The sequence below is a fragment of the Sceloporus occidentalis genome, unplaced genomic scaffold (genome assembly GCF_023333645.1).
Source record: "Sceloporus occidentalis isolate IW3139 unplaced genomic scaffold, rSceOcc1.0.p SCAF_3, whole genome shotgun sequence".
NCBI classification, from domain to species: Eukaryota; Metazoa; Chordata; class Lepidosauria; order Squamata; family Phrynosomatidae; genus Sceloporus; species Sceloporus occidentalis.
Genome location: NW_028316983.1, coordinates 248,333,078 through 248,454,973, shown reverse-complemented (window position 1 = coordinate 248,454,973; position 121,896 = coordinate 248,333,078). Strand labels below are relative to the sequence as shown.

At 47.0% G+C, this 121,896-nt stretch overlaps 2 protein-coding genes across 3 annotated transcripts; one reads left to right on the top strand and one right to left on the bottom strand.

The window, feature by feature from the left end:
- Nucleotides 1-1,432: 1,432 nt before the first annotated feature.
- PPP1R16A (protein phosphatase 1 regulatory subunit 16A) lies at nt 1,433-80,470 on the bottom strand. Of its 2 annotated transcripts, none has more exons than XM_089518156.1 (11): nt 80,389-80,470; nt 55,263-56,918; nt 30,434-30,504; nt 26,031-26,176; nt 22,040-22,143; nt 17,016-17,140; nt 16,115-16,240; nt 14,178-14,253; nt 12,407-12,536; nt 12,104-12,260; nt 1,433-6,105 (listed from the first exon to the last, which is right to left on the bottom strand). In XM_089518156.1, the coding sequence occupies exons 2-11, from the start codon at nt 55,513-55,515 to the stop codon at nt 5,701-5,703; spliced, it is 1,593 nt and encodes a 530-aa protein (XP_089374282.1). In that variant the 5' UTR covers nt 55,516-56,918; nt 80,389-80,470; the 3' UTR covers nt 1,433-5,700. The 2 variants fall into 2 exon arrangements, with proteins under 2 accessions (XP_089374282.1, XP_089374283.1); XM_089518157.1 differs by lacking the exon at nt 80,389-80,470 and adding an exon at nt 80,211-80,250.
- A 49-nt stretch (nt 80,471-80,519) lies between these two features.
- Nucleotides 80,520-88,037, top strand: LOC149317758 (uncharacterized). Its single transcript, XM_089518155.1, has 4 exons — nt 80,520-80,572; nt 82,610-82,832; nt 84,554-85,599; nt 86,740-88,037. Exons 2-4 carry the CDS (start codon nt 82,619-82,621, stop codon nt 87,247-87,249), a joined length of 1,770 nt encoding a protein of 589 aa, XP_089374281.1. The 5' UTR covers nt 80,520-80,572; nt 82,610-82,618; the 3' UTR covers nt 87,250-88,037.
- Nucleotides 88,038-121,896: the final 33,859 nt, after the last annotated feature.

Below are 121,896 nucleotides of genomic sequence, written 5' to 3'. Positions count from 1 at the left end.
CCAGGCTAAACATACCCAACTCTCTAAGTCTTTCCTCATAGGGCAGTGGTTCCCAACCTTCCTAATGCCGTGACCCCTTAATACAGTTCCTCATGTTGTGGTGACCCAAACCCATGAAATTATTTTCGTTGCTACTTCATAACTGTAATTAAATAGGTGTTTTCCAATGGTCTTAGGCAACCCCCATGAATGGGTCATTTGACCCCCAAAGGGGTCCCGACCCACAGGTTGGGAACCACCGTCATGGGGCTTTATGGTTTCCAGATAGCCCACCATTTGGATGGCCCTCCTTTGGGCAAGCTCCAGCTTCTCAGCATCCTTCAGCTCTGGACATAAAAGAGAACTGATTCTCCTAAGACCCAGTCACAGGGAGTGCTTTGACTTTGTCTTTCTGCATGGCCAAAGAGAGTTATACTGGAATTCTTGCATCCATTGCTCCACTGTGTCCTAGTCTCCGGAGCAGCAGAAAACAAGCTTGCTCCTTCCTCAACATGACACCCCTCCAGATATTTAAACAGGGCTATCATCATATCACCTCTTAACCTCCTCTTCTCCAGGTTAAACATTCCCAGCTCCCTAAACTGCTCCTCAGAGGGCTTGGTGGTTTCCAGACCCTTCACCATTTTGGTCTCTGGACATGTCCAGCTTGACCACATCCCTGCTGGACTGTGCATGTAGTTGTGCATTCCTGCATGGCAGTGGGTTGCACTGGATGACCCCATGGGGTCCCTTCCAACTTTATGCTTCTCAGAAGAGACTTGGCCAGGCCTTCTCTTCTGAGGAAGAACTCCTTGGCCCCCCCCACCCGGACCGTGTGCCTCCGAAGGAACAGCATGTGCCATGGAGCTGGCCAGACTAAGCGGGACACACAGGTCAGCTGCCACCCTTTGCCTTGGCGCAGGCCATGACGGATTCTCCTCCAAGCTCCTCAAGCCAAGGATGACTCTCACATTTTCTGACAGCTGTCATGCTCCCTTCCAAAGACAGCTGGGAAAGCATGGTCTGTCACCTTTTTGTCCTTCCACTGGAAAATGAAACCAGAGCCTGTGACTTTCCTTTCCATCACGAGGGTCTCTCCGTCTCCTTGGAAGAGACTGGCATGCTGCCATGCCTGCAAAGGGAGATGGCCAGAGAAACACTAAGGCTCCTGCTAAAGCTTATGGGTCCTTTATTGATGTCATCCGGATCTGTGCACTTGCTCATGGGTTTAAAAACTGAATAATGCAGAAGGGCAAAGTCAACACCACAAACCTAAGTGCAAATGGAGCACTGCTGTGTCCCAGGCTGAGAAGCTCCCTCTGCAGTCTATCTGGAGAGAGGCAGGCCTTGACCGAGAGCACAGCGGTGTTGCAAGAAGTAGCCCTCTTAGACTCTTGCCTCATGAAAAGGAGGAAGGGAGGAGGAAGTGGGGAAAAAGAGAAAGAAACATGGCAGCATCTTTAAGGAATATTTGCTTTTGATTATTGCATGAGCTTTCAGAGGTATAAATCCACTTCTTTGGATACAGTTTGTTGTTGTGGGCCTTCTATGCATTGTTTCTGAGTTATGGCGACTCCTATCATGGAGTTTTCCTGGCAAGATTTGTTCAGAGGATGTCTGTGGTTGCCTTCCCCTGAAGAGGCTGAGAGAGTGTGACTTGCCCAATGTCACCAAGTGGGTTTCATGGCCGAGCTGGGAATCAAACCCTGGTCTCCGGAGTCATAGTCCAGTGTTGAAACCAGTATGCCTCAATGGTTCTCTTTTTGGATGCTATTTGCTGTTAACTGACCTCGAGTTGATCTCGACTCATGGCGACCCTTTGGATGAGACGTCTCCTAGACCCCCTTGTCCTCCATTGCTCTGCTTAGTTCCTGCAATAGTGACCTCCTTAATGGAGTCCATCCTCCATCTTGTATGTGGCCTTCCTCTCTTCCTCCATCTTTCCCAGCATCATTGTCTTTTCCAATGAGTCCTTCCTTCTCATGATGTCTCCAAAGCACATGGCCCTAAGTACAATTCTCTCACTTTGGTCATCTTGGCTTCTTCCAGGGAGGCTTCTGGCTTGATCTGCTCCAGGACCCATTGGTTTGTCTTCTTGGCCATCCATGGGGCCCTCAGCCCTCTTCTCCAGCCCCACATCATCTCAGCTTTAATGAATTTTCTCCTCTCTTCTTCTAAACCATCCATCCATGGTAATAGGGAATTACAACAGCTGGTATGATTCTGACTTTTGTGCTCAGTTGTGTATCTTTGCATTGTAGGATCTTATCTCGTTCTTTCATAGCTGTCCTTCTCATTCTTAATCTTCTGATTTCCTGACTGCAGCCCCCATTTCTATCAATGTAATTCTTTTACTCTTTCTATTTCTTCATTGTCGAGGCTGAATGTGTGTAAGTTCTCTGTGGTCATTCTTTTGGCTTTCTTTCTGTTCAGCAGTAAGTCTGCCGTTGCACTTTCTTCCTTGATCTTCCTTGGTAGTTGTTCCAGGTCTGGGAGGTTTTCTGCTAGGATTATGGTGTCATTTGTATATTTTAGATTGTTGATGTTCCTTCCTCCTATTTTCACTCCTCCTTTTTCTGTGTCCAAGCCTGCTTTCCTTACAATATGTTCTGCATACAATTGAACAGACAGCGTGATACAGCCTTGTCTGACCACTTTCCCAATATAACTGTATAAATGTGCTTTATCCTTGAGACCTTAATACCATTTGGATGAAGTCCCTAGTGGCATTAAGGTCTCAGGCATAAAACATATTTGTAAGTTTTGGGAGTGGGATAGAATGTAATAGGATCTAGAAGGATGCAAATTATGCCCCCTCGCCCTTTGGATGCTTAAGCAAAGCTGCTTCTGCTCTCTCTACAAGGGGGCATCTCTTCTCGTATTATTATTATTATTAACCTTTATTTATAAAGCGCTGTAAATTTACACAGTGCTGTACATACAATCTTTTTAATTGGACGGTTCCCTGCCCTCAGGCTTACAATCTAAAAAGACACGACACAAAAGGAGAAGGGGAAGGGGATGAGGGCCAACAGTTCTTCTCTACCTCCCAGGCCTGGATCAGGGGAGATGGACTGGAGGGAGGACATAGCAATACAGGAAATGATTTTAGGCACAATCCCTGCTAAATGAAGACCCTGGATATTCATGGCCTGACACTGAAACAGGTGGAAGATGCACCCAAAGAATACAGGACATGAACACAGGATTTTCCACAATTCCATTGGTGTATCTAGCAACTCTGTAAGCTGTATGCTTAGAATCAGAGTTGGAAGAGACCCCAAGGGCCATCCGGTCCAACCCCTTCTGCCATGCAGGAACTCTCAGTCAAAGCATTCCTGAGAGATGGCCATCCAGCCTCTGTTTAAAGACCTCTAAGGAAGGAGACTCAAACATACTCTGAAGTGTGTTCCTTACTATCAGGAAGTTCCTCCTAATGTTGAGCTGGAATCTCTTTTCCTGGAGCTTCCATCCATTGTGTCCTATTCTCTGGAGCAGCAGAAAGCAAGCTTGCTCCCTCCTCAATATGACATCCCTTCAGATATTTAAACAGGGCTATCTTAACCTTCTCTTCTCCGGGCTAATATAATACTTATATTATATGTTTATATTATATATTACAATATTTTCAAGCTGTGGATAGTTGAATCCATGGATAAAAAATTGGCAGATACTGAGGGCTGACTGTATTGAAAAATGGATGAGGGAAAGCTAGCTCCAGGAGCTGCTTTTGCTGTGTCTTCCTGCATGGCAAGGGGTTGGATTAGACGGCCCTTGGGTTCCCCTCCAACCCTGCAATCCTATGAACTTGACTGATTTATTGGAGATGTACTTTTTGGGAAGAGAAGCAGGAGTCACTGAAAACTTCATTCGGTGTTTGGTCTTTCCAGCACCTACCTCTGTTGCTTCCCACCCCAAAAAGGGTTGAGATGGATGCTTAAAGAGGGTGATATAGCTGTGACAGGATTTTGGGATTAAAGCAAGAAATTTATGAAGTTAATCAAGAGATAAAATGAAGAATCTTGCTTTAGGTAATGGAAAGCAGAGCCCTGGTGGCGCAGTGGTTCAATGCCTGCACTGCAGCCATTCACTCAAAACCACAAGGTTGCGAGTTCAAGACCAGCAAAAGGGCCCAAGCTCGACTCAGGCTTGCATCCTTCCGAGGAGGGAGCTAAAATGAGTACCCAGACTGTTGGGGGCAAATTAGCTTACTTGCTGTTCACCGCTATGATCTTTGGAATAGCGGTATATTAATAAAATGAATTATTATTATTAATGGCCAGATGTAAAATATGAAAGACAATTAATTGTAGCAATTTAATTCCATTTTAATATAACATTTTGTATGTTTTTAACTGTATGGTGTTTTTTTTAATGTTGTAAGCTGCCCTGAGTCCCAGCTTTGGGAGAAGGGTGGGCTATCAATCAATCAATCAATCAATCAATCAATTATAGAAAAGCAATGCTAGTTGGAAGTTAGAATGTTTGGCCAATGCAGATGTAAATGATTTTGGGGATGCAACGTAAATATGTGTGTGTGTGTATGATGTTTTTAAAGATGCGTTAAGAAAAATTAATTAAAATATTTAACCAAAGAGACCAGTCACTAGTTTATTGCCTTATCAAGGAGGAGGAGGAGGAGGAGGGGGAAAAACTCCATAAGGTTTAAAAACACAGTTAGGAAAAAATACACTCTGCAAAATTTTTCAGAAAAAGATTTTAAAGACAATCGAACAGGAGAGAGTAGAAAATTCACGGCTCGCAAAAGCCACCATAATGGGGGGAATGTAAAAAAGGAGGAGGAAGAGGAGGAGGAGAGGGCAGGAAAACACGATTGCTTCAAGGAAGGGGCCTTCAAACCGGAGCGCTCCGTACAAAATGTTGCAGAAGCTTTTGCAGAGAGAGTCCCTGCAGCCTGAAATGGGGATGCATCCTTTTTTGGACTACAGTTCCCAGTGTCCTCCATCTTATCTCCCCTTCTCTCCTTCTGGGGGGGAGGGTTAGAAATGGGGTATGATGCCCCCCTCACCCAAAGCCCCTCACCTTTAATTCATTTGTAAGATACTGAAAGTGGAGCACAGATGAGGGAGAGACAAAACACAGGGGTAAATCGGAAGAGAGGTTACGCCACAGGAGGTATCAGCCCCTCCATGTGCATCCCAAGCCTACCTCCCACTCATTTATGAAGCCCCTGAAGCCCCCATCCCACCACCTCCTGGGCTACAGGATTCACCCTGATCCGGTGGTGTTGGCATGAGGGGCAAAGGCAACGCCAAGTGACAGGACCAAACCAAAGCCTGGCTGTGCCGTCACGTCGTTCTCTTTCTTCCCTGAGATTCTCCTAGAGCTTGCCACAGCAAGGACTCTCAACGGCCGTTGTTTCCTGACACACAACCACAGACACACACAGAAGTGGCCTCCACTGGCCAGTTCCCAGAATGCACTGCAGAAATCTAGAAAAAAATGGCAGACGGGGACCCATAGTTTTGTTAAGCCACGTTTTCTGTGCTGGTGAGGAAGGACACTGTGGGTGAACGCAAGGGTTGCCTCTGGCTTCACGCCATGTGGCTTCCAACCCATTGTCTCCTCTGCCCCCCAGGCCAAGGTCTCAGGGGTGAGATCCCTGTGTCCAGCCCAGTGGACACAGCCTGTGGGGGAGTGGGGTGGATCTGCCAGCCCTCGTTCTGTGGGCACAGGGCAGGATGAGGTCCCTCTTCACGCTCACATGAGCTTGCAGCAACGCTTCTTCTCGGCCGGAGTCTCTTCCGCTGGCGCAGTCAGCTTGAGGAGCGGGGGGTCCCCACTGGCCACTGTGAAATAAACTGAATTGCGTTCTGAGTCTGGGAGAGGGCCCTCACCAGGGCCCAGCGGGAAATCCTCTGAATGATGCCTCTGGAGCTTGGCGGCTGCCCGCTGGCGCTTGAGGTCAGCAAGTGTGTGCCGGGCCTTCTCCTTGCTGAGTTGGGCAGCGGCGGTGGCTTCATCTTGTGTGGCCAGCTGGTAGGAAACGCTGCGGTCCAGTCGCTTGGAGTACAAGTGCCGGGGGTGGGCCGTGCCGTTGCGCTCTGACAGCTGCTCCGTGTCCTCAGATGCTGGCGCCTCTGCCTCTGCCTCCGCTTTGGGCTCCTGTTGGGGAACAGAGAGGGTGGGTGAAGGTGAGAAGAGTACTGCAGTTTGCTTCCACACACACAGAGAAAGCTACTCATGCCTCAGGCTGTTAGTGGGTCCCAGGCCCTGGCACCTTTCTTTCCCACATCCCTTCTCCAGGTCAGCCAAGGAGACCTTGCACCAGTTCAGAAAAGCAGGCAAGATGGAGGGAGCTGGGGCAGAGAGGAGAACCTATGGCTCCTGAGTCTTTGGGGGGCAACTCTTTCACTTTTCCTGGAGTAGGGTTCCTAGCACGCTCCTTTTTGCCTGATTTAAAACATGGGAGTAGGAGAATATCTGAAGGGATGCCATACAAAGGATAGAGCCTGCTTGTCTGCTACTGCTCCATAGAATAGGAAGAGAACCAGCAGATGCAAATTATAAGCAAAGAGTTTTCACCTAAACACTAGGAAGAAACCTTTTTTTCACTTTAAGAGCTGTTTGACAATGGAAGACACTGCCACAGAAGATGATGGACTCTCCTTGTTTGGAGGTTTTTTAACTGAGGTTGGATGGCCATCTCTCAGGGATGCTTTAGTTCATTAAAAAGTAAAGGTAAAGGAAGTCTCTTGACATGAATATCTAGTTGTAACTGACTGCAGGGGACAATGCTCATCTCTGTTTCTAAACCGAAGAGCCACCGTCTTCTGAAGACTGCTCTGGTGGTGACTCCACTGAACGCTGTTACCTCCCCACTGAGAAGTGGTACCTATCTATCTATTTGCACTTGCATGCTTTCGAACTGCTAGGTTGGCAGAAGCTGGGACTAGTGACAAGTGTTCACCCCATTATGCAGCACCTGGGTCTGCCAACCTTCTGATCTTCCAGTCATCAGAATTGGTGTCTTAACCACTAAGCACACTTACCTAAATGGACAAACTACCCTCAACTCCCACCCGGGCTAATTGTGTCCTGTTTACATGAAGCAAGGGCAAAACCCTGAATCTGGTGCAGACTGTCTTCATGACACCTGTACCTGATTTGGGACTTCCTCCCCCTAACCTTCATTTAAATAACTCACCTTTTGCTGCAGGTTTTTGGCTCGCGACAACGGTGGCTGCCTTCACTCGTGGTCCCTGCAAGCTACCTAGTACCACAGCTGCTGGTACGAGATGCTCTGAGGTCAGAGGGGAAGAGGAGGTGGGCCAATGCCATCGGGCCTCCCTAAAGGAACTGAGCCCTTCCCAGAAGGCATCCGACTCCATCCTGGCCTCTGAGGGAAAGAGAGGGTGGGCCAATGCCATCAGGCCTCCCCAATGCCATCGGGCCTGTCCTTAAGAAACAGAGCCCTCCATCCAATCCATCTACCTGGTCCAGGCCTCAGAGGGAAAGATGAATTCCAGGACCTAATCCCCTTCCCCACAACCATTCCCTTCTCCTTTTGTGTCGTGTCTGCTTAGACTTTAAGCCTGAGGGCAGGGAACCGTCTAATTAAAAGATTGTATGTACAGTGCTGTGTAAATTTACAGCGCTATATAAATAGAATCATAGAATCATAGAATCGTAGAGTTGGAAGGGACCACAAGGGCCATCCAGTCCAACCCCATTCTGCCATGCAGGAAATCACAATCAAAGCATCCCCATTGACAGATGGCCATCCAGCCTCTGCTTAAAGACCTCCAAGGAGGGAGACTCCACTACACTCCGAGGAAGGCGTGTGTTCCAATGTCAAACAGCCCTTACTGTCAGGAAGTTCTTCCTAATGTTGAGGTGGAATCTCTTTTCTTGTAGCTTGCATCCATTGTTCCGGGTCCTGTTCTCTGGAGCAGCAGAAAACAAGCTTGCTCTTCCTCAATATGACTTCCTATCAAATATTTAAACAGGGCTATCATATCACCTCTTAACCTTCTCTTCTCCAGGCTAAACATCCCCAGCTCCCTGAGTCATTCCTCATAGGGCAAGGTTTCCAGACCTTTCACCATTTTAGTCGCCCTCCTTTGGACACGATCCGGTTTCTCAATGTCCTTTTTGAATTGTGGTGCCCAGAACTGGACACAATATTCTAGGTGGGGCCTGACCAGAGCAGAATAGAGTGGCACTGTTACTTCTCTTGATCTAGACACTATACTTTTATTGATGCAGCCTAAAATTGCATTGGCCTTTTTAGCTGCCGCATCGCACTGTTGACTCATGTTCAACTTATGGTCTACTTGGACTCCCAGATCCCTTTCACATGTAGTTTCATTCAGCCATGTGTCTCCCATCCTATATCTGTGCATTTCATTTTTCTGCCCTAAGTGCAGTACCTTACATTTCTCTGTGTTGAATTTCATTTTGTTAGCTTTGGTCCAGCTTTCTAGTCTATTCAGATCATTTTGAATTTTGATCCTGTCCTCTGGAGTATTAGCTATTCTTCCTAATTTGGTGTCATCTGCAAATTTGATAGGTATGCTCCCAATTCTGTCATCCAGGTCATTGATAAAGATGTTGAATAACACTGGGCCCAGGACAGAGCCCCACTGGACACCCCACTGGTCACTTCTCTCCAGGATGAAAAGGTGCCATTGCTGACCATCCTTTGGGTTTGGCTGGTCAACCAATGGCAAATCCATGTAACAGCTGCCTTGTCTAGTCCACATTTTACAAGCTTGTTTGCAAGAATGTCATGGGAAACCTTGTCAAAGGCCTTACTGAAATCAAGATATACTACATCCACAGCATTCCCTTCATCTACCAAGCTGGTCATTTTATCAAAGAAAGAGATAAGGTTTGTCTGGCATGACTTCTTTCTCTGAAACCCATGTTGAGTTTTTGTGATGATGGCATTGCCTTCTAGATGTTCACAGACTCTCTGTTTAATGATCTGCTCCAGAATCTTTCCAGGGATTGATGTCAGATTAACTGGACGGTAATTGTTGGGATCCTCTTTTTTCCCCTTTTTGAAGATGGGGACAACGTTTGCCCTCCTCCAGTCTGCTGGGATCTCTCCTGTTCTCCAGGAGTTTTCAAATATGATTGCCAATGGCTCCGATATTACATTTGCCAGTTCTTTTAATACCCTTGGATGGAGTTCATCTGGTCCCGGAGACTTAAATTCATTTAGATTAACAAGGTGTTCCTCTACTACCTCTTTACTTATTCTGTGCTGAAATTCCCCTATTCTGTCCTCTGCTCCATTATCCTCAGGTTGAGCACCCTTTGCCTTTTCTGAGAAGACTGAGGCAAAGAAGGTGTTGAGTAATTCTGCCTTTTCTCTATCTCCTGTTAGCATTTTGCCATCTTCTCCACGCAGTGGCCCCACCGTTTCCTCCTTCTTCCTTTTGCTGCGGACATATCCAAAAAAGCCCTTTTTGTTGTCTTTAACCTCTCTAGCAAGCCTGAGTTCATTCTGCGCTTTAGCTTTTCTGACTTTACCCTACACATGCCTGCTATTTCTTTGAATTCCTTTTTTCTGATTTCCCCCTTTTTCCATTTCTTATACATGTTCTGTTTCAAACTTTGCTCGGTTGAAAGTTCCTTAGTCATCCATCCTGGTTTCTTGAGACATTTCCCGTTTTTCTTTCTCACTGGAACTGTTTGAAATTGTGCCTTCAGTATCTCCCTTTTGAGAAACTCCCATCCGTCCTGAACTCCTTTATCTTTTAGTATTTCTGACCATGGAATCGCCCTCAATACTTCTCTAAGTTTACTGAAATCCGCTCTCCTAAAGTCTAGAATGTGTGTCTGACTTTGCCTGGCTTCTCCTTTCCATTGTATAACAAACTCCAGGAGAACATGGTCACTTCCACCTGAGGATCCCACCACTTGCACCCCATTAACCAAGTCATCCTTGTTGGTTAGGATCAGATCTAAAATAGCTGACCCCCTTGTTGCCTCTTCCACCTTTTGGACCATGAAATTGTCTTCCAGGCAAGTGAGGAATTTGCTAGGCCTTGAGGATTTTGCTGAGTTTGACTTCCAGCAAATATCAGGATAGTTGAAGTCGCCCATCACTACTACATCTCTCCTTTCTGACTGTGTGGTCATCTGTTCTAGAAAGGCATCATCCAATTCCTCAGTCTGACTTGGGGGTCTGTAGTAGACTCCCACCGTAACACCCTTGTTGTTTCCCTCCCCTTTGATTCTTATCCAGATGCTCTCCACCTGGCTTCCATGATTGATGTCCAGGATCTCTTCACTGGTGTAAATATCTCTGACATATAGTGCTATTCCTCCTCCTTTCCTGTTTGGCCTATTTCTCTTAAATAGGTTATATCCCTCTATTTCCACATTCCAATCATGAGACTCATCCCACCAGGTTTCAGTGAGGCCTATTATATCATATTTGCTTTGTTGTACTAGGAGTTTGAGTTCATCTTGCTTATTTCCCATGCTCTGTGCATTAGTGTAGAGACATCACAGACCATGGGTCCCATTTACTTGCTGCCTGTGCAAGTTTTTTTGCCTCCCACTGTTGGGTCCTTGCACTGTTTGCCTTGTTTCCTCTATGTCAGTTTGACTATTTTCGCCATCCCTTTCGCCTTCCTTAATATTGTCTCCCTTCCCCTCGGAACTCAGTTTAAAGCTCTCCTGATCAAGTTCTTGAGACTGTTGGCAAAAACATTTCTTCCAACTGGCGTGAGATGCAACCCGTCCGTTGCAAGAAGTCCCTCCTCATGGAACCGCAGCCCATGATCGAAGAATCCAAATCGTTCTCGGAGGCACCATCTGCAGAGCCAGTTGTTCACATCTGCTATTTTCCTCTCCCTTCCTGGACCCTTCAACTGGCAGAAGAGACCAGATGACCACCTGTACATCCATTCCTTTCAGCTTCCTACCAAGCGCCTCGTAATCCCTTTTGATGTTCTGAATGCTGTGTCGTGCAGTATCGTTGGTTCCCACGTGGACCAAAAGGAAGGGGTATTGGTCAGTAGGCTTGACCAGTCTTGTCAGCCTCTCTGTCACATCACGGATCTTTGCCCCTGGGAGACAACACACCTCTCGAGACTCTTGTCAGGCCTACAAATCACTGCTTCTGTACCCCTCAGCAAGGAGTCCCCCACTACGACCACACGCCTCCTCCGAGGCTTAGCAGCAGCTGTTCCCTTGGGTGGGACGCTCAGGCTTGCCTGCTCTGTCCCTGAAGTCTGTCCATGCTGCTCTTCTTCATCCTCCTTGATAAGGGAAAGAGCTTCGAATCGATTCTCTAGCTGCAAGTTCCCCGAACAATCCCTTCTTGGCTTACTTCTCTTTGTGACATTCCTCCACCTGTCTGCCTCCTGTGTATGTGAACTGACCTCCTCGGCTCCAGCATCTTCCTCTGCGTGGTATTCGTCCAGGATTGTTAGTTCTGTTGTGTCCAGGAAATCCTCCTGCTCCCTAATATGATGAAGTGTAGCTACTCTGGACTCCAACTGCTGCACTTTCTCCTCCAAGAGTGCTACCAACTTGCACTTGGTGCATGTGAAGTTCTCCACTTCTGTAGGCAAGAAGAGAAACATCCCACAAGTGTTGCAGGTGACTGCCGTGGTTCCGTCAGTGTCCATACTGAAAAGTCTTAGGAAATTACTGGGACAGGACTGTGGGCTTCCCCCTGAAAAAAAAATCTTCCAGAAAAACACCAATGTTAAAGCTCCTGATGTTTCAACAATTTGTGGCAGTGAGCTCAATCAACTCTGCCTCTGCTGTAGATTTCAATGGCTGCCCAGCTACCTCTCTCCTCCCCCTCTCTGTAGCAGGAACTGAGCTTAATAATAATAATAATAATAATAGAACGAGGTGTTCAGCATCAATAACAGAGCTGGGAACCTTGTTCTGACCTCACCAGTGATGCCAGGCGCTGAATGGGGACTATGTGGGAATGTAGCCACACGGTGTTCGCTACAAGAGCATAAAGTGCATAACAAAGTAGAGCAGGTAGGAAGGTTTACGGCCAAAATATTCTGGGGGCACCCTGAAGTATTCTGGCAAGTGATGACAGGGGCATCATCTCTCCCTCATACACACACACAAACACACAGATCTGAGCTGCAGAGCCTCAGGATCCACTCCAACTCACCGACACCCGTAGCTGAAGCTCAGCATCCGTCTGCCTATCCTCGTCCTCTGCCTCGCTCTCCTGCTGCTGCTGCCTCTGCCACACAATGGCCTCTTTCTCGTGCTCCTTGCGGTAGAGGTTGGTGCGCTCTGTCACGCTGACCCGCCGCACCACTTTCCTGAGGGGAGAAGGGAAGGTGGAGTAGGTTCGTGGAGGCAGGCCAGGCCCACAACCTGCAGGGAGCTTCAGTGCCCCAAGGGAAAGGGAATTGAGAGATGGGCTTCACTCCAGCCCATCATCTTGTCTCCCCTTTCCAAAACTCACCCTCGGCTCCCGGCGCTGGAGGTGCGGCGCTGAAGCAGTGACTTGTGTTTGTCATGAGATTTCATGATGGCGTCGTGTTTCTGCTTCAGTTCCATCAGCTTGGCGCGCACCTCCTCATCTGCGCAGACATCTGGAGGGCAGATGTGAAAGAAGGAAGTATCAGTATGGTCTAATGATATCTGTTGACTCTGGGAGAGAAAGACAGATCCCTTCACTAGGGCTGGGAAAAATTAGTTTTTTGGCACACAGCTCCAAGAATCCCTCAGCCAGCACAGTTGGCTGGGATATTACAAGACCTGTAGTCCAAAAAAGCAACTTTTCCAAGTCCTGCCCTGAGAAGATTCAGGTGTATCTACTGGCAGGGTTAAATAAGGTTTTGCACCCCAAATAAAATTCTGCCTCCTTGTGAAGTTTTTCTTCAGTCCCTGTATTTTCAGCATTGTAAAGCATAAAATGTTGAAAACTGTCCATATCTCCAACTCTTTTGTTTGTTGTACAGTGAACCCTTATTACCCGCTGGGGTTTGGTTCCAGAACCCTCTGTAGATAACAAAATCCGTGGATGCTTAAGTCCCATTAAATACAATGGCATAGCAAAAGTCCCTTTAAATACAATGGCATAGCAAAATCAAGGCTTGCTATTTGAAATTTATACTTTGAATATTTTCAAGCCGTGGATGCTTGAATCTGTGGGCCAACTGTATTTGCTTTCCCTTGGCCACCTTGCTTGCCTTCTTTCCTTTAGATGCCAAAACTCTTATTTGGTCATTTAGTTCAGGAAGGCATTATCTAAATCCTTAGTCTGACTTGGGGGTCTATAGTAGACCCCCACAATGACATCCTTGCTGTTTCTCACCTCCTTAATGTTTAACCAGATGCTCTTGACCTGGCTTCCAGGCTTTAAGTCATGGATCTCTTCACAGGTATCCGTGAAGCTTTCCTGTTTGGCCCATTTCTCTGAAATAGGTTATATCCCTCTATTATTACATTCCAATCATGAGATTTATCCCATCAGGTTTCAGTGATGCCTATTATATCACATTTGCTTTGCTGTGAGAAGAGTTAAAGTTCATCTTGTTTATTTTCTAAGTGCTCTATGCACTTGTGCAGATACATCTATTTGCCTCGTTCTCTGTATAACATTCAGGCAAAGATCTCATAACTCAGTTTCAGGCCCTCCTGAATTTCTAAATGTTATCAACTGACATTATTAAGTTACAGCAATGCTAGAAATTTGGGGACTGAAGGAAAATTTCATGGGGGGAGTGCAGAATTCTTATTTGGTGGGGCAATGCCTTCATTTTGCCCCCTGCTGTAAGTAGCTACATCCCTTTGTCTCCTGAAGTATTAAAATGTTAGGTGTGTAGACTATTTGGGGGCAGGGACTTAAATAAATTTGTTTATTTTGGTTCTATACAAACAATCGACAACTAGTGATAATGCAACCCTAGGGATCTGGCTGGCACTGGAAAGCTCCTCTCTCAGCCCACCTCAGTCCCTTCTGCCTCTTAAGACAGTGATCAGTGGCCCTATTGGTATCTTCCCCTCTCCAAACCAACCTTCCTCTGGGGATTTCCTTCTGGAACATGGTGTGCAAGCAATGCTCCTTTACATGGACTGCCTCATCTGCACTGCTGATATTGCTTCCAACCTGAGTGCGCTAAAGAAATGTGGATTCTTCCAGGAATGGGCAGATGGCAAGAGAGATGATGGTCTAGGAGAAGTGGGGTGGGATGGCAGGGGGACGGAACAGCGATGCGGAGATTACTCACCGAGGGGAGTCTCATCCAGCACCGACTTCCCATTGAGATCAGCCCCATGGGCCACCAGCAGCTCCACCAGTTGAATCTGCCGACAAGAAGAAATTAGTCTATTAATTTATTTGTTGCATTCATTTATATCCTGCCTTCCTCCTAACAATGGGACCCAAAGCAGCTAACAACATATTCAAAATACAGGTTAAACACTAAACCTGCTTCAGCACAACTAGCCAAATGTTTGGTTTCTCTAAAGGACAGATGTGAGACAGTGGACACTTGCAACGTATCACATTTTGTCTTGACTATTTGTGCTTGTGACTGATTAAGAATCAAAAGATTTGCAAAACAGGAACAAGCTTAGCAGTGTGTTCATTTATTAGTCTGTTCCTCTGAGCACTTCTTTAGAAAAATAACTAGAAGTTTACACGCTGTATTTACTCATCTAACGTGAATGTCTGCAGTACAACAGGCCAGACAGCTATGGAGAAGCATATATTGGTAGGAACCTAAATTTCATGGATATTGGCATCCTTAGAGATCAGGACATCCACAAAGTCCATCCTATGCTCTAGGAAAAAGAAGTCTCTCTTTGCTTTGCTGCCTGTGTTCTCATCAAGTGGCGATAACAGGGATATGAACCCAGAACTGTCTCTGAGCATCCGTCACCACTGAGCTCCCATGGGACAAGGCACACATAACTATTCTTTCTGCCAGGGCCTCAGGCTGACTTACTAGACCAGTGATTCCCAAGTCCTCCAAGTATTTTGGACTTTAACTCCACAGAAACTTTAGCAAGCTTGGCTGGCAGTCAGGAATTCTGGGAGCTGAGGTTCAAAATACCTGGAGGACCAAAGTCTGAGAATCGCTGTCCTAGATCCATTCCTGAACAAGGGAAACGGCTTTTTTGCAATAGAGAGCAATGAGGCAAGATAATGACTCATGGAGGGGCAGGTGGAAGAGACAGAGCTGTGTACCTGACAAATCCCAAACAGATGGCTGCCCAGCTATATGCCCCAACAGTACCAAAGACAGAGAGGAACAATGCTTGGCAGGGCTTGTTGTTGTTATTTGCTGTCAAGTCAACTTTGGCTTACGGTGACCCTCTGAATGAGGGACCTCCAAGAGCCTCAGTCACCAACTGTCCTGCTCAGGTTTGTGAATTCAGGGCTGCCGTGTGTCTTCCGTGATTGAATCCATCCGCTTGTGACTTGGCAGAGGAGGATATGGCTGCCCAAATGGGAAATCCACATTCCAACCAAAATATATATATAGGCAAAGGGATCTTGTAGCACCTTTGAGACTAATTGAAAGGAAGAAGCTAGTAGCATGAGCTTTCATAGACTTTGAATCATATAACCTCCAAAAGAGGCTCTGCTACCCTCCGAGGCAGCATCTTCCACTATAGAAGAGCTCTTACCACCAGGAAATTCTTCTTAATGTTTAAGTGGAATCTTCCTTTCCATTTTATGATTCTTTGAGTTTCTCTTCCTTACATCCTTCCTCCTGAATGGATTGGTCTTCTGACCAAACCTGGCCACTATTTCTCCAGTCTTGGGGCTGCCCAAGAGTTTCCATCAGCAATTGCACCAGAAAGAGACTCCAGACCCCTCACCCAGCCCTCCGCTATCCAGAGCATCCATCCCTTGCAGCCAGAATGACTGACTAATTGTCTGAATTATTCCTGTCAGCTGCATCAGGAAATCCTGGGCTTATCAAATTTAACAGGGGATCACAGGAACCATCTGGACACTAGACAAGACTCAGATTAATGGGATTACCCACCGGAAAATATGGTCTGCGAAAGAGGCGTCAGCTGGGCTTGGCCACGAGAGGGCAGCAGCCCACCCTGGATGAAGTGCAGCTGGCGGTTGTGTTGGGAAGAAGCAATCATTCCATGCAAAACCAGCTTCTCTTGGACCTTCTCCCTCCTCTACTCTGGGGAGACTCACCTGGCCCCAGCATGCTGCAGCGTGGAGAGGCTGCCAGCCATCATTATCCTTGGCGCTCATGCTGGCTTTGTGTTCCAACAACAGCTCAGCCGCCTCCAGGTAGCCGTTGGCCGAGGCAATGTGCAGCTGTGGAGGGCAGGGAGAGAAAGAGAGAGAGACCGTGAAAAGGGGAAAAGTCAGAGTGGTCTGCAAAAGAGTGCCCCGTATTAGGTGTGAAAATGTGGTTTCAAATCACCTGCCAATTTATGGCAACCCCATGAATTCACAAGGTTTTTCTTAGGCAAGGAGGTGGTTTTGCCATTTCCTTCCTCTGGAACATAGCCTACACCACCTGTGGCCTCCCATCCAAGGATTAACCAGGACTGACCCTGTTTAGCTTCCAGGATCAAACAGGATCTGATGTCTTTAGAGTGTCATATATACAGTTAGCAATCCGTTTTTGCAGGGGATCCGTTCTGGACACTACCACCCCCACTAAAACAGAAACTCGCAGATATTCAAGCCCCATAGGCTTGAATGGGGGCATGTGCCCGTGAGTGGCTGATGTCACACGCCTCAGGCATGCATCACATTTTAACCCTCCCCCAACTCAGCCTAAGCTACACATTATGATGATATCTTTATTGATCAACTACAACATAGCACACCAGCTTCATCAAGCAAACAGTGTTAAATACAGTAGGCCCTTGGTATCTGCTGTGGAAAGGACTTGCTTTCCACTGAGAAGAACAAATTAAAGTGGCATCACAATGCTATAAGTGTGCAGTGTGGAAGGGCTCACAATGTACCATAATTTGTCAAAGGGAGGGAGAGGCCAAGAGTGACCAGCAGAGCCAAGGGGCCAAAGACTTGTCTGCTCCCGGTACTCATTCCAAAGCCAGGTGCTTGGCGTCCATCTTACCAGGGTAGCGCTGTGGTCCAGTGGTGTATTCAGATCGACTCCTTCCTTAACCAGCCGGCGGATGTCATTCACCATGGCACGCTCCACCGTCGAACGGGCCTCCTCAATGGTCTCCTGAGTGATGCCTGGGAAGAGGGAGGTGAGAGCTCGATGAGTGCAGAAAGCTCCCCAATACAATGACCGTCTTGGGGGATGGAGTGGGGGCCCTTGGCTTTGAATGGGGGCCTTTCTGACCGAGCCTCCTTCCAACTGAGGATGGAAGGGCAATCCCTCCCTTCTTCCCATCGCTTGGGCCACAGGGCCATCAAGCCTAGATGGCATGGGGGGGGGGGACATTCTCCACACTTAATCCCTGGATCCCTTTGAGCTGCCTCATCCATGAATTTTTTTTAAGGAAATGTTCCTTTTTGCCAAAACAAGGGGTTTTATATAGGGAACTGCACCCCCTGAGAAACTTTGAGAATCACAGAATCATAGAGTTGGAAGAGACCTCAAGGGCCATCCAGTCCACCTCCAATCTGCCATGCAGGAACTCCCAATGAAAGCACCCCCAACAGATGGCCATCCAGTCTCTGTTCAAAGACCTCCAAAGAAGGAGACTCCATCACAGTCTTCAAGGCAGTGTATTCCACTGTCAGGAAGTTTCTCCTAAGGTTGAGGTGGAATCACTTTTCCTTCTTTGGATGTCTTTAAATAGAGGCTGGATGGCCATCAGTTGGAGATGCTTTGATTGTGAGTTCCTGTATGGCAAACGGTTGGCCTGAATGGCCCTTAAGGTCTCTTCTAACTCCTGGATTCTATGGTTCTAGTCTATGCTGTTTAGGATTGAACTAAGACCTCCTGGCATGCTCCTCTCTACATCCTCTCAAGATAGTCATCTCCTCTCTACATTTGATGAATAACAGGCAGCTAATCAAAGCAGGGTCTTTTCTGTTGTGACTCCCACCTTCTGGAATGCTCTTCCTTGGGACAGCCATTTTGGATGCTGAAAGTTTTCCTGATTAATTTTAATACTCTCCTGTTTATAAGACAGAGAATTTGAAATAAACCACAATGAAAAGGCACAGCATGTGCACTGGCTCTTTCCTGTTTCATACCTTTACATCCACGTATGTTTTCTGCCACATCCATGGTGCATGCACATATCTATCCATCTCACAGGGGACTGTTAACATGTTGTGCCTCTGATGATGTGAGTGCCAGTCCTCAAAAGCTTTGGCCACAAGCTAAAACTCTTCACCTTGAAGGTGCTACAAGACCTGAGCTGGCTGCTCTTTCACCTATATTGACTGTATTTTATTTATTAGCAAGGAACACCACAATCACGACTGGCATACGCAGCAGGAGTTCAGAGGGAGAAGGATGCGGAAGGGGAAGAAGGGGACTTCAAGCTCCAGACAGCTTCTGCAGCATCAACACAGCAGGGAATGGGAGGGTACATTGCAATTTACTTAAAAAATCAAAGGGCAAATGGGCACCATCCCTGTCTGATGCCACCGGAATGGCATCTGTGAAGGGCTGCCACTGCACCTGCCTGCAATGCAGATCCTGTGGCCCAAGGATGCACCTTCAGTACACTGCTCCTCTCCCTTGTTGCAGGACCAGAGGTGCCAAATGGAAATCCTGGGCTGCAAATCGGCAGCTGCTCAGAAACTGGCTTTCCTCTGAGAATCCAGGGCCCAAGGCAGCTGCCAGAGGCAGGAGGAGAAGCTAAGATAGCTTATTTCTCCGGTAATGGATCAGTTTGAAACTTTGGGGATGTTCCAATGCTTTCAAAATTTCAGTTTAATTTTACCATTATGGAGTTGCACATTCAGACTATATGCATTTGAACAATCCATTTTTGAAATCTGTTTTGTATGTTTATAACAGAGAAAGAGAGAACTGCAGAACCTTCAGCAGAGCTGTTAATTCAAAGTGTCTTGGAGATCTCTCCTTTGCAGGATTGCCAGAAGTCAAAGCTGACTTCATGGCAATTAACAACGTGTGTGTGTATGTAATATGCATAAGTGTGTATCAATGCCTTTCTTCCCCTGTACATGCATATTTTAATTACATTTAGGTTGGATACCTTTGGCAGGACTGCCTGCCTGCTCTGCTGTTGTATTTTTGTACAGAGCCAGATGGGACACAACTGGGCAACTGAGGCGCGTTACAGACCGCCCCTTTGGGGCGGCCTGTAGGCGCTCCTTTCCCCAGTGTATCGGGGCCTCAGCTGCCACAACGGCAGCCTCTGAGGCCCCAATCCACCGCTTTCCAGGCCGCGGGGAAGCTGCAAAAGGCCACTTCCCTGCGGCCTGGAAAGGGGTGTCCTTGGGGTTTCAAGCCCTGAGGACACCCGATAGTGGCGGGGAGGAGGAGAAAGGGGCCGCTTGGCCCCTTTCTCCTTTGCGTTGCTGGGCGCAGCCCTGTAAAGGCTGTGCCCAGCGACGCAAACCTGGAAGGAGCTCCGAAATGGAGCTCCTTCCGGGGCTGCAGAAAGGGCGCTCTAGGTGCCCTCGCATGGCCCCACTACATCACAACCGCGCCGCCCCATTTAGAGGCGATGCGGTTGTGACGTTGTAATGGTGGCCCCTGTGTGGAACGGGGGCCACCATTTTGTACGTGCTGAGCACGTACTAGGGTTAGGGGCGTCGGGAAGGGACGCCCCTTTCTAACCATAGTACGTGCTCAGCACATACTTTCATGCCCGTCTGTAAGGGGCCTGAGGCAGCAAAAAGAGGCTGCAACAGAGTTCTTATTCTTATTTCTCAACAAGAGCCATTACAGTGAGGAATTTCCACACTTTCATGGAAATCTGAATAAGCAGGAGAATTTAAAGTATCACACCCTTCTACTGCTTCAAGGAAAACATTTTTATGTTCTTGTAATGAGGAATTTTGTTTTGTCTTTTAAATAGTTCTACAGTCTTTTTTTGCAAACCCATCTAAGATGTATAAATAGATTTCTGTAATGCGCTCTTCATGGGACTGCCCTTGTACCAAGTTTGGAAGCTTCAATTGGTTGAAAATGCAGCAGCCAGATTAGTCACCGGAACATCTAGGTTTGACCATATAACACTAGTGTTAAAATCTTTTCATGGGCTGCCGATTAGCTTCTGGGTGCAATACAAGGTGTTGGTTATTACCTTTAATGCCCTACATGGCTTGGGCCCAGGTTCCTTGTGGGAATGCCTCTCCCTACATAATCCGCCCCACACTCTCAGAACACCTGGGAAGACTACTACAGGACTAGATTAAAAACAACTTCCCAAAGAGCGTACACTGCGGCTCCTCAGTCATGGAACAACTTACCGGAATGGATCCGTCTTATTACTACTCTAGATGCCTTTAAGAAGGCACTTACGACAGATCTCTTCTGGCGAGCCTAGGCACACGATCCTATATAGGGTCTGCCGGACTGAAAAATCTATGTCTCCACTTCTAGTTATGATTGTTGGATTATTGAAGTTTTAGAACTGAATGACTAGATGAGAAAATAGTTTTTTTAAATTAATAGTAATTTTATTATTCTACTGACTGTAGTTATGTATTATATAGCAGTATCTTATTGATCTATTTGTATGTGTATGCAGTTTTATTGATGTAATCCCGCCTCGATCCGTGGGAGAGGCGGGAAATATTATTATTATTATTATTATTATTATTATTATTATTATTATTATTATTATTATTACCACCTAAAGGAATAAATAAGATATAGAATATCCAGGCAGGTAACCATCCCCACCCACCCATGATAGCCGAGGGAGGGGAGATAATTTTGCATGCTGAGGATTCCCCAAATCCACACAGAGCTCAGGGTGGGCACCATTCCTGGCAGGAAAATCACAAAGAGGAGAATAGAGGGGTTAAATTGCTGCTTAAATGAAGCAGCTACTGTTGCAAAAGACCTTATGCAATTCTGTTATAACAGAGGGAGAGCAAATTTATAAAGGCATCTGCTTTAAGTTGAAGCTTCAAGTAAGCAAAACCCCTTTAGAAGCCCAGAAAGACATGGGTAAAGTGCCTGCCTAGCTAGCTTATCTAGCAAGCTATCATTTCATTTATACCCTGCCCTTACCAAAAGGTAAGCCAGCTTGTAGGATAAATATAATTACAAGTAAAAACACATGTAGCTAAAACTGTAATGGGGACATGTATGTTTAAAATACAGGTTGAATCTCCCTTATCCAGAAATCCGAATCCAAATTATTCCAAAATGCAAAACTGTCCACATGGGTGGCTGAGACAGTGACACCTTTGCTTTCTGATGGTTCAGCATCATACACAAACTTTGTTTCATGCACACAATTATTTAAAATCTTGTGTATAAAATGACCTTGTGTATACAAGGTGTACAGGAAACATAAATTAATTTCATGTTCAGACTCGGCTCCCATCTCCAAAATATCTTGTTATGTCTATGCCGATATGCCAAAATCTGAAAGATTCCTTACTCCAAAACACTTCTGGTCCCAAGTAATTTGTAGTATTAAACTGGCAATAGAACTAAACCCATTTAAAGGCAAATGGTAAAATACAACAGTGCAGCCAGAGGAGCTTTTTTCTTGTAAAACAGTCAAATCTGCTGGCATGTAAAATTCATTGAGTGATGTTCGGAGCCATTACCTGCTTCCAGTAGCTGGGCAATGGAAGCCTGCTTTTGCCTTTATGCCTTACATATGGATGAGTTGTCACCACTGGAAAGATGATGCCAGAGGGAACTTGAGGTTATCTTTATATCCTTACTGTTTAAAGTAAAGCAGACTCACAAACCAAAGCCTGACTTGGAAAAGACCCGTTTACAGGACACAAGGGGAGCGCTCTTGATTCCTTGGGCATCAGGATCTGGGCTGGATTAGATGGCCTTTGGGCCCTCCTCCCATGGCTGTGTTGAAGGATTCTGGCCAGGAGGATGTGGAAAATTGCCGGTGAGTCCATTGCTCTCGCAATGCCAGATCCACACCAGGAAGGCAAGGAGGGTCAAGCCACAGATAACCCCATTCGCACCGGAAGACCCTGGACCTCAGGGTGAAAACCTACCTTGTTCGGCCATGGCTGTCTCGATGTAGTCCAAGGTAGCGTCGTCCTCACAGAGGTCGTATGGCATATTCCCATCCGAGTTGACGGCCAGCAGGTTGGCGCCTCTGAAAAGGAAAAGGGTGTGTGTATTGGTATGGAGAAGAAGTGAGGAAACTTGCACTCAGTCTTCCCTTTGTGGACACTTGTCCACGTCCAACTCAGGCTGCTGGGTGCTGCTACTGACTGTAATAGATACAAGGAGTTATTTTTGTTTGAGAGGAGCCAACGGTGCTCACGGCACACATGCTCCGTGGGTGTTGTCGGTGCAGCTACGGTTTCCTCCTTCCTGCCTCCCACACCTCATGCGCCAGGGGAAAGTGGCTCAAATTGTATCTTGCCCCCTCCCAGCATCACACTCCCTCCTCCACAAGGGCTCAGCATCCTTTTGGGAAGAGGAGTCTTGCTTGGGACCACAAAATGAAGTCAGGAAAGCATGCTACGGAAGAAAAGAGATGCTGAGCCTTGGGGAGGGATGCCAGCCTCCCCTTGCCACCTGGAAAAAGAAAATGCTTCTGGGTACTTCTCCCAATGAGACCTAGGAGAGATACTGTCCTGGTACATGGAAGGGTTTTCTCTGCTGTAGCACCCCAGTTATGCAATAGCTTCCCCTTTGAAGCCCAACTGGTGCCCACACTGGGGTCATTCTGGTGCCAAGTTAAAGCACCTCACCTTACGGAATGCATCAGGATCTAACTGGTTTTATCCAAATCTGTTATGCACATGTGCTATGGCTTTAAATGACCTTAACTGGTTTTAACTTGCCAGGTTGTTTAATATTAGTTTTTCAGCCTATTTAAATTATTCATGCTGTTTTAAATTGTTTTGAATTGTTAAAATTGACAGTATTGTAGGCCACCCTGAGATCCTCAGATATAGGGCAGGATAGAAATATTCTGTCTGTCTGTCTTATCTATCCAAATATGTCTATCCTGCCCTATATCTAGACAGACAGATAGAAAGATTGATAGGAAAGCAAAGAGTACAAACTAGAAGTCCTGGGTTCAGATCTCAGCTACACTGTAGACTCACCGGATGACTCTAAAGCAAGACTTTCTGTCACTTGAGGTGCATCTACACTGTAGAAATATTATTATTATTATTATTAAACTTTATTTCTAAAGCGCTGTAATTATACACAGCGCTGTACAAAGTCGGTAAAATTAAGGAGTATATAAAAGCCTGCCCAAGGCGTACACTCTAAGATAATAACAATTAAATAAAGGAATAGATAAAATTACCATGTAGAAAAGAAAAGACAAATTAAAAACATCAAATATAAAAGCAAATCACATCACATCAAACATTATCAGACAGCCAGATGATAATCACAAATTCCCTGAGAACGTTTCCCTAAACAATATGGTTTTCAGCTCAGCCTTAAAGCTGGTTAGGGAAGTGATGAGCCATGCATGCAGAGGAAGAAGGTTCCAGGAATGAGGGGCAGCAAGAGAGAAGGGACGGATCCGGGACGGGGCAGAGAAAATCCTGGGTTGAGAGAGGAAGCTTTGGCTACCAGAGCGGAGAGTGTGAGTAGGGGCAAGGTCCACTCTTCTCTGGCGTTTGGAAGATTTCTGTCCTGAGGTTTCCTGCACTTCTGGGTATTAGGATCTTGAGCCAGCCACCACTAAGAGCACCGTCGTCCATATTTTCATTCTTTCCTCAAGCTGCTTCATTAAGCAGCCACTGCAATATCCTGTGTTCATGAGTTCCACAGGTTATAGGCTGGTGTAACCCAAGTGCAGCTCCCTGAAGTCCTCAGACTAATTTAAAAAACAAACATGCATACATCAGGCTGATTTTGGGGTGAATTTTTGCTCCCCAACTGCCCCAAATGTGTCCAAACCACAGCATGTTTGCCTCTCCTGAACCTTCAAAGCCTCCCTCTGCAAATGCTGAAAACCAGACAAAATGGCTTGGGTGTGCTGACAGGTGAGGCGTGCCAGGTGGGAGCATGGTGAGAAAATGGCTCCCGCCCCCTGCACAGATAGATGCCCAGTCCTGGTGTAAAGGAAAACTTCTTTTCTATTTAAATCTGCCTCCTAGTTTCCAGAATAGCATTCTTCCATCATTCCTACCCCCTGTCATAATGCTCACGTATCTGTCCTCAGCTTCCTACTGTTCAAACCTTCCTCCACTCAATGTCAGAGAGTGAAGCACGAGACAGAAGAGGCAATGGAAATGAGCAAGTGGAGCCATTCATGCGCAGGACGTGGGAACTCATCACCATTGGGAAAAGGTGAAGATTTCTACAGGGTTTTTCAAAGTAATTCTCCCACCAGCCAGGCTGAAGCCTTACTTACCGGAGATCCCTGCAGGCAGCCACAGCTTCGCCGATAGAGTTACTCGGCCAACAATGCAACCCCGTTAAATATTTACAACCCTACAAGCTGGTCCCAAAGCAATTACACCAGAGCTGGAGCACATGACCTCGATTTCAGGTGAGGTGAGGAGCCTGCTAATGATGCCACCTCTGAGGGGAAGGGCAAGGGGCACTTCAACTCCCATAGCAGCTGGGAGGCAGGGGGGCTTTCCTGGGGTGCCTCAACTAGGGTCAGAGAAGGTGAGCTACTCCCAGCCCCATGAGAAGAAGGTGTAGTTCTGAGACAGGGACCTGCATGCTTCCAGTCCCAAATCCCAAATCCTGGATTGGCTACTGACCAGGCCATTTGAAGTCCTATGCTGGACCATCTGGCCATCTATCCTAGTTTTGTTTGCCCAGGAGGCTCAGAATTAGACAGCTGAAAGGGTCCCCAAAGACTACCTAGTTGGAGTTTACACGAAGGCTTGTAATGACCACAAACTTCTCCCCAGGATTCGCTCAAGCATAATTATGGAGTCAATGTCTGACCATGGTTTGAGCATTGGCCTTGGACTCTGGGAGCCCACTCAGCTCTGGAGACCCACTGAGCGACCTAGGGCAAATCACACTTTCTCAGCCTCAGAAGAAGGCAGGGGCAAACTTCCTAGGAGGAAATGTGGCCTAGAAAATCCTGGACCAGGGGGTTGCCTTGAAGGCACAAAACAATGATAGCATTTTATCTGAAGTGTGGCAGACATAACCTTGGATCATGGCACTGGCAGGCCCCCCTTTTCCCCCTTTCTCAAGGGTGCAGCCAGCAGGTAGGATTTGGGGGGGGGGTGTTTTACTTCAAAAACATAAACTTTTCCCCACCTTCCATGTAAAACAACCAGCCAAGCTACTTAATCTGGGGCCAATCTGGAGCATTATGTCCTGGACTGGCCTCTGAATGACCAAGATGGTGTTGACAAGCATTGGGCTGAATCCAGTGAGATGCCACATTGTTGTGCACCTGGGCTAGACCACATCAGCCCCGCTGGACCCCCCCACCCCCCGGTTTTTGGAGATGCTGCCACCATTTCCTCATGGGCAGGAGCCAGTACGGCACACCACTGCTTCTGCTCAGGTCAGAAATGGCTGTCTTGATCAGTGATCAACTAAGAGTCCAGGCAGCCATTTCTGACCTTAGCAGAAGTAGCAGCGCACCAAGCAGGCTTTATATGGGGCTCCTGCCTCAAAGGAATGGCAGTGGCTGCTCTGAAAACAGGCCATCAATTTTCTCTGTGCTACTCAGAGCAGGGAAGGGGGACGAGATGGTTCTTGGTGTATGGACAACTGAATTGGGATGAATCAGACCGAGTCCAGCTGCTCACACACCAGAAGAATCTGAGGTCACTCCAATAATAAACAATAATAATAAAATTTATTTATATCCCACTTCCCCAAATTCCAGAGTTTCTGGGAAACACCAGGAAAGTTTGGAGCAAAGTTGGGTTAAGGATAGAAAAACACAGATCCTGTCCAGAAGTAGCTGTGCATCATCAGGACTGTCAACACAAGCTTCAGGGTGAGTATGGTGTTTTTCAGTGGTGAAGACAAGCCCACAAGTTGTGGGGCTAGGCCCAGTATCTGACACACAGAAGCCCCACTTACTTTGCAATGAGCAGCTCCACCAAGTGCAGGTGCCCACAGGTGGCAGCGGCATGCAGGGGGGTCCAGAGTTCACTGTCGCAGGCGTTGACGTCGGCCCCAGCTTCCAGAAGCAGCAGCACAATATCCTCATAGTCATCAATGCAACACTGCGGGAGAGAGAGAGAAACACACACCCTAAAAAAGGCAGAATGAATGCAAGGTCCAGAAGGGCAGCAGTGGGACCGTCATCTGTAAGTCCAGAAGTTCTCTAACTCAGGGGCTGTACAGACCGCCCCTTTTAGTGCCAGATCAGGGCCACGGCAACTGCACGCCGTGGCCCTGATCTGGCCTTTCTGCGGTGCAAAAAGGAGCTGCAAAAAGCGGCTCCTCTCTGTGCTGTGGAAAGGGTGCCATAGCTGCTGGCACTGCGGCTTTTCTGTGCTCGTTTGGCGCTGTGTCATCAGGACGCAGCACCAGAGGACCACAGAAAAGCCGGCTGCTGTGTGGTGTGGCACGCGGTGTCACGCTGGCATGGGGATGGAGTTGGGACGTGCATTGTGCAGATGCCATGCCCCCACTCTACCCTGATGCCGGTCAAAGATGTCGGTCTGTACACCCTGCCAGCAATCTTTCTCTAACTTAGGGACTGAACAGACAGGCCAAAATAAAGCTGCTTCGGGTCACTTTGGAGATATGCTGTTTAAAATGACACATGCATCTTAAGAGGCCAGAAGCTGCGCTAAATTCTGCACTCCAGCCTCTTAAGACGCATGCATAATTTAAACAGCATACTTTCAAAGTGACACGAAGCAGCTTTATTTTGGCCTGTCAGTTCGGGCCCTGAATCTTCTACAACTCTCATAATCACCAGCTATCATGGGCAATGGTCAACAAGAATCAGAGTTGGAGTGCACGTACAGGGCAGAATTAAAACAAATGGAGGCCCTGATGGATCACACAGCCCTCCAGATATTTTTGGACTTCAGCCTCCAGCATTCCTCAGCCTTGGCTTTGGATGCAAGTTCCAAAGGTGGCCAAGATCCTAGTACAACCATGTGTAGCTCGTGTGTGGAGCTCTGCTTTCTTCCACTGCTTGTCAAGCTCTGGGAGGGCTCCCATGCATTTCACTCAAGACGTCTTTCAGCAGCTGATTTCTCACTTCCTTGAATATCTGATGTCCATTTCAGTTCTCTTCAACATCACAGTTTACAATCTGTACCACCAGGCTCACTTCACCAAGCATCTCTCCCCCTCTTCCTTCCACCCTCTTTCTTTCTAACTTTTTGGGTTTATGCCACAAGCCCTTTGTTAGTCTTTAAGGTGCCACAAGACTATTTGTTGTGAATACAAGGAAAGCCAGCAAACACTTGAAGAGGTCAAGAAGGAAGCTCAGGCCTTTAAGGGAAACCTGGAATACAATTAGTTAGCTTGCATGCAGAACAATTCAAAGGTTGCTTATGAGCTATCAAAGCCTTCAGTGAGTGGAAGATCACCTCTGCCTCCCCAGCCAACTGAGCCTACAAATTTCAGACAGCAAGGACTGCCAAGAATTCCATTTACTGGAAATTCTTTAGGTTTCTTAGTGTCAAACTCCTTTCCACTGTTTGACAGTGGAAGATGCTGCTGCCTCAGAGAGTGGTGGAGTCTTCTTCTTTGGAAGTTTTTAAACAGAGGCTGGATAGCCATCTATTAGGGTGCTTTGAATGTGAGCTCCTACATGGCAGGATGGAGTTGGACTGGATGGCCCTTGGGAGTCTCTTCCAACTAGGATTCTATTATTCTACTCCTGGTAGCTGGACCACTCCAGGGTTCCAGGCAAGATTTCCCCCTCCCTAGAATCACAGAATCCAAGTGGGAAGAGACCACAAGGGCCATCCAGTCCAACCCCCTGGAGATGCCAGAGACTGAATGTAGGACCTTTTGCACAGGAACAAAGGAAATGGGGCCCTTAGTCCATCTGGGCCAGTGCACCAACTCTGATTGGCAGCCATGTCTCTTCATCTAAGATGCAGCCACACCTAGCATCAGTTTCTTTCCCTGTAAAGAGTTTTCTAAGAGGCAGTTAGCTGTGTGGGTCTGTTTCAGCATTAAAGGGAAATGGGGCCGGGAAGTTAGCAGTACCTTTGAGACCAATTTACGTGAGCATGGGCTTTCCTGATATCCACATCTGAAGGGCTGCTAACATGTGGAAAGGGTAGTGAGCTTGTTTTCTGCTGCTCCAGAGAGCATAACACAAATCAGTGGACAGAAAAATGACAAGAAAAGACATTCTACCTATGGCCATAGCACTCTGAACATGCCCAATCTCATCTGACCTAAATGTTATTATGAATTTCTTTACTGGTAAGAGATGTTTGAGAGTGGAATAGACCATCTTGGAAAGTGGTGAACTTTTCATCCTTGGAGGTCTTTCAACAGAGGCTGAGTGGCCATCTATCTGGAGTGCTTGGACTGTGTCTTCCTGCATAGCAGAATGGGGTTGGACTGGATGGCCCTTTGAATCCCTTCCATCGCTATGATTCTAACCCAAATCTTCAGCTGTGATGATGGAGTGACATTAAAGCCATGAGCTACTGCTTATGATGCCCACAAATGCTGATGCCAAAGTAAACCAGCCTCAAAGGAGTTGCACTTGCTAGATTCTTCCTCCTGCCCCCACATCCTAATTTTTCCTTTTCATTCAAGAAAGGAATCATCCAAAACGTTGTTAAACTTACAATATGTACCCCTGACAGAAATGCCACTACTGAGAGTCAAGGACTGGAAAAGGGCTGGAATCAGTCTGGCAGGTTGCTCTGGAGAGGAGGGGTTTTATCACCTTGCAGAATGTTATCCCCCAGTGCCCCACCTTCCTTCTGGAAATAGGGGGAAGCAGCCAGGATTAAAGGCTTAGCAGGGGACACAGATCATCAGCAGAAAGATTTGAGGGGCTTACTCTGAGGCTGCTGCATTCTCCAAACTAAGGAGGAGGCAGGATGGGTTGAACACTGCAAGGTGGGTTAAATACAGCCAGCAGGGCAGGAAGGAGCCAAGGGCCAAGATTAGCTGCATCAACCCTACTGATTAGGGCAAAGACAGGAAAAGGCTGGCACTGGACCCAAAAACTGATCCCCGCCCAATAAACAGTAAGCACTGGAGCAAATGAGACTAAGGGATCAGGAGAAAAGCACCACTATCATCATCAGCAAGGGGCAAGTGGGTTTCTTCCCAAATGCTGCAAATCCTCTAAATTCAGCAGCCTGTGCATTATTGAAAGAGTTTCATCGAATCGAAGAGTTGGAAGAGACCCCAAAGGCCATCCAGTCCAACACCCTGCCATGCTTTGATTGTGATTTCCTGCATGACAAGGGGTTGGACTGGATGGCCCTTGTGATTTTTCTGGGTGATCAGTAGCAGAACATGTTATAAACCATTCTGGGCATAAAAATGCTGTTTGAAAACACTGAAATTCTGGACCATGCTAACAACTGTCAGGTCAGAATGCACGGGGAAGCCATTGAAATCCATAAACACCTGGACAACTTCAACAGGAAAGAAGAAACTCTTAAAGTAAACAAAGCTTGGCTAACAGTCCTGAAAAACACCAAAATAAGGACCCAGCAAATGCAAATGCAAGCCACCCAGGATCGGGGGATTCCCAGCAGACAACGAATCATTAGGTAAATGGACACCCTTTAGACCTTGCCATTCCACAACAGAACAATACACAGATTAACATGGAAATCGCTTCCCCTCAACCAACAGTATATATACCCCAGTCTCTTCCATGCCAGCATTCTCTGAAGATGCCAGCCAGAGATGCTGGTGAAACATCAGGAATAAACTCTTCTAGAACACGGTCTCATGGTCCAAAAACTCCACAAAAAACTATGGATGCCGGCCATGAAAGTCTTTGACTTCACAGTGATACTATTACTTTCCTCGATCTAGATCAGTAATTCCCAAACTTTAGTCCTCCAAGACCTCGACTTCCAGGAGCCTTAGGCCTGTTACAGACTGCCAAAATAAAGCTGCTTCGGGTCTCTTTGGAGGTATGTTGTTGCATGGGTCCTAAGAGTCCGGAGGTCACACCAAAGCCACGCTCCAGTCCTAAGGACTAGAGTGCAGCTTGGTGCAGCTTCCGGATTCTTAGGATGCATGCATCATATACACAGCATACCTCCAAAGAGACCCGAAGCAGCTTTATTTTGGCAGTCTGTAACAGGCCTTTGCCATCTTGACCAGCAGTCAGGAATTCTGGGAGCTGAAGTCCAAAACATCTGGAGGACCTAAGTTCAGGAAACGCTTATCTAGACATAACACTATCATTGATTATACTGTCTTTTAAAGACGCTGCCATCAAACTGTTGACTCATGCTTAGCTTGTGATCTATTTTCTAGCTGAGGCACAGACAATGGCAGATGGAAAGCAGACTTTAACTCACCTGGTGCAATGCAGTGAGGCCATCTTCATTGTAAAGGTTGGGATCAAGGCCGCTCTGAAGAAACTGGCGAACTGCAAAAAGAAAAGACAGCTTGCTCAATGACATTGGAAGACTCAACCTGGCCATGTGTTCAAGCAGGTCAGAGACAAAGGAAGGTACAAGAGTGGGAAAGAGGTATGTTCTGGGCTGCAGAGGAATATGCCCACCGCCAGTCTCTGCTACTGCTAAAAATGGGATTTGCTGTCTAACGAACAACCTGGAATTTGAAATGTTTATGTGCTGAGGAATGTACCGTGCCAGCTAGGAGAGGGATGACAGAGGAGATCCACCCTGCCAGCTCTGCAAAAGGACTACTTACATTACCCCCCCCGCCTTCCCTCTGCATCCTCCTTTCCTTTTGTGTAGTGTCCTTTTGGATTTTATAAGCCCATGGGTAGAGGCTGTCTTCCACTGAGTCTATGGAAGCTGCTATAGGCTGGTGTTGAACTAATGAGGCAGAACATGGCAGGACTGTGCTCTGCAGAAACATTTCCTTGCTCCTGACGTGCCGTCACACATTGGCCTGAGAGGGCATTTCTGAAGAGCTGCAGTGCCAGGGCAAATTTAGGTGTGCCACTTTCAGATGTGGCTCTATGGCTTCTCCTTCCCCTCTGGAATCAACCAGCTGAAAGGCACCATACTTTAGCCATAATCAGAGTTCAGAAAAGTTCATTTTTGGACTACCAATCCCAGACTCCTCGTGTTGGCTGGAGGGCTCTGGGAGTTGTATTTCCAAAATGCAACTTATTCAGGCTCTGGTGACAAGGATATCTATGCAGGTTGGAATTTTGAAATTCCAATATCCAAAATCTTCCAAAAACCAAAACGTTTTTCAAAGGTTGCTGAGATAGTGACACTTTTGCTTTTTGATGGGTCAGTGTACACAAACTTTGTTTCTTGTATAAAAGGATATTGTGTAAAAGTTACCTTCAGGCTATGTGTTTAAAGTGTATATGAAACATTAATTTTGTGCTCAGACATGGGTCCTATCGCCAAGATATTCATTATGTACACATCTGCAGATACAGGTATGCCAAAATCCAAAAAAAGCCAAAATCAAAAACATCTCTGGTTCCAATCATTTTGGATAAGGGAGAACTCACCTGTACACTTTGATCAACAGCAAACTCTCTCAATCCTAGCTGTGTTGGATTGAAATTTTCACAATACACAACTATACAGTTGGCCCCCTGTATACACAGATTCAATCATTCACAGATTCAACTATCTATGGCTTGAAAATATTCAACAACAACGAAATTCCAAAAAGCAAAGCTTTATTTTGCCATTTTATAGAAGGGACACCATTTTACTATCCTAGTGTATATAATGGGACTTGAGCATCCATGGATTTGGTATCCACAAGGGGTCCTGGAACCAAGGGCCCACTGTAGATACCAAGGGCCCACTGTAGATACCAAGGGCCCACTGTAATACTTTGGTTCCACTTTAACTGCTAGAGCCCCATCCCATAGAATCCTGGAATTTATAGTTTTCTAGGGTGCTTAGAATGTTCTGCCTGAGCATTTGATTGCCTCGCCAAACTACAAATCCCAGGATTTTGTCAGATGCAATCAATGCAGTTAAAGTGGGATCAAACTGCTATAACTATACAGCATGAGACACTTTGGGCGGTGCAAGGCTGGGAGAGGCTGCTCTACACTGAAGCCTGCATCATTGCAGGGTTTCCAAAGATTATCTAGTCTTACCCTCTGCAGGAATCTCCTTCTTTGGAGGTTTTAAAACAAAGGCTGGATATCCATCTGTCACAGGGAGGGTTTTGACAGTGTTTTCCTACATGGTGGAATGGGGTTGGACTGGATGACCCCTGGGGGTTTCTTCCAACTCTAGGATGCTATGATTCCAATGCATGGCTAAAGCAGACCCTGACTTTATTTCCTTACTGCTGTGAGGGACTGTATGTGCAAAGAAGACCACTTCTTTTTTTGTCAAGTTGTCAGCTGACCCTTGCTGCCTCTGCTGATCCCAAGCCATTGCTTGACAAGACCGCTTTGGATCCCTCAGATCAAAAAGAAGAGCAAATCTCTTAGCAAGGGCATCCTTGTACTCTCCTCTAGAGAACCTAGAGTTGGAAGAGACCCCAAGGGCCACCTAGTCCAACCCTCTTCCACCATACAGGAATACACAACCCAAGCCCTCTGGATTTTGCCATCCAGCCTGTGTTTAAAGACCACGATAGAAGGAGATTCCACCACACTCCACTGTCAAACAGCTCTTACTGTCAGGACGTTCCTTCTAATGTTTAGGTGAAATCTCTTTTCCTGTAGCTTGCATCCACTGTTCTGTGTTCTAGTCTCTAGAGCAGCAGAAAACAAGCTTGCTCCATTTTCAGTACATCCTTCCCCTCCCAGTCTCCCTGCACCATCACCTGAAGTTTTTACCAAACATGCCCCAGTTTTCACCAGTGATGAGCCAGCAGCCCACCTGGCTGTACATCCCTGTGTGTGGTGCGGTCACGGCACATGAGTGCAGCGATTCAGCAGGAGCTCTTACATGAGCTTCCGTGTTTCCAAGCCAGACAAATTAAAAGCAATGGCATGCACGCACACAGAAGGGGGAATCAGATTGCCGCAGTTTCGAGCATCACCCACAACAGCAAATGCCCTGAGGCGCTTCTCTGGGTGTGGACGATGTAAACTCTTTCCCACACCTCTCCTTCCTTGACTTCAGAGACAGTGCGGTGGAGACAGGAGGAGGCGCAGCGGCTGAATACATCGACACTCGAGGTTGCAGCCTGGCTGGGCTAGGGAAGTAGGTTAATACCTTGGCACGGCCCAAGGATGCAGTTCAGGACCCCTGGAGATGGCAAGCGGTCCCCTCTATTTATAGCTGGCCCAGAGAAAACAGCCAGATCCTGGAGCACAGGTGAAACCAGAGCCCCATGGCTAGGATGGAGCCAGGGCCACAGGCAGGTTGCAAACACAAAAGCCACAGGGAAAAGAAAACCAGCCGCTTCACATGCTTGGAAACGGGGTAAACATACATCACAACCTATGCACAACCGGGGCAGTTTGCCAGCGCTGACAAAGACGGGCCTTTCGGGAGCATGCAAACATGTGCGCAGCCGTTGCACAGGGAAGCTTAGGGCTGGGTGTGTTGTCTCAAACATTACATTCCAGCACTGGAGGCTGCACTCTTCCAGGCCAAGCTTCACAAAGCCCTGAAAGCAGAGTTGGATGGGGGCCAGGGGATTATAGAATCATAGAGTTGGAAGAGACCACAAGGCCCATCCAGTCCAACCCCATTCTGCCATGCAGGAAGACACAAAGTCCTCCCAACAGTTGGCCATCCAGCCTCTATTAAAAACCCTCAAAGAAGGAGACTCCATCAATCTCTGAGTGGGGGAAAATGATGACGACGACGACGATGTCCTGCTCCCCCCCACCAAAAATTAAGACTCAAAGTGGATCACAGATTTGAAAGAACAATATAATTAAAAACATACAAAACTGAGCATTAGTATAGAATTAAACTATTATAGTATTATGAGACACCACTCATTAAAATAATAAATTGCAATTAAAAAGATAAAAGCACTTTCAAACAGAATAACTAAAACAATACAACATCTGTAGCCTATTCTTTAAAAACTGCCTGGCTGCTGCATGAACACAGTGCTTTGGGCCTGATCCAGCGTAGCGGCTCTTCTGGTGCAGGATTTGGGGTCAAGCAGGAAAATATCCTGAGGACCTACCACTGGGAGTGGCCCACAGCGGCCAGTGGGACAGCAGCGGGTGGGCGAGCTGTCATGGGTTCCTCACTGGCTCCAATGGAAAGAGTAATGATTTTTGCCTTTGATGCCCTGGAGAATGGAACATAATCTGCCCTGTGTGACCTTAGCACTCGGACTATAGAAGAGGGCCTTCGCTTCCAAAAAGAACCTTTAATACCTTACATTTCTCCGTGTTGACATTTATTTTATTAGTTTTGGCCCAGTTTTCTAATCTATTAACTAAACATTCCAGGCCTTTCTAATCTTTCTCTCTAATCTGTTCCTTTCCAATATTCCTTTCCAATCTATTAACAAAATACTCCACGCCCTAAAGTTCCTAAAGTGCAAAGATACATAACTGAGGACTAAAGTTAGAATTGTCCCAGCCACTGTACTCCCCATCACCATCTACGGATGTGAGGGATGCACTGTGAAGAAAGAAGAAAGGAAGCAAATCAATCCATTTAGCATATGCTGGAGAAGAGTGCTGAGGATACCATGGATGGCCAAGAAACAAATGGGTCCTTGAAGAACAGATCAAGCCTGAAATCTCCCTAGAAGCGAAGATGACAAAACTGGGGCTGTTGTACTTTGGTTACATCATGAAAAGGCATGAGTTGTTGGGAGAAAACAATAATACTAGGAAAGGAGGAGGGAAGCAGAAAGTAGAAAGGCAGCATCCCAGATGGATGGAATGAATCAGGGATGTCATGGGAATGAATCTACAGGACCTAAGCAGACCAGTGTAGGACAGGGAGTTTTGGAGATGTCTCATCTACAGGGTTCATAGAATCATAGAATTGAAGGAGACTCCAAGGGCTGTCCAGTCCAACCCCTGCCATGCAGGAACTCTCAATCAAAGCATCCCTGACAGATGGTCATCCAGCCTCCATTTAAAGGCCTCCAAAGAGGGTGACTTCACCACTCTCCAAGGGACTTTCTTCCACTGTCAAACAGCCCTTACTCTCAGGATGTTCCTCCTAATGTTGAGGGGGAATCTCTTTTCCTGTAGCTTCCATCCATTGCTCCAGGTCCTGTTCTCTGGAACAGCAGAAAACAAGCTTGCTCCCTCCACAGTATGACACCCCTTCAAATACTTAAAACAGAGCTACCATATCACCGCTTAATCTTCTCTCCTCTAGGCTAAACATACCAAGCTCCCCAAGTCTCTCCTCACAGGGCTTCATGTCACCCTCCTCTGGATGTGCTACAGCTTCTCAACATACCTTTTGAATTGTGGGGCTCAGAACTGGACACAGTATTCCAGATGAGATCTGTTAAGGGTTAAAAGCCAGCTAACACAGAAATGTTTAGATGTGTGGTGACCATGAGCATTCAACACACGGAGGACGAAGCTAATAAGCTACAGCTGTTGCTCATAGATACAAGGTCATTCTACTGCCTGCGTGCAGCAAGCCTGAAGATGAACAGGTCTCTGTTTAGACAAGGGGACAAGTTTCTGTGTGGGACAGGAAGAGGCTGAGTTTGTGGGACCGCATGGCTTGGTGTCTATATAAACTCAGGGACTTCCGGTAATTGTTGTGGGTTTTGAAAGGAGTTGATTGTGAGTTATAGTCGCGTTGGTTGTTTGGTTGCACTTTGTAAATAAAGATAAGCACTTTCGGGAGTTTGGCTTGTCTGGTCGTTAATCAGCAGAAGCCAGGCAGTGAGGGCTGGAGTTCCCGGTGGTACCTGCATTCCATCATTTCTGGAAGACATCCATCTGCTGTTATCTTCGCTGAGGGCTGTGAACACGTTTCTAAAATTATCAGCTACTCTGCTATACTCTGACAAGATCTAACCAAAGCAGAAAACAAGCTTGCTCCATCTTCAATAAGACATCCTTTCCAATATTTAAACATGCCTTATCATGTCACCTCTTTATCTCCTTTTCTCCAGGCTAAACATACCCAGTGGTTCCCATATCCACTCCTCACAGAGCTTTGTGCTTTCCAGACCTTTCACCATTTTGGTTGCTCTCCTCTGGACATGCTCTAGCTTGCCAATATGGGATGTGTCACATTGGAAAATGTGGGTTAAAAACATCACATTTCCACATCTCTTTAGGAGAGGCATGACTGGGAACCCCACAAGAGCAAAGTGGGCACCCTGCTGAAAACCTTCCCTTTTCCCCCCAAGTGCTGGGTTTTTGCAATCTCACCAAAGTCATCTCAATGCCAGGCAGGTCCAAGAAGACAGAACAAGCCCAATGAGTCTGGGCAACACAGAGTGTGTTAAGCAAAAGCCACAACACACCCTTTTGCTCTTCCACAGCAATGCTGACACAGCTGGTTCAGGAACAAATGCAAGAGAGGAATGTTGGCATCACCACCCAACCAGAAGGAGCCCTAAGAAACAAACCGATTTAGCAGTAACCCAAAGTAACTCCTTTATCCTTGGCGCACAGGTGGTTTGAGGCAGGAGAACTCCATGGCTCCTAAGTAAGTAAGGAGCCTGGGAAAAAGACAGTTAAGAGGTGATATGATAGCCCTGTTTAAGTATTTGAAGGGGCGTTACACTGAGGATGGAGCAAGCTTATTCGCTGCTCCAGAGAACAGGACTCGGAACAATGGATGCAAGCTAGGTAAAGAGATTCCAGCTTAACATTCGGAGGAACATCCTGACAGTAAAAACTGTTTGACAATGGAAGACGCTGCTCCCTCAGAGAGTGGTGGAGTCTCCTTCTGTGGAGGTCTTTAAACAGAGGCTGGATGGCCATCTATCAGGGATGCTTTGATTGTGAGTTCCTGCGTGGCAGAATGGGGTTGGACTGGATGGCTCTTGGGGTCTCTTCCAACTCTATGATTCTACAATTATCAGAAGATACAGCCTTCCAGATAAGCTGGACCCAAGTCATGCATGGCTTCAAAGGTTGCAAGTACCACAGTGAATTCTGCCCAGAAATGAACCATTAGCCATTCACAATAACAACATGGGGATAGTAAAAACAGAGAGTACAAGCATTTCTAGTCTAGATAAAGGGCTGGATGCAGCTGAGATGCTGGACTTGCGCCAAGCCACCGGCTGATCTAACATGGGCAGAAGGAAAAGATGTGTCAAGGAGACCAAGCCCTCTCCGTGCAAAAAGCCATTGTTCTCAAAGCAAATGCCACTCCTGTTCCCAGCCAACAGGAACCTGCCAGCCACAAGAGGAAGGGCAGCCCCTGAGAGAAAACACCTGAGGTCAAGGCAGCAATTGGCAGTGTCTGTATACCAACCAGAAGGATCCAGCCAACAATGAACCAGTGTCTTTTCCAGTCCGGAAAAGACTCAAGGGCATGCGACAGGTGGCAGACCAGGGAGGCCTTCGGAGTAGCAAAGAGGGCATCAGAAAGGGCATGAAACCAGTAGTAAGGCAGCAAGAAATCCTGGGCAAGTCCCTTCTGATAGTGGAAAGAGTCAGATTTTGGAAAAGTTACTTTTTTGGACTCCCAGAATCTCCTAGCCAGCCAGCTAGCCTTTCCAAGCTCTGGCCATCTGTCTTTCCTCTCTCAATTGCATCTGAAGAAGTGGACTGATATCTGTGAAAGCTCATGCCAAAATCATATTAGTAAAACCAAAAGGGATGAACAGAGGAGGACTACTACTCTCCTTTTCCAACTCCTCTTATGAATAAACTATTTATTCTATTTAAAAATAATAACAACAACCACAGCTTAGAAATGCCTTCCTCCGCGGCCTATTTGATTTACATGCTTGATGTGCAAGAGAGGGAGAAGGTATTTTAAATTAGATTTTTGCAAAGTGCTGGACTATGACTGAAGGGCAGGGCACACACTCTCAGCCTCAGAGAAAGGCAATGGCTGACCTCCTCTCAAGAAATCTGGCCACGAAAACTTTGGGATAGGATTGCCTTAAGATGAAGTTGATTGGGAGCCTCATGTTGTTGTTGGTGATGATAATGAAGGTGGTGGTGATGCCCTCAAGTTGACTCCAACTGACAGCAATTCTCTCCTGGGATTTTCTAGGCCAGATTTTCGTCTTCTGAAAAGGTTTGCCATGGCCTTCCTCTAAGAGAGAGAGGACAACTACAAGAGAAACAACCAAACACAGTAGGAGAGAAAGTGAGGAAATAATGAGAGCGGAGCAGACCACTTTGCTCCTATTATCATTGCAGCAGAATTATCATCATTATCATTAATAATCCATTTATGTCCCCTCTTTCCCCTAAAATGAGGACTCGAGGCAGCTGATGAAAATTAAAACATATGCATGTTGCAGAGAGTTTTCCTGAGCTTCGTGGAAGGTCAGGTTTGCAGCCTCCCTCCTTGTCCCAGCTCATGTGCCGGAGCCTTCTGAGGGCAGCTCTGACTGCTAAGCCAGAACAGCTTGTTCCAGCCATGAGCTCCGTGTGCGTGTGTGTGTGTGTGTCCAGTGTAAACTAACCTGGCACACCCACAGGGCACCACCAGCACCCCACCCTCCTCATGGAGAAGGAGATCTCTGCTTTGGAGAGCTTTTCCTCTTTGCTTAAAGCTAGCTTTTCCATGGAGAATAGTTCCACAGATACCCTGGACTGCTGAAATAATCAATAAATGGGTCATTGTGCTTTGCTGACTTATTGCAATCCCATGAATTTTGTAAGGTTTTCTTAGGCAAGAAATCCTCAGAGATAGTTTTGTTAGTTCCTTCCTCAGAAATAGAGCCTACCAACACTTGGGATTCAATGGTGCTCTTCATCCATGTACTGACAAGGACAGATCCTGCTTAGCTTCCAAGATCAGAAGCCCTGTTTAAGTATTTGAAGGGGTGTTACACTGAGGATGGAACAAGCTTGTTTTCTGCTGCTCCAGAGAACAGGACCCAGAACAATGAATGCAAGCTACAGGAAAAGAGATTCCACCTCAACATTAGAAAGAACTTCCTGACAGTATTAATAATAATAATAATAATAATAATAATAATACTGTTTATTTATAGTCTGCTTTTCCAAGAGATCAAAGCGGGTTACAACAAGGGTATAAAACATTATACAATTTGAACAAACAGTATATACACATCATAAAATCACTCTAGAGTTTAAAAACACCATAAAATTACAGAGAATAAAAACCAAAACAAAACTAGCTGGAAGACAACTTATATGATGGGGAGAGAGCAGCTATCACGACACATGGGGGAAAGCCTGTTGGAAGAGATAGGTCTTGAGCTTCTTCCTAAACAGGTCAAGGGAGGCAACAGAGCGGAGCTCGCCGGGAAGGGAGTTCCAGAGCTGCGGGGCCAAGTTGGAAAATGCCCTCTGTGCAGTCAAGGTGTACTTCGACTTAGGAACCCTCAACAATTGCTTCCCGACCGTTCTGAGAGTGCAGGGCGATTTGTATGGGGAGAGGCGGTCCTCCAAGTACCCTGGGCCCAAGCCATTTAGGGCTTTATAGGTAATAACCAACACCTTGTATTGAGCCCGGAAGCGAATGGACAGCCAATGAAGATCTTGCAGAATGGGTGTTATGTGGCTAGTCCTGGGGCATCCAGTGACTAACCTTGCTGCCATGTTCTGTACTAACTGAAGCTTCCGAGTTTGGTACAAGGGCTATCCCATGTAGAGCGCGTTACAGAAATCCAACCAAGAAGTTACCAGAGCATGCACCACCGTTTCAAGGTCCCCCCGGCCCAGGTAGGGTTGCAGCTGGCGTATCAGCTGAAGCTGATAAGAAGTAAGAGCTGTTTGACAGTGGAAAATGCTCCCTCGGAGATTTTGGTGGAGTCTCCTTCTTTGGAGGTCTTTAAACAGAGGCTGGATGGCCATCTGTCCCAGAGAGGACTTTAATTGTGAGTTCCTGCATGGCAGGGGTTGGACTGGATGGCCCCTGGGGTCTCTTCCAAATCTATGATTCTATGAATCTGGTGCCTTTGGGGTATTTAGGCCCTCTTTGCTGACCAAAGGCCTTAAAAGAGTGTCTCTCTTCTCACACAGACTCCCAGTTCTTCTGAATAGCACTTTGTTCCTTTGCATAAAAGACCCATGGTCCTGCACTGTCTCTGGCCTCCCTGTGGAGTTGGATCCTCTGCCCAACTCAGAAACCCAGGGAGGAGGTGAGAAGCACTGTACCCAACCCCCTGGGCATCTTTGGAGCTTTCACAGGTACAGCGTTGACAGCCGGGGAACACAGCCCACAGCATTTAATGCCCGATGAAGTCCTGTTCCTGTTTTATCGTATCACCTCACAGGCTGCTCTGCATTTAGCAGGACCTGGGAGCAGTCCCACTTTAGGTCGGTGCCTCTTTGCAGCCAATTTTGGGTTACTGGAGGTGCAGCCATAGTAAAAGTCAGCCACCCAGGTCAGATATAATGGCATGAGCCTCCAACAAGACATTTGCCTTTTTAGGAGATAATTTGGACAGGTTTGAAGATACCCCCACTGGGCTGAAATGAGGCCACAACTTGGCACCAACTTTCGAGGGGGTGCTTCAGCAAGCCACGTTTTCTTATGTCCTGCACAACTATGGCCAACAGAAAGAGAGTGACCCTGACATTTCCAGTTTCCAAGCTCCATGAAAAGAGATTCCACCAAAACATTAGGAAGAACTTCCTGACAGTAAGAGCTGTTTGACAGTGGAATATGCTGCCTTGGAGTGGTGGAATCTCCTTCTTTAGGGGTTTTTAAACAGAGGCTGGATGGCCGTTTGTCACAGGGAGGACTTGGATGGTGTCTTCCTGCATGGCGGAAGGTGTTGGACTGGATGGCCCCTGGGGTCTCTTCCAACTCTAGGATTCTATGATTTATGCGCTGCTTTCTACCATCCACTTGCCCTTGCTCCTGTCATCCTCCTGCCTAAATAGCCTGGGAAGGAGTGAAAAGACAGGCCCAACACCATTGGGCCTGAAGAGGAAGAGCCCTCCCCTCCCTCCTTCCAACTGTCATCTTCTGGCCTGGGAGGGAGCGAAAGGACAGGCTCAATGCCCTAGGGCCCGGTGGGCCCGGCCTCGATTAAGGAAAAGAGCCCTCCCTCCAGTCCATCTGCCTTGGTCCAGGCCTCAGAGGGAGAGGAGAAGACTGGACCTCCCTTCTCCTTTTGTGTCCTGTCTTTTTAGATTGTAAGCCTGAGGGCAGGGAAGCATCTATTATCCCCTCTGTTGTAAACCACTCGGATTCCCAGTGATTGGGCGGCATATAAATAAATCCTATTATTATTATTATTATTATTATTATTATTATTATATGCACAGGAAGACAAGATCAGATTGTGGGAAGTGACAAGAATCATGTAGTCTTACCTCACAGAATGATGCCACAATATTATCTATGATATGACATGATGATTCTTTGATTCTAACACTTGTGAGTTCAGGAATCCATAATTAAAAGGAAAGACAATATGCTGCTCTACACATGACATTATGCAGCTGAATATGCCTGTGGATCCAAATCCTGGCTGTTACATGTTGAAGGAGACCACTTCCCAGCCCACCTCCCACATCCACAATGATGTCCAACAACCAAATGGAAGATTGCTCTGTATTTTCTACAAACACACCTCTACTTTGTACAGGTCTTGGTAGCTCACACAAGAAATAAAGAGACCCAATTATATATAATTAGTCCTTGTAATAAACTAAGACAGAAGATTAAACCCATATACGAAATGCCAAGAAACATGAATCTAACAAATTGCTGGCTGTGCGTCACCTGTGATTGATGGCTTCCAATTACTCAGGAAGAATTTTAATCAAAGGAATGAAAAAGAACGGTTAAGGAGCTAGAAGCCAATCGTCACTCTATGAGGATAATAAAAATGCACAGCTGAAACATACTTTGATCCACAGTGGTAGAATCCAAAGAAATAGCTGTGTTAGTCTGTAGAATCAGTATGTAGAGAGATCTTGTAGCACCTTTGAGACTCACTGGAAGAAAGTCTCAAGATCTCTCCACATACTTTTATCCAGCAGCCCTTGAAGGTAGAATTCAGAGACATAGCCACATTAGTCTAGAATATCAGGATGCAAAGGGATCTTGTAGCACCTTTGAGAGTAAACTGACTGTAACATAAACTTTTGTAGACTAGGTCTACTTCCTCAGATGCAAGAAGGAATTAGACCAAGTCTGTGAAAGCTTATGCTACATCTTTTGCTCAGTTAGTATCAAATGTACCCTTTGCAACCATTATTTGATAACTTATAGCATCATGTTTATTTACTTATTCGTGTGTGTGTGTGTGTTTAATCTTGCACATTGGTACAAGGCAAACACTAACTGCATATAACAAGGTCTCCTCATTTCTTGTGGCGATGATTCAAGTGTATCTTTCCCCCATCTGTTGCATGATACCAGAGTTTTCAGAGCTAAGACATCAGCAGGGCCGCGGTCCCACTATGATTTAAAGCGAATTGCTGATTGGATTATATGCCCTTCGTTTCCATTTGAAACCATTTCCAATCCTACTGTGATCAGTTTCAATCACCACAAAGCGAAGCAAATGCAAAAAGCCTGCTCTTTCCTGGCACTAGTTCTTTGGCGCTTATTTTGAAAAGAATCAATTCTGAAGCATGTTCAACAAGTGGGAAGGACGGATCTGAATCGCATCCTTCTGGAGGGCAGGGACTAATGGCAGAGAGGTCTTTACCATCCCTCCTCATATTTAGGTAGCTCCACCATTCCCCTCCTCTCTCAGCCCTGTCTTTGTGCTTCTGGTGCGGCTTATGGGCGCATGGTTTTGTTTTTTAAAATAAAATTGTTAGAAGATTCGATTCATTGGTTGTGTAACTACTTGCAATAAGCAAGGCAAGTACTTGCAATGCCAATGAAGTGATACAAGATCTGATTCATGGTTTTGCAACTACTTGTAATTCACCGGGGCGATCTGACAGCAGCTCATAGGGAGGCAAGTCGTTACAAAACCAATGAATTGAATCTTCTATCAGTGTGTGTGTGTGTGTGTGTGTGTGTGTGTGTGTGTGTGTGTATTCCAAGCCGGGCTGCCCAGGCTGCCCTTTACATCACTGATGATGCACAGACGATTGACATGCATCCTGAAGCGGCACAAACTAGCGGGGGATGACAATTGTGCCAAAAAGAAAATGATTACAAGGGGATAATGAAAAGATCTGCTTTCATAGTGGGAGCGACAGACCTTTTGGAATCGATTTACCAACACGAAGGCGAATTGCAAACTGGTTTTCCTGTAAGTGGGAATGAGCCACTGACATGTTTTACTTGTCCTTTACTTCCAAACCTGGAAAAATACTTTTTTCATTCTTTGGCGCAGAGGGCCTGAGGCCATTCTTCCTCCAGGGCTCCTCATTGACCCAAGGGGCTTTTGAAACACCCAGGAGGCATGCTGAATGAGAGAGGAGCTTACCCATGAAAGCCCTGGGCTCAGTGGCCTGCCTGACATTCCAAGCATTCTCCAAGCCTTAAGCTCAGCCGCCTGACCACTGTCCCTGCTTGGTCACAATGGAAGCAGGGACGGATGCCACAGCCACAGGATTGCAACTGGGATGACCAACGGCCAAGAACAAGCCTTCTATGAAATATGCAGCAAAAGGAGAGGGCTGATTCAACTGCCCTGCCTTTGATCACATCCCAAATTAATGCCCTGTGAGCATTTCAACCCCGGGGGGGGGTATAACTGCAATGGAGGGGTTGTGATGCATTTCAGAGTCTAAAAACAAGTAGCATCTTATGCCAAGACACCACTGGTTCAGGGGCAGCAGGAGGTGCAGAGATCAGTTTATATGACCGTTGTTTCCATTTGAAACTGGTTCCAATCCTACTGTGATCGATTTCAATCATGATGAGGTGAAGCAACCGCAAAAAACCTGCAGTTTCCTTAGTTCTTTGGCGGTTCTTTTGAAAAGAATCGATTCTGAAGCGTATTCAACAAGTGGGAATGACAGATCTGAATCACATCATTCTGGAGGGGAGGGACTAATAGCAGAGGGGTGTTTTCCAGCCCTGCTCAGTTTTTGGGAGATCCACCATCCCACTCCCCTCTCAGCGCTGCCTTTGTGCTTCTGGTGTGACCTATGGGCGCACGTTGTTTTTTAAAATAAAATTGATTCAATTAATTGATTTTTCAACCACTTGCAATTAGTGAGGCAAACAAATTCACTGCAAAACCAATGAATCAAATCTGTCAATCATAGAGTTGGAAGAGACCACAGGGGCCATCTAGCCCAACCCCTTTCTGCCATGCAGGAAATCACAAGCAAAGCATCCCCAACAGATGGCCATCCAGCCTCTGTTTGAAGACCTCCAAGGAGGGAGACTCCACTACACTCCGAGGAAGGAGTGTGTTTCTCTGTCAAACAGCCCTTACTCTCAGTAAGTTCCTCCTAATGTTCAGGTGGAGTCTCTTTTGCTGGAGTTTGCATCCATTGTTCTGAGTCCTATTCTCTGGAGCAGCAGGAAAAATGCTTGCTCCCTCCTCAACATGACATGCCTTCAAATATTTAAACAGGGCTATCATATCACCTCTTAACCTTCTCTTCTCCAGGCTGAACATCCCCAGCTCCCTCAGTTGTTCCTCATAGGGCTTCATGGTTTCCAGACCTTTCACCATTTTAGTCACCCTCCTCTGGACACACTCCAGTTTCTCAATGTCCTTTTTGAACTGTGGCGCCCAGAACTGGACACAATATTCCAGGTGGGGCCTGACCAGAGCAGAATACAGTGGCACTATTACTTCCTTTGATCTAGACCAGGGGTAGGCAACCTACGGCCCGTGGGCCGGATGCGGCCCGGCAAGGCCTTGGGACCGGCCCCAGCCCAGTCCTGCTGCCGATTGCCGCCGGAGCCTTTGGCCTGTCGCGTGAGGGCGTGGGGCCTTTGGCCTATCAGGAGGAGGCGGGCAAGGGGGGGGCAAGCGGCGGGCAAGGGGGGAAATTGTCTATAGAAGCCTCAGAAACATGCATTTATATTAACATTTTTTTAAAAATCAGCAATTTTTTTCGCGTGTTCTCCATTTTTTTAAAAAAATTGTCCTCCATTTGAAAATTTTGTCCCACATTTGTCCCAGTTTATTTATTTATTTAATTTTTTAAAAAAATATTTAATTATTTATTTTTTGGCTTCGGACAGCAACCTGGCCCCCAGCTCAAAAAGGTTGCCTACCCCTGATCTAGACATTATACTTCTATTGATGCAGCCTAAAATCGCATTGGCCTTGTTAGCTGCCACATCACACTGTTGACTCGTGTTCAGCTTGTGGTCTACTTGGACTCCTAGATCCCTTTCACACGTAGTTTCATTCAGCCATGTGTCTCCCATCCTATATCTGTGCATTTCATTTTTCTGCCCTAAGTGCAATACCTTACATTTCTCCGTGTTGAATTTCATTTTGTTAGCTTTGGCCCAGCTTTCTAGTCTATTCAGATCATTTTGAATTTTGATCCTGTCCTCTGGAGTATTAGCTATTCCTCCTAATTTGGTGTCATCTGCAAATTTGATAAGTATGCCCCCAATTTTGTCCTCCAAGTCATTGATAAAGATGTTGAATAGCACTGGGCCCAGGACAGAGCCCTGTGGGACCCCACTGGTCACTTCTCTCCAGGCTGAAAAAGAGCCATTGTTGAGCACCCTTTGGCTTCGGCCGGTCAACCAATGACAAATCCACATAACAGTTGCCTTGTCTAGCCCACCTTTTACAAGCTTGTTTGCAAGAATATCATGGGGAACTTTGTCAAAGGCCTTACTGAAATCAAGATATACTACATCCACAGCATTCCCTTCATCTACCAAAATGGTCATTTTATCAAAGAAAGAGATAAGGTTTGTCTGGCATGACTTCTTTCTCTGAAATTCATATTGACTTTTTGTGATTATGGAATCTCCTGGGCTGCCGCTTACATCACTGATGACACACAGATGATTGACTTGCATTTTGAAGCGGTGCAAACTAGTGGGGTTCATTTTGAAGTGGCGCAAACTGTGCCAAAAAAGAAGCTATTACAAGGGGATGATGAAAATATCCTTGTTCATAGTGGGAATGACAGTCCTTTTGGAATCGATTCACCGACACGGAGCAAAGGCGGATACCAAACTGGTTTAAATGTAAGTGGGAATGAACCCCTAGAGTGTAATGACACTCCTATGGATCAATTGTCTCTTTCCTCAGAAGACAGGAGAAGATAGATGCTGTGTGGCATCGTCTGTGCATAGCTTTGAATCTCACCTCCATGCTCCTCTGGCAGCCACCTGCAGCTGCCACAGATTGACCGTCAGGACCCTCTCCACACAGACAGAAAGCAATGCCCTCCAGGCATCTACAGCTGGCAGTTCTCCCCAAAGCCGCACTACAATTATCATCTCCATCTTCTCTCCAGAAGCCAGGGCCAAGTCTGAGAGCATCCAGCTGCTTGAAATTATTTCTATTTTTGGCTCAACTGACTGTTTCATTTCAGGATCACAGTTTTGTGGTCACTGGTTATCTCAGAGAATGAGGCAGAAGCCAAGAACAGAATAGGATGCCCTGTGTGACACCTTTCCTGACCTCAGCTGCAATGGTGGGGCCAAGAAAGAGTCACTGAACACAGAGGAGAAGGGCCTGGCTGTGCCTCAGCCCCAGCAGCCAAAGCACAAGGCAAAGGCAAAGGCAACGGGATGCTTGCTTGGCTTGCATTGGCTTGCTTTGGCAAGCCCATTTATTGGAGGGGGAAGAGAGGTCTGTTGTCAAGATTAACTGCTATGAAAACAAAGTGGTTTACTCACACAAGTCTTACAGTTCCATCCTCAACCAACATAAGCAAACAGTAAATCCCTGCCCCACACAGTTTACAAAATATATTTAAGCCAAGGGCTAGTCAATGTTTCTGAGGTTAGCCAAGTTTGTTGTTCCAAACTAGTCAAGACAGGAATATTCTACACTGTTCTTATTTTCACTAGCAAAACCACAGGACCCATCTGGTCTAGTATTCTGTCTTCAATAGCAGCCAGCCAGATAAGACTTGCTGGGGCATTTTATTCCTTCCACCTGGGCATAAGAAGAGCCATGTTGGATCAGACCAAAGACCTTCCTGGTCCAACATTCTCTTCTAGCAACAAACCTGAAAACCAGGGTGGCAAACTGGTTCAAGTGCTGGACTCAAACTCTGGCAGACCAAGGCTTCAAATGCCCACTCAGTCATGGAAACTCATTGGGTCTCCTTGGGCAAGGCACCTTCTCTCAGCTTCAGAGGAAGAAAGTGGTGGCAAACCCCTCAGAAGAAACCTGGCCAAACAAATCCTAGGATAGAGTTGCCATATTATACAGTAGTTGACTTGAGGGACTCTGTGAGACTAGGGTTCAAATCCTCACTCGGCAGTGGAAAACCCCTTGGAAGTCATACACTCTTGGCCTCGGAAGAAGGAAATGACAAACTTCTCTGAAGAAACCTGTGCCAAGAAAATCCTGGTGGTTTTATTTTACAGCTAGCATGCTGTTTTGGTTTGAGTGTTGGACTCTGGGAGATCAGGGTTCAAATTCCATCTCAGCTGTGAAAACCCACTGAATGACATTGGGTGCAAAATCACCTTCTCTCAGCCTCAGAAGAAGCCAATGGCAATCCTCCTTGGGATAAATCTGGCCAAGAAACTCCCACGAAAGTGAAGTCGAAGGCTTTCATGGCCAACATCCATAGTTTTTTGTGGGTTTTTTGGGGCTATGTGGCCATGTTCTATTAGAGTTTATTCCTGACGTTTCGCCAGCATCTGTGGCGAAACGACAGGAATAAACTCTTTTAGGACATGACCGCATAGCCTGAAAAATCCACAAAAAAGCTCCCATGAACGGTTTATCTTAGGGTTGCCCTGAGTTGTAAATTACTTGAAGGCAAACAACAACAACAACAACAACAACAGAAGCCAACCAGTTAACCCAAGAGAGGGTTAGCAAGACATGGGTGTAACAATGCCTTCCATCAACCGATATGCAGAGACATCCTGCCTTTCTGAAACTGAAAGTGACCCATAGCCAACCTGACCAGGAGCCATTCTTGGCCCCATACCTCCTTGCCTAGAGATGACTGTTACATCAATTCATGGCCTTTTGTGGCACTACAATGCTTTGGGCCCAAGCCTAACCTTCTCAAGTGCTGGACCAGGAGCAAATTAGGAGCTAGGTATGGAATTGATGAGGCATGATCCCTGCCCGGGGTGCATGCAATCTGCATGAGATAGACTGAACAAGGCTCAGGTGTGCAGGGGTGCATGTGTGAGGAAGTGGCAAAGCTGGGGAAGATGCGTCAAATGTTTTGTTAGCGCTGGTTCAGTAGCTAAGCGACTGGAGAACAGGGCCAAAACTAATATAATGGATTTCAACAGGGATTATGATGCGAGGTATAAAATAATGCCTGGTGTGGGAAAAGCAGAGAAGCTTTCCTCTCTCATAGAACCCAAAGAAGTCCATCAACCGCAGCTGAAGGGTGAGAGTTTCAGGGGAGAGGAAAAAAGAAGTCTTGATCTTCACACAGCACATCTTTGGGTTTTTAAGCTGAAACCGTAGCAGTTTGAGGTTTCCATTTTGTGGTTTCCAGGGGGGCAGTGAGGTAGCTAATACCTCAGAAGACAACATCAGGATTCAAGATGGCCATAACAGACTGGAGAACTGGGCCAACACTCACAAAGTGAATTTCCACAGAGATAAATGTAAGGCTCTGCATTCAGGCAAGGGAAATGAGATAGACAGATCTAAGATGGGTTAAAGCCTGGCTTCAGAGGAGAACATGCGACAAGGATCTAGGCCTCTTGCTAGACCACAACCTTAACAAGAGTGTGATGCAGTTCTTTAAAAAGTCCAGTGCACTCCTAGGCTAGATCAAAATAAGTGTAGTCTCCAGAGAAAAGGATGTGATAGTACTATTTTTATTCAGCTTTGGTCAAACCTCACCTGAAATGCTGTGTCCAATTCAGAAAGCTGGCTCCTTGCATGCAGGAAAGACTGGAAACGGTGAACAGGAAAGATTTCTGACACAACCAACGTGAATCCCCCCAATTATCCAAAGAGGAGGAAATTGCCAAAAGCTTAGATGTGACACACAGAGACAATACGCAGGCACAAGGACCAAGGTGAACGGTTTGGTTTTTGAGGCAGAAGCTAGCCAAGGGTAACCCAGCACCCCATAGAATAGGAACAGATTATTTCCACTGGAAATCCCAAATGAAAAGACAAATGATCGTGACAAATACTCTGTGTTAGAAATGTGTGCCCTCTTGCTTTCAAAAAGTTTGAAAGACCAGCCAATGTAGTTGGGCCTCTGTGTTTATGGGGAGAATGGGCATAAATGTCTGAAAAAAAGACCCAAATTCGCTTGTTGTTGATCCTAGACTGCCTAGATTTCCTTCAGGTCCCTGTTCTGAGACCATGCAGAAAGGAGTCTCTGCACCAGAAAGAAGAAGCCACATTGCTACTGTTTTATTTATGACAGCTCCATTTCATTATTTAGTCAAACTTGGTTCCAGAGCATGAGTCTATCTAATCTATCCATTCATTTGTACCCCACTTTTCCCTCAAACCTGGGTGTCACAATAAGCAGGGATATATGGGGACCCTGGATAAGCAGGCATGCAGATTCCTGTTGCCAAATGGTCCCACTTGAAGCCTGAATCCCCAACGCCCAAATCCCCCTCCAAGTGGGAAAACCCACTCCTGTCTCCCATACCCGCAGTTTCCCATCTCTACCTCAAGTGCTTCTGTTATCCCATTTTAAGAAAGATGTAAGTATCACTGGGGAGGAGAATGGCAAAGGGGCTCGGCATTTTTTAAAAGAAGTGCATGCCTGTGGTTAAGCAATCTGCTGAAGTGTGGGGATAGGAATGTGGCTGCCTTTGGGTTGGCAGAGTGGGTCCTAGCTTGCCAGCCTCCCCTACAAACCCAGTTTCCTGGAGCTGGTCAGAGGGATGGTGCCTCTTCTTTGTTGGCTTTTATCCCCAAATGCAGTGACTGGGGCTCATACCCACCCTTCTCACAATCCTTACTACAGGAGCTTGGCAAGGTGCCTCCTAAGCCAGTTCAAATAAAACGCTGCCAACTTTCCAAATGGGCAAGGTGCTGGGTCCAAAAGCTAGGCTATCAGGGTTGACTCTTCCCAGTAGCTTTCTCCATTTTCTTACTGTTAGGCAGAGACAACCCTGATAGTTTGGATTATAGTCTCAGCAGCTCTGCGGTCAATGGAGCAGGCTGCCTCTTATCAATGAAAGGCCACAGTTTCTTCTGGCCTCTCAGTAACACTAAAGGAGGTCCAGACAAACAGGGCAAAGCTGAGACAAGCAGAGAAAGGACCAGGCAGAGATGGAATGAGAGTTGGCCCTCCACATCTGTGGCTTTCACCTTTGCAGCTTTGATTATTTGTGGATTTGATTAATATGTTCTCTCTAGGAATATCTAGATCCTCAAACACAACTCTGCCAAAGGTTGACCACAGAGCTGTGCTGGAGAACCTAGAAGTTCCCAGGGAACATACATCTCTAGGCATTTGTAGGTCCTCCAGCCTGATTCTATGATCAACTTTGACTACAGAGTTGCACTGGAGGACCTGGAGATTCCTAGAGAGGAGTTCTCTCAGGTAAAAAGAATGGTTTTTTTTATTTGCAATTGTTCCACATTTACAGGGTCCTGCATCCCAAACCCCAGGAAATGTGGAGGGACCTCTGTAGTTTTCACATACATGAAGGGCTTCCTTGAAGAATAAAGTGAGAAGTCTTTTGCAGTCAAAAAGAAGAGACTTCCCACCAACACCTTTTCCATGTGTTGCTGTTATTGTTTGCTTTCAAATAGTTTCTGACTTATGACGATCCAAGAGTGAACCTCTCTTGGGGTTCCCATGGCAAGATTTTGTTTACAGGGGTTTTACTACCTTTGTGCCCTCTGAAGCTAAGAGAGTATTACTTGCCCAGGTTCCGCAAGTTGGTTTCCATGGATGACCAAGGATTTGAACCCTGGTCTCCTGGAATCCTAGTCCAACATTCTAACCACTATACCATGCTGGCACTTGTAATTAAACTGTTGTTGTTGCTGCTGCTGTTTTTGTTGTTATGAGCCCTCAAGTCATTTCTGATTTATGGCAACCCTAGGGCAAACTTATCATGGGGTTTTAAAATAACTAACTCACAAACTATTGATCAATACTAGTGTCTAAATCAAGGGAAGTCATAGTGCCACTCTATTCTGCTTTGGTCAGGCCTCACCTGGAATAACCCTGTGTCCAGTTCTGGGTGCCACAGTTCAGAAAGGGTGTTGAATAGCTGGAGCATGTCCAGAGGAGGGCAACTAAAATGGTGAAGGGTCTGGAAACCATAAGCCCTATGAGAAGAGACTTAGGGAGCTAAGTATGTTTAGCTTGGAGAAGAAAAGGTTAAGAGGTGATATGATAGCCCTGTGTAAGTATTTGAAGGGGTGTCATATTGAGGATGGAGGAAGCTTGTTTTCTGCTGCTCCAGAGACTAGGACACGAAACAATGGATTCAAGCTCCAGGAAAAGAGATTCCACCTAAACATTAGGAAGAGCTGTTTGACAGTGGAACACACTTCCTTGGAGGGTGGTGGGGTCTCCTTCTTTGGAGGTCTTTAAACAGAGGCTGGATGGCCATCTCTTGGGGCACTTTGATGTGTTCCACTGTCAGCCTTTACTCTCATGAAGTTCCTCCTAATGTTGAGGTGGAATCTCTTTTCCTGTAGCTTGCATCCATTGCTCCGGGTCCTAGTCTCTGGAGCAGCAGAAAACAAGCTTGCTTCCTCCTCAATATGACATCCTTTCAAATATTTAAACAGGGCTATCATATCACCTCTTAACCTCCCAGCTCCCTAAGTCGTTCCTCATAGGGCATGGTTTCCAGACCTTTCACCATTTTAGTCGCCCTCTTCTGGACACACTCCAGTTTCTCAACATCCTTTTTAAATTGTGAAGAGCCACTACCTGCTCAGATTTTGCAAACTCAGGGCAACTGTGCCATCCTTGATCAAATCAATCCACTGGTAAAGTAGTCTTCCTATTTTCCTATGGCCATCTTTACAACCCTGTAAAGGTGGGATGGGAACTGTATGGCCATGCCAAATGTTGCTGCAGTGCAATTTCCATCATCCCTCACCATTGGCTATGACGCCCAGGCCTGTTGGGAGTTGCAGCCCAGCATTTGGAGGCCCACTCAGGTCCCATTCCTGCAGTAATGTTCATCATTATCATTTCACCCCCCCCCCGCCCTCATATTGCAGGGTATGAGTGGGGTGGACAGAAGCTGAGAGAGCAGCGTGATTAAAAACTGCTAATGGGTTAAGGGCAGAGGACGGATTTGAGCCAAGGACTTCCTAATTTGTAGTTCAGTCTCTTTATCTATTAATGCTGCTGAAGATTGGATTGATCTTCCCAAGGACACATAGACAGATGGCCCCTAAAGTTTCAGAACTAAAGAGGTGATTCCAAAGGAGGATTTAAATCCCCTTAACTCAATGTGCATTTCTGCGATCATTACTGGACCTACATTGCTCCTAAGCAAACGACGGACATAGAGGGGCTTTCGACAACACGGGGGGGGGGGGGCGGTTGGCAAGTGTGTTGCCACACAGCATGGCAGTGGAGTTGAGGTCTACGCATCCCTCAGACATCTCTGGCTGTTCAGAAAGAACCTATTAGCGCCACAAGAACCTCAATACAGGATTTCAAGTTTCTAACACTCAGTTCTTGAAAGCTAGGAGGAAAAGATGGGCACCACAATTCAAAAAGGATGTTGAGAAACTGGAGCGTGTCCAAAGGAGGGCCACCAAAATGGTAAGGGCCTGGAAACCATGTCTTATGAGGTACAACTCAGGGAGATGGTTGTGTGTAGCCTGGAGAAGGGGTGACATGATACACCCATTTAAGTATTGGGTGTCATGTTGAGGATGGAGAGAACTTGTTTCCTGCTGCTCCAGAGAATAGGACACAGAACAACAGATGGAAGCTACAGGAAAAGAGATTCCACCTAAACATCAGTAGGAACTTCTTGACAGTAAGAGCTGTTCAAAAGTAGAACACATTCCCTCAGAGTTCGGTGGAGTCTCCTTCTTTGGAGGTCTTTAAGCAGAGGCTGGATGGCCATCTGTCATTGGGAATGCTTTGACTGAGAGTTCCTGCATGGCAGAAAGGGGTTGGACTGGATGGCCCTTGGGGTCTCTTCCAACTCTAACATTCTATGATTCTAAGATACCAGAGGGGAAGCATAACATACTGTACTTTATTTAGTAGAGTAGCTCTTCCACAGTACAGAAATAAAGCAGTTTGACACCACATTAACTGTCATGGCTCTATGCTATGGAATCCTGGGATGTGTAGTTTGGTGAGGCATTCCACTTGGCTGTCATAGAGCACTGGTGCCTCACCAAACTAGAAATCCCAGGATTCCACAGGATAGAGGAATTAGTTAAAGTGGCATCAAACTGCTTTATTTCAGTTGTGTGGATATTCACTAAATCTCTCTGTGTGGAATTAATTGTGCATTAAATGTGCCATGACAGTGCTTCTTAAGATATCTCATGTGAGGGACCAGCAGGACTTTAATTCCTAATGCATCAGAGACTGGCACTGTATATGTACCCATTGTCTTTCTTAGAAACCTGATGGCCCACAGGCCAGTGTTAGTAGCACACTGCTATGAAAACCTTGTGCTGGAGGGAAATGTTGCATAACTGAATCAAGAAACCAATGATGCATCTGAATGCATAACCAGAGGCACACATGGGTCCATGCGCAATGCATAAGTGCCTCCATGTGCAACAGTGCTGCATTTGCAACTCTGCTTATGCCACCTTGCACTGAACACAGCTGTTCCACATCTGAACCACTTCCGTAGGGCAACCTATCAAGTCTTTTTGAACTAAACTCTTTACTCACATACAGACCTCAAAGCATGTCCCTGTATTTAAGGAAGAGGAAGGAAAATTGGAGACTGTGGCAAAGTTATGTGCATGGCCAGGAATGGGTAGAACCCTAATCCTCTCAACACACATGCATCCACCCCACCCACAGCTAGCCCTGGCTTGGGGCTCTCTATGGGCCAAGCATGACTTCCACTCTTTCAATGTGGTCCTGGCTGTCCCCATCCATTCTTGGCAAGATGGTTTTGCTGCCAAGGATGAAATGAGGGGGATGCCCCATATGCTGGGTCAGGCCATTAATCCACTTCTTCCAACCACTCTGTGCTGGTTTGAGAAAAAACTGGAACAGAAATAAAGAAAGCATTGTCTCCTCCGACTGTCAGCCTCAGAAGTTTGTGAAGGATTTTTCTCAGCCTGGCTCCCTGCAATCCCTTTAAAACCGGGGTATGCAAATATTTTGGCATCATGTGGTCCCCCCACTGCTGCCTCTGTGGTACCTTGCCCCTTCCTTAGACTGCCTTCTTCTCTGGCCTTTAAAAGAATGAGTTCTGGAAACTTCCAAGAGCAGCAATTCTTCTTTCAATTTAGTTGCAGAGCACTGCTGCACTGTTTCACACACACTTCAAAATTAGAAGTGAGTTTCTAGACCAGTGATTCCCAAAGTGGGTTGTATGCCCTCCCTGGGGTCAGTGGAAAGATCCAGTGGAACACTCAGAGAAAAGGCAGTGGGGCCTTCATTCAGGTGAGCAAGAAAAACAAGGGAAACCAGTGGTCTTTAGGACCAGGGTGGGCATGAGGGTTGCATGATACTTCTTTCAGGGTCCCTTAAAACTACTGCAAGGTCAGCATAAGTGACAAGCTTCTCAGTCACTGCTCAGCTAGCTGCTCAGTTGCTGCTCCCAGGTGCAAAGGAAGCAACAACAGAGACTGGTTGTTTTGAATTTGCAGTAGAGTGTGTGTGTGCGTGTGTTTGTGTAAGGGTATGAGGGACCTATATGTGTGGGGATGTAGGGTTGTCAACTCAGAGGAAAGGGGGAGGTAACTTGAAAAAGTTTGGAGACCATTATTTTAGACCTGTCTAATTTTTTGTTTGGGTTGGGGGGGGTGTTTTTGGCACTCACGGAGGGTCCCACAAGGCAGAAAACTGGGCCCAGATCTGCCATAGTTCTGATTTCTATGACTGTTCCAGCATTCTTGGACCTGGAAGCCAGACGACACATCACTTGAGTTAAGAGTCCTCCCATCTACCCACCCTGAAAAGATCTCTCCCTCCTCTGGCCTTCTGTCTGCTCTTACCTTCTTCCACATCGTTGCGGCAGGCAGCCTCCAAGAGCCGGACATTTGCAGGGAACACCACCTGCTTTTCTTTGCTGCTCCCCTTCTTCCTCTTCTTCTCCCCCTTGGCCTTCTTACTTTGGATCTCTTTCTCAAACTGTGCCCACTTCTTCAGTTGCTGGGTGCGCCGCTTCTGGGCGTGCTTCAGACGCTCCTGGGTGCCCATCCGGCCCACCGCCGACATCTCAGCTAGCAGCTCCAGGTGCTCCGCCATGGCTGGTTGTGGGATCAGATGCTCACCTCCGCTTCAAAAGATGGGGGGAGTGTGGGAGGAGACAGAGAAGTGGGAAATTTAACGGTCCTGGCCCCCTGTCACACATCGCCAATACCTCTGCGGGAGCATTTGGAGAAGGAATAATGAAATCTTACTGATGTGCCATAACCACTTGCTGGGACTGTCACATCCTCTCTGGCAAAGGAGGGGCATACTTTGCAACCAACCTGGAGTGGAGGTAAAAACTGGCCCCTATATACCTGAAGTCTCAGTGTCTCTTGCCAGGTGGTACATGTGACAGGTTTGCCAGCAATGTATGCCAGGAGCTTCTGCCTCTCTTCTCCACCCAGGCTGGAACTGGGAAAAGGAGGCACCGACTGGAAGATCTGGGAACACCACTCCCAAAGGTGGGATTAGTTACCTCAGGGATGCTGTACTTCCATTATCTCTCCTCAGATTTACTCAGGAGTAGAGGCTGAACCAGAGGGCTTTGCTAGCCCTTTTCCTGCATAGTACAGGCAGTTTAAACAACACACTCACACACGCACACCACTGCCGCCTTCACAAGGTAACCTGCCAACCAAGAATGAAAGGGAAGGCTAAATCCGAGTCCTTCGGTCCCACTTTAATCTTCTGCCAGGCTTCCCAGCCTCTGTGTGCTTCCCATTCAGAGTGCAGCCAACAACAGGTTTCTAGGAGACCTCCTGCAGGGAAATTACAACCATTCAGGCTGCGATACAAATCTCATTCCCTAGATAACGCTCAGCCTGTGACCTCCTCTGCTTGGGGAGTGAAGTCTCAGAGCCCAGGAAGCAAGGAGGACAGGTCTTCTCGGGCGGCCAAGCCATTCCCAGCCAAACAGTGCTCTGGCCGGAGAGCCTGTGGTCCCTCTATCAGAGCTGCCTGCGTCTGTACCTTCTCTTCCAGGCTAGAGGTTCAAAGGTGTGCCAGAGTTTTCACTCAGAGCGCCCACACCGATAATATGAGGCAAACAACTCCCAGTTTTTGCAGCACCAGGTAGTAGCTGTGCTCTCGCAGCTGTTCAGGAACAAAATGCTTGTAGAAGAGTTTTCCCAGGCCAGCCTCCAGCTCTTTCTAAAGCCTTCCCCCAAAGGCATGGAGGGCTGGGAAGGCAGTGAGGGTGGTCTCTTCTCCCTCCACTTGCAGCCTTCTTCTTGTTTCCAAAGCCTTCAGCAAGGACAAAGTCCATCTGCCTGTGTTGGTGCTCTGTCTCTTTCCAGCTACTCAGTACGAAACTCAGCGCAAGGAACTGGCTGGTCAGGGTGAGCTGCGGTGGTAGCAGAAGACTCCTCCCTCCATCTCTCCAACGGCGTCACGGTGCCACTCATGGAGCACTGAATGGAGCTCCATGCTGCCTCCTGGCAAGCACACTCCTGGGAGCCCTGCAACACACGAGGAATGAGGAAGCCAGTCAGAAGGAAGCAGGATGAAGGGGTAGACTCCAACACAACCGACCCCTCATTATGCCACAGGCCCTGTGGCCCAGCTTTAATCCGGGATTAACCTACAATCAAAGTTTAAGCAAATTACTTGGGACTTTTGGCAGGGGCAACTCAAAGGATCTTTCTCTTCAGCACCCCTGCACTCAGAAACTTTGCAAATGCACCTTCCTGCCAGGAGTGTTTAGGAAATGTAAATGCCCACAAGGAGCCAGAACAACGGAACACACAATGGAATACACAACTCTTGCCCCCTGGCCTTAGTCAGAAAGAGCGATGCTTTCTCCCACTGCCCCCCTCCATACCAACAAATCTCATGCAGAAAAAGTTCCCCTCCTTCCCTTTGTCCCCTTGAAAAACAAAAGCCATTCAGGGCAAGTCACAAGCTCTCAGCCTCAGAAGAAGGCAATGGCAAACCTCCTCTAAACAAATCTTGAAGAAAACCCCTTAGGTTGCCATAGATCGGAAATTACTTGAAGGCACACAACAACAAATGTCTTTCAAGTTGCCTGTTGACTTACAGTGACCCCATTAATTTCATACGTTTTTCTTAGGCAAAGAATACTCAAGTGGTGTCCCATCCAAGTACTAATCAGGACTGACCCGGCTTAGCTTCCAAGATCAGATGGGGACCTGCTGCCCTTTAGGGTATTTAGGCCCATATAACACTATAGAATTTTGTTGTTGTTGTATCTTCAAGTCGTTTCTGAATTACGGTGCCCCTAAGGTGGACCTATCATGGTGTTTTCTTGGCAAGCTTCTTCAGAGAGGGTTTGCCATTGCCATCCTCTGAGGTTGAGAGCATGTCACTTGCCCAAAGTCACCCAGCGGGTTTCAAGGCTGAGCTGGGAATTAAACCCTGGTCCCCAGAGTCCTAGTCCTACACTCAAACCACTACACCACACTAACTCCCAACACAATTACAGAGCTATTATTTCACTTTAACTTCCACAGCTGCCTCCTGTGGAATACTGAGGATTGTAGTATTGGGAAGCACTAGAGCTTTCGGGCAGACAATTCAAAGTACTGCTCTCTAAATTACAAATCCCAGGATTCCTTAAGATGGGAGCTGCAGTTAAAGTGGTGTCGAAGTACTCTAACAGTGTAGTGTGAAAAATGAGGTCTCCACAGGGCTTCAAAATCTTACTGTTTTGGACCAAAACCCTTGCTAGCTAGCATGGTAAGTCCCGCAAGACAACTTTTCTGGCTTGCCCCACTTTGCAACTGGGTAACCAAGTGGCCCACAATTGCCCAATGAGTGCCACCAATGAATTCCTTCTATATCTTCTTTGTGTTGGCCTCAAGAGCAGCTAAACCTCAAAAGTGGCACCATCGTCCACAATTATAGCACTATGATTCCATTTTCATGGCCATGGCAAGGTCCCATGGAATCTGAGGATTTGCAGTTTAGGGTTTGCAGAGACGTTTAGCCTTCTCATCTATAGAGTAATTACAGTCAGTGCTCCGCATCCACAGATTTTTTTATCCAACAATTCAAGCATCTACACTTTGAAAATATTGTTAAAATGTATACATTCCAAAAAACAAACCTTCACTTTGCCATTGTATATAAGGGGCACCATTTCATTATGCCATTGTATATACTGGGAGTTGAGCATTCACAGATTTTGGTATCCATGGGGCATCCTGGAACCAAATCCCAGAGGATACCAAGGGCCCACTGTATTCCCAAACTTTGGTCCTCCAGGCGTTTCGGACTTCACTTCCCAGAGCTCCAGCCACCTTGGCCGATGGTCAGAAATTCTGGGAACTGATGTCCAAAACACCTGGAAGACCAAAGTTTGGGAACTGCTGCAAGAGCCTGACCAAATTACAGATCACACAGGATACAGCCATGGCAGCAGGACCAAATTGCTACATCTGTGCAATGTGAAAGGGCCCTGGGCAAGCGTACATGAACTCCGTACCTGAGATCCTTTACTATCTACATCAGATTGTGTGGGGTGAGGCAGTTATGCAGGGGGAGGACAGTAAGGGAATGCAAAGGTGTCTTGCTGGTGTTGCCAGAGTGCTGCCATGCCATCTGTGCCCAACTGTAATACTCCTATCTAAAGTGTCTGGAAATTACACCCCATTAAGGCTTATGACGAGAGCAGCCACGCAAGGAACCTGGTGCCACCAGACCCAGCGTTATCATTGCAGCAACCGACACACACAGCTCTCCCCGGAACACAAAAGTCATCACAAATAACGCTGAGCTTCAAAAGGGCAAAGTCTTTCTCCACCTTCTCCACCTCCCTGCAAAGGAGGATATCCCTGATCTGGCAGATGGGGAATGGAAGCGGAGACACGCTGAGCAAATTCCCCCAAGTCCATTCACTGGAATTATGGAAATTCCAGCAAAGAATTACTGTAAGTAACCAGTAAGAATTATAGAGAGACCAATCCCCTGGCACTAAGTTATGCGTTCACTGGAGTGTTAAGACTCTGGGAATCCTTGCTCAGGAACAGATAGCCTCTGGTGACCATTGGCAAGTCACACACTCTCGGCCTCAAAGGAAAAGAGCGCAACACCTCTTCTGAAGAAATGTGCCCATGAAAATCCTAGGACAAGGATGAATTTCAAAATGAGTCTCATTTTAACAAAATGAATTTCAACAGGGAGAAATGTAAAGTACTACACTTAGGGTGAAAAAATGAAATGTACCGATATAGGATGGGGGATACCTGGCTTGAAAACAGTGCATGAAAAAGGGATCCTAGTAGACCACAGGTTGAACATGAATCAACAGTGTGATGCAGCAGCTAAAAAGGCCAATGCAATTCTAGGCTGCATCAATAGAAGTATAGTGTCTAGATTGAGGGAAATCGTGTCACTCTCTTCTGCTTTGCTCAGGCTTCACCTGCAATACTGTGCCCAGTTCTGGGCACCACAATTAAAAAAGGATGTTGAGATGCTGGAGTGTGTCCAGAGGAGAGCCAATAAAATGATGTCTAGAAACCATAATGCCCTATGAAGAGAGACTTGAGATGCTGGGTATGTTTAGCCTGGAGAAGAGACGGTTAAGGGGTTTAAATATTAGAAGGGGTGTCATACTGAGGATGGAGCAAGCTTGTTTTCTGCTACTCCAGAGACTAAAACACGAAACAATGGATGCAAGCTACAGGAAAAGAGATACCACCTAAACGTTAGGAGGAACTTCCTGACAGTAATAGCTGTTTGACAGTGGAACATGCTTCCTAAAAGAGTGGTGGAGTCTCCTTCTTTGGAGGTCTTTAAACAGAGGCTGGGTGGCCAATTGATGGGAGTAATTTGATTGGGAGTTCCTGCATGGCAGAATGGGGTTGGACTGGATGGCCCTTGGGATTTCTTCCCACTCTAGGATTCTATGATTCTACCGTCCAACATGGTCAGAATTATGGACCTGCACAGCCCCAAATGCCCTGTAAATACATCGGATGGGATACTTGTTCAGGCTGTGTGTGTTCAGTGCTGGTTGTTGCAGAGTTAGAAAGAACTGGCCAGCCAGGCAGGAGCAGAAAAGTGATTCTTAACTATATCTGTGGAGAGCACATCCAACTCTTCTAGGCAAGGTCAATCCAAAACCTGAATTTTCTTCCTGACCAAATAGACCAGTATTTCATGTTTCTTCCAGACCTTGAGATCCCATCCCTCCTTCTCCCTCTGCTGGGAACATTCCTCCATCCTTCCTTCTCTTCCTAAAGGAACAGGTTCCAGAGACCACCATCAGAGGTTATGCAGTCTGGACCGGCTGCTGCTGGCCTATTTCCCATGAAAATGCAGATCTAATCAGTGAGGTTGCTAATAATTCAGGGTTCATGTTATCCAAGGTGCCCAAAAGAAATTGCTCGAACAGAGGCTGTCCAAATACAGCCCGGCATGCAAGGATTTGGATGACCCCGCAAAAGGGATGCCTTTAACTGCAGTGACACTGCACTGTCAGTGCTTTGGACTAGCTTCTTCTCCGCTAAGGTTAGGCAAAGAAACTGTCACTGGTCCAAAGTTGCCCAGCTCAGCTTCCCCACTAATAAATAAAGCAATAAATAAAGAAGAGGAGAATATTGTCTTTGGACTTCATTTGCCACTGAGCCTTGTTCAAACCTGCAGTTCCAACCATGCTGTCGTGTTAAAATTATGGGTCAAACAACAGGGAGAAAAAGAATGGAGTCCGTTTGAAGACATTTTATATGGGGAAATAAAGTAAATAAATGTGACCAGATCATACTGTTATCGTAATCTAGGAAAATAAAGATAAATATCAAATAAGGAACTGCTTTGAGTTTATACACCAATGAGCTTCTTTAAATAACAGATCATGCCTATGTTTATATATATGTTTAGTTTGCAATTTAAAGGGAAAGATAAAATAATGCTAAGAATTATTTTTTTCATTATAGGAAGACTAAGATTTCATTTAGCCAAGAATCTTTTGAGGAAAAAAGGAGATGACTACGGAAAGCTATTTTAGAGGACTATGTTAGATAAGAAACCAAATACACATGGATGGCATAATTAATATTATTAGGAATTAATGCGAGGTACAGGTAAATGTAAGAAATATTTCTTGGTTTACGGGAAGACAACAAGGAAGTCTGTCATACACACACACAGAGCTATACTCAACTATAAATCAACCTCATGTATAAGTCAAGGGCCAAAATTATGGATTTTGCTATGACCCGTGGATAAGTCGAGGGTTAAAGTTTAGGGGCATATAGCAAAGGATCTAAAGGATGACACAAAGCAAAACAATGTCAAAGAACTTACAAAAGTCCAGAAGACATAACTCTTTGTGCTTACTCTTAAGGCTGGATGGATGGGAGAGTAGAGGAGGTCAGTGCTTTTCATCAGGAGATAGTTCCTTCTTTTCAATAAGAGTTAAGATACAGCATTTACATTCACCCATGGATAAGTCGAGTCAGTTTTTGGGGGTCAATTTTTTGACCTAAATTTCTAGACTTATACATGAATATATCCAGTATAATACAACAGAGAAGTCTCTTCAAAGTTTGTCCTTTTTGTGTTTATGTTCTTTCCTCCACACTTGGCTTTGAAGGAGGCAGCACATGTCTTTCTTGCAGTAAACGGCTGACTGGTTGAGCAAGGGCTCATGCCCGCTTCTGCCTGGCACGGGTTGGGAACCTTACGTCAGTCCCGTCCCTCCTCCCCAAGCAGTCAGGCGAGGTGCCTCCTTCCCAGCCCACTCACCCAGCCAACCTGCCTCAGGGGAAATAGGCAGGGACTCCCTGGCATGAGGAATGCCAAGAATCCTCCCGGGAACAGGAGCAGCTCACAAGACATTGCTACTAGGAACTCAGGCACAAAAACGCAAAGTATGGCAGAGACAATTCTTCTTCTTTTTCTATCTTTGGAAAGGGCCTGCGTCTTCACAGGGGTTGCACAGCACTCTGTGGGATGCTGGGGAAACACTGCAGGGTCTGGCCTTATCCTCCTCTTCTCTAGCACCACAGGATCCTACCTTCTGTTGCTCCATAGGTTAGGACCTATATCAAAAGATCCAAATAGAAAGAAAGGAGATTCCAATGAGAGGTTAAGAAGAACTTCCTGCAAAAACTGTTTGATGGTGAACCAGACTGCATCTACATTGCAGAAATAATCAAGGTTGGCGTCAATTTAACAGTCATAGATCAATACTGGGAACTGTAGCTTTGTGGGACGTTTAGCCTTCTCGTTCAGAGGGCTCTGGTGCCACTACAAACTACAATTCCCAGAATTCCATGGCACTTAGCCACAGCAGTTAAAGTGGTGTTGACCTGGATTATTTCTGCTGTGTGGATGCAGCCCTAGGTTGCCTCGGAGGGCGGAAGACCCTCCTCCCTTGGAGATCTTCAAACAGATGACCATCTCTCAGGAGTGCTTTAGTTGTGTAGTCCTGCAAGGCAGGGGCTGGATTAGATGATCTTTGGGTATTCCCTTCCATCTGTATGTATTCTGTAAAATACATGCTCCCTTTCCCTTTTGCAACTCAAAACACCTTACAGACTCCTCTGCACCAGAAGCTTCGGACCTGATTTGTTCCCTCACAACCCGCCTTTCTTTCCAGAAGTGCCAAGGAGTCCTTCAGCATCCTCCAGAGAGAGCCTGCAGCCTCTCAGCCCTTCCTTCTTCGCACCCTCTCTGTAGTCAATTACACATCACTACTAATGACAGGAAGCAGCAAACACTTTTTTTACAAGCTCTAATAAAACTGGCTACCTTGTAAAAAAGAAAAAGAGCACTGATTGGTTAAACAATAAAGTCCTGGCTGGACTACAAAAAACTGGCAGGTCCTATTTGCCCGGCGGAAAGCAAAGGCCTTCTCTGGGCCCTTCAGCAGAGAGCCACCTTCTGTGAAAAAAGGAAAAGGAGGGAAGCGGGTAATTAGAGCTAACCAAGAACATTATCACATGGGAGGCAAGCACCCACATAATAATAATAATAATAATAATAATAATAATAATAATAATAAATTTATTTATTTATTTATTTATATCCCTCCTTTCCCTATGCACTCCGTGAATTAAATCCATTTAAATCCATGAATATCCCGCAAAAGTGGGATTGTTTTCCCACACTGTCATCATCATCCCAGCATTATCCCATGAATAAAGCAGCAAAATCGCACCAGTTTTCATTCATGGGATTTTCCTGTGAATGAGAAGCAGTGTGATTTTGCCGCTTTATTCATGGGATAATGGCGATGGCACACAACGTCGTTTGAAAACAATCCTGCTCCTGCAGGATATTCACAGGATTTAATGGCCATTTATTCATAGGATGCGGGCGTTTGCCTCCTGTGTGATAAAGTCCCAATTTATGTTAGTATCAGCTTTTGTGGATTACAATCAACTTTCTAAGATGCACTGATGCAATGCCTATCAATATTGGGAGCATAACATTATAAAGTGTCCCTTCCCATTTGCTTAAGTTAGGGGTGAAGGACCCCGTGAATGTGGAAAAACTGCATGTGGAAAAACCTCTCAAGGAATCTCCAGGTCCTCCAGTGCAACTCTATGATAAAGATTTGCCAGAAATTAACCACAGAATTATGTTGGAGGACCTACAAATGCCTAGAGAAGTGTTTCTCTGGGAACGTCTAGGTTCCCCAGCATAACTCTATCATCAACTTCTACCAGGGAGAATATATTAATCAAATAATCAAATCTGCAAATGTGGAGGACAACTGTAATATTTATGGGAGTATGACAATATTGTACTCCATCCATCCATAATGATACAATGCATGCTTGTTATACGGAGGGACTAAATCAGCAGCTTCAGACTGGCACTAACAGGGCACTCTCTTTCTCTTTGCTTAACCTTTCTTACAGTATTGTTGCTCTGGTGACAAACTGAGAAGAAAACTGTGCATGCTTCTCAGAGCATCTCAAAGGAAAAACATCATGTTAAACACACAAAAAACATAATGCACTGGTACACAGTGTGATGTGGCAGCTAAAAAAGCCAATGCAATTCTAGGCTGCATCAATAGTAGTGTTTAGATCAAGGGAAGTAATAGTTCCACTCTATTCTTCTTTGGTCACACCTCGCCTGGAATACTGTGTCTAGCATACAATTTCAAATGTATGCTAACAAGCTGGAGCATGTCCAGAGGAGGGTAAGCAAAATGGTGTAAGGTCTGGAAACCATCAAGCCCTCTGAGGAACAACTTAGGGAGCTGAGCATGTTTTGCCCAGTGAAGAGAAGGTTAAGGGGTGACATGATACACATATTTAAATATTTGAAAGGATGTGACATTGAGGATGGAGCAAGCTTGTTTTCTACTGCTCCAAAGAATAGGACACAGAACAATGGCATCAAACTACAGGAAAAGAGATTCCACCTAAAATATTAGGAAGGACTTCCTGACCATAAGCGCTGTTTGACAGTGGAACTCACTCCTTCAGTGGAGAGTGATGGAGTCTCCTACTTTGGAGGCTTTGAAAGAGAAACTGGATAGCCATCTGTCACAGGGAAGGTTTTGACTGTGTCTTCCTGCATGGCAGAAGGGACTGGATGGCCCTTGAGGTCTCTTCCAACTCTATGGTTTAATGCATCCACTAGGGTAAGGGATCAAATGCCATCTCAGCCATGGAAATGTGACTCCTTTCCTTGTTTCACAGCTTGCCCAAGCCTGTCAAAGACCGTGGGAACCAGAAGAGGCAGGTTCTCTCCTCCTCACCTGCTCAGGGCCAGCAGCTAATCTCTGCTGGTGCCATAAAGGCATCTGGCTGATGATGAACTCGGATGGAGTTCAGGGGAGGCATACAGACCAAGGTGAGAGGATGAGATGATTCACTGGGAGGGCGGCAAAGCACCCACTGCCCTAAGCACACTCTTCGCTGCATCTCACGCAACAGCTGAGTGTATTGCAGTAAATATAAAGGAAAACACCTCCAAGAACACAGTGGACACACCATAGCCACAAATCTCTGGCAGATCCCTGCTGCTTACAGGAAGAGGCCAGGCTTCCTTTCAGACCTTGAGCACTGACCACAGGGACACAGGAAAGACAACCACCACAAGGCGGTCGAAAGAAGTCCTGACAATGTTTGTCCAGAGTTGTCCAGTCCAGCAGAGGATGTGACCTGCTCCCAAAGTAGCCTCAATCAGAAGCAACACTGTGATATGCAGAACCATCTTGGACAAACCTTACCCAAGAGGTCATTCCAAAACACTCACATCTGTTCGTCCTTGCGGGATTTTTGCCCTTCTGTTCTGTCCCTAAACCTCCCATGCCCAGTAGCTCTCAAGCCCTTCTTTACTAGAGGAAAGAGGAGGAACGGAAGAGGCAGTTCAGACTACAGGACAAGTCTCCCTTATCCAAAATACCAAAATCCAAAATGCTCCAAAACCTAAAACTGTCCACATGGGTGACTAAGACAGTGACAACTTCACTTTCTGATGGTTCAATGGTTCAAGGTTAGCTGCCTTGAGTCCCTGTACAGGGAGGAAGGAGCAATATAAATAACAACAACTTTGTTTCATGCACACAAATATTAAAAATACTATATATAAAATGACCTTCAGGCTATGTTCATAATGCGTATATGAAACATAAATGAATTCCATGTTTAGACTTAGGACTCATCTTTAAGATATCTCATTGTTGTTGTGTGCCTTCAAGTTGTTTCCGACTTATGGCAGCCCTAAGGCAAACCTGTCATGGGGTTTGCTTGACCAGAGTTGTTCAGAGGATGTCTGCCATTGCCTTCCCCTGAGGCTGAGGGACTGTGACTTGGCCAACATCACCCAGTGGGTTTCATGGCCGAGCTGGGAATTGAATCTTGGTCTGCACAGTCAGAGTCCAATGCTGAAAGCACTATGCCACACTGGCCCCCATAAGATATCTCATTATGTACATGCAAATATTCCAAAATCTGAAAAATTCCAAAATACTTCTAGTCCCAAGCATTTTGGAGGAGGGAAACTCAACCTGTATGAAGATCCGACTGTTCTGGCCTCTCGGGGGAAAGAAAAGGTGGGTGTACCCCATTTGGGAGCACAGCCTCATTTCTTCTCCCCCCAGCACTCTGACACTGGCTGCTTCTCCATGGTCTGAATGGCCTTCCCTCTCCTTTTCCCACCAGTAAGTGACCGCAGCAGGGGGCCCTCCTGGGACTTGACCGCTACCAAAGGGTGGGAGGATATGGAACTGTGCCTGCAGAGCTATGCACCCATGTAGGATCTCAGCCTAGCCCTGATTTCTCAGCATGCCTCCTCCCAAAAAGCATACTATTAAGGTTCTTTTGCCTCCATTTAATTGCTCCTGTTCCTAAGAGACATGAGAGCCCCATGTCAGCCCTATAAGAAGAGACAACCTCCAGCCTTTCAGGGACATCAAGTCAAGATCCAGGCCTAAGGTGCAAAGTGACCTAAGTTGACAATATAGCTGCTCACAGAGCTTCCGTGTTACATGGTGACATACAAATATTGTTAAATACATATACAAACAATGCCATTATGTTCTGTTCCAGCAGGTATTTTGCTCTGTAGACTTTTGTGGGTCATGGTTTAGGAACAGTTATCTCATCCAAGCTCTTGGGTAAAGGGCATGTTAAGGAATTGGGGAAAACACATGGCATGATCAGCCATACCTCTGTTCCCTTTGGGATCAACTACTACACAGGAGACCAACCGAGATGCTAAATGTTTTGTTGCAGGGAAAGGAAAGGAGGGTGGGAAGAGGGAATACCTAAAGAAAAAGAAATTGTGGGAAGACTAGTGAACATTCATATGTCGGAAAGACTTAAGGAGGAGAAATGTTTCACCACCAAGATCTTTCCTGAAGGAAGAGCTCAACAGAGTGGATACAGGAAGACAATTTCCAAACAAGAGGGACTATGAAACAAGGGAAGACTGCTCAGTTGGATTTTCTTCTTGGGGGGGGGGGGGGCAGGCATTCAATATGATGAAGAGTCTGGACTCAAAAAGAGATTAAGAAGAATCCAGCTCTCTCAAATTGAACTTTGAATCCACATTCAAAACAGGATTCCCAGGCAGGTATCCATCAGAGGTGTTGCATGATGACTCCCAGAAGCACCCAGCCAGCATTTGGGATAGGACTGGCCCCAAGCAAATGGTATTTGGCATTGCTGCTCAAGACCTTACAGGACAGAAAGGTCCAGCAGATGAATTGGGTAAAGCCTTGTAGAAGACCACTGGATCTCAGGAGATGCAGATAAGGCAGATGAAAGAGGAAGCATGCATAGAAGAAGTCTTGCATTCACAGAGGAAGCCTTGCATTGACAGACAGAGGAAGTCTTATGTTCACAGGCTATGGATAAGGTGCAGGAAGGAGATAGATTTCAGTGTTGGCAAAGTGCTTCTTTCTGCCTAAAGATTAAGAAGCTCAGGATAGGAAAGGCAGGGGTATGGAAATGATGATGAAGAGGCTGGACCAGTCTCTTCTGATGCTGACAGCTAATAAAGGCAATTGTCATTCTAGGCTGCATCAACAGGAGTGTAGTGTCTAGATCAAGGGAAGTAATAGTGCCACTCCATTCTGCTTTGGTCAGAGCTCACATGGAGTCCTGCGGTGATGTATTCAAGTCTTTTACTCCAAGTCTCAAGTCAAGTCTCAAATCCTTGCAAGATACTTCCAAGTCAAGTCTCAAGTCTGGGAGTCAACTTTAACAGGAAAAAAAGGAGGCAGCGGTGGCGGTGTGTTAAGGTTCAATATCTAGATCAGGGGTTTGAGCCGGGGGTTGGGTTGCTGTCCCTCAGACAACTGGGGGGCCAAAGCCGGGAGGTGGAGCTTCCACCCTCCGTGGGCGGAGCCGCATGCCGGGGGCGGAGCTTCCACCCTCTGGGGGCCAGGCCTCCTCCTCTTTGCTGGCCCCTGACGGGGCCCCAGGCCCCGTCAGAGGCCGGCAAAAAAGCCGGTGGGGTCCACCAGAGCTGGAGGCCTTCCCATCTTTGCTGGCCCCCGGTGACGGCAACGGGCCTGTTGGAGGGGCCCAGCAATGGCATCGGGCCTCCCAGAGGCCCGCTGCTGCCGCCGGAGCCCTCCTGGAGGCCCCCAGCGATGGCAACGGGCCTCCCAGAGGCCCGCTGCCGCCGCCCTCCTGGCAGGCCCCAGTGACAGCAACAGGCCTCCCAGAGGCCTGCTGCCACTGCCGGAGCCCTCCCAGAGGCCCCCAGCGACGGCATCGGGCCTCCCAGAGGCCTGCTTCCGCCGCCGGAGCCCTCCAGGGGGGCCCCAGGGATGGCAACGGGCCTCCCAGAGGCTCGCTGCCGCCACCGGAGCCCTCCCGGAGGCCCCCAGCAATGGCATCGGGCCTCCCAGAGGCCAGGTGCCGCCACCGGAGCCCTCCGGGAGGCCCCCGGCGACAGCATCGGGCCTCCCAGAGGCCCGCTGCTGCCGCCGGAGCCCTCTTGGGGGGCCCTGGTGACGGCAACGGGCCTCCCAGAGGCCTGCTGCCGCTGCCGGAGCCCTGGTCGAGGGCTCCAGCGGCCGCTATGGGTGTCCTAGAGGCCGCTGCCAATGGCGGCGAAGTCTCGCGCGACCTTTCCTGTGGTCGCGCGAGACTTTACCTCTAGGCCGCCCAGAGGGAGAGATGGACAGAGGGAGAGGCCGCGCGAGACTTCGCCGCCATTTTGGGGGGGGAAATGGTGGCGCCTGGAGCGGCGAAAAGCCGCAATCAGCGGTGGCGGCAGTGGCAGCTGCTAGGGGCCGGCCGAAAAGCCTCTGCGAGCCGCATCCGGCCCACGGGCCGGAGGTTGCCGACCCCTGATCTAGATAATCAAGAATATGTACATGAAGTTATGTTTTAAAAAATTCTCAGGAGAATAGCAAATGCTTTGCACAATGGGTTTGAGGTGGAAGGATCCTTCTAAAGCTAGAAGACTCATCTGATGGGCAGGAGGGACAGGATGCATATTTCTGTTTCTGGATGACGCTAAGCCAGCAAATCAGTCACTAATCAGTGCATCATTTATTGGAGGGTCGTCTCCAAGTCAAGTCACTGAAGCAAATTGAGTTTGATTTGAGTCTGAGTCAACTGACTTGATTCTACATTACTGCAATACTGTGTCCAGCTGTGGTCACTACAATTCAAGAAGGATGTGGACAAGCTGGAGTGTGTTCAGAGGAAAGCAACCAAAACAGTGAAGGATCGGGAAACCACCAAGCCCTATGAGGAGAGACTTAGGGAGTTGGGAAAATTTGGTGATTATGAGCATAGAAGATTAAGATATTGTTGTTAACTGCCCTCAAGATGACCACAACCCATTGTGACCCTGTGGTGCTGGCGGCGGCAGCGGAGTGGGGGCCGAAGAGGCCTCTGGCGCTGGTGCTCCGGTGCCGCCACCGCAGAAGGGCCGGGTGGCAGGCTGGAGGCTTCTTGGCCTCCAAAACCTCCACCCGGCCTTCCCCCCCGGCTCTGGCTGAGGTGGCGGCAGCGGCAGCAGCGACGCAGCACCGGCGACGAAAAGGTAAGTAAGGAGGGAGGGAGGGAGGGAGGGAGGGAAAGAGTTGGGGGGAGGAGAGAGGAGGGAGGGAAGTTGTCCCCAATGGCGGCGCGCGTGCACGCGTGCCGCCATTGGGGACAACGGGACGAGCATACGCGGATTTTGGTATATGCGGGGGTGTCCGGAACGTATCCCCCACGTATACCAAGGATGCACTGTATCTTATTTTCTAATAATTTATTCCTTCTCATGATGTGGCCAAAGTATGACAGCCTCAATTTGGTCATCTTGGCTTCCATGGAGATTTCAGGCTTGATTTGTTCTAGGGCCCATTTGTTTGTCTGTTTGGTTTTCCACAGTATCCTCAGCACTCTTCTTCAGCACCAAATATCTCAAATAAGTTGATTTTCTTTTTATCTGCTTCCTTCACTGTCCATCTCTCCCATCTGTACATGGCGATGGGGAATACTATACCTGACGTTAACTAAAAGAAGATACATGCCTGTGCTTTCTGTATAGATTTATTTTTATGAATACATAGAGGCAGTACATCATAAATAAATGACAATAGGGAAGGATAAAGATAAGATGAGTGGGAATGTGTGACTCTGAACTAAGTAATAAAGTGGGGCTAAGAGGGGAGATCTGATGTAAATGTGGAAGTAATAAAAAGAAGATTCCGTCTAAAAATTAGAAAGAGCTTCCTGAGAGTAAGAGCTGCTGAAGAATGGAATAGACTGCCCTGGAAGGTGGTGGGCCCTCCTTCTTTAGTGGTCTTTAAAGAGAGACTGGATGGCTATCTGTTGCAGGGAGGGTTTGGATGGTGTCTTCCTACATGGCAGAAGAGGGTTGGACTGGATGAGCCTTGAGATCCTTTCCAACTCTGAAGAGTTATTCACACTGTGAAAATAATCCAGGATGAATCTGTATTGGATTTCTGTTGTTCATACACATACTGAATGTACTCAATTATGTTTCGTGGGTGGCTGTCAAAACTCCACTTAATCCAGGATAATTGATATTGGGTTTCCCCGAGTTTTAAAAAAAGATCCGCATTGTCGCTAGTGTGAATAACTGATGTGAACAGACCTGAGATAAAACACTGCATGCCTTGAACGTGTTCCGAATGCATTCACATATTTGCATTCGTGTCTTGGCTCCATGTTAGTTCGAATGCATTCACATCTTGACTCCATCTTAATTTGAATGGCTGCACGTGTGAGCAACCCAACTTGCAGAGATGCATTCTGATGCAGTTTCATAGTGCAAATAACAAACCTGGAATGAGTGAGTGAGATGATTTGCATCACAGAGCTTTAAAAAACGACATTTGAAAGTCCTCTAAGAGTCCATGAATTCTAAGCCTTTTACCGTGGTGGCAAACATACTCACGGAAGAACACTTTTACCTCCAAAGTACACACATTACTATGCAACAACAGCCAGGAGAGGCAAACTTTTTTTCCTGTTTGATCTTCCTGCTCCCTCATATTCTCCAGGGAGGACCCACCAAAACCTGCCTATGAATGGGCACAATCCATCTTTTCTCTGGCCCCAGGGAGGTGTGCAGTTGTGCTCCAATTATCTATCCATCATGTTTTTTTTCCTTCTTGGAAGATGCTACTCTGGTGGAAGGAGTTCTTTTGGGCATAAACCAATCTTAATTCTTTGAGTTCCCTCCAAGCAACTCGGCATCAGCATGTGGACTGGGAGTATGGAGGGGTGGTGTGCGCAGGGGGGAAGTGGTCCCTGGCAACAACAGCTCCCAGACCAGGACACCCAGGTACAGAGGGAAAGGGGGGGGGGAATGGCACTAAAATCTAGTTTGGAGGGAAGGGCCACTGGAGAGATGAAATATTTACAGAGAGGAGAGAAGCAGGGGAGGAAACGGCTTGGTACAACACCCAACAACGGCTGTCATGTTTGTAAGGGTCTGGTTTGCTAAGAGGGTAGGGCTGCTGCTTCCATTGCCAAGTGGCTGGGAAAGGGCTGAGACAGCCGTTTATGCCAAAACTATCTGTGTGAGTTCTCTGGAGTATAATCAGTCCAAACAGAATTGGCAGCAGAAGGAGAAGATGGAGGAGGAGGAGGAAGCAGAAAAACAAGAAAAGGGATTCCTCAATAAGGCTTTGCAGAGGGGCAACTGGCAAGACTCAAAAGCAGCACAAAGAAAAAAAATCCCAGTTTAAGCCTTTAGCTCACTCACACCAAGAACTGCCAGCAGTGTATACACCAATCTCGCAAAGCCCCGTATTGAGGCAATGGCTGAAAAGAGGAAGAGCTGAGTATCTGGACAGATGCCCCATTCCTCCACTTCTGATCAACTGCAGAGGATGGTCAAAGGACCTCAGATGAAGAGCCGGGCCACAAGTCTTTTGGGGCAGGGGAGAGATATACCGTAATCATTGCAGAACATTTAAGGTGCCTCCTCTGGAACCATTTAGAGGACCTCTCTCCTTTTCCCAAAGCTGACAGTTGAAGATGCTTCTTTGGAGATTGAAGTGGAGTCTCCTCCTTTGGAGGTTTTTAAACAGAGCCTGGATGGCCATCTGCTGAGGTTGCTATGGCTGTGTCTTCCTGCATGGCAGAAGAGGGTTAGACTGGATGCTCCTTGGGGTCTCTTCCAACTCTATTATTCTAAGATTGTTCAGACTAACACCGCTATGTCTTTGAATTCTAAGCAAAGGAAGCTGTAGCATAAACCTTCGTAGGCTTGGCCTACTTCCTCAGCTAATGCTATGACTTTTGCCCAGCTGCTACAAGATCTGTTTCCATCCTGACATTCCAGACTAACAGTGGCAGCAAGTGGTTTTGGATAAAAGGTGGTCCCAAAGGGTCCCATCCAGCTTAGCAGGAGTGGAAGGAGAACATCGCTATGGCTCTGAATGCCTTCTTTCAATGCTGAGATTTACTTGTCATCACTATCAGTATAGACCTCAGCCTAAACTGAGTCAGTGTCTCTAGATCTCTTTTTATGCCATTTAGGTTTGTGGCCATAACAACATATTGTGGCCAGCAATAATGCATTGTGTTATTGGCTCCTCCCTCCCTAACTGTCATCTTTCGGCCTCTGAGGGAGAGAGAAGGCTGGCCCAGTTCCATCAGGGGCTAGCCTGAAGAAAGAGGTTCCTCCCTCCCTAACTGTCATCTTTCGGCCTCTGAGGGAGAGAGAAGGCTGGCCCAGTACCATCAGGGGCTGGCCTGAAGAAAGAGGTTCCTCCCTCCCTAACTGTCATCTTTCGGCCTCTGAGGGAGAGAGAAGGCTGGCCCAGTACCATCAGGGGCTAGCCTGAAGAAAGAGGCTCCTCCCTCCCTAACTGTCATCTTTCGGCCTCTGAGGGAGAGAGAAGGCTGGCCCAGTTCCATCAGGGGCTAGCCTGAAGAAAGAGGTTCCTCCCTCCCTAACTGTCATCTTTCGGCCTCTGAGGGAGAGAGAAGGCTGGCCCAGTACCATCAGGGGCTAGCCTGAAGAAAGAGGCTCCTCCCTCCCTAACTGTCATCTTTCGGCCTCTGAGGGAGAGAGAAGGCTGGCCCAGTTCCATCAGGGGCTAGCCTGAAGAAAGAGGTTCCTCCCTCCCTAACTGTCATCTTTCGGCCTCTGAGGGAGAGAGAAGGCTGGCCCAGTACCATCAGGGGCTAGCCTGAAGAAAGAGGCTCCTCCCTCCCTAACTGTCATCTTTCGGCCTCTGAGGGAGAGAGAAGGCTGGCCCAGTACCATCAGGGGCTACCCTGAAGAAAGAGGCTCCTCCCTCCCTAACTGTCATCGTTCGGCCTCTGAGGGAGAGAGAAGGCTGGCCCAGTACCATCAGGGGCTGGCCTGAAGAAAGAGGCTCCTCCCTCCCTAACTGTCATCTTTCGGCCTCTGAGGGAGAGAGAAGGCTGGCCCAGTACCATCAGGGGCTAGCCTGAAGAAAGAGGCTCCTCCCTCCCTAACTGTCATCTTTCGGCCTCTGAGGGAGAGAGAAGGCTGGCCCAGTACCATCAGGGGCCAGCCTGAAGAAAGAGGCTCCTCCCTCCCTAACTGTCATCTTCCGGCCTCTGAGGGAGAGAGAAGGCTGGCCCAGTACCATCAGGGGCTACCCTGAAGAAAGAGGCTCCTCCCTCCCTAACTGTCATCGTTCGGCCTCTGAGGGAGAGAGAAGGCTGGCCCAGTACCATCAGGGGCTAGCCTGAAGACAGAGGCTCCTCCCTCCCCAACTGTCATCTTCCGGCCTCTGAGGGAGAGAGAAGGCTGGCCCAGTACCATCAGGGGCTAGCCTGAAGTCAGAGGCTCCTCCCTCCCTAACTGTCATCTTTCGGCCTCTGAGGGAGAGAGAAGGCTGGCCCAGTACCATCAGGGGCTAGCCTGAAGAAAGAGGCTCCTCCCTCCCTAACTGTCATCTTTCGGCCTCTGAGGGAGAGAGAAGGCTGGCCCAGTACCATCAGGGGCTAGCCTGAAGAAAGAGGCTCCTCCCTCTCTAACTGTCATCTTTCGGCCTCTGAGGGAGAGAGAAGGCTGGCCCAGTACCATCAGGGGCTGGCCTGAAGAAAGAGGCTCCTCCCTCCCTAACTGTCATCTTTCGGCCTCTGAGGGAGAGAGAAGGCTGGCCCAGTACCATAAGGGGCTAGCCTGAAGAAAGAGGCTCCTCCCTCCCTAACTGTCATCTTTCGGCCTCTGAGGGAGAGAGAAGGCTGGCCCAGTACCATCAGGGGCTAGCCTGAAGAAAGAGGTTCCTCCCTCCCTAACTGTCATCTTTCGGCCTCTGAGGGAGAGAGAAGGCTGGCCCAGTACCATCAGGGGCTAGCCTGAAGAAAGAGGCTCCTCCCTCCCTAACTGTCATCTTTCGGCCTCTGAGGGAGAGAGAAGGCTGGCCCAGTACCATCAGGGGCTAGCCTGAAGAAAGAGGCTCCTCCCTCCCTAACTGTCATCTTTCAGCCTCTGAGGGAGAGAGTAGGCTGGCCCAGTACCATCAGGGGCTAGCCTGAAGAAAGAGGCTCCTCCCTCCCTAACTGTCATCTTTCGGCCTCTGAGGGAGAGAGAAGGCTGGCCCAGTACCATCAGGGGCTGGCCTGAAGAAAGAGGCTCCTCCCTCCCTAACTGTCATCTTTCGGCCTCTGAGGGAGAGAGAAGGCTGGCCCAGTACCATCAGGGGCTAGCCTGAAGAAAGAGGCTCCTCCCTCCCTAACTGTCATCCTTCGGCCTCTGAGGGAGAGAGAAGGCTGGCCCAGTACCATCAGGGGCTGGCCTGAAGAAAGAGGCTCCTCCCTCCCTAACTGTCATCCTTCGGCCTCTGAGGGAGAGAGAAGGCTGGCCCAGTACCATCAGGGGCTAGCCTGAAGAAAGAGGCCCCTCCCTCCCTAACTGTCATCTTTCGGCCTCTGAGGGAGAGAGAAGGCTGGCCCAGTACCATCAGGGGCTGGCCTGAAGAAAGAGGCTCCTCCCTCCCTAACTGTCATCCTTCGGCCTCTGAGGGAGAGAGAAGGCTGGCCCAGTTCCATCAGGGGCTAGCCTGAAGAAAGAGGCTCCTCCCTCCCTAACTGTCATCTTTCGGCCTCTGAGGGAGAGAGAAGGCTGGCCCAGTACCATCAGGGGCTGGCCTGAAGAAAGAGGCTCCTCCCTCCCTAACTGTCATCTTTCGGCCTCTGAGGGAGAGAGAAGGCTGGCCCAGTACCATCAGGGGCTGGCCTGAAGAAAGAGGCTCCTCCCTCCCTAACTGTCATCTTTCGGCCTCTGAGGGAGAGAGAAGGCTGGCCCAGTACCATCAGGGGCTAGCCTGAAGAAAGAGGCCCCTCCCTCCCTAACTGTCATCCTTCGGCCTCTGAGGGAGAGAGTAGGCTGGCCCAGTACCATCAGGGGCTAGCCTGAAGAAAGAGGCTCCTCCCTCCCTAACTGTCATCCTTCGGCCTCCGAGGGAGAGAGAAGGCTGGCCAGGTACCATCAGGGGCTAGCCTGAAGAAAGAGGCCCCTCCCTCCCTAACTGTCATCCTTCGGCCTCTGAGGGAGAGAGTAGGCTGGCCCAGTACCATCAGGGGCTAGCCTGAAGAAAGAGGCTCCTCCCTCCCTAACTGTCATCTTTCGGCCTCTGAGGGAGAGAGAAGGCTGGCCCAGTACCATCAGGGGCTGGCCTGAAGAAAGAGGCTCCTCCCTCCCTAACTGTCATCTTTCGGCCTCTGGGGGAGAGAGAAGGCTGGCCCAGTACCATCAGGGGCTGGCCTGAAGAAAGAGGCTCCTCCCTCCCCAACTGTCATCTTTCGGCCTCTGAGGGAGAGAGAAGGCTGGCCCAGTACCATCAGGGGCTAGCCTGAAGAAAGAGGCTCCTCCCTCCCTAACTGTCATCTTTCGGCCTCTGAGGGAGAGAGAAGGCTGGCCCAGTACCATCAGGGGCTAGCCTGAAGAAAGAGGCTCCTCCCTCCCCAACTGTCATCTTTCGGCCTCTGAGGGAGAGAGAAGGCTGGCCCAGTACCATCAGGGGCTAGCCTGAAGAAAGAGGCTCCTCCCTCCCTAACTGTCATCTTTCGGCCTCTGAGGGAGAGAGAAGGCTGGCCCAGTACCATCAGGGGCTAGCCTGAAGAAAGAGGCTCCTCCCTCCCCAACTGTCATCTTTCGGCCTCTGAGGGAGAGAGAAGGCTGGCCCAGTACCATCAGGGGCTAGCCTGAAGAAAGAGGCTCCTCCCTCCCTAACTGTCATCTTTCGGCCTCTGAGGGAGAGAGAAGGCTGGCCCAGTACCATCAGGGGCTGGCCTGAAGAAAGAGGCTCCTCCCTCCCTAACTGTCATCTTTCGGCCTCTGAGGGAGAGAGAAGGCTGGCCCAGTACCATCAGGGGCTGGCCTGAAGAAAGAGGCTCCTCCCTCCCTAACTGTCATCTTTCGGCCTCTGAGGGAGAGAGAAGGCTGGCCCAGTACCATCAGGGGCTAGCCTGAAGAAAGAGGCCCCTCCCTCCCTAACTGTCATCCTTCGGCCTCTGAGGGAGAGAGTAGGCTGGCCCAGTACCATCAGGGGCTAGCCTGAAGAAAGAGGCTCCTCCCTCCCTAACTGTCATCCTTCGGCCTCCGAGGGAGAGAGAAGGCTGGCCAGGTACCATCAGGGGCTAGCCTGAAGAAAGAGGCCCCTCCCTCCCTAACTGTCATCCTTCGGCCTCTGAGGGAGAGAGTAGGCTGGCCCAGTACCATCAGGGGCTAGCCTGAAGAAAGAGGCTCCTCCCTCCCTAACTGTCATCTTTCGGCCTCTGAGGGAGAGAGAAGGCTGGCCCAGTACCATCAGGGGCTGGCCTGAAGAAAGAGGCTCCTCCCTCCCTAACTGTCATCTTTCGGCCTCTGGGGGAGAGAGAAGGCTGGCCCAGTACCATCAGGGGCTAGCCTGAAGAAAGAGGCTCCTCCCTCCCCAACTGTCATCTTTCGGCCTCTGAGGGAGAGAGAAGGCTGGCCCAGTACCATCAGGGGCTAGCCTGAAGAAAGAGGCTCCTCCCTCCCTAACTGTCATCTTTCGGCCTCTGAGGGAGAGAGAAGGCTGGCCCAGTACCATCAGGGGCTAGCCTGAAGAAAGAGGCTCCTCCCTCCCCAACTGTCATCTTTCGGCCTCTGAGGGAGAGAGAAGGCTGGCCCAGTACCATCAGGGGCTAGCCTGAAGAAAGAGGCTCCTCCCTCCCTAACTGTCATCTTTCGGCCTCTGAGGGAGAGAGAAGGCTGGCCCAGTACCATCAGGGGCTAGCCTGAAGAAAGAGGCTCCTCCCTCCCTAACTGTCATCCTTCGGCCTCCGAGGGAGAGAGAAGGCTGGCCAGGTACCATCAGGGGCTAGCCTGAAGAAAGAGGCCCCTCCCTCCCTAACTGTCATCCTTCGGCCTCTGAGGGAGAGAGTAGGCTGGCCCAGTACCATCAGGGGCTAGCCTGAAGAAAGAGGCTCCTCCCTCCCTAACTGTCATCTTTCGGCCTCTGAGGGAGAGAGAAGGCTGGCCCAGTACCATCAGGGGCTGGCCTGAAGAAAGAGGCTCCTCCCTCCCTAACTGTCATCTTTCGGCCTCTGAGGGAGAGAGAGGGCTGGCCCAGTTCCATCAGGGGCTAGCCTGAAGAAGAAGAGCCCTCCCTCCGGTCCATCTGCCTTGGTCCAGGCCTCAGAGGGAGAGAAGAATGCTGGACCTGATTCCCTCCCTCCCTCACCATTCCCTTCTCCTTTTGTGTCGTGTCTTTTAGATTGTAAGCCTGTGGGCAGGGAACTGTCTGTTATCCCCTCTATTGTAAACCGCTTGGATTCCCAGTGATTGGGCGGTATATAAATAAAACCTATTATTATTATTATTATTAAGAAGTATCTTTGCGAATGTTCTGGATCTCCTGCCAATTTCACTGGGTCACCACAAATGCCAACATTATGAGAAGCAGAGGGGGGGGATCTCTTGCCCCATATCTCCTTGTGATGGAGGCTAGACACTTGTCCATCAAGGGGGAGGTTTTGGGGAAAGGAACATCAGTCTAAACAGCACTATGGAATTTAACACAAGAATAATCCTCAGAATGAGAAGAGATGAGTAAGGAAGACCGAGTATCCTAGTCAGAAGGAATCCATGAGGCTGAATACAACCCATTTTAAGGCATAGTGAATGGCTGCTGTGGAAATACAATGCTTTGCAGATTTATTCACACAAGCGCATTGACATTCCTACATTTTGTTGTTCTAAAACCTTGAACTGAGATGGATTTCGTTAGCATTGTTGCCACTTGATGTACACAAGATACTCAGCACTGAAGAGGTGAAATGTTTTTCACTGTGGGACAAAAAGTTAAACAAAGAAAATGTATAAAAACCAATGGGGTGTGATTTGCGAATACTTTTGAAGGCATCTATATGAACTGTGGAGAGTTGGGAATACAAGATTTAGAAACCCCTGCTTGTTGTTATGTCTGAATGAGATGCTCTGGCATCATCGATTGCCAAAGAAGAAGCAGAAAGCTCAAGGGAAGGAAAGGGAAGGTTGCTCTCTAAGCCTGAAGCTAAGTGGGTTTCTTGTGCCAGAGGAACAAGGAAAATGCCCAGCAGAACTATCCTTGGGAGGGATTGATAAGAGGAGCCTAGAAAGAAGGCTGCGGTCCAGAGACTGAGAGGAAAGCATTTGGGGAAACTGGTCTTTCCAGCATCAGTGCTCAGTATAAACAGCCACACCGGGCAAACTACCCTTTCAGGAATCCAGGGCTCATTAAGTACTCATTGTTCTTTGCCTGGGACTGAGGCACACAGGCTGCCATTTCTCCCTGTCGCAAAACCCAGCAAAGAGGAGAATGCTGTGCGTCTCCAAAATGGTTGTGCTTTTGTGCATTTTCTTGGTTGTAAATCATCTCCAGAGCCAACCTGTGGGGCAAAAAAGTAACTTTCCCAAACTCTGGGGTCCTGCTCCCATTGACTGGGATCTGCTGAAGGAACCACATACTTTCCCCAAATCTGTACCAAGTGACCCACAGACTTTCCCAGGGGCTTTTAAAAGTTACTTTTTTGATGGAGAACGGAAAGACAAATCAACCGTATGAAGAGAAACGGGGAAAGTAACGACATTATGGAGAAAGCCAAGGAAAAATAATTAACATTTTAATATACTATAAAGGTGTGTATATACATAAATAGGTAATTCGAGTATAACGATAGTAAGAAGGTACTTATGTAAAGGTATTATTTGTTCTTTATGAAATAGTAATATTATTATTTATTATTATTAACCTTTATTTATAAAGCATTCTAAATTTACACAGAAAGGAAGAATGAGAATAATCGCTCTAAAAGGGGAAAAGCAGGAAAGGGACAATAAATTGGGGGGAGTCAATAATTTACCAAAAGAGAACGGATCGGAAATACAGAATAACTCTTTATCTATTGCAAGGAAAACAATGGCGAAGTACGACCAGGAAAAAGAGAACAGAACAGAAAAGTTACTTTTTGGGGTTTACAGATCCCAGAATCCCCACAGCCAAAAAGTAACTTTCCTAAGATCTAGCCTGTGAAAAAGTTACTTTTCAGCACAACAGCTCCCAGAATCCCCTGCCCCGGACCCTGTGGAAAGTTACTTTTTAGCTCAACAGTGGAAAAGTTACTTTTCCAGAATCCCCTCCATCTGAGCCTGTGGAAAAGTTACTTTTTTGCCCAATAAAGCCACTCACCCTCCTGGGACCTGCAGCCCCCCCAAAAGTAACTTTTCCAAGCTCTGCACCTTGCTGACCCCTATATTTTCCAGGCTTGCAAGCCACTGACCCAGACAACAGCCCCCCAAAGTTTAAGGGGGGGACCTTGCCTTTGGGGACTGCAACTCCTACAATCCCCAGCCAGGATGGGAGTTGTAGTCCAAAATAAAAACCTCCCTCAAGTTTTGCAGCCAATAACCTTTTCCAGGAGCCCCCTCCATATCCTTGGCGAGGTCACGTGACCCACTCCGCCCCGGGAACTCCATGCCACTCTATGGGGGAAATCACGTGACCCTCTCTGGCTCCTCCCAGAAAGGGAGCCCCCTCCCCAGACCCACGCCGTGCCTCCCCCAGACCCACTTCTCCCGGCCACTCACTTTCTCTCCTCCCGGCTTCTCCGCCGCCTTAATCGAGCCTCGCCTCGCCTTTCCCACTAGGCCCAGACTCGCCGCCATGGCAACCGGCCACACTTCCGGCCCAGACCGGAAGTGAGTCGCCCCCTGCCCACCGCCATGTTGAGTGAGGCAGAGCGTTAATCCTCCCCAGAGGAAGGATTTAAAGGTATATATCCACACTGGGGAATGGAAGCACTTCGACACCGCTTTAGCTGTGTATATATATGTATGTCTGTGTATATATATATATATATGTGTGTGTGTATGTATATATATATATATATAATGTTTATTATATATTTCTATATATACATATATATAATATAAATATAATATAAATATTATATATATATATATATATATATATATATATATATATGACTTTGACACCGTTTTAGTTGTATTTATTTGGCAAATAAATATAATATTTATAATTATAATATAATGTGATTATATTATTATTATTATTATTATTATTGCTATTATTATAGCTGCGGTGGCTCTGTCCTACAGGATCCTGGGATTTGTTGTTTGTCGAACTCTTTGACAGACCAAGTTGAATGCCTCACCAAACTACAAATCCCAGGACTTTTTAGGGCAGAGCTAAAGTGGTGTCAAACTGCTTTCATTTTGTAGTGTGGATGCACTCTTAGGCCACTTCCACACTGCAGAATTAATGCAGTTTGACACTGTTTTAACTGCCTTGGCTCTGTCCTATTGGAGCCTGGGATTCATAGTTTGGCGAGGCACCAGAGCTCTAGGTCAGAGGAGGCTAAATAGCTCACAAAACTACAAATCCCTGGACTCTGGAAGGATAGAGCTTTGGCGGTTAAAGTGGTGTCAAATTGCTTTCGGTCAGCAGTCTGGACGCATGCTTAGGCTGCATCTGCATTGCAGAATGAAAACAGTTTGACAGTGCTTTAACTGATGCAACCAAATTTAACTGGACCAAACTGGGAATGGCCAATGTGGGCACATGAATGGGGCAAATTGTCTCGTGGCAGTTGGAGCTGACTTTCCAGGAAGGTCAGAAACAATGGGATTCCTAGCTGTTTGATGGTTTTGAATCCAGAGTTGCCAAAGGAACATTTTGCAATTTAGGCTAAATCACTTTTTAAGGCTTTAGGCTGCGTCAATAGAAGACTAGTGTCTAGATGGAGGGACGTAATAGTGCCACTTTATTCTGCTTTGGTCAGGCCCCACTTGGAATAATCCTGTGTCCAGTTCTGGGCAAAACAATTCAAAAAGGACATTGAGAACTGTAGCGTGTCAAAAGGAGGGTGATCAAAATGGTGCAGGGTCTGCAAACCATGAATCCCTATGAGGAGAGACTTAGGGTGTTGGGTATGTTCAGCCTGGAGAAAAGAAGGTTGAGGAGGAAGCAAGCTTGTTTTCTGCTGCTCCAGAGAAAAAAAGGACACGGAGCAATGGATGCAAACTAGAGGAAAAGAAATTTCATCTAAACATTAGAGCTGTAAGAGCTGTTCAACAACGTTGCCTTGGAGTCTAGTGGAATCTCCTTTGGAGGCCTTTAAACAGAGGCTAGATGGCCATCTGTCAATGGGGATACCTTGATTGTGAGTTCCTGCATGGCAGAATGGTGTCGGACTATATGGCCCTTGAGTTCTCTTCCAGCTCTATGATTCTATGATCTGGCATTTCAGACAGTCTGGACCCAATCCATATAGGACTTCATAGGTCAAGGCCAGCATACCCAAGCTGGTCATTATACCCAACCCCCTAAACTGCTACTCATAAAGCTTGGTAGTTTCCTGACCCTTCACCATTTTGGTTGACATCCTCTGGACCTGCTCTAGCTTGGCCACATCCTTTTTGAAATGTGGGGCCCAAAACTGGACACAGGATTCCCTGTGAGGACTGACCAAAGCAGAACAGAGTGGGACTATTACTTCCCTTGATCTGGACACTATACTCCTATTGATGCAGCCAAGAAGCTCATTGGCTTTCTTAGGTGTTGCATCACATTGCCAATTGACGTTTAGCCTGTGGTCCATTAAGACTCCTAGATCCTAGAACGGAAGCCTGGTGCTGTGGAAGATGCTGGAAAGCATCATGCGTGATCCTGCGCTGACATCACAGTGGCCAGAACCCAGTCCCTTGCTAGGGTTAAGGCCATGTTCTTCAGCTCTCCACTAGCCAAGTGTTGCTATTTCCTCTTTGCTGAGCATCAGGTTTTCTCAAGTCTTCCCACATGGCCCAGTCTGGGTACACGAGTGGGACGCATAGGTCTCCCAATGCCTGCAAGCACAAGCAGGACCACCGTAGGCTGGATGGGGTCAGGCAGGGTCCTCAGCTTGGTGCCAACGCAGTGGACGATGACTGGGAGACAGACCCTGACTACGTCAACAATGGCGGCAGCAGGCGGTCCGGAGATCATGCGATTTCGACAGCATCCATCATTGCGGGTGAGCCACAGAAAACCATGAGTGCCACTTTTGGTCCATGTTCTGGAAAGGTTTCTCAAATCTTTCTGTTATTTATTCTTCTTCATTAAATGAAGAAGGCTGGCTTTATCAACTATATGGAATGTGTGAACTTGACAAACTTACCCAAAGACTTCCTGAAGAAAAGGTCATTAGTGAATGTAAACCAACAATACAGCATCTGGTACAAAAGTGAGATAATATGGTAAAGTAGGAGATGATCACTATTACGATATAGAATATGTGTTATCAAATAGGGGCTGGTATTATAAATAATCTAATAATCTAGGAATACAAAATATTATATATTCTCTCTCTGGCTTTGCTTCGCGAACGAAGATTCAGGAAGGACTCATGATCCCGCGCTTTGTACAAGCGCATTGGTGACTAAAAAGGCCAATTTGAGATAAACAGGTCCGGTTGCAGAAAGCACAGCAGAAAGTCTCCTTGGGTGATGTTTCCAGGTTGCGGTTCTTTCTGCATTGTCGTTTCTCTTTGAGGCTCGTTCGGCGTGAGCTTTCGAAGAAGGCTGCAGCGTGGATGTGTCCTTCGAGCCTGTGCAATGGATTTTTCTGGTGGAGCGCAGCGTGCACAGAACTGGCCTCACCCTTTAAACCAGAGGTTCGTCTGCTGAGGCCTTGACAAGCATGGACAGTGGCAGCGAGGTCCTCGGGTCGTAGGTGTGATTAGAGTTTCCTTCTCTGAGATGGTTGACCTTACAGGGTTAGATGAGCACCATCTGCCCGGGTTTGGGATCAGAGTTTTCCTTCTCCTAGGATGGTGGCCATAAGGCTAGAGAGCCCATCCTGCCCTTTGGCGCTCTTGGTCAGACCCTTCGGTTGTGACCTGTCTGGCATGGGAGGCCCCATAGGTGGCTATTATACCACCGCCAGCATAGCTCACAACTTCATTAGGGTGCGCAAGCCTCTCCCCCACGACAATAACTATATTATATTTTAAGTTATCTTCTTTTTCTTGCTTTAGAGAAATTGAGGAGGATAGGAATGGAAAACTAAAACTGGAATGTGAGAGTGAAGGATTAAATAAACAAAGAGAGGATGCTTGGAAGTATGGAATTGATGTACTATTGAACAGTTTGAGAATGGAGGTTAATTAAATATTTAGTAGGAATTACCAAAGAGGAACAAAGAAAGAAGCCAGAATGAATGAATTAAAAGAAAGATGGAATGAAGGAAGAGTAAGCTATTAGAGTGAAGGTTGTAGTATGCTGAAAGAGTAGGAAGAGTGAAGGAGGATGTAGTAAATTGTGAGGGCGAGAGTAAGTGATGGAGACTGCAAGAAGAGGTGGAATGGGATGATCTTGGAAAGAATTGAAAGATGATGGAAAAGACAGAGAATGAGAAAATAGAAGGTTTTTAGATGGGATGGGGAAGATGGTGTTAGGCGAAATAAAAGAAGGTATAAGAAGGTAGGGTAAGGAAGGAGAGATGGGGAAGAAAGAAGATGTAAGGACTTGAATGGTTTGAATGGGGAAGAAGATGCGAGGTCATATTTTTATGTGAGATATTTTTGTATGTGTAAGTGTATTGAATAATTTCTATTGTGCTTAATATATGTCTAGTAGTGTGTTTAGTATATGTGTCTGCATTTGTATCCTTTTAAAAGTTTTTATTTGCTGTTTTGAAATTAATAAATATTATTTTTTTTAAAGAAAAATCTGTCTGTTATTTGTTTATTTGTAGATCTCTCCCGGGCGATCCGAGACGGCAGCCTCGGAAAGTCAAGCTGGCACAGCAAGAAGGAGTATGCCAACCTCCAAGGACACCATCATGGTTACAAACGTTCAGAAGGGAACTATCTGGAGGACCGTCACACACTGCCACATCTGCATGGAGACCCAGCCCCAGGAGCCAGCATCGAGAGGCCCTCCCTGATCAACCGAAACACCGCAGAAAAGCTGGACTCTTTTTTCTCTGAGAAGCTCAGAGTCTGGGGAAGTGACACGGCCCAGCGGTCCGACACCTACGAAAACACGGAAGGTGCTCAGGAAGAGAGGGATGTTCACCGGAGACATGATGGAAAGGGACACGCAAGCCCCGACGAAGCAAGTATGAGACGGACACATGGCTGGGTAACCGATGGAAGTGGAGACACAGTGGCAGAGTACCCCCAGAGTTCCCGAGAGATGTGCAACCCCCCTGCCGTGTGCCAAGATGCAGGTCTGTGGCACCCTTGGCACAGTCTTACAGGTAAAGGGAGGGCTTCGGAGGGTCCACTCTCAAAGCAGGAAGGCAGCCGGCCCTCCACAACTGTGAGCAGCTCTGCCAGGATCTTGCCTCGGTGTCGGATCAGCCACGTTCAACGTTGCCGGGCGTGCCAAGCATTTAATCAGAACCAGCCCACCCCTCCTTATGAGAACTGCTGGACCACCTTGCAAGAGGAGGACCAAGGGGGTCTGAGTGACCCCCACCAGAAGGAAAGGACACCACCTTCCTCCTCCAGGCAACAGATCTCGGACCGACTTTCCAAAGTCCAGCACTGGCTGGAGCAGACACCAGTGGAACGGCCCCGAGGCCCAGACCACTGGAGACAGCAGAGGCACAGCATCCGACGCCAGCTCAACCCAGAAGCACAGGCATGGTGCCCTGTTTATGCCCCACAGGGTCTGAAGGAAGGGGATCTCTGGGGCAGAGCAGGAGACACCAGGACCTCCCGAAGGTTGGACCCCGTTGCTGAAACCAGACACGTATGGGAGCCCCATCTAGGAGAGACCCCTCACTGCCATCAGGTGAGGAGCCAGAGGGGAGGCAACACAATGCGGTGGGGGAGTTGTCATGCCCATCCCAGTTGTGGGTAGCAGTGGCAAAAGGAGAGCATTGCCCTCCAAAGAAGAATCCTCTCCTCCTAAACAGAACATGTGTCAACAGTGTGATGCAGCAGCTAGAAAGGACAATGTGGTTTTGGCTGCATCAACAGAAATATAGTCTCGAGATCAAGGGAAGTACCAATACCACTCTATTCTGCTCTGGTCAGGCCCCATCTGGAATAATACTGTGTACAGTTCTGGGCATCACAATTCAGAAAGGATGTTGACAAATTGAAGTGTGCCCAAAAGAGAATCACCAAAATGGTGAAGGGTCTGGAAACCATGAAGTCCTATGAGGAAAGACTCAGGGAGCTGGGGATGTTTAGCCTGGAGAAGAGAAGGTTAAGAGGTGATATGATACTCCTGTTTAAATGCTTGAAGGGATGTCATATTGAGGAGGGAGCAAGCTTGTTTTCTGCTGCTCTAGAGACTAGGACCAGGAGTAATGGATGCAAGCTCCAGGAAAAGAGATTGCACCTCAACATTAGGATAGTAGGGGCTGTTTGACAGTGGAACACACTCCTTCCTCGGAGTGTAGTGGAGTCTCCTTCCTTGGAGGTCTTTAAGCAGAGGCTGGATGGCCATCTGTCACAGGGAGGGCTTTGACTGTGATTTTCTGCATGGCAAAATAGGGTTGGATTGGATGGCCCATTACTCCTCTTCCAACTCTACAATTCTATGAATTCTCCTGCAGTACCCAAATCCTTTTTAGCATTGCAGAGAGTGACACAATGAAAATCATTCCCATTTAGACATCCTTTTCTATTTGCTGTGTTCACATTCCCTTGCTCACTTTTCCTTCCTCTACTCATTGTGGGATTGTAGGCAAGACCACTCTCAGTCTTGGAGAATCATAAAATCATAGAGTTGGGAGAGACCACAAGGGGCACTTTTTGTCTGTGAAATGTTGAAGTGTCTGAGGTGCAGCAGCCTTCACCAAACGAAGGGTGTTGAAACCTGGACAAGGCATCCCTTTCCTGGCCATGGGGCCCAGCATCTGGGGCTGGTGGTGCCCACAAGCCTTGTATCTTATGTCTTCCCCCTTCTTCCTCTTCTCCATAGCCAGTGGCACAGATCCTGCCCTGTGAGGATGCCAGCACTTCGCCCGCCACCTGCACCTGCCTCTTCTGTGAGGAACAGAGACCTGGCACCAGGCTGGTCACCGACAAGACCAGGCCTGACCCTTCGGCCGCTGAAGTGTCACTCCGGTTACAGTCAGAGAACCGCATCTCCCGGATCGTGGAGGCTTTTGAGCGGCGGACTCTTCGGGAGGCCAAGATGGCCGAGCAAGAGAGGGCCTTTGAGTCCACCAGGCAGAGAGACTTGGAGAGAAGAGAGGTGGAGAAGAGAAGAGGCCGGGGACCCAAGGCGGGCAGGGACCCCAAGCGGGGTCATCGCTCCAGCAGCACCAGGGCCCATAAGTCTCACCCCAAGGAGAAAAATGGTGAAGAGAAGGAAGAGGAGAGAAAGAAGCATGGGGAAAGCAGGACCTGGGAGGACCCCAAGGGGAAAGAGAGTCTGCGGGCGAGGAAGCGTCCCAGTTTCATGGACAGACTGAGAGGGATCCGCTAGGCTCTGGGGCTCACAAGGTTGAGGGTCCCAAGAGATAGGCCACCAAAGAGGTGGAAGAAGGGGAAGGGAAAGAATTTGGAGACTTTTAGTGTATGTAGAAAAGTTTTTAATAAAAATTATCATAAGAAGAAGTGGAGGAAGAAGAGAGGAGGAATGTGTAGGAGGCAGTCTGTGGAAGAGTGTCATGGCATCTGCTCCCAGGTCTGAGTTGGACCAGGGATGGGCATGGTCTGGCACCCCTGCTCTCTTCAAGGAGTTAGGTATAGAGATGCAACCTGGTTAGGAAGCCATCTGTGGAGCCTTTCTTCTGTGACCCTTAGGGGGGAAAGGAAAGGGGCAACTGGAAGCATGATGTCTCTTGCAAGATGCCTCCTTTCTGACTTTCTGTCAGGTTTGGCATTGGGAGGGAAGGGGATTTATGCCACGAGGCACTAAAGATAAGAAGTCCCTTGGGTTCCTTTGAGGTCAAGGGAAAGTGGTGATGTACCTTTGAGGACCATGAATGAGCACAGCCAGAACCTGATGGGGATCAAAATGTAAAAGGCAATTGAGAGGGGAGGGCTTCCCACCTATATAGTGCCTTTCTTTAGTTCCCCCCAGGCCCAATGCAAGGAGTTTCTCCCCGCCTTTCCAAGGACTTGCCACTCGGTGAGAGGAAGAGGGTCGAACAGCCCTGATTCCAAGAAGGATGATGGGACCAGGATGCAAGAAGGGGCTGGGCATGGTCTATGTGCCTGGCTGAGGCCACAAAGTGGCTGGATTTTGCTCAAAAGACTCATGCACTGACCGGTCTGTATGAATAAAATGGTGGCTGTCAATCCCGATGTGGACCACTAGATGATGCCTCAAAATGCTTTTGTTAGTTTCCCAGAAAGGATGTGAGGGGCCATCACTGTATCATCCCTGCATGAGATGGGCTCCTCTTGTCTCAACTTTGCAGGGGCATTTGGGGAGCTGTAGTCCAAATAAGTACGGGTGGGGCCATTGTGGATCATGGGCTACATGAAACCGCCAGGCTATTTTAGTGGCCAGGAGCCCACTCTGTTCTTTTGGATGTTTGTTTTTCTTCCATAGGCTCCTTAGGACAGGAAGACTTTTGCCACATTTTTGCCCTCCACCTTCCAAGCTAGCCCTTGAAGAGATCTTTTTGCAGCCGGACATAACCTGGAAACAGTGTGGGGGGAAAAGGCTTATTCCAGGCCTGATATAGGTCAGGTGGGGGCAGAAAAGAGGTTAACTTGCCTTCTGTGCTCCGTAGGGGATATTTGGGTTTTAAAAATCCCATTTTTCCAGGGGGCACAGCACTCCAAGGTCCCTGGGCAATGTGACCCCATTCCCCAACTTCAGGGGCATCGCTGAGAAGTTCGGGCCTCACTGAGTGAAACCCAAAGGTGCGGTGGCACCACTTTCCCCCAAATGTCTTTCTCCTTTTGGGTAAAAATGGCCCGTGGCGCTCACTCACCTCCCTTTAAAACCCTGGAGCTCAGCTGAAGAAAAGGTGTGAGAGGAGTGAGGCTTAATGGGTGGAGGATCATAGACTCCTAGCGTTGGAAGAGACCCTAAGGGAGCATCCAGTCCAACCCTCCTGACATGCAGGAACTCACAGTCATAGCACTCCTGACAGATGGCTGTCCAGCCTCTGTTGGAAGAGGGAATCACAGGAGAATATTTGCCCATAGAGCATCATTGGAGAATACTTGCCCATAAAGAATCATTGCGGAATATTTGCCCATAGAGAATCATTGGGGAATACTTGTCTATGGGGAATGATTGGAGAATACTTGCCCATAGGGAATCATTGGGGAATACCTGCCCATAGGTTAACATTGGATACTTGCCCAATGTTTCCCTGTGGAAAAATATTCTGCAATGATTCTCTATGGGCAAGTATTGTCATTTGTTTTAGTACATCCTTGTCTGTTAGTCCCAAAAGGAGAGTGACCTGAGTCACATGGTCAGTCTGAATGAGAGAGAGAAAGAGGAGAGTTTGCATGCAGGAATTCCCTATCTATCTAAGGAGGGGCAAAGAGAGTGCAAAAATCTTCCAACAATAGGTTTGCCTTTGGGTCACCATAAGTCGGAAACGACTGGGAAGCACACAACAACAACAGATAAACCCTAGAAGATGTCATTTTAAAAACCCTAATTCTAAAATCCGTTTGTTTACTGGTTGGCAGCAATTCCCCAAACAATAGTTATAATGCTTGTGGCCGGTAGATGGTGGCACTTAACCAGTGTATATCCTGCCTACACAACTTGGCAGTTTGTGATAGGGGCCAAAATTAAAATCAGCTAAAGCTCTCTGGCCCTAGATAGGTTTTTTGTGGCTCACTTTCCAATTAATTATTAAACTATTTTGCAAATAAACCATATTATAACGAAAGGAATTTTCAGTTAATATCAATTAATTAACTTACAACTTCAGATTTTTATTGATCATGAAATCACATTTTAAAAAATTACTTTTGCTAATCAGTTCATAGGAAGGTCAAAGACGAAAGTGCAAAGGCAGGTTTCTTATGCTGAACGTAAAGAAAACAAAAGCAATGACCGCAGAAGAAATACAGAGATTCAATCTAGAGAAGGAGGAAAATGAAATGGTCAAAGAATTCCCATATTACCCAGGATCTATCCTTGACCAGAATGGAGACTGGGGTCAAGGAATAAGAGAAAGACTAGGAATGGGAAGGGCAGCTATGAAAGGAAAGACATATAACTGAGTTCTAAAGTCAGAATGGTCCAGGCCACTGTATTCCCCATCATCCCCATGAACGGATGGGAGAGATGGACAGGGAAGGAAGCAGAGAGAAAGAAAGAAAGCCAACTCCTATGAAATGTGGGGCTGGAGAAGAGGATTAGGATGATCCCATGGACAGCCAAGAAGACAGACAAATGGGTTCTTGAACAGATCAGACCAGGGCTCTCCTTGGAAGCAAAGATGGCCAAGCAGAGACTATCGTACTTTGGCCACATCATGAGAAGGAACGGATCGCTAGGAAAAACAATAAGGCTAGGAAAGGTAGAAGGTAGAAGAAAGAGAGGAAGACCATAAACCAGACGGAGAGACTCCATGGGGGGGGGGGGGGTCTTATGGCCAAGGGCTTATTGCAGGGTCTGGGCAAGACTGCAGCGGAGGAGAGGGACTCTTGGAGAGGCCTCATCCATGGGTCGCCATGAGTCAGAACTGACTCCAGGGCAGCTAACAACAACAACAACAACAACAACAACAACAACAACAACGCATTTTAGTAAACACATAAGGTTTTCTTGGTCCAAAACACACTGCAGAAATAATCCAGTTTGAGACTGCATTAACTGCCTTAGCTCAGTGCCTGGGAATCCTGGGAATTGTAGTTTATTGTGGCACCAGAGCTCTCTGACAGAGAAGGCTAAATATGTCTCACAAAATGACACTTCCCAGAATTCCCCAGCATTGGGCCAGAGCAGTTAAAGCAGTCTCAAACTGGATTATTCTTGCAGTGTATTTTGGACCCTTACTATTTAATACCATATTTTGCTATATATTCAGGGGCAGCAGTGTTGGCTGTAAAGCAAAGTACAACAACATCCAAAATGCACAGAAGAGTGATACTGTTTAATATATATATATATTTCCCCTGTATGATTTTAAACATCTTTGCCTGATGAAGAAACCAGTGGAGCTTTGAAAGCTTGCATTGCAACATGTATTTTGTGCATTTCATTTGGCAAATGAAGGGTATCATTGTTTTGTGGATTTTACTGCATTTACCTCCTCCTACGCCGCCCAGTTCTTGTATGGTGTTTTTTAATGTTGTAAGACTTGGGAAAAGGGCGGATGATGATGATGATGATGATGATGATGATGATGATAGACAGGGAGAAAGCTGGACAGCAAAGGAGCCCAGAGGAGCATGAAGTTGTTCCACATCCTTGCAGGCTGCCTAAAATCCTTTGGTGGGCCACAAGTGGCCCGTATGTATAGGCCTGGTTTAATTTAAAGATACGGCCGTGTTAATCTGTAGAATCAGTATTTAGAGAGAACTTGTAGCACCTTTGAGACTCACTGAAAGGAAGAAGTTGGCAGCAGGAGGTTTCACAGACTTAAGTCTACCTCCTCAGATGCAGTTGGACCTTAGATCTTCAAATGCATCTGAGGAAGTAGACTTACGTCTAGGAAACCTCCTGCTGCCAACTTCTTTCTTCCACTTAGTCTCCAAAATGTGTTGGATCTCTCTCCAGGCCTGGTTGAGATATACTCCTTTCCTAAATATTTTTGCAATTTCTGTACTTTGCCTCATGGCCAAAACAGCTATCTTTGGATATGTTTTCTCATGTATTTTAGCCGCATCAGGGGAAACCTATAAAGAGGGCCATTGGACTGGGAGATGAACATTTGAGGGTTGTTATTATTATTATTATTATTATTATTATTAAAGTTAGATAGCGCCATAAGTTTTACATGGCGCTTTGCATAGTCATCAAACAAGCTACAGACAAAAACCTGCCTACTACAGATTACAATCTAAAATCAGAAAGCAACAAACTCTTAGTGCCTCTTCCTTTGCTGAATCCCAGTTGCACATCCTGCAGGTGATGGGGGCTAGTTTTCAGCCCCAGATACTTTGCAAGTGCATCCCCCCAGCCTTTAAAACAAGATATATATATACTTTTAAGTGAGCTCAAGCTCCTACAAATTGGGGTGCTTTGATTCCCAAATTGCAAGGAGGCCATTTTCATTCTTGGTTGTTCAGAGTCCAGGCTCAAATGTCGGAAGAGGGAATTTTGAATGCCTTGGAGACTGCAAGGCCAGCAGAGTGAGAAAGAGACCTGGCCCAATGGGAAAACAGCAATCCCAAAGCAAAAAGGCTTGTAATTAAGTGCTTGGCGGATGCTCAGCTCATGCACATGAAAAATGAAGCATTTGAGAGATTTATATGGACAGATCGGTGTCCAAGAGCAAATACAGCTGTATCAAGCATTATCTGCTTTGCACCAATGCAAAGAGATGATCCTGTGAAACGTATGGAAACAATTTTGTGCCTAATAGATAAATCGTTTATTGCCAAAGGAAAATGAAAAATCACCAGAAGGTTGGAGTTTTGCTGGGATCTCTACCAAAGGAATTTTCTCCCTTTGTTTTTGGGATCAATGCAATGCAGCAATCCCTGTTGAAAGATGTTTTATGTCCAAGTTCAAGAGAGAGTCTGAACAGGCGCATCTCTTGCTTGAGCATCTGGTTCTCATATTGGCTCAAGTTAGATTAGCAAAGAACAACAAAGCAATGGGAGATTTGCCTGGAAGTACCTGAAGGCCAATTGGCAAAGAAGGACGAGCCTGAATGTCAGGCCTGGGTTGGGAAAGGCCCTTTTCAAAGAAGCTGCTTAGCTAATAAGAGATCAGAACAATCGGTCCTTTGCAGCTCTCAGCCGAAAATAAAGACAGTTTAGAAACAGCCCAAAGGAGGAACAGGGCCCTTGCAATCGTAAGAATTGTGTTGTTGTTCATGGCCTTGGAGTTGACTTCACCATCTTATGTATGAGACGCCTTCAAATGACCCTTTCCTCGGCTGACCAGCTCAGCTCCTGAAGAAATTCATGGCCATGGTTTCTCCAACTGAATCTGTCCTTTTGGTCTATGGTCTTCCTCTTTTCCTATTGCCCTCCTCCACTTTACCAAGCATTATATTTTTCTAGCGAGTCCTTTCTTCTCATGAAATGGCCAAAATATGACAATCTGTTAGTCAACCTGCTCAAGGATCCATCCATTGATCTTCTTGGCTGTCCATGGCATTTGCAGAACTCTTCTCCAGCACCACATCCCCAATGAACTGATTTTCTTCTTATCCACTTTCTTCTCTGTCTAGCTCTCACCACTAAACATAGGAATGGGAAATACAATGGGATGGACAATCTTAATGTGAGTGTTTCAGGATGCTTAGTTCCTTCATAGCTGCCTTTCCAAGCCCTGGCCTTTTTTGATTTCTTGCCATCTCCTCTGATGCCTGAGACCAAGTACGGAAAATCTTGAACAAGGCAGGTGTCCCCAATAATCCTATATCTGTGCATTTCATTTTCCTGCCCTAAGTGCAGTACCTTACATTTCTCCCTGTTGAAGTTCATTCTGTTAGCTGTGGCCCAGCTTTCTAGTCTATTCAGATCATTTTGAATGTTGATCCTGTCCTCTGGAGTATTAGCTATTCCTCCTAATTTGGTGTCAACTGCAAATTTGATAAGTGTGCTCCCAATTCTGTCATCCAGGTCATTGATAAAGATGTTGAACAGTACTAGGCCCAGGACAGAGCCCCACTGGACACCCCTCTGGTCACTTCTCTCCAGGATGAAGAAAAGGAGCAATGGCTGACCATCCTTTGGGTTTGGCTGGTCAACCAATGGCAAATCCATGTAACAGTTGCCTTGTCTAGTCCACATTTTAGAAGCTTGTTTGCAAGAATGTCATGGAGAACCCTGTCAAAAGCCTTACTGAAATCAAGATCTACTACATCCACAGCATTCCCTTCATCTACCAAGATGGTCATTTTATCAAAGAAAGAGATCAGGTTTGTCTGGCATGACTTGTTTCTCTGAAACCCATGTTGAGTTTTTGTGATGATGGCATTGCCTTCTAGATGTTCACAGACTCTCTGTTTAATGATCTGCTCCAGAATCTTTCTGGGATTGAGGTCAGACTAACTGGAGGATGATTGTTGGGGCTCTCTTTTCCCCCTTTTTTCAAAGTCACAGATAAAGATGTTGGATAGCATTAGCTGTTGGCACTAGCTGGCGATAGAAGCAGAACCAATGCAGACGAGTGCCTCCTGCAGAGCCAGTCCAGCAAGATGACATGATGAGTGGTATCAAAGGCCACTAAGAGATCCAGGAAGATCACTTGGGTAAGACTCCACAGTCTTTCTCCTGGAGATGGTCATCTATCAGAGCAACTAAAGCCAATGGATACAAGCTACAGAAAAAGAGATTCTAGCTCAGTATTAGGAGGAACTTCCTGACAGCTGGGGATGTTTAGCCTGGAGAAGAGATGGTTAAGCGGTGAGATGATAGATATGATAGCCCTGTTTAAGTATTTGAAGGGGTGTCACTCTGAGGATGGAGCAAGCTTCTTTTCTGCTGTTCCGGAGAAAAGGGCCTGAACAATCAATGCAAACTACAAGAAAAGAGATTCCAGCTCAGCATTAGGAGGAACTTCCTGATGGTAAGAACTGTTTGACAGTGGAAGGCATTGCCTTGGAGAGCAGTGAAGTCTCCTTCTCTGGAGGTCTTTAAACAGAGGCTTGATGGCCATCTGTCAGAGATGCTTTGTGAGTTCCTGCAGGGCAGAAGGGGGATAGCCTAGTGGTCTCTTCCAGCTCTATGATTCTATGACAAAGAGGAGGGTGCAGAAAGCCAGACCTCGGGGTAACATTAGTGCCTGAGCTGGCTTTTCTGGGGATGTTGTTTGCTCTTCTGTGCCCCTTTGGAAGAAAAAGCCAGGAGATGCTGGCAGCCAACCTCTTTTACATTCTTGCCTCTTGGGTGAGAGACCTGTTTTCAAGAGGCACAGCCTGCCCTGAACCCCTAATTTGGAAATCAAATCCAGGCACCACTTCACTTCAGTTCCCTTCTGTGTGATTGTGGTTGTTGCCTTTATTTCTATCCTACCTCCTCCAAATCAGCACTGAAGGCAGTTTTCAAATGAGAGCAAATAGAATATTACTAAAAGATACACACGGTTAATATTAAAAGACAATTAATTTAATTAAACGATAATTAAATTGTTTTGAAGTTTAAAAACAATGCAATGGCGTGCAATTACAAATTATTAAAAGAAGCACTGCAATTAAAAGAAGCACGGCGTGCCTCCTCCTGGGTCCCCTGGGGCCAAGTATGGCTGGGTATTGCCCCTGAGAAGGCTCTGTCTGTCCTCATCGGTGGAGGTTTGCTGGGCTCCATCTCCTCCTTTGCCTCAGGCAGCAGAGTATCCTGGGTCAGCTCCAGTGCTTGCCAGCCAAGTGGCAATAGTCCATCATACTTGGCTCCAAGGAACCCAGAAGGAAGTGTGCTGTGCTTCTTTTATGCTGTGCACTCAGAGAAGAGGTCCAAACCTAGCAGCTTTCTTGGCCTGGAGGGGGACCCACAATGGGGTGACCTCCAGCCCCCTTCATTGGGGGCAGCGTCCCGGGTACCAGCTTAGCTGGAGTGTCCAGGGAAGGCCCTTATTGGAGTACTGTTAAAAACTGATTGTGGTTTTGGTTATTTGTGGTTAAGAAAGTTTAGCAGTAGCAGCACAAACAGCAAGAAGCGTGTACTCCATAGGAATTTGGTTAAAATCTACTGGATCTGAGCTTCTGGTAAATAAACAAGATACATTGGTAGGCAAAAAAGAGACTTACTTTATTGCTCCATCTAGCTTCTACAAAAGTAACTACTCAGAAGAGAAACCTGTACTTGGCAGAAGAAGACTCTCATGAGTGTAAGTAAGAAGAAGAGAAACCATCTTTAGTAGCAGAATCTGGCTTCTGCTTCCATTCCTGGTGAGAGCAGAGAGAGGAAGAGAGCGAACAAAGGGCAATAAAGTTTACTGGCCCCAGAAAAGGGAAGGGAATGGGAAGTGACCTCTTCACAAGGACACTGACCAAATGGCCATAGAGATATACACCAATGTTCCTGATAGAAAACACACACACACACACTGCCCTTCTCAAGGAAAGTAAACACAGATCTGTTAGCCAAAGTGCATTTTCCTGAATTGTGGTGTCTATGTGGCATTCCAGGGCCACCTGGAAGATGCCATCCCAAGGCAGGAAAGCAGTTGGGGAGTTGCAAATGGGATCATCACCACCTCCATCCTCAGAAGAATGGGCAATGATTGCCTGGCATCTCACCTGATGAACTGGTTTATGACTTAATCCCATTCCCATTCACCTTGGAAATTGCCAGGCCAGGTTACCTGGCCCCATACAATCTGACACCTTTGCCCTGCGGCTAGTTTTAGCCCTTATAAACCCCTGGAAATCTCCCCTTAGTGGGCTAGTTTGGATTTCATGGGGACACTATGCCACTGTGATCTCTAGTCTAGCTCTGGCACTTCCGTTCACCCAACGCTCTTGAAATGGCTGTGTCCCATGCCACTTCACCCTATTGGACTCTGGAAGCAAGCTCCATCCATAGTAAGTATCACCCTTAGTTTTGCCTTAAAATCTACTCTGAGCTAAGCCCTGATTTCCTGCACTTTGAATGAATGAGGGTATGAGAAAGGGATCTAGGAGTCCAAGTAGACCACAAGTTGAACATGAGTCAACAGTGCGATGCGGCAGCTAACAAGGCCAATGCAATATTAGGGTGCATCAATAGAAGTATAACATCTAGGTCAAGGGAAGTAATAGTGCCACTCTGTTCTGCTTTGGTCAGGCCCCACCTGGAATATTGTGTCCAGTTCTGGGCAAAACAATTCAAAAAGGACATTGAGAAACTGGAGCCATGTGTCCAAAGAAGGGCGACTAAAATGGTGAAGGGTTGGGAAACCATGAAGCCCTACGAGGAACGCCTTAGGGAGCTGGGGATGTTTAGCCTGGAGAAGAGAAGGTTAAGAGGTGATATGATAGCCCTGTTTAAATATTTGAAAGGAAGTCATATTGAGGAGGAGCAAGCTTGTTTTCTGCTGCTCCAGAGAACAGGACCCGGAACAATGGATGCAAGCTGAAGGGAAAGAGATTCCAGCTCAATATTAGGAGGAACTTCCTGACAGTCAGGGCTGTTCGACAGTGGAATGCACTCCTTCCTCGGAGGGTGATAGAGTCTCCTTCCTTGGAGGTCTTTAAAGAGAGGCTGGATGGCCATCTGTCAGGGATGCTTTGATCTGGATTTCCTGCATGGCAGAATGGGGTTGGACTGGATGGCCCTTGCGGTCTCTTCCAACTCTATGATTCTATGATAGTGAATTGCTGTGCGATTTCCTATCAATAAAAATAATACTTCAATTAGAGAATTCTGCCTCTGCATCATTTCTTGGATCCACTGCCCTCTTGGTCTACAGATGGGAGACGTTCTCTTTGCAGGGTCCTTGTAGCCGACCCCCCTCTCAATTTGAGCTAAGTAAAATTCCACTTTACTATACTTTTGGCTAAAGGTCTACAAAACAAGCATTGATGCTAATACTCCAGAAGCCCCAGCCAGGCAGGCCAATGGCCCAGGATTCTGGGGAGTGCAGTCCAAGATGGGGAAGTCTGGGTATGGACCTGTGGCTGCCCCTGCCATTCATCCACCAATGTTGCCAGTCAGCCTGATCTCCCTTTGCCTGGTGCTGCCCGTGGGTGTGTTGCTGGGCTAGCAATTCCTGCTTCTCAGGGACAGGTTGGCCTTTGGGCAATGGCCAACCTCTGCCTGGCAAGCTGTGGCTGGCTGGGCTCCCATGCCCAGGGATCACCTCACCTGTTTGGGAGAATGGGTTGGCTCCTGCCTCCGTTGGTAAGCTGCCTCTCTCCAGGTGCCCAGCAAGGAATGGGGTGGCCCTTGGGTGCCCAGGGAGGGGCTGGGAGGGAGGCCTGGCTCTCCAGCCCCATATTAAGGCCCTCCTGCAGCTGCCAGGGCATTGCCGACTCTTCCAGCTGCCAGGATGGAGGTCTTTGAAATAGAGGTCATGGAGGGTCAGGAACCACACCCGTGAGTCTTCTGAGAGTGTAGCTGCTCCGGGGGTCTTATTGGGGGGAAAGGTCCCCCCTAAGGAAGGGTGGCTCCTCATCCGGGACATTGGCCTTCAGTCCCCATTTCTAGCCTTGCAGAGATTTAAATGAGGATTACAGTCGAGGCTGAAGGGACTCTGGGGAAGCTGGCATAGCAAAGAGAGGAGGAAAAAGAAGGGGCCCCAGGGGAAGGATTTCCAATCTTTCTCTCTCTCTCTCTGCAATATTAGACTTTGGGGTCTGGAGGGAACTTCCATGCCGGAGGGTGCAGAATTCCTATCTTGCTCTCCTGTTGCCCCCATCCAAAGACAGACCCCCCCCCACCCTTCTGGGGCTTCTCTGGCTGGACTTTGGACTCAGAGCCTCCTGGTCAACCTTGCTGCCTGTGGTCCACTTCCCAGGTCTTGGGGCTCACGGTTCCCCAGTCCAAGCAGTGCCCTCCCTTGGGTTAGGGACCCCTCCTTGGCCATCTGCCATTTCCTTCTGCCCCTTCTGTCTTCCAGCGAGATGGTGATGAGGATGCCCGTCACAGAGTTGGCCGAACTGATGGGTCTTCCTGTCCTGGTGGAGATTGCGGACATCATTGGTTCTCTCCCCCGAGAAAGGATCACCGTTAAGGTGAGTCCAGCCCTGCACCCCAAGCGGAGCCTGCCTGGATTCTTTGCCTTGGCAGGGCCTTTCCTTCTTGCTCCATGGCTGTCCTCTTGGGGATGGAAGGATGGGGACCCTCCAGGCCCCTCTCATGCTTCCCCTTTGTCTCCTCTCTCCACAGAGAATTGCTCCTGGCATGGTCCCTCCATTGCTGTAGGAGGCTCCATGCTCAGGATGCCCATAGCCAGCAGGTGAAGAACCGGCCGAGTCCCTCTGGCCCCCTCCCCTCTTTTCCCAGTGCCTCCCCCTCCCTTCTCCCCAGGAACTTTTCCAGAGGAATAAAAGCTGCTGGCTTTGAAGGCCAATCGGGCTCCGGGTCTCTTTTAGGGATGGAGGGCGAGTGGGATCCATGGGGCTGGAGGGGGGGGGTCCCTCTGTCCAGGCAGAGAAGCCCACCGAGGGGTCTCTGGGCCCAGCTCTTGCCAAGAAGGGGTTGCTGGGAAATGCAATCCAAGATTGCAATGGAAGATAGTAAAAGAGGTTGTTTTTTAAAGAAGTATCAAATTGAGAGTGACAGACTTTAATGAGAAGGCGTAGGTCCCTGGAAAAGACAATAGTGCCAGGAAAGGTGGAGGGAAGCAGAAAGAGGGGAAGGCCACATGCCAGATGGATGGACTCAGTTGGCATGGACCCACAGCTTTGCAGGACCTGAGGAAAACAGTGGAAGATAGGGGTTCTTGGAGGGGTCTCATCCACAGGTCGCCAGGAGTCAAAGTCAGCCTGAGCGCAGAAAACAACATCAAAAACATTTGCAGAGAGGGAATGGCTAATGTCGAGTCCTTTGCCATTTCCAAAATCTGCAGTAAGCAATCGCAATTGCTTCTCAGCCTTTTGGCTAAGATCAAGGGTAAAATCTGCTATAAGCAAAGTCAGTTTCTGAGCCAGTTCTTGACAAGAGAGATACTGAAGTCTTTGGGAAGCAAAGCAAGTTCTGGGGAATTCATGCATTCATTTAAAGTATTCATAACCCATTCTTCTGCCATAGAGGCTCTCATAAATGACAATCCAACAAGAGTTTTTCAGGAGTCAGAGGAGATGAAACATTAGCAGAGAGGGAACGACCAATTCCGCTCTGATAGCCTTTAGGGCTGAAGGGCGGGATATAAATGCCTTTGCAGCATCCAAAATCCAAAATAAGGGAAAGGCAGCTGTTCCAGAGCAGTTTCTGTCTCACCTTTTGGGCAAAATCATTTCTCCTGAAATATTTCCCACTGAAATGATCAAGAATGCTAAAGTCCTTTTGGCTATTGAGATATATATATATATATATATATATATATATATATATATATATATATATAATGAGACCTTTATTTTATATATATAATGAGACCTTTATTATATATATATAAAATGAGACCTTTATTTTGAGAATGTCTGCTACCAAGAAAGGGTTTGAAATGCATCAAGAGTTTTTTCAGGGGTGGGGAATTAAACCTTTGCAGAGAGGGAATGCCCAGTTTGAAGTCCTTTCCTGCTTCCAAAATCTATGGTTAGCGAAAGCAGTTTTCTAAGCCATTTGTTGGCAAAAGAGATACTGAAATGATTGGGAAGCAAAATGGGATGCTGGGAATTGCAATCCAACCAGAGTTTTTTTCCTTGAAGAGAGGGAATTAAACATTAGAAGATGGTCAATTCCAAGTTTTTGCAACATCTGAAATCTAAAATGAGGAAAGTTAGCCATTACAGAGCCATTTCTGTTTCACATTTTGGACAAGATTGGTCTACTGAACCGATCAAGAAGCCAAAGTCTTCTTGGCCATTGCGATATATACATTATGTGTGTGTGTGTAATTTTAATGGGTTCTGTATTTTGAGAAAGTGTACTGCAGAAAGGATTGCTAGCAATTGCAATCCATCCAGAGTTGTTTCAGGGGGAATTAAACCTCAACAGAAAAGAAATGGCCAATTTCAAGTCTTTTGCCAAAGGCATTTCCTAACTCAGTTCTTGACAAGAGAGATACTGAAATGATAAGGGAGCAAAAGGGGACTCTGGGAATTGCAATGCACAAAAGTTGAATGGACTTTTGGGACACTGTGTCCAGAGAGATTTCCCAGAAGCCTTTGCACTGGCCAGCCCGGATCCAGATGAGCCCAAGGGAGCTGAGACTGACCACTAGGCAAGGAGTCCCTCTACATTTGGCCAAAGGCTCCCTTGAAAGCGGCATTTCCTCCTGATGGGACCCTGCTGCCTGCCTTTCACTGCCTCCTTTTATTGCTAATTCTTTGACCTTTTAATAAAGAGACTTGCATACTATTTGGTCTGAGTCTGTGTCCATTATGAAGAATGCTCTCTCTGTGCTCCAGCCCCATGTGTCTCTGCTTGCGTGTACATTACAATAAGAATATATTAGCAACAACAAAGGACTTGTGACATAAACTTACATTGGAAAGATCAATTGTCCTCTTATTTTTACTGTGGGCTGCTTGGATGGAGATGAAGATTTTCCAGTTCTCTAAGGTGACTTTATTTATATACAGTGATGCCTTCTTATCCATGAAGTGGGGGGGGGGGGGTGTCATTCCAGATCCCTCCGTGGATGAAAAAACCTCAAGGCCCACAGGTTTCAATAGCAGCAGGTGCACATGTGGCCACTCTGCTGCGGTTGTGTGCATGTGTAGCCATTAACAGCAATGGGGCTTGTCATCCATGGATGTTTAAATCTGCAGATGGCAAGCCCACAGTTTTGGGGGGGGGGGCTTTAGATTCATAATATATTGTATATATCTCCCCAAAGCCTGCCAACTTATGGTTTTCCTAGGCAAGGAATCCTCAGAGTTGGTTTTGCCAGTCCCTTCTTCTGAAATAGAGCTGACACCACCTGGCATCCGTCTGCAGTCCCCCATCCAATTGCTAACCAGGCCTGACTCTGCTTAGCTTCCTAGGTCAGAAAATAATCTGGTGCTTTTAGGGTATTTCTGCTTGGTTATTGCTATTAAACTTTGTAGTTTGGAGTATTTTGGGATGGGAGGGTGCCAGGTTTTGCCCTTTGCAGTCAAGGAGTCCTGGCATGGTCTGTGTTCACCAGGACTCAGGCTGGATTGGGGAGTAGGCAGGGAGTGGGGTGGAAGTCTACCTTACAAGGGTGGTGTTGAGCTTGAGTAGCCTCACCTAATGCCATCTCCTTCTCAAGTGTCCAAAGTACCATTGCCTCAATTTGGTCATTTTGGTTTCTAGGAGAATTCAGGCTGGGTTTCCCCTAAGGCCCCCAAATGTCTCTCTGTGTAGCAGCCCATGGTATCCAGAGAACTCTCCTCCAGCAACACATTTCAAAGGAGCTGACTTAGTCCCAACCAGCTTTCTTCCTGTCCAGCTTTCACAGCCATACGGAGAAAGCTGGCATTCAATGCCACTCTCATTCAACGGGGCATCACAAATTGATGCCCATTTGATAGGAAAAAGCAATTGCAACTGGGACCCTGGGGGAAAAAACACACACCCGTCTGTTGGACTGATTCCCCAGCCTCCTCTGCTCAGAGCAAAGGGCTGAGGTTTCTTTGCTGTGTGTCAGCTAATCTGTTCTGGAGGTCCCTTTTCTTGAGTGTGTATCTATTAGTATATATCTCAACGAGCAAGAAGACTTGGGCTTCTTAGACTCTTAGAATCATAGACTCTTACAGTTGGAAAAGACCCCCAAAAGGGCCACCCAGTCCAACCTCCTTCTTCTGCCATGCAGGAACTCTCAATCAAAGCATCCCCATTGACAGATGGCCATCCAACCTTAGCTTAAGGAAGGAGTGTGTTCCACTGTCGAATAGCTCTTACTCTCAGGAAGTTCCTCCTAATGTTGAGCTGGAATCTCTTTCAGTCACTCTCCTTTGGATGGAACTCGGTTACAAGTTTGAACAAGGACTGAACAAGGATAATGGCTTCCTAGCTCACTACACACATCTCAGCACTATCTGACCCCATTCTTGGGGGGAGGCATCCTGCACTCATCTATTTTCCCAACCTACAGACTAGTTTCCAAAGCCAAACTGGTCTTGCTACTTCATTTCCATACGCAAAGGATTTGGAATTTGAATTGACATCCTCATATACCAATCACATATACAGTATATGTCTGTCCCTGGTTTCCATTCCACTAAATGCATCTGAGGAAGTAGACTGAAGTCTAGGAAAGGTCATGCTGCCAACTTCTTTCTTTTGGTTAGTCTCAAAGAATCATAGAATCATAGGAATTTATCACACGGGACGAATCTTGTGCAGAAACTAAAGTTAAACTGAAAACAACCTGCAATTGCGGGTTGTTTTTCAGACAATGTTTGGGGTTAACCCGAACAGAAAGTGGAAAAACCCCCGCATTTGTGTGATGTTTATCAGATGACATTTCTGTGAAAGAGAAATAACGCAAAGTTGTCAAAAGCAGCACCTTTTTACTTTTGCTAAGTTCTGAAAGTACAACCGAGTTGTACTCCTTCGACTTCACACCAGACAAAGGAGCTTTTCATTTGGATTACTTTTGCGTTATTTCCCTTTCAGGCAAATGTCATCTGACAAGCAACACCCGGATTTTAAAACCCCGTTTCTGCATGGGATTCACCAATCTGCCCTCCGTGTGATAAACTCCACAGAACCATTGGAAGAGGCCACGAGGGCCATCCAGTCTGAAAACATGCCCCAAGATCTCTCTCTCTACGAGATGGAAGTGGTTCTGCAAGGGCTCCTGGGCTGGGTCTCTCCTCCATCCTCATCCTTCACCCAGAAGGCCAAGAACCAGCCTCATTGAGGCTCCGGTGGTCACTCTCTCCGACCCCCTCCCCACTTTCCCCTCCAGGAGAAGAAAAGCTGCTGCCTGGCTTTGAAGGCAAACTGGGCTCCTGGGTCTCTTTTGGGGATGGGGGGATTGAGAGGCAGAGGGTGGGATGGAGGTCTCCCTCTCTTTATGCAGAGAGGTCCATCAAGGGGTCTCTGGTTCAAGAAGGGGTTGTTGGGAATTGCAATCCAACCAGAGGGTTTTGTTTTTTTCCAGGGAAGGGGGGGATTAAACTTTAGCAGAGAGGGAATAGCCAATTTTGAGTCCTTTGCCCCATGCCAAATCCACAATAAGCAAAGCCGTTTTCTAATCTAGCCAGTTTGTGAAAAGAGGGATACTGAAATGTTCGGGAAGCAAAGCAAGTTGTGGGGAATGAGAACCCAACAAGAGTTTATTGGGGGTAAACATGATGGGAATTGCAACCCAAGACTTCCCTCCAGGGATGCTGGACTGGTGCCCTGCTCTGCCAGCCTGCCTTGCCTTGCAGCCTTTTGGAAGAGGAGACCTGTTTGCAAGAGGCACACACTGCCCTCAGCCCCAGAAGGAAGGGAACCTACGTTCTTTTGTGGGGTTTCTGGTTGTTACCTTCATTTCTGTCTTGGTTCCCTGGTTCCAAACCAGCACAGAAGGTCTCTTAAAGCAAGTAAATGAAAGCACGCATAAGGTAATTATTAAAAGATGATTCCAGTGTCTATTGCATTTGAAACAATATGAAGTGTGCAGCTTGCTAACATTACTGTTAAGAGGAGCACAGTGTAGCTCTTTCTGGGTTCTTTGGGAGTGACTATATGACTGAATATTCCCTGTCTGTACCCATCTCTTCTTGTGCTTCAGGCAGCAAATTATCCTGGGTCAGCCCCAGTGCCTTTCAGCCAAGGATGTCGGAGATGCTTTGCTTCTTTTGCCCAGTCCCTTAGGACAGCCACCATCTCCCCTTCTCACAGGGCATGGATAATAATAATAACAACAACAACAACAATAATAATTTGTATCCCGCTTCTACAAAAAGATCAAAGCGGCTAACAATAAAACATCCATAAAATACAATAAGCATACAATAAATGTCTCATTCTCCATTGCATCCCAAAACCCTGCCAACCTTCCCACCCACAATAAGATACAATTCAAAAATTAACAATTGTTAAAACAATTAGTAAAAGCAGGGATAAAGGCAGCGGGCGGTTGCTAAATAATTAGTTAAGTTGCCCGCCTGGGGTTTGTTGGAGTCTTCAGCTGGGAAGGCCTGCGGAAGAGATACGCCTTGGTTGCCTTTTTAAAGCTTTCTAGACTGGTGGCGATATTTTGGATCTCCTGCGACAAGCTCTTCCACAACTTGGGAACCGCCAAGGAAAAGGGTCTCAGTTTTGCCCGGCTGCAGTAAGGCCTTATCAGAGGACCTCAATGGAATGGCGGATTGTATGGGAGAAGGCAATCCCTTAAGAAAGCTAGACCCAAGCCTGGCATGAAGGGCTTTAAAGGTTATAACCAACCCATTTAAAATGGACACAAAGATAGAAGAATTTGAGGAAGACTTTTCAGAATTTGATCAAACTTTTACTTATGGAGGTACTAGTGATAGGTTCCCCTGGTCCAGGAATGGCGGTGGTTCCACCTGTCCTGAACGGGGTCACGCTCCCTGTGAAGGACTCCGTGCGCAGTCTGGGAGTGCTCCTTGACTCTTCCCTTCACCTGACTGCTCAGGTGAATGCGACGGTCAGGAGCACCTGTTATCAGCTTCGGCTGATTCGCCAGCTGCGCCCATACCTGGCCCAGAGGGACCTAGAAACTGTTGTACATGCTCTGGTAACTTCGAGACTGGATTTCTGCAACGTACTCTACATGGGGCAACCCTTATACCAAACTCGGAAGCTGCAAATGGTGCAGAACATGGCAGCCCGGCTGGTCACTGGTGCTCCCAGGACCAGCCATATAACACCAGTTCTGAAAGACCTCCATTGGCTGCCCATTCGCTTCCGAGCCCAATATAAGGCGTTGGTAATCACCTATAAAGCCCTAAATGGCTTGGGCCCAGGATACCTGAAGAACCGCCTCTCCCCATACATTCCGCCTCGCACCCTCAGAACGTCTGGGCAGCAATTACTGAAGGTGCCTGGGGCTAGGTTGGCCTCCACTACACGGAGGTCATTCTCCACAGCTGCCCCAGCCCTTTGGAATATGCTGCCCACCGAGCTCCGCTCGTCTACCACCCTGGCCCAATTCAGGAAGGATTTAAAGACCTTCCTGTTCCAACAGGCATTCCCCAAATAAAATCCTGTGGGCCTCCCTCCTCTTCCGTGGCCAAGACGATGGGCTATGGGGCTTTTGTTGGTTTTTTTCTGTATGATTACTGTATTGTATTTTAACTCTTGTCTTGATGTGTTTTGATTGTATTTTAACCCATGTTGTAAGCCGCCCTGATTTTTAGAAGGGCGGGATATAAATAAAAATTTTATTATTATTTATTTATTATTAATGTGCTGAAAAAGACGTCCCAATTTTATATGTTTTTACAAAGATAGGAGCAAGAACAAGACTTAATATCGGATGTTATAATAAAATGGGCAACGGATTGTGGGCGGAATCTTGACTTAGATACTTGGCCAAATGCAAGAACCAGAACAAAGACATTCACACAATCCCAGAATGTACGAGAAAACTACTGGAAAATGGAACATCCTTGGTACCCGACTCTTAATAGATGAGCGAAATTATACCAGAAGCCTTCTGATTCCTGTTGGAAATGCCATAAAACACGTGGGACTTGGATTCATGTTTGGCGGAGGCGTCCAAAGTTGGAAAAGTATTGGAAACAAGTGCATATACTAATTGAGAAGATGTTACAAATACAATTTGAAATGCAGCCTGAAATATATTTGTTGAATATGGTGAATAAAATACCCCCAAATGATGAAAAGCAACATTGGCGAATATTTTTATATTTGATATCCGCTGCAAGGTTGACAATAATAGCCCAATATTGGAAAAGCTCTGAAACACCCTGCATTGAGGAATGGTTATGAAAACTAATGGAAATGATGGAAATGGATAAATTAACAGCACTTACAAAACATAAAGACATAGAGAAGGTAGATAAAGTTTGATCTAATATTGTTGATTTTTGTAAAAGAAGGTGGAAATGATGAACAGGATTTCTTTAAAGGGTTTATATTTGTATAGACAGCTCATTAAGTATAAGTTTGAACAATAAGTCCCAGGTAAACTTGATCATACAAATAGAACATCAATAATGTACTATGGCTGTCTGTTTGGACACTTTTGGGGAGGTGGACATTGATGATAATTTAAGCTATCTTTGGGAGGTTGTGTTCCATAAATATGAAATGATATCTCTGGATGTTTATGTTAAACTCAAGTATTTGTTTGTTTGTTTTATATATAAAAAAGGTTATAACCAACACCTTGTAATGGGAATTAATAGGCAGCCAGTGAAGAGACTTTAGTATGGTCACCTCTAGATCTTCCAGTGACCACTCTGGCTGCCATACTTTGAATCAGTTGAGGTTTCCGGACTTGGTGCAAGGGTAGCCCTATGTAAGCGCATTGCAGAAGTCAAGTAGTGAGGTTACCAGCGCATGCGCCATAGTGTTCAGCTCTCCAGGTTCCAGGAATGGGCGCAGATGGAGTATGAATGACCCGTTCCATGGCTTCATACCCCCTGAAGGCAACCTCCTTCCTGAGCGAAAGAGAGCAACCTCTGGATGGTTCCTTGGTGACTCTTCGGAGCCCATGGTTCTGGTTCTTCTGGAACTCTGGTCTTCTGTGGTCCTGAAGAGACAAGTGCCTATTGGCCTAGAGTTTGCTATTGACCACGCATGAAATTGCCTATGATTTTGGGTCAGTCTAGAGGTCCAGATGGAGTCTCATTCTAAGACAAGTGCCTCTTCTGCTTCTGCTAACTTACGTCAGCATTAAGATTACTGTACTGTGCAACTGTATGCATTTTGTTCCTTTGAATGACACAATATCTTCTATGTTCCCAAACACTGGCCAAGGTCTTACAACTGATTGCATGAACTGTAATCAACTTGTTCAGTTTACGGGATGTTTCTCCTAACTGTACATTGCAAAAGTTAAGGGAAGGGAGGAAGGAAAAATAGGAGGAGACAGGTTTCTTGCTTTGTGTAGCTTCCTTATAAAAACTGGCCTAAATTTGGGTTCATTGCTCTTCTTGGCAACCCAGAAGAGAGTCCGGCCGTAATACTGCAATATAGACAAATCTGCTTCTTTACATAGTACATCATCTTTCTTTCTATCCTACAACGTCCTGGCGGATGTTATCATATAAGATAATATACAACCGTGTTTCCCCCTCTATGTTCATCTAACATGTTTAACAGAAATATGTCAGGTTTAAGTCTCAAGATCCCAAGTACAGAAGAATGGTTTATAAAACCTTATGAAGCGTTAGATTTAGATAAGACGACCAGAAAGTTAAGGGATAAGAAGTCAGAAAAACATTTGCATGACTAAAGTAAAGCAATAATATATTTAGAACAAAAATGGGGTCACTTAATGGCAACATTTATTGAAGGCGGAATAAAAATGGATTAGAAACCATAATAATGAAAGATAAGATCTAAGAAATTATCAAAGGAGAGAGCAGAAAGGGAAAGAAAGACATTAGAAAGGAAAAAAATCCTTATATGGATACATGGACTTAGAAGGAAAGAGAAAAAGAGACAAATGGAACCAATGAACAACAGAGGAAAGGGAGACTTCCTGATCAAACATCCACTGAAAGACAGAACTTGGCGGCTTAAAGGACAGATGGGATTTATGGACTGTTATGTTTTAGATACGTGGAAGTTTAATTAAAAATTCAACTATGGCTGCATCCACACGGGAGAAATAACCCGGTTCGGCACGGCTTTAACTGCCCTGACTCAAGGCTATGGAAATCTGGGAGTTGGAGTAAGTTGTGCTCTGCTCTGCTCCATTCTGGGCCCACAACAAACTCCAACTCCCAGAATTCCATAGCCTTGAGTCAGGGAGGTTAAAGCCATGCCAAACTAGGTTATTTCTCCAGCGTAGATGCAGCCTATCAAAAAAATAGTACACTGTCTTCTGCCAGCTGCAATTATCTGGCTTCTGGCTTCCTTCTGCTACTAGATGCATTGGGCACTTGCTTGAAATGTCCTGAAGGCATCCTTCTAAACTCCAGGAGCAGAGAAACCGGAGCAAGAGCATCCATCGAGGACCAGAGAGAGGCCTCGCTTTTCTTTTGGAAGCAATATTTGCAGAAGCAATACAACACCCTTTTATTATAGGATGGGATGGGGAAGCTGAGTAGGCCATTCATTGCTGGCTCTTTCTGGCCCTCTTCAGCCTGGCTCCCCCAGAAGAGATGCTCCAGGAAAAAATTCTTTCAGGTATACCCCATATAAACACGACATGACTCCCACATGTATCTGCATCTTCTTCCATGCCACTGCAAAGACACACAACTGCATAGCCCTATAACATTTCACAGATCTACCCCAGGAGGATGGACACATGCAGCCAAGCAACACCAGAGTGCGGTCAAGATGGCAAAAGTTGTTAATGATGGCACAGAGACAAGCTAGGAGAGGCTGAGGCTGTTTCCCATTGCCAGATGCTACTGGGAAATGGGGTCCCAAAGGTTCCTGTCCTCCTGGGCCCAGTGCTATTCAACATCTATTCAACCAAGGTCTCCCTTGTGGTCTACTTGGACTCCTAGATCCCTTTCACACGTAGAAGTCTCCTTGAGCCAGGTGTCCCCCATAATCCTATATCTGTGCATTTAATTTTCCTCCCGAAGTGCAGTACCTTACATTTCTCCGTGTTGAATTTCATTTTGTTAGCTTTGGCCCAGCTTTCTAGTCTATTCAGATCATTTTGAATCTTGATCCTGTCCTCTGGAGTATTAGCTATTCCTCCTAATTTGGTGTCATCTGCAAATTTGATAAGTATGCCCCCAATTCTGTCATTCAGGTCATTGATAAAGATGTGGAATAACACTGGGCCCAGGAAAGACCTCTGTGGGATCCACTGGTCACTTCTCTTCAGGATGAAAAGGAGCCATTGTTGAGCACCCTTTGGGTTCGGCCGGTCAACCAGTTACAAATCCATGTAACAGTTGCCTTGTCTAGTCCACATTTTACAAGCTTGTTTGCAAGAATGTCATGGGAAACCCTGTCAAAGGCCTTACTGAAATCAAGATATACTACATCCACAGCATTCCCTTCATCTACCAAGATGGTCATTTTATCAAAGAAAGAGATCAGGTTTGTCTGGCATGACTTCTTTCTCTGAAACCCATGTTGACTTTTGTGATGATGGCATTGCCTTCTAGATGTTCACAGACTCTCTGTTTAACGATCTGCTCCAGAATCTTTCCTGGGATTGATGTCAGATTAACTGGGCAATAATTGATTGTCAAGCCAGGGGTCACTGATGCTATATCTGTCCATTTCCATCAAATCCTGGTTCCCAAGGACAAGGTGGCCTTGGGTGATGCCCAGCCTCTGCCTGGCTCCCATCTGTTTGCCTGGCTCCCATGGCCATGCCCAAGGAGCCCTGAAGGGGAGACAGTCTGTCTGTACCAAAGGATGATCTTGTCTCACCTGGGAATGCCACCTTGCTCCAGGTGCCCTGGCCAGGAGGGCAGGGTGGCCCTTGGGTGCCCAGGGAGGGGCCGGGGAGGGAGGCCTGCCTCTCCAGTCCCATATTAAGGCCCTCCTGGGGCTTTGAGGAGGGCACTGCCAACTTGGTCCAGCTGCTGCCAGGATGGAGGTCTGGCTTGCTGAGGTGATGGAGGAGCCATCCAGGTGAGTCTCTCCTTTTTGCTCCTCCTCCTCTTCCTCCAAGGACGAAGTGGATGGTGTATGGAGGGCCTATCCCACCCCCACTGCCCAAGGAAGATGGACCCCCCCCTCCCATGGCACTGACCTTCAGTGGCCCCTTTGCCAGCCTTGTAGGGACTTAAGAGGGGGGGTTGAGACAAAAGAGGGTTACAATGGAGGTGGAAGGGACCCTGGGAAACTGGCAGAGGAAAGTGAAGAAGAAGAATCTTAGAATCTTAGAGGTGGGAGAGATCCTAAAAATGGCCATCCAGTCCAACCCCATTCTGCCATGCAGGAACTCACAATCAAAGCATCCCCACTGACAGATGGCCATCCAGCATCTTTTGAAAGCCCTCCAAAGAGGGAGAGTAGAAGGAGAAGAGGGGAAAAGGGGGGGGGGGGGGCTCAGGAGGAAGGGGTTCCAATAGGAGACTGAAAGGAACTTTCCTGGGGGAGGAGGGGGCAGGCTTTTTCCCTTGCTCTCTTTTGTCTCCTCCAAGGGAGCCCTGCCCCCCATGGTCAGTCTGCCTCCCTTCTGCCTCTGGACCAGTGCTTTCTCTGGGGAGCAGAGCCCCACTTGAGGAAAGGAGCCCTTCCTTGGTCTCCTCCTCTCTTTCCTTCTCTCCCTTCTGTCTTTTAGGGGGATGGCGATGCTGATGCCTAACCCAGGGATGCCCACCTTGATCCCGATGGAACTGGCTGCCAGCCCTATGGGGAGGGTGGCCCCCTATGACCGTGGGGCTGAGGTAAGCTACCCCCCCCCCCCATTCCAAGGGGATGCTTTCTGGGCCCAGCTGGGAAAGCTCTTGTGGGGGCCTTTCTTGCCCCTCTCTCATGCCACCCCTGATCTCCTCTCTCTGCAGTTTGGCAGGGACTTCACCCCCGCATGCCACGCCGCATACCAATGGCTAGTGGATGTTGTAGCACGCGGCCTCGCCAGGAGGTATCCCCAGGGGTCGATCTAGGCCTGGCATCCCCTGGCATCACCTGATGGAGCCTCCCTCCTCTCGCCTCCAGTAACCAAGAGGAATAAAAGCTGGTGGCTTTGGAAGCAAACTGGGATTCTGGTCTCTTTTGAGGGGCTGGGGTGGGGGCGAGGGAGGGGGTCCTCTCTTTTGGCAGAGAAAACCATTTGGGGATCCCTTTGGTCAGCTTTTGCCAAGCTTGGCACACCTTCCTGCTCCCTCTGCCCCTCTCCCTTTCAATGGGGGACCCTCCCCACATCTCCAAATAAAGGCCCCTCTTTCACTCTCCTTCATTCTCCTGGGACCTTCCTCTGGGGCAAAAGGGGAAACATTGTTCCATTGGCATCCCCAAAGAGGCTAGTCTTTGGCTAAGGGATCTCCCCTCTTTCTTGAAACCAGGTCCTCCAGCCAACTGACCTGGCTCCCATGCCCAGGGACCCCCTCACCCATCATCCCTGGGGAGGGGCAGCCTGTCTGCAGGGTCAGCAAGGAGGATGGGTTTGCCCCTCTCTAGATGGGAATCCGCCTCCCTCCAAGTGCCCTGGGGCAGAAGGGTGGGTGGATGGAAGGCCTTTGGGAGCCCGGGGGGAACAGGGAGGGAGGCATAGCTCTCCAGCTCCATAAGAAGGTCCTCCTGGGGCTCCCAGGGCATTGCCCACTCTTTCCAGCTCCCAGGATGGAGATCAGACCTTTTGGGATCAGAGATGTCCAAACTGGGGGGGGGGTTCAGCCTTCCTCTCTTCCTCTCTTTCTGCCCCATCCCCAAAAGGCAGAGCCCCTATTGCTCCCTCCCTGCCTTTCCTGGCCAGACTTTGGACCCAGAGCCCCAGTCAGTCTGCTTCCCTTCTGCCTCTGGATCACTTCCTTCTCCTTGGTCTCCCCCCATCTTCCCTTCCCTTCCTTCTATGGGGGGGGGGGCATGATGCTGCCCACTTCAGAGATGCCCCCCTTGACCCCGATGGGCCTGGCTGCCATAGGGCCCCATCTCTTGCCTGTGAATGAACCTGTGAGGGGAAAAATGCACGTTAATGCTTCCTTGTGACCACTTTAATGACGGGTTTCATGTGAACAGGGTTTCCCATGACATTCTTGCAAACAAGCTTGCAAAATGTGGGCTAGACAAGGCAACTGGTACATGGATTTGTAACTGGTTGACCGGCTGAAGCCAAAGGGTGCTCAACAATGGCTGCATCAACAGAAGTATAGTGTCTAGATCAAGGGAAGTAATAGTGCCACTCTATTCCACCTGGAATATTGTGTCCAGTTCTGGGCACCACAATTTAAGAAGGATGTGGAGAAACTGGAGCATGTCCAAAGGAGAGCGACTAAAATGGTGAAGGGTCTGGAAACCATGAAGCCCTATGAGGAGAGACATAGGGAGCTGAGGATGTTTAGCCTGGAGAAGAGAAGGTTAAGAGGTGAAATGATAGCCCTGTTCAAATATTTAAAAGGATGTCATATTGAGGAGGGAGCAAGCTTGTTTTCTGCTGCTCCAGAGAATAGGACCCAATGGAGCAATGGATGCAAACTACAAGAAAAGAGATTCCAGCTCAACATTAGGAGAAACGTCCTGACAGTAAGGGCTGTTTGACAGAGGAACACACTTCTTCCTCGGAGTGTGGTGAAGTCTCCTTCTTTCGAGGTCTTTAAACAGAGGCTGGATGGCCATCTGTTGGGGATGCTTTGACTGAGAGTTCCTGCATGGCAGAATAAAGGGGTTGGACTGGATGGCCCTTGGGGTCTCTTCCAACTCTATTATTCTATGATTCTATTTCACATAATTAAGCGATTTTTCCGGGATATTCACATGGTAAACTCCCGATCTCCTTCATGTGATAAATTCCTTGGGAACTCTGAGCTAAAGGAGCCATTCCCATTGCAAGGGGAAAGGAGGGGATGTTTCCTTAGCACTGCTTTGGGGAGATGTGATAAGGAACATTTCCAGTAGTCTTGACTTGTGGTGACCCAACATGAAGCCTACCGCAGGGTGTTCTTGGAAGATTTCTTCAGATGGGACCTGCCTTCTTCTGAGGCTGAGACAGTACGACTTGTCCAAGGTCTTTCAGTGGATTTCCATGGCCAAGCATTATTATTATTATTATTATTATTATTATTATTATTATTATTAACCTTTATTTATGAAGCGCTGTAAATTTACACAGCGCTGTACATGCAATCTTTTTAGTTAGACGGTTCCCTGCCCTCGGGCTTACAATCTAAAAAGACATGGCACAGAAGGAGAAGGGAGTGGTGATGGGAAAGGGTAAGAGGTCCAGCAATTCCACTCAACCTCCGAGGTCTGGACCAAGGCAGATGGACTGGAGGAAGGGCTTGGCTTCAAAATGGAAGGTTAATCATTTTCCAGGGAGAATACATACTCTCAAGTAGGATAATGCATATACAGTACATAGCAATACAGGAAATGGTTTGATAAATAGACAACAAAAGAACACCAAATAGCAAGCGACAATTATGCGATGCCTGGGAAGGCTTCTCTGAACAGGATGGTTTTCAACTCCGTTTTGAAGCTGGTTAAAGAAGTGATGGCTCTTGCTTGTGGGGGAAGAAGGTTCCAGGAGTGAGGGGCAGCAAGTGAAAAAGGGCGAATCCGGGATGGGGCAGAGGAAATCCTGGGCTGAGACAGTAGACCTTGACTATTTCCTCTGCCAGCCTTTGACTCTGACCCTCCTTTAGGCTCCTTTTTTAAGTCAATGCAAGGCTAGAAATTGGGGGGGGGGGGGGGGGCTGACAGCCAATGCCATGGGACCAACCTTCCTGGGGGGAGGGCTATGCCTTCCTTTCACCAACACCTTCCCCTCCCATAATCACTGAGGAGCTACTCTCTTGGAATGGAAGGAAGGAGAAGAATCTCACCTGGTTTGGTCACCCATGAACTCAGTAACACTGATCTCCATCCTGGCAGCTGGAAGGAGTTGGCAATGCCCTGGAAGCCCCAGGAGGGCTTTCTTATGGGGCTGAGGAGCCATGCCTCCCTCCCTGGCCCCTCCCTGGGCACCCAAGGGCCACCCACCCTCTGCCCCAGGGCACTTGGAGGGAGGCAGATTCCCATCCAGGGAGGAGCAAACCCATCCTCCTTGCTGACCCAGTAGACAGGCCGCCTCTCCCCAGGGATGATGGGTGAGATGATCGCTGGGCATGGGAGCCAGGCCAACAATCAGGTGCCAGGCATAGGCTGGGCATCGCCCGAGACCAAGGGGATTCAGCAACACTTCCATGGACAACACTGTAGTTCTCTATTAGCATGGATGCATGTGAGAGCTGGATAGTTGAGAAAGGAAGAACATCAAATCATTTGAGATGTGGCTGGTAAGGTTGGTTGAGGAACAGAATGGGGGGAGGGGGCACAAGTTCATTCCCAGCCTTGCTCCTCTTGGACCTCCACTCCCAGAATCCTTTGGACCTTGCCCTGACTGTCTGGGGCTTCTGGAAGTTGGATGCTCAGCCCAGGAGCACCAGCCCCCCAAGAAAGGCCCTCAATGGACATCTCAGCTGGGCTGGGAACTGGGATGCCGTGGTTATTTCACATTGAAAAGGTGATGTGGCTCCATGGAAAAGGGAATGAGCAAGAACAGAAGTTTAGGATCACCTGGCCACCCAGGAGTCTGATGGAGTCTCCTTCTTTGGAGGCTTTATGGCCATCTTTGGTCAGGGATGCTTTGATTGAGAGTTCCTGCATGGCAATGGGGTTAGGCTGGATGACCCCTGCGGATCCCCTCCCACTCTAGGATTGTATGTATTCCTGCATGGCAGAATGAGATTAGACTGGATGGCCCTTGAGGTCTCTTCCAACTGTGTGATTCTGTGATGTCCCTGAGAAAGGCATATCTTTGCCGGAGGGAGATGCTTTTGGACTTCTCTTTCCTTGCAAACACAGATATCACACACAAAATTGTTACCTTCTGTTAGGAAGGATTGAACCAGGGGAATTTAATTAGCTCAAATATTATGAGAGGCATGTCCTAACAACACACGCACAGGATCTTGTCCCTTAGTGTATACCAGAAGCCATCTAGTCCAACCCCAAGAGACAGAGACTCGGATGCCAATGAAGTGCAATTAAACTATAAACATTTATTAAAGCCACACAACAAAAGGGATCACACACGCACACACACACATTCAATGCTAAAGCAAGGGAGGGGAAGAGTTTGGGGGTAAAGGAGAAAGGATAGAGTCACCGTTGGGATATTTACCTTAGGAGTCTTCTCCAAAGCGACGGATGCGAGGGATGGTGGATGGTGAAACATGGCCGCGGAAACGAAAAGGGAAGCGGCGACTGCTGTGGCTAGGAGCTGAGTTCCGGCGGGCAAAGCTAACTAGAGGCCCAAATGACAGTGAGCTTGGCTTCGCTCAAGTGATTTCAGCAGAGCACAAGGCTCCAGGAACTCAAGCAAGCAAGGTTTCAGGTTTGGAACTCAATGTTCAACAAGCCCAAGGAGGGCTGGAAATGGGGTCCTTTTATACCCCTGAACATAACCTCAGGCTATGGCAACTTGGCGAACAAAGGCTTGGTGACTTTATCTTTGTCTAAGCTGAAACTTACACAATGGATATGCAAAGAAGAGGTCTGGCACTTTTCAGGAGGGGACAAATATCTCAATGGCCGAGCCATTAAGTCAGTCACTGGCTCTCCAAAGGAGGAAGCTACTGCTATTGTCTTCCTGCTTTGGGCAGCCTGCGAAACTAGTAGGGCAACTCCCAAACTGCTTGCTGAAAGGTTTAAATCTACCTTTTCCCCTTGACCATGCCTAGCAAGGAGTTGCTGGCTACGTGGTCGGCTCACTTTTAGGGGAATGGCGGCTAGCGATGGGGGCAGTCAGGAGTCATAGATGCAGATGGCATGGCACCCCAAATTTATATAAAACCATACTTGATAACACTTCCTTTGGGCCTTTTGCAGATTTGGGTGTTTGGCAGATTCCTCTGGGCTTCCAGCTAAATGCTCCAATGCTGAGACTACAGGATGTTGGTTTTTAAAACCATTATTCTTATTGTGCATCAAACTTCCATAAACAATGAAAATGTGAAATAATAACTTAAGTAGAAAGTAATTATGAAAAAGGATTATATACAACATTTGAAAAAATACGCAGCGTGAGACATTTTCTCTTCAGTTGTTAAGCACTAATTCATTTGTAGTCTATCATTATTATATGAAAACATTTGTATTGTATGTTTATATATCAATATACGTTCTTTAGTGTCATTGTATCCTTCTTGTTTTTATGATCTGGGATTACCTAACTCACTCCTTTCCCTTCTGTTTAATTCTTTTACTTTCTCTGACTCTCATCTGCCCTTTCTTTTCGTACTTCTTAACTACTCTTCTACACATTCTTTCTTTCTTTCTCTTGTCTTCTTTCAGCTTCCTTCCTCTTTCTTTTTGGGCCCTTTTCTCACTTCCATAAATCATAACACCTCTCTTCTCCTCCTTTTTCCCTCTTCCTTCTGTACTTTCATTTCTTTTCTATTTTATTTTTCTTACCTCCTTTACTCTTTCTTCTTACCAACATTTCTTTTTACCTTCATGACAATCTCCATTCTTCTTCCTCTTCGCCTTCTTTTTGACTTTCTCTAATCTTTTTAATGCCTTTCTCTTGCCTCCTTCTCTTCCTTATGTATTTAGTTATTTATTTTCCCAACCTTCACTCATTTCCTCCAACCATTTTTTGGTCTACTTTATACCTTCCAGTATTCTCTCTTCTATTTTCCATACTCTTATATCTTTATTTCTTTTCCTTCCAATTCTTCTCCTCTAGTCCTCTAATCCCTTTCTCCCAGATCTTCTTCTGGATCTCCTTTTGTGCTCAAGCACCTTCCTCTGTCTTGGGGCACCTTCCAGGCTCCCAGCCTTTTGATATCCCTTTAATACCAACTTTCTATCAAACAAAGGAACCTTGAATGGAAGGCTTATCTTTTTGGTGTAATGCCTGGATCACGATCTGGCCTTTTTCTGCTCAAAGAAGGGACAGGGATCTTCAGTTAGATGTTTAGGAGGGAAGAGAAGGTCGCTTTCTATGTAATGGAGCTCCTACACTGCATTCACATCTGTTCTCTATATTTTTTAATTTAAGGTTGAACAATTGCATCCAAACAAATGAAGAGTTTGGCCCTTAAATCCTTTGCTGGCGCCTCCCTGGATGCAAAGAATTTGTGGGGAAGCGCATGGGGTTCAAAGACAATATTTGATTAGTTAAATATATAGACCTTTAAATACATAAATATATATTTAATATACAAATATATTAAATACCAATATATAAATGATATATTTAAATATATAAATAATATATATTTAATATATAAATATATATTTGAATATATAGACCTTTGTTAAATATATAGACTGATTGAATATGCAGTTGTGTTTGCAATATTCATTATAGTTGGCCCCAGACAACCCCAAAAGGCTATACTGTGCTTTTTAAATTGTAATGCTTTTAATTTTTTGTAAAGGCAAACATTCACTTATTTTTAATGTATTAGACAGTGGAATCCTCTTTTAATACTAGCTTTATGTATGTTTCTGTCCTGCTTCCTGCATCCCAAACCAGCAATGAAGACATCTTACAAAATAAAGCAGGCACAACCTCCTTGAAACAAGCACAAGGTTAACAGACAAGTTAATACACCCGCACAATCTTTGCATCCAAGGAGGAGCCACTGCAGGATCTGAGGACCAGACTCTCTGGCGTGTGATGCTCTGGGTTACTTCAACATTTGGATTCAGCCATAAATCCTTAGAAATACAAAACAGCTGTCTCCCCGACTCGAAACCAGTTTGCAAATGAGAGCAATCACAATACAGCTAAAACATACATGAGTTCAAATATTAAGAGAGAGTTCCACTGTGTACAGTATCAAAAATAATGTACAGTGTGGAGTTGCAAATAATTAAAAGAAGCCATTCTGAAATATTACAATTAATGGAAGCACAGTGTACCTCTTTCTGGATCCTCTGGGACTAACAAGAAGTGAATATGCAGCAAATGCAGTCTATATATTTATCAACAGTAGAACATATTACAGTATGTACTGTAAATTATATACTGCATTTGAGACCTATGCAATATCCCAGAAACTCTGTGCATCCAGGAGGAGCCAGTGCTGGACCTGAGGGCCAGACTCTTTGGCCTCTAATGCTCAGTATTATTGCGACATTTGGATACAACTGTAAAGTCTTACTTAAAAAAACCCCACAATAGATGGAAATGCAATATAAGAGTTCCATTGTAAGGAATGCAACCTTCTCTTCCCTCCCAGTCAGTGGGGAAAGTAGTTGCAAAACCAATGAAGTGAATCTTCTGTCAATTGTTTTTAACTGATAGAAGATTGAATTGGTTTTGCAACTACTAGCAATTACCCGGGTGATCCGGCAGCAGCTCATAGTAAGGCAAGGAGTTGCAAAAGCAAAGAACCATAGATAGATAGGTCCTAAGCCGGGCTGCCCAGGCTGCCACTTACATCGCAATGATGAACATGCTTTTTGAAACAGCGCAAACTAGTGGGGATGACAATTGTTCCAAAAAGAAGTGATTACAAGGGGATGTTACCTTGGCTGCTTTATATAAATTTTGGTATAAATGACAGCCTTTAATGAGCCCTAGATGAACTCTAGTAGCCTGTCCACCATTAAGAGCGAAGCAAGAGGACATGTACACCAGCCCTGAGGGGACACCTTCATGATCATATTTGGATAGTCCAGGGAGTCGCATGAGAGGATTATCCTAAGACCATGAAGAGTAAATGTTTGCCTTCCCCGAGGCCCTTGCCCCCTCCTCAAGTCTGTTGTCCGAAGAGCTCAAGACCACTAAGACAATCAGACAGGGACATCCAGGTGAAAAGAAAGTAATTAAACACCTTTGTTCCCATCATCAAACATCTTTGCCTGAGGCAAAGTTTTGCCCTATAAAGAGTCCAGACTTTTGCTAGTCGGAGCGCCATTCAAAAGGTCTACTCCACGTCAGTCAGACCTCTGTTCTGGACGCCAGCATTTCTGTTCAAACCCAGGTTGCGGAACAGACTCGTCCCATCATCCCGCATCCCATTTGCTTCCCGGAGGGAGTCTACATTCTGGGAAGTATCACCCCAGTGAAGCCTGAAATCCTGTTCCACGCTACCCCCTGATTTTCCTGAGCCTTGTGTGAATGTGTGTGTGGAAGATCATTGAATGTGTTTCCCCCTATTTCAATAAATTAGACACCTAGTTCTTATATCTGTCTCAGCTCCATCTATTGGAATCTCCTGGTCTTTTCCATATACACAACGGGAGGGCGATTCTATAGGGCCGTCGTAGCAGGTCCCCTCTTGCGCCAATAACAATAATAATACATTCCCCTAATCAGACCCTTGGCTACAGGGATAATGAAACGATTCGGTTTCATCGTGGGAATGACAGACCGTTTGTAATCCATTTACCAACACGGAGCGAAGGCGAATCGCAAACCGGTTTAAATGTAAGTGGGAATGAGCCCCCTCTCCTACTGAAATGACCAGCAAGTTCAGGCCCTTCCTTCAGGCTTCTCCCCAAACAGACCAAACCAATAATTCATAGGAGTTGAAACAGCGCCTTCTAAAAAAAGCCCTTTCTCTAAAAACAAAAACCAGTTCTCAAAATCCTGGGCTGATGGAGAGAAAGAAAGAAGGAGTTATCCTCCAAAGGAAGAGCATTGTAGACCAGGAGGCAGCCCCCAAAGAAGGCTCTGTGTGTCCCCAAATATTGAGGCCAGGTTGGGCTCCATCTCCTCCTTTGCCTCAGGCAGCAGATTAGCCTGGGTCAGCCCCACTGACCATCAGACAAGGATGCTGGGCTGCTTTGCCTCTTTTCTCTCTCCCCCTCCATTGCAGAAACATCCACATTGTGAAGTCGAAGGCTTTCATGGCTGGCATCCATAGTTTTTGTGGGTTTTGGGGCTTCAGAGGATGCCAGCCACAGATGCTGGTGAAACATCAGGAAGAAATGCTTCTAGAACATGGCCACATAGCCCAAAAAAACCACAAAAAACCACCCGAATTGGGTGTCCAGTCTCCCCATACAGAGTGAATGTATTATATTAATATAGTAATAAATGAGATTGTATGCCATAGGCAGGCTTTTTATATTTTCTTGATTTTACTTGGTTTTGTATAAATAAAGCTAATAATAATAATAGTAAAAGGTGTTGCAACATTCCCACAAAAATGAAATGCATAGCTATAGGATGCAGGACACCTGGCTTCTATGGAGGTTTTTTTTTAAACAGAGACTAGATGGCCATCAAACAAACTGAGGTCAAAATGCCAAAGTCATTTGCCCTCCTAAATTCAGGAGAAAGGAGAGGAGAGAGTCTTGCCCTTTCCTTAAGGTTCAGGCAAAGGCAAAGGGCTGCAACCTCTCCTAGCTTCTCCCAGTTTCCTTATCAATAACTTTGGCCATCTTCACCAGACTCTGATGTTCTTTGCTCACCTGTATCCCAGTTTTCATTTGGGAAATGTTGGAGACGTATAGAAATGCAATTGTGCATCTTTGCAGTGGCATGGTGATGTGGAAGAAGATGCAGATACATGGGGGGAGCATGTTGTGCTTTTCATGGGGGAAACCCCAAAGAAATGGGTCTGGAACCTCCATTCTGATGGAGCCCAGTCTGGCTGAAGAGGGTCAGGGACAGCCAGCAATGAAAGGCCTTTTCAGCTTTTCCCTCACATCTGATAATAATAGAAGTGTGTTGTGTTCCTTCTGCAAATATCTCTTCCAAAAGAACAAGGAGCCTCTCTCTGATCATCCCTGGATGCTGCTCACCTGGTTTCTCTGCTCCTGGGTTCAGGATGATGCCCTCCAAGGACCTTCCAAGGAAACGCCTGAGACATTTACCAGAAGGAGCAATGCAGAGGCCAAAGAACTGCAGCTGGCAAAAGAAAGGCACAAAGAGCACCCTGGATTTCTAAGGAGGCTGAACATGGCTGTGTTGCAATGGTTTAGGAGTTTATCAAATGTGAGGAATTTCTCTTAATTTCGAATGAAAAGAAAGTGGGGCCAGAACACATTTACGTGAATTCGCTAGATCAGGGAATTTACGTGTTAGAATTGTGTTCGAACTGGTTTGCCATTGCCTGAAAATAGCATGCCATTGGCCGAATTTGCTTGTGGTGGTCTATCACACAATAACATTAAACCCCATGATTGCATTCAGATTGCCATTGGATTATAGTTCCAATTTCCCTTGTCTGGTAAACTCCTTAGTCTCCTTATAGACTGGCTGAAGGCTGGATTGAGGGAATGAGACTCTTTCCACTCTTTCCTGATTCAGAAGGATCTCACTTTCCTAATTTAGAACGTTCTTTTCAGCTCTTCCTGATTTAGATCTCACTCTCTTGCTTTGAAAGATCGATAATAACAGTCACTGGCCTCTCCGCCTGACACAATAACCTCAGTAGAAAATAATTATAAAACGGGATTATATGCAATGGCTGAAAAATACTCTAGAATCATAGAGTTGGAAGAGACCGCAAGGGCCCTGATCCAACCCCCTTCTTCTGCCATGCAGGAACTCTCAATCAAAGCATCCCATTGACAGATGGCCAGCCAGTCTCTGTTTAAAGACCTCTAAGGAAAGAGACTCCATACACTCCGAGGAAGGAGTTTGTTCCTCTGTTGAACAGCCCTTACTCTCAGGAAGTCCCTCCTCAAGGAAGAGAAACTAAGTAAGGAAGGTATGAGGAGAGAGGAAGGGATGTGTGAGAGAAGGGGGAAAGGAAACATTGAATATCCTGTATTCTGCTGCTAAGAAGGTTAACAG

What these genes read in the sequence shown, in the direction of transcription:
- LOC149317758 (XM_089518155.1), top strand. Translation starts at nt 82,619, where the DNA reads ATGGCCCAGTCTGGGTACACGAGTGGGACGCATAGGTCTCCCAATGCC. An exon ending in GACAGCATCCATCATTGCGG is followed by an intron (nt 82,833 to 84,553) that starts GTGAGCCACAGA and finishes GTTTATTTGTAG; the next exon opens with ATCTCTCCCGGGCGATCCGA. An exon ending in AGACCCCTCACTGCCATCAG is followed by an intron (nt 85,600 to 86,739) that starts GTGAGGAGCCAG and finishes TCTTCTCCATAG; the next exon opens with CCAGTGGCACAGATCCTGCC.
- PPP1R16A (XM_089518156.1), bottom strand. Translation starts at nt 55,515, where the DNA reads ATGGCGGAGCACCTGGAGCTGCTAGCTGAGATGTCGGCGGTGGGCCGG. An exon ending in GTGGAGCTGCTCATTGCAAA is followed by an intron (nt 22,144 to 26,030) that starts GTAAGTGGGGCT and finishes TTTCCTTTTCAG; the next exon opens with AGGCGCCAACCTGCTGGCCG. An exon ending in CTGCAGCATGCTGGGGCCAG is followed by an intron (nt 14,254 to 16,114) that starts GTGAGTCTCCCC and finishes TCTTGTCGGCAG; the next exon opens with ATTCAACTGGTGGAGCTGCT.